This window comes from Malaclemys terrapin, chromosome 2 (genome assembly GCF_027887155.1).
Source record: "Malaclemys terrapin pileata isolate rMalTer1 chromosome 2, rMalTer1.hap1, whole genome shotgun sequence".
Lineage (NCBI taxonomy): Eukaryota > Metazoa > Chordata > Testudines > Emydidae > Malaclemys > Malaclemys terrapin.
Genome location: NC_071506.1, coordinates 43,283,212 through 43,400,195, shown reverse-complemented (window position 1 = coordinate 43,400,195; position 116,984 = coordinate 43,283,212). Strand labels below are relative to the sequence as shown.

The 116,984-nt window shown below is 42.7% G+C and overlaps 2 protein-coding genes across 8 annotated transcripts; one reads left to right on the top strand and one right to left on the bottom strand.

The window, feature by feature from the left end:
* Window positions 1–10,766: 10,766 nt before the first annotated feature.
* Window positions 10,767–17,215, bottom strand: RBM12B (RNA binding motif protein 12B). 3 transcript variants are annotated; one of them, XM_054018512.1, is made up of 3 exons: window positions 17,112–17,215; window positions 14,260–14,305; window positions 10,767–13,537 (listed from the first exon to the last, which is right to left on the bottom strand). In XM_054018512.1, exon 3 carries the CDS (start codon window positions 13,507–13,509, stop codon window positions 11,437–11,439), a length of 2,073 nt encoding a protein of 690 aa, XP_053874487.1. In that variant the 5' UTR covers window positions 13,510–13,537; window positions 14,260–14,305; window positions 17,112–17,215; the 3' UTR covers window positions 10,767–11,436. The 3 variants fall into 3 exon arrangements, with proteins under 3 accessions (XP_053874487.1, XP_053874488.1, XP_053874489.1); XM_054018513.1 differs by having other exon boundaries at window positions 17,103–17,211; XM_054018514.1 differs by lacking the exon at window positions 17,112–17,215 and having other exon boundaries at window positions 14,260–17,085.
* Window positions 17,216–26,927: 9,712 nt separating this feature from the next.
* On the top strand, window positions 26,928–90,205 carry TMEM67 (transmembrane protein 67). Of its 5 annotated transcripts, XM_054019181.1 has the most exons (29): window positions 27,282–27,361; window positions 27,752–27,822; window positions 31,137–31,225; window positions 33,738–33,831; window positions 35,270–35,369; window positions 39,171–39,240; window positions 39,351–39,425; window positions 50,864–50,926; window positions 52,657–52,811; window positions 52,950–53,058; window positions 59,272–59,358; window positions 60,948–61,013; window positions 62,898–63,057; window positions 65,929–66,052; window positions 68,512–68,617; window positions 73,975–74,031; window positions 74,130–74,228; window positions 74,402–74,500; window positions 74,874–74,960; window positions 75,826–75,925; window positions 76,027–76,166; window positions 76,633–76,773; window positions 77,290–77,370; window positions 79,053–79,169; window positions 80,623–80,739; window positions 80,851–80,955; window positions 82,679–82,781; window positions 85,147–85,289; window positions 86,286–90,205. In XM_054019181.1, exons 2-29 carry the CDS (start codon window positions 27,777–27,779, stop codon window positions 86,364–86,366), a joined length of 2,814 nt encoding a protein of 937 aa, XP_053875156.1. In that variant the 5' UTR covers window positions 27,282–27,361; window positions 27,752–27,776; the 3' UTR covers window positions 86,367–90,205. The 5 variants fall into 5 exon arrangements, with proteins under 5 accessions (XP_053875153.1, XP_053875155.1, XP_053875154.1 ...); XM_054019178.1 differs by lacking the exon at window positions 27,752–27,822 and having other exon boundaries at window positions 26,928–27,361; XM_054019180.1 differs by lacking the exons at window positions 27,752–27,822; window positions 74,874–74,960 and having other exon boundaries at window positions 26,928–27,361.
* The last annotated feature ends 26,779 nt before the right edge of the window (window positions 90,206–116,984 follow it).

The window sequence follows — 116,984 nt, the reverse complement described above, 5'->3', positions numbered from 1 at the left end:
AGACAATTCAGATGTCTTCAAGTCAGCAGGGCCTGATGAAATACACCCAAGAATACTTAAGGAAATGGCTGAAGAAATTTCTGAGCCATAAGTGATTATCTTTTAGAACTCATGGAGGACAGGAGAGAGACCCTGAGAACTGGAAAAGGGCATATATAGTATCTATTAAAAGAGGGAATAAGGACAACCCAGGCAATTAGACCAGTCAACTTAAATTCAGTACCTAGGAAGATAATAGAGCAAATAACTTTGTAAGCAACTAGAAGAAAATAAAGTGATCAGTCAACCTGCATTTGTCAAGAACAAATCAACCTAATATCCTCCTTTGGCAGGATACCAAGCCTTGTGGATAAGATGTGATGCATCTTGACTTTACTAAGGCTTCTGATACTGTCTCATATAACTTTCTTATAAACAAACTAGAGAAACAGAGCCTAACTGGTGAGGGTACAACTGGCTGGAAAACTGTACTCAGTAGTTATCAATGGTTCACAATCGATCTGGAAGGGCATATCGAGTGGGGTTGCACAGGGATCTGGCCTAGGTCCAGTTCTAGTCAGTATCTTCATAAGTGATTTGGATAATGGCATAGAGTACAGTTATAAAGTTTGTGGACAATACAGAGCTGGGAGGGGGTTACAAGAGCTTTAGAGGACAGAATTAGAATTCAAAATGATCTGGACAAATTGGAGAAATGACCTGAAATAGGATGAAATTCAACACAGAACAAATGCAAAGTACTATCCTTAGGAAGGAATAATCTATTGCACAAATACAAAAGAGTGCCTAGAGAGGAGTACTGCAAAAAAGAATCTGAGTTATAGTGGATCACGAACTACAAAAGGGCTGGTCTACGCTGGGGGGGGGGGGAGAGAAATCGATCTAAGATACGCAACTTCAGCTACGCTATTCGCGTAGCTGAAGTCGAAGTATCTTAGATCGAATTACCTGGGGTCCACATGGTGCGGGATTGATGGCCGCGGCTCCCCCGTCGACTGCGCTACCGCCGCTCGCTCTGGTGGAGTTCCGGAGTCGACGGTGAGCGTATTTGGGGATCGATATATCGCATCTTAACGGGTTATCCGGGATTTATCCTGGATAAATAGATTGCTACCCGCCAATACGGCAGGTAGTGAAGACATACCCTAAGTCAACAATGGAACCCTGTAACAAAAAAGCAAACTTTCTAGGATGTATTAGTATGAGTATTGTAAGCAAGACATGAGAAGGCATACTTCCACTCTATTCAGTAACGATAAGGCCTCAACTGAAGGATTGTGTCCAGTTCTGGGCACCACTCTTCAAGAGAGATGTAGACAAACTGGAGTAGGTCCAGAGAACAGCAACAAAAATGATTAAAGGTCTAGAAAACATGACCTATGAGGAAAGATTGAAAAAACTGGGTTTGTTTAGTCAGAAGAAGAGAAGACTCAGGGAAGACATGAATCTTCAAGTACATAAAAGCTTGTTAGAAAGAGGAGGGTGATCAATTGTTCTCCTTAATCACCGGGGACAGGACAAGAAACAATGGGTTTAAATTGTAGCAAAGGAGATTTTGGTTAGCCATTAGGAAAAAATTCCTAACTGTAGTTAAGCACTGGAACAAGTCGTTGAGGGAGGTTGTGTAATCTCTACCATTGGAGATTTTTCAGAACAGATTAGAAAAATATCTGTCAGGAATAGTCTAGATCAGTGTTTCCCAAACTGTGTTCCGCGGAACACTGGTGTTCCGCACGATGTGAATAGGTGTTCCATGAAAGAATCATTATTTTAAAAAAGGGTCTTTAAATTTTTTTTTATTTTAAATTTGGCATATTTGAAGCATAATTCACAACTCTTCTTGGACTATAATTTAACATAAAATTCTTTTTCCGGTTATTGATAGATCTCGTATTGAATATCATGGCGTAAAGAGAACGTGGCACACAAGCAAGTTGACGTCTACCCCTTTCGGGCATGTTTCAGTTAGTGACGTCGTACCCCTTCTGCTCCAGGCTGCGTGAACTGCAGTGGTATGCACACACCATTCTCTTTACGCCATGTTGAATATAACATTCACTCAATATGTTCAAACCTGTGGGTCTTTACCATGTGTGCAATAAGCTAGCTTCACTTGAAACAATATAAATATTTGTGACAAACAAAATTTGACAAAAATCAGTATTTCTAAATATTGTTACTAAACCTAATCATCACGGATTTGCGGCTAAAAGAAGGAACTTTGAAACGAAAAGCAAGTTCTTCTGGTACTCCAACTCTGGCTGAAATAAATGAGCAAAATATTGTGACGCTTCAAAGTGAGATGAACCTCGCAGGCTTTTGTTGCTGAAAAATCTGTTAGTATTAGTGAGTTATCCAAGGTGAAAGAATTTCCACCGAAATATATCAAAAAACAAGAAGCAGGTGTTAAAAGACCGAAACAAAAGTATGATGAAAGTTATTTCTTTCGTTTTTACGTGTGTTAGAAATAAAGATGTTCCCGATGCGCAGTGTGTCGTGTGCAACAAAATACTAGCAAACAGTTCATTGGCTCCTATTAAACTTTGTAGGCATTTGGAAACCAAGCATGCTGAATACAAAGACAAAGATATAATTTTTTTCAAGAGGAAGCATGACTCACTTGGAAATTGTAAACTTTCGATGATTACAATTGCTAAAACAGACAACAAAAGTGTAACAGAGGCAACTTGTCGAGTAAGTTACTGTATAGCGCTTGCCGGAGAAGCTCACACTATTGGAGAAATGCTTATCAAGCCTTGCGCCTAAGATATTGTAATGTGCATGTTGAATGAGGAGTCTGGTAAAAAAAACTGATGCTGTACAGTTGTCAAATAATACTGTTGCACGCCGTATTAAAGATCTTGCCCATGACATAGAAAAAGAACTAGTTTGCTGACTGAAAATTTGCCATGAGTATGCATTGCAGCTAGATGAGTCCTCTGACGTTTCAGGACTTGCTGTGCTACTAGTATTTGTCCAACATAGATTTAATAATATTATTGAAGAGGATCTGCTCTTATGTGAATCTCTGCAAAGCAACACAACTGGAGAAGAAATATTCAACTGCATCAACAATTTTATCAGAAAGCATGAAATTAATTGGGGAAAATGTATTGATGTATGTACTGAGGGTGCTCGAACAATGATCGGGAAGATGAAGAGAGCTGTAACGCAAATCATAAGTGTGGCACCAGAAAGCACTAAGAGCCACTGTGTTCTATACAGACAAGCACTTGCAGTTAAAAAAATACCAGCATATCTGAAAATTGTGCTCGATGAAGCAGTACAAATTATCAATTTTGTCAAATCTCAACCACTTCAATCCAGGTTATTTAAAATTTTGTATGAGGAAATGGGTAGTCAGCATAAAGCGCTTCTTTTACAGGTGGCTATCTAGAGGAAAAGTGCTTGTGAGGCTTTTTGAGCTTCATAGTGACCTACTGGTATTCTTCACTTCAGATAATTCAGGACAAAAATTTAATGACTGTCTGACAAATTCCTCATGGCTAATGAGACTTGTGTATCTTGCAGATATTTTTGCAAAATTAAATGAAATTAATCTGTCGCTGAAAGGAAAGACTGTGACCATTTTTACTACAATGGATAAAATTTCGTCGTTAAAAAAGAAACTGGAATTCTGGACATCTTCTGTAGAACAGAGTAACTTCGACTGCTTCCCTACAGTACATGAATTTCTGACTGAAATAAATTCTACAGTCCCTGAAGAAGTTTCCAGCACCATTTTACAGCACTTACATGACTTGTAGGCCTCTTTATTAGAATATTTTCCTACGACTACTGATAATGCTTGTGTTCGAAATCCATTTGTAGTTACAGACAAACCAGTCGGCTTCACTGCACACGATTATGAAAGCCTAATTGACTTAATTTCTGACTCTGATTTGAAACAAAAGTTTAAGGATCTTCTGCTGAATAATTTTTGGAGCCGCCTAATAGAAGAGTACCCTAATGTGGCTAAACGTGCAGTTTGGGTGCTCCTTCCTTTTGCTACAACTTATTTGTGTGAGACGGGATTTTCTTATTATACTGCAACAAAAACCAAAATAGGAATAGACTTGATGATGTGCCTGACATGAGGATTCAACTTTCTAGCATTATTCCTAATATTAAGCGAATTTGTGATAGAAAAATGCAGAAACACCCATCCCATTAAATCCAAATTTGTATTTCTGTTTATAAAAATAGATTTTCCTAGTAAAAACCTAATTTGTTTGGTGTTTGTGTATATATAAAAAGAGTTTTTTTAAAGTAGAACACTTTTTAATTTTGACTCTTGCACTTGATTTTTGTACTACTTTATATGCGTTTTCCAGTTAGAAACTGTTAGTTCAAGTTATTTTAAATTTGTATTTTTGCTTTGTTTTATAAAATAAAATATATTTGAGCATAAATAACGCAATTTTTTATTTGAAAACCGAACGACTACAAAATAATATTAAGTGTTCCGTAATAGGCTAAAAAGTGTTCCATGGCCAAAAAAGTTTGGGAAACGCTGGTCTAGATAATGTTTAGTCCTGCCACCGTGCAGGGGAAGGGACTAGATGACCTATTGAGGTCCCTTCCAGTCCTACATTTCTATTACTCTCGCTGTTAAAAATGTACACCTTATTTCCAGTCTGAATTTGTCTAGATACAACTTCCAGGCATTGGATTGTGTTATATCTTTCTCTGCTAGATTGAAGAGCCCATTATTAAATATTTGTTCCCCACGTTAAGTATTCATAGATTGTAATTCAATTACCCATACCCCATCTCCTTGTTAAACTAAAGGGATAGAGCTCCTTGATTCAGTCACTATAAGGCATGTTTTCTAATCCTTTAATCATTCTCTGGGCTCTCCTCTTCACCTTCTCTCATTTATCAACATCCTTCTTGAATTGTGGGCACCAGAACAGCACACAATATTCCAGCAGCAGTCACACCAGTTCCAAATATGGAGGTAAAATAACCTCTCTACTCCTACTCAAGGTTCCCATTTATGCATCCCAGGATCACCTTAGTTCTTTTGGCCACAGTGTCACACTGGGAGCTCATGTTCAGCTGAGTATCCACCACAACCACTAAATCTTTTTCAAAGTCACTGCTTTTTATGATACAGTATGGGGTACATTCTTTGTTCCCCCATTTAGTTATATTAAAACATCTACAGTATGCATGTACAAGCAATCTTTTAAACAGTAGTTTTAATTAGAACATAACTTGACACTGAACACTTGTTGCAGCCACAATACTGTGAGCTGGACAATTTTAGCCTGGTTTCTAAATTGCTCAATTTAGTAAGAATATTGAAAAGTAACCTGCAAAAGTGCAAAATATGGACGTATTCCCTTTTGCTGTATTATGATGCATGAGAAAGATATGAAAGGTTTGTTTTAATATTTCCTGCTTGTTTCTTAGAAAATATCTGAAACTATATGTATCTGAAAAACTAAAGAGTGGTCTAACCCCACAAAAAACATAGCTGAGGAATGAATTTTTAGTTCCACTACTTTGAACTGATTTTGTTGCCATCTACTTAATATCTGACATCGCCCCACCCCCCTTCAGTTATTGTGGGGAGAGTTTTCTGTACACATTAAAACCTCCAGCCTCTGTTCCAGTAAAACCAGGGGAATCTAGATTTGACATTTTTGGAATTTCTAAGGCAGAAAGAGCCATTATATCTATACTTTAATACATCACAAGTGGGGGAGGGGATGTAAAATAATTCTTTTGAGTTATATATAATTCAGAATAAAATTAATGTGATCAAGAAATGTGTGAAATATTAACCTTTTGCATACAATTTAATTCCTGGAACTGTGTAAGTAGGTATGAAGTGCACTTCTTGAAGTGCCATTTACAACAAGGGATCGTGTGAGAGGTCTCCTCCAGTGCTCGTATTTGATTATATAGATGGTTTTACCATAACCTCAGTTGGAATTAATAGTAGGGGTGGGGAAAAGGGAGGGGAGGTGAAAAAGTCAAACACTGGCCTCCCTAAATACAAAGCACGGTATAGAGTATAAAAACACAAATTCAGGAACTGACATGAAAGAACACTTGTCTTTTTTTCAGTCTTACAATCTATAAATCAGTGAATCAAATGCTCAAGATTCTAGTTGGGAAGCCTTTCCTTATTTTATTCTAGATTTGAAAACAGACCTCACAGATTTGTATTTTCACATTCTTGTAAAACTGTCAAGAAGTACTTCAAATGCAGATACAGTGAAAAAATTGAGTGAAAATGATAACCCCTTCAGCAGACCTATGCTCCTATGTAATACAAGGCATCTGATTTTGACTAATCCATTTTTATTATCAGTGGAGGTAGAACTGTTCTCACTTCTGCATTATCAATAGAAGTAACTTAGTTCTGATTGTGGAATATTTAAGAATAGGAATGAGAAGGCTGCACAAATGCTGGGTTTTAGTTCAGCACATTTTCCCTAGCACTTAAGGCTTTGGGGCCACTGATGATAGCAGAAGCCAGGCTCCTTAATTGTTACTGCACACCAGCCCCTGCTGAGTATATATGCTGCTCTTCGGAAAATACCAGTCAGTTCCTTCTTGACTTTAATCAGCAATGAGCATACCACTCTCCTCCAAACCTCAACAGTTAATCAGATCCCAAATATACCTTGTTATCTGCTTTCACCTCTGCCTGAGGCCTACCTGTTCCAGATCATTAGCATGCCAAGATCATGCCACGCTGCTGCCTGAGCCAAGCTCAGTGAGGTTGGCATTTGTTCTACTGGTCCAGCTCTTGCCAATGAGTTATTTCCTGTACTTCAGGCATGGCATCTAAGAAGGAAGACTGCTCAGCAGCTTCACACCCAGTCAGAACAGCATCAAAGAGAGGAGGACAATGATTGTGGCGGATTCTGAAGCAGAGGAAACAACAATGTGCTGCATTGCCAGATATATTTGCAGACTAATAAAACACCAGCCCAGTGTCTCAAAAGATACAGTCATACTTTAAGCCATACTAGAATGCTTAGTGTCACCACTGCCTGCATCAGTGCAGACCTGATCCAACTCAAGACGACTTTCAGTTTGAGTTTGTTCAATCTGGATGCACTGCCCCCATCTCTTTGATACCAGAGAAGTAGAGAATTTATCTAAGCAGATAGATAATATGTAAAAATACTGCAGAACTAGGCTTCCAGCTACCTTTTCCTACTATAGTAATACAGCTCATCAGCATCCTTTCCTAGTAATTTTCCTCTATGCCAGATGAATTGAATATTGCAATGTACTTTTCTAAATAATCTATCTAGAACTTGTATGATGTGTTTGAAAGTAACTGAACCATGGTAGATATGACAGTAGCTAACCTAGAAAGCCAAAATGTAACACCCAAGAAAGCCCTGACATGTTAAGAAAGCCATGATAGGTACATATTTGTCATGGCAACATTTTTTAGTTAAATAATGTTCTTCTGGCATTTCCACCACTGGAGGTTGCAGGGATCAGTCCTTACTATTGCATCCAAGACAATAATTATAAATTATGGGTGACCTGCAAGGGGTTTAAATTTTGCTCCTTAATAGTGTATGAAGATGACCTTTATGGATTTTTGCCATAGAAAAGTCAGGAATATCAAGTTGGGTCTTTCCTAAGGATTTCATTGATGTTCCAGGCTCTGAGTTTATATGGTAAAGGGGCAGAGGTCTAAATCTTTATCAAAGCCATCTTTTCTTTTCACTATTCATTATTCACTGGAGTTAAACATGGTAAAAAAATGTGTTTTAAACAGTCTAACTAAAATATCTTCCCCGGTACATTAGTTAGTTTTATTTCTTACTGTGTACAATTACTGAAAAAGTATCCAGCTTTCCCTATCATAACTGTTGGTTCTAGCCTATTGATAAAAAAACTTGTCAGTAAAATATATAATGAACTACAGCGCTGGAGATGGAGAAGCCATTTTATATAGACAGCTGCAGAGAACTACACACTTCAAAGAAACAGCACATATGTTGTGAGATTTGTGTGTTTTTACTTCCAGATGCCTGTTACTACGCAGCATAAAGGTTCTTCAAAAATGCAGGAACGTGGCTGAAAGAGTTAGCAATTTTTTCCATTAGTTGAGATACTGGGTTTTGTAAGAGCTAGAAGAATTGTGGACTTTAAAATAAGTTAAAAGTAGTGTGCAGAAATCTTACCAAAACCTTTTTCCAGATGATTTTTTTTTCTAACTCCAAGATTAGACAAATTTATGTTCACTTTGTTTTGACAACTCTGGGGTAGTAGTTTTGATATTTGATATTAAGTGCTATTTCAAAATAAAAACTGGCAGGAGGACTCAAAACCAGCTTACTACTGAAACTTCTTTCAATTAGAAATTTAAATGTGAGGCAAGAGTAGGTAAAATTTTTAAACGCGACTCAAGAGCCTAAGTCACTTTTGAAAGTTTTACTGTATCTCTTAATTTCTCAGCTCACAGATTTCTCCATGTACAGGCAGAGCAATGCCTTTTCCATCTTTAAAGCAGAAGTATTGAAAGCCATTTTCCTAGCCTTTGAAAAAAAGATGGGACTACTCACAAGGAACAATTCAAAAACACAGTTACCATTTAAATTCTTTATTTTAAAAAAAATACAAGGGATGATAATGCTGCTTGCTTTTCTTCTTCTATTCCTAACATCAGTACACAAAATAAACGTCTTGAATGATAGAAAAAATTGCAGTAGCAATAAAGCAGCCAGAAGTTTTCTAGCATTTGGTTTTAAAAATTTGGTACTGTAATTAAGCTTTTCCTATAGCAATTTGTTTAATGTATTACAGGGTCTCATATGAAGTTTTATGCAAGTTTATGTTCCTATAAGTAGGTAACATTCAATAAATCCCCATCATAGCCAAACTTTATTTTGATCTTAAAATCCAAACTGATTTCAAGTCACTATTACTTTCATGGTGTCCCAGATAAGATTAGTAAGGGGGAAAAATGTACTGTATTGCATGCTTGTATGATATGAATGTTTTTGATTAATCAGCCCCTCCTCTTTCAATTCAAAAGGCAGGCTGTTTCATCTACTATGCCTGTTTTACTGCCAAAAACTGCTCTTTCTTATTGACAGTTCTGGCTCTTCATCTGCCCCACACAAGAACTGCTTTAACCTTTCTCCATTGATATGCAGTAGCACACACTAACCCTCATTATCCAGTTCATACAAAACCCCAGAAATTCATTGGCCAAGGAGTAAGCCTAAGCTGCTCTCTCTCCTACAGTACAAGAATGCTAGCAAACCCTCATGGAACCCACATGAACAGTGCTTTACATGATGAAGGATCCATTACATGGCATCAGTAGAACAGTTATTACAAAACTCAGAAGACCTGTTTAAAACGCAGTAATAACCCACAACGCTGTACAGTTTAAAGCTGCAGTAAGAGTGCCACTATCACGATTGAGATTTTTTACCTTATTACCTTACACTACTTACAATGAATTAAAAATTGCATATTAATATTTACCGTTTGAATTGTATGAAGGTAGTTACAGTAGGCGACTCATGCATTAAAATGACACTGGGGGGGGACTCTGACAGTCAGATAAAATACAGGGTAGACTTTTAAGCATCTAAATTCTATTAGTTCAGTTTTGTAAATCTCCCACTCACTTTAAACAGTAATGTTATGATCTTGCTATGTCTTATAATGCAAAATATATCTCAAATAGAGGGAACCTAACTTATTTTCTGAACCACAAAAGAAACAAGAAGCAACCTCACTTTCTATTCCTCGTTTCAATTTTAAAAGTAGCAGCATACTACTTAGAAAAGCATTCTAAACATCTAGATTTAAGCCAAGGTCTTTTTCATTTCTATAGGAAAAGGTCAGTAAATAACTGGATGTAACTGGGTAGTTGCCACTGACATACTGCTCAGATGTTAGTAAGTCTGTACAGCATGGTCACTGAACTAGCTTGCATTTAAGAAATTTGTTATAACTACCAACTTATTCCTAATAATAGTTTCAAGAATGTGGATATGGGACACTAAAAAACCCATATCCTACTTTCACTCCCCACTGTTGACAATATACCATGCTGAGATAGAACAGAAAATCCCACCAAATTTTGAACATAGATTTCAGAGGACTGGTTCTCAACTCAGCTGTGCGCTAAAAAAAAAAAAAAAATTCAAAATTTGCTCTGGTCTGAGGCGGGCTGGCTGAGGGACAGACATGTTCTGGCAGCCTACAGGAGCGCTCCTACCAGCAGGGGGCTGGTGAGTGCCGCAGGGGGGCAGGGTGCAAGAGAGTGGGTCCCTGGGCAGGTTTGTGGGGGGTTGCGTGCTTGGAACTACGAGTTTGCAGGGGTCTGCAGCACCCCCAGGTTTTAGGTGGGGCTCCGCTCCTGGCCCCGTACCTCGGGCCTCGCTGCCCGCCTGCACCAGGCGCTCCGCTCCTGGCCCCAGGTGCCTGCGGTCCCGGCTACCTGGCCCCAGGTGGCAGGGTCCCGGGGTCCAGGTTGTGGGGTCCGGCTGCCGACCCTGCGCAGCAGGTCAAGGAGGGCGGAGGACATATGGGACTGTGGGAAGTTGTGGGGGGAGGGAGGGCGCTGTGGTTCTCAACCTGTGGCCCACAATGATAAATAGGTTGAGAACCAGTTTTAGAGCCAAAACTGACTAACATGTGCAAAGAGCAGTGTATACTGAATACCCATTTTTCACCCCTTCCATGAAAGATGTTCAGCATGATTCTGACCAAGGGTTCAATGAATAAGTGTACACAAATAAATTTTAAACAGGTAATCCACATAGCTGTAAATCCTTTTATTTATTTTTTTTTTAGAAGTTGCACAGCCAGCTAACATGAACAGGAAACTAATTTTATGAGAATAACTTGAGATGCCTGCGACCACGTGAAACTGAACAAGACTAAACAGTTTACACATAAGAAATTCACTCATGTTTACAGTTTACCTATTCTAAATATATAGGGTTGACTATAGCTCCAAGGATATTTACTAATGAAGGTGGCACTGAAATTGTTCTCTTTGACCAGTCTGTACAACCAAGTCAACCAGCAGTTTTACATTTTCAAATGATGCAAAGAATCATGGAACCATGGAATGAAAGCAAAACTAAAAACCCCCAAATGCATTACAACTCCATGTTTGTATGTCTTAATATCAAGATATGCACCTTACAAGTCAACAGACAATCCATTAGGATTACTGAGCTCTCCGTCGGCCATAAAAATAAAAATAAGCATAATACACTTCTAAGATGTCTTCTAAAAAAACCTTACAGATGTCAATTTGAACCAATACAAAATAACTAAACATGACACTATTTACAACTTCCTCTGTTTATGGAAACTGTTTCTTCTGCATCTTCCAGTAACAAAACTTGTAAATAAGAATCCATCTTACTGCATCAATACTGTGATGTCTAGAATTTTTAATCTGAGAAACATTTTCTCTCTTTAAAGCAAGCTTAGCTTAACTTTGCGTGGGCCAATTGGTCTATCATTTAGCTCATTAATAGCAGCCATTGCTTCCTCATAATTTGTCATAGCAACAATGGCATCACCTGAAGGTAGTCCATGTTCGTTACACTGTATAGAAACAGACTCTGGAATGACACCATAGCCATAGAAAAAATCCAAAATTTCATTAGGAGTGGCTCTAAATGGCAAGTTCTTTAATCTAATAGGAGTTACACGATCAGAACCACCACTGAAATTTGGATCGGACATAAATCTTCCCTCAGAAAAGCCTCCCATGTTATTGTTTCCATACTCCATCCTACCAAAAGGTTCGCCATCACCACCAAAATCCATAAAAGGTGGAGGACCTCGATAATCCTCAGGAGGTCGTCTAACATCAGAAGGATGCCTAAAGCTCCCAGGAGGACCAAATGAGTGCATAGGTAATCCTTGTGGTTGTCCAGGTGGTGAAGCAGCTGGACGGGAATGCTCACCTCTGTCATATGCCTGTGAATGAACCTGCATTTTTCCACTTGTTGCTGATGGCAGAACATTTAAACCAAACTCCTGCATCTGTTCTTCAGATATAAGTCTTAATAGTACCTCTGTTCCCAAGAACCTTCGACGATTTAAACTTTCTGCTTTCATTGCCTGCTCTTCAGATTTAAATTTTACCAATGCTTCTCCCAGCCCAACTCCTTTGTCATCATAAAGCAAGTAGACATCATCTTCATCAATAGCAAATCCTGCAAAGAACTTTTGTACTTCAACTTTTGTCACATCAAATGGAAAGTTTCTTATATATATGCACATTTTTGGGCCAGAATGCCCCTCCCGATAACTTTTTTCCGATACAGCCTGTCCAGGCCGCTCTCTTTCTTGTGAGCTCTTCTTCTCATATGACTCAATTAGTTTCAACATAGATTTTCTAGAAATAGGAAAAATGTAAACAGGACGATTGAAGAGAGACATCCTGTGATGTTCCAGAGCAATATCAAAATCTCTCTGATTCTTCAACATCAAAAATGCATTTCTTGTCTTCCTTTGATGCTTGTCCAGTAAAAACTTGATTTGGTTGTTAGACACATCCAGCTTTCCAAAGAAAGTTCTCAGATCTTTCTTCTCAAGATAGGTAGGTAGATTTCTTAAGTGTAAGTAAAATTCCTGGCCACGAGGTGAACGAGAGCGTGTTCTTTGTCTCCTTGGAGGAGATCTTGAATGAGAATGTTTTCTTGAATGAGTATAGTTTGAACCTCTTGTTGGAGAACGCTCTTTGCTTAAGTAACGAGCAATCTCATTCTTCATGTCTACCCTGCCACCATATTCAATCCATTGTTCTTCAGTAGCTGGACTTATTTCTATAAATCTTGGACCCATGTATTGTCTATGACGTTTAAGTCCTTCTAAGGCACCATGAGGTGTAGCAAATTTTACCAAACCATCACCATTATTTAGGCCATTGCGACGTTTTATAAAGATCACTCCCTCTACTCGTAATCCAGAAAAGAAAGCACGTACTTCATCTTCTGTTGCAGAGTACGGTATGCCATGTAGAAATAAATAAACATCATCTGAACTCACTGACTCCTTTCTTGACTGATTATAGTTTGATTTAGGTATACTTGGATCACCATGTCTTGTGCCATTGGTATGAAAGCCAGACTCTGGGACATAACCAGATTTATTTATTCCTTTTGTAATAGCTGCAACTAAGTTTGAAAGGTTCCCAACACCTGATGCACCAGAATTACTACCACCTGTTCGTCTAGACCCAGACATTGGTTCTCTTCCCCCACGATCAAATCTTTTCCGGCTCATTTCTATTGTATTTTGCATTTCAGTCTTGCTGCTGAGAAAGAGCTCTATGGGGGAGTCTTTGATAAGCTCTCCTGAACAGCTCATGGCACGTCGTGCATCTTCATCTGTTGCAAATATAATAAAAGCCTCCCCAGTTTCTCCTCCAATAATATGCACTCCTCCATCAGGAATATTCAATCCCGAGAAGAAACGGCGAATATCTGCAGGACCCGCAACAACAGGAAGCCCCTGTAAACGGATGACTACAGCCATTCTGAGCTCAACCCACAGCAAAAATCACCTGCAGACAAAAAGGTACACATGATAGCAAGTCTTTAGTACTCATCTATTACAGTATCTTAATACATAAGCTAGAGCCTTTTTAAGGAAGGTCCCTGCCTCAATCAATCAAGATTTATGAAATCAAAAACTCTCAAATTCAAATCAATCAGTGACCCTGTTTTAATCTTAAGGTTGATTAAGTAGTCAGAACAATTAGCTACTCCACCTGGATGTACGCACATAACTGTCAATATTCCCTATCTTAAGGGCAACAAAATCCACGTAAGTCACTCTTCTCACCATCCAAGATAAGTAAGGAATGCCTCAAGTCCTTCATGGCATGGTTGCTACCTGCCAGAAATCTCTACCTGATACTAAGGACCAAAATCTTATGTTTTAGTGTTAACGGGACACTTTCCATCATAGCACTGTGAAGTCTAGGTAGAAGATTACAGACAAAAAGGATAACTACTTCACTGAGAATTAAAGTAATTCATCAACAATGATGAATTTAGACTTTCAGACAAGCTGGTCTACCAACTGACCAGTTCTGCTCACCAATGGGAACGTTTATTCAGTGTTCAACAACGTTGCCTCCTTCAGGTAGTCAGGATGCTAACTGCAGCAGCCACATGCACTCAGGAGAGTACGTCCTAATTCCCAGTCATAAGTATGCGTGAAAAGGCCGTGCGTGATCTTTGACAATATTCAGTGATAAGCATTAAGCTTTAGGCATCTTACCTGTTTTTGCTTGGAAGACCTGATAAATTCTGTAAAATCAACTTAACTGTGGAAAGAAAATGAAACATAATTAATGGCTGATATTTGAATTTTGTTTTACATATTGCGCCATGTTACTGTGGCATGTCCATATCAATGGATAACATTAACAGCCAAGCACTGTAATGAAACCACAATTTTGAGTACTATGGAGAATTCCTTCCTTGTTCCAAGAGAAATATAAGCGACATATATTGTACTTCGGCACACTGCTATGCATTGCATCTCTGTCTCTGAATCCGTTTTAGATGTAGGAAAGAAAATTCAAATGTTAAGGGTGACGTCTGCAAATGATGTAAACATGCTGAGATTAACTGGTCATCAAATGTGCCACACCGAACTGTTGAAATGCAACAGAACTGCCAATAAGGTAGAGGGAAAACCCTCTGTTACTTCAGTCCTTGAAAGGTGTATAAATCCAGCTCAAGATTACATGTCCAAGTCTTCTGAAATCCACCTGCTTTTGACGTGCACGACAAAACATGCTAATCAACACCAGTCCAATATTGCACTGAAGATAGACAATCATATGAAAGAGCCAAAAATTCCACACAGATTTCAATGAGTACATGAATTTACAAACAAATCTCATTTGCAAGGTTTTCTCCTCGCAAGTGCTTGCTGCATTCCAAACATGCAACCAAGAACCACTGAATGTGCTCTGACAAGCTACAGGATTACATAGCACAGCTATATTACAGAAACAAGACAAACCCATGCACTGAATTACTACCAAATTATTATTCTTTTTTTAACAAGTTGCTACCGACAAGTAGTTAAGAATGCTACCACATTATACAGAAAGCCCTAGTTTATCACCAATATAAAATACCATACTGACCACTCTACATTTTTCAGATTTCTGATCAACTTACATCTACTAATCACAAAAGCTGATCGCACTTCACCTGTATTAGCACAAAAAGAGCCCAAATTTCTGTAATTGAAAGACCTTATTTTACTTCTAAACTGTCTGAATACTTCCTTTCCATAGACAAGTCTGTAAGCTAGAAAGACTGAATGTTTGATAATTGCACTTGTAGATAAATAGCTCCTCACATCTGTATATGCTATCTTCTCAATAGTTGAAACAGCAGTGCCAACGTGCAAAGAAAGAATTCAATGGGAGAGAGAATTCTCTGAAAGAGCCTTCGTTTCTTGAAAAGTCAAATCCATTTGCCCACTAATTCATGTAGCATTCTGATGTAGTATTTCAGCAGTTTTCTAGCACCTTTCTGTGTTCCTATGACCAAAAATCATTTCCCAATATTTTTGTCGTCAACCCAGAACCAGGTATGCTCAGTACTCCTGTGATGACAACTGCCAAGTTTTCCCATCATACACCATGGACACAATATACAACTTCTCGTGCTTAAACCAGACAAGTTAATTTCAGATCGCCACATAAAATCAATGTTCAGCTGCTCCACAGATAGAAATGCAAGTTAATCTAATAATTTTTGGCTAGCTGTTCATCCAAACAAGAGATGGTAACAAATGTAGACAACTCATTAGATGGCTTAAATGAATAACCCAAGGAAGTGAAATGTAGTTTAAAAAAAGGGTTTTTTTAAACACATGTAAGTCCAAATCAGCAGTAGAATGAGGCCTTCAAAGAAGAACGAATGTTTAGATAAATGGGTAAGGCTTTTGGGAAAGCTCTACGTACTCACCAATTCAAAGCACAGAGGCTTCATTAAATAACACCTTCAAAAAAAGCATCAATAAGAAGTACACAAGACTAGGACTATACTTTCAGTTCATCACCTAGCAAAACCTCATACCATACTCCCTTTCACTACCAATCAAAAAGAATCAAACATTTCATAAAACTAGGTCTCCGTAACACTGATGCTTACTTATCACTGTATAATTTCCCATCCCCAGATCTCATGCAATCAAATTCATGGTCTGGGAAGGACAACTGAAGAAAATCCAGCATATGCCAGAGGATGGCATTAACTGAAACTAAATAAACTAAAGTGGGTGAACAATGTTTATGAATTTCATTAGAAAAAAAACTGGTAAGTCGGTAAGCGATTCCCTATCTCAGCTGCTGGCAAAAAATGGATTTAACAGTCAAAGCAAGAAGTTTATCAACTGGGAGATTTAGTTTCACTGGAGCACCAATCTGAGTGAAATCTGCAGACAGGCCCGTTGCACGGAAGGCTTCGGCGAGGCGCTACTATTTAGGAGAAGCCAGCAGGTGTCGAGCCTGAGCCAGCGAGCGGTCCCACAAACTCAAGACCTCGGTCAGCATCCCCGCACTCCGCAGCCTGATTAGGGCCACTCACGACGCATCACAAGCCTAGAAAACACAGCACCTTCCGCCTCCAAGCGGGGCACGACCCGGGCGCCTCCAGCGCCAGCCCGCACGTTCGCCGGTATCCTCCATCCAGAGGCCAACGGGGCCCGGGAGGGGTCGCTCCCCCCATGCCAGGTGCGCCCCAGTCCCGCCAGAGGCCGTTTGTGATCCGATCCTGCGGAGAACAAGCCCGGCCTCCCCGCGGCACCGGGGCGGGAGGGGACAGGACGGGGCACCGGGGCGGATATCCAGGCTCACGGGCGATGAGGACCATCCGGAGCGGCCGATAGGCCTCCATATGCGACAGCATCACAGGGACCAGGCCGGGACTCCAGCGGAGCCCGCCTAGGCAGCTGCAGAAACCGGCAGCGCGTCTCCGGCCCCGTGGCCATCTCCCAGCGCAGACCCTCCGCCCCGGGGATAGGCGGCCGGCCAGCGGCCAAGAGCACTGCCTGGGGGAAGCGGATCTCCCTCAGCCCGCTTCCCTCGCCCCACCCACCGTACACACCGCTGCCCGCTACACGAGGGAGAGGCTCCCCGCAGAGCGCCTCGCTCCGGGTCCCCGCAGCTCCGGAGAAGCAGCAACAAGATGGCGTCCTCCCTCTCTTTCCCCTTTCCCAACTGACCGGGCCCACACGCATGCGCGCCCCCTACGCTACAGTTCAGCCTACACTACACATGCGCGACCCTGCAGCTTCTTCCCGCCCGGGTAATTTACGCCAGGGTTGTCTTTACGCATGTGCAAACTCGACTTCCTATGGCAGAGTGTCACTGCAACCTCTTGTAACCGGAACCAGTGTACATGTGTGCGTGACCTTCCCGCTGTCATCACCGCATCTCACTGCGCATGTGCACGTTCATAGGCGGTCGGCTCATCGGAGCTCAGCAGCATGCGTCGATCGTTTTCGTGGCTGCCGTTGCTTTCCCCAGTGCTTGGATCGCAACTGCGCATGCCTAGCATGTCCTAGGCTGCTCCACTTTTCCTTTGCCATCGTGGGCAGTGTGCATATGCTGGGAGGGAGCTCATGCCTCATAGTGGGCAAAGGGCCTGTCTGATTCAGATTGAGGGTGCAGAGTCGGGGACTCCCGACCTTCAGTCTCACGGTCTAGTTTGGCATCTCCTTAGTACAGTGGTTCTCACACTATTGTACTGGTGACCCCTTTCACATAGCAAGCCTCTAAGTGTGACCCCTAATTATATAAAAAAGTGTTTTTAATTTATATTTAACACCCTCTAAATGCTGGATGCAAAGCAGGGTTTGGAGTGGAGACTGTCAGCTCGCAAACTCCCCCCATCCATAACCTTCCAACCCCCTGAAGGGTCCTGACTCCCAGTTTGAGAACCGCCACCTTAGCATTATCAATTGTTCCACTCTCTGCCTCTTGTTTCCAGGGTAGCGTCCTCCCATCCTGTCTTGGTGCTGGCTGGAATAGTATTAACATGGGTTGAGCAGGCTGGGTGTTTGTTTTCTGGTTAGACGAGACATAGGATACCTGTAACGCTATCAAGGTAAATGAATGGGTTATGAAGTCCCTATTCTCAGTGCTAGATGCCTTAGCTAGGTCTATATTGGCAGATTTTTTTCACTAAGAGTTTGGTCAGTGATTAAAAAAAAAACACTTAAAGAAAATCGCTGTTGTGTGTTCACATTGTCTTTCATTGTCAGCAGAGCGCGTTCACACTTGCAGCAGCAATGAGAGCATTGCACAGTGCAGCTCTCCCCCTTCTGCTACTTGGTCTTGTGGGAAGGTGGAGGGGATTGTGGCACATCATTGGTCCGGGCTCAATGCCCCATGATGCACTGCTTTCCATCCCAGCATTCCATGTGCTTCCATCTTCAGTTTGCAGCATTTTTCAACGTCCCTTGTCTTCTGCTTGCCCCACCACATCTATCTGCAGGAATGAATCCTGCGCTCATCTCCACTCTCTGCAAGCTATCACTAGCACATTGTGAATAGCAGTGGAGTTATTCTTGAAGTTACGAAGGCAACGGCAGTCACAGTTGCCTGAAGCGGTGTCCGACATGGAAAGCAGTAACAGGAGGTTACTTCTGGCATTCACAGAACAGCCAAACATAGTGGAACGTTGCTTTTGGGCTCAAGAAACTAGCATTGAGTGGTAGGATCGCCTTGTTATACAGGTCTGGGAACTTTCGGATGCAGAAAGCCACCTGCTTGGAACTGTGTGCGGAGCTCGCCCCAGACCTGCGGTGCAAGGATACCCAAATGAGAACTGCACACTCAGTGGAAAAGCATGGAGCGATTGCAGTATGGAAGCTGGCAACTCCAGACTGCTCTTAGTCAATCGTGAACCAGTTTGGAGTGGGAAAGTTGACCACTGGGGCTATATTAACACAAGCGTGCAAGGCCCTTAATCACATCCTACTGCAAAGGCCATGACTCTTGGCAACGTGCATGAAATGTGGATTGCTTTGCAGAAATGGGTTTCCCTAACTGCAGAGGTGTGATAGATGGAACACATTCCAATTCTGGCACCGGGCCACCTTGCAATGGAGTACATCAATTGGAAGGGGTACTGCTCCAAGGTTTTGGAGGCGCTTCTGGATCACCATGGGCATTTCACTGACATCAATGTGGGGTAGTCCGGAAAGGTGCATGTATATTTAGGAATAGTGGCCTGTACAGAAAGCTGCAAGCAGGGACTTTCTTTCTAGACCATATGATCACCGTACAGGGAAGTCAAAATGTCCATCGTGATCCTGGGAGACCCGGCATCTAAGTTCCCTCTAAGCTGTGTGGCCGCATGGCTGTGCAGCTGTCTATTAAGCCCCGCACAGGGGCTCAGAACTGCAGTGGGGAGAGGCGCCTCTTCCCGACAACCCCAGTGTGGACCTGCTGCGGCAGGGAGAGGCGCCCCTCCCTGCTGGCCCCAGCATGGACCTGCCCTTGACTTTGTGTGGCCGGGGAAAGGAGCCTCTCCCTCAGCCTGGCCCAGGGCCACCAGAGCTTCCGAGGAGAGGAGACCCTCCCTCAGCCCAGGCCTGCTGGAACTGCTGCACCTTGGGAGCGGTGCCTCTCCCTGGCCCCAAGCTGCTGCAGTGAGAGGGCTGGGGGGAGTCCTCTCCGCCCCCCCCCCCCCCCAACTTCAGGGCAGCCTGCACCCCAAACCTATTATCCCTGGCCCCATCCCAGAGCCCACAGTCCCCCACACCCCACCCCTCTGCCCCAGCCCTCAGTCCCTTCCCACACCCTGAACCCCTCATCCCCAGTCCCCCCCCACCAGAGCCCACACCGCCACCCAGAGCCCTCACACCCCTGCACCTCAACCCTCTGCCACAGCCCTGAGCCCCCTCCCACACTCCAAACCTCTTGGACCCACCCCCACCACATGAATTTTATGTGTACCAATATGACACATCACCTTCATATATCACCTCCATATTGGTGTACATAACAAAATTCATTCTGCACATGGACAAAAAATTAGAGGGAACACTGCCCAGCGTACCCCTTAATGTCATGGCTCATGAAGCTGTACACGGGAAACCTAGAGAGCAGTAAGGAGCGGTTCAACATGCTCAGTAGGTGCAGAATGACTATTGAATGGGTGTTTGGCTAGTTAAAGGTTCGTTGGCGATGCCTATATGGCAGGTTAGACCTTCATGAGGAAGGTATTTTGATTGTTATAGCCACATGTTGCATGCTGCATAATATTTGTGAAGGGCAAAAAGTTTACCCAGGGGTAGACTGCCAAGGCAGAATGCCTGGCTGCTGATTTTGAGCAGCCACATACCCCAGGGCCATACTGCCTCACTGTGCAGGGAAATGCCCATCATGCAGAAACAAAGCCAGCCTTCTACATTTCTCTGCCCTCAACCTGCTTCAGAACTTCACAAAGCAAAACCACTTACCAGGGGTCTCCTCTCCTGCTTCTGGCTTGCCAAAGAGCAACTGCAGAGACTGGCTAGACACTTCTGGAGTGGAGACCAGCTCCTGACTGGATTCACCATTGGGCAACCCTGCCATGGGCTCCACATCTTTTTCAGCCTCCACCTCTTCATCAATTACTTCTTCTGAGTTAGATACACTTTCCACTGGCTCCAGACCCACTAAAGTATCCACGGTGCTCTTGGTGGTGGAGGTGGGGTTGCCATCTAGGATAGCGTCCAACTCCTTTATAAAACAGCAGGTCTGGGGTGCAGCACCAGAGTGATGGTTTGCCTCCCTTGCTTTGTGGTACGCCTTCCTCAGCTCTTTCACCTTTGCACTGCAGCATATCCCAGTCATATCCCTTTTCACACAAGCTGCCTGCAATCTGGCCATAGGTATCAAAATTCCTACGTCTGGAGCGCAGCTAGGACTGGACAGCCTCCTCTCCCCAAACACTTATCAGATCCAGTAGCTCCAGTGGTCCAAGCGGGAGATTGTTTGCTGCGTGGAGCCGCCCTGGTCACCTGGGAGGATGCGATGTGAGCTCTCCGTGCTGTGCAAACAGGGAGGGGAATTTCAAAATTCCTGGAGCTTTAAAGGGGGAGGGATAGAAGGTTGTTTACCTGGTGGCAGGCCAGCGGAGTTGAAACTGCTGACCAGAGTGATGCAGATGGGCATTGTGGGACACATTCTGAAGGCCAATAACAGCGCTAAAAATCAAGCATGGTGTCTACACTGGCACTACAACGATAAAACCTTGGAGCAAAAAAGCTTTATGACACTCATCAAGGTGGTTTCATTACAGTGCTGCAACTGAGGAGTTTCATTGCAAAAATTGGCTTTGCAGAGTGTACACCTCTGCTGTTTCATTGCCAAAAGTTGCCTTTTGGCAAAAAAAAAAAAAAAAAAAAAACGTAGCAGTTTAGACCAGGCCTTAGAGACTGGGCATTAGGATATAGAGCATGAAGTCAGGATTCTGCTCTCCATCTGAGTAACAACTATCTTCAATTTTGGTTTGGAAATAGGTGCCAGTTTTTCTGGAAAGAGTTCTCCAGCTTTCTAGTCATGCTGCATGGGGACATAGTTTTCTTATTTATTTTATTGTGAAAAAATACAAGAACATGTAGGCAGATTGAGTTTATATGACAACTGGGCCTCTTTGCTGTCTCCAGGAGAGATGTTACTGGCACAGGAAGATAAAGTCTCTGTCACCAGGTAACTAGACCCTTAAGAGAGTCATTGTTACTGCTGAAATGGGTATTCATTTGGGAAGTGCTAGGAAGCAATTGGTGTGATAAACATGGTATGAGTTTCCAAGCAATAATAGCACACAGGATCATAAACTGTCATGTAATTTTGTGTCAGGAAAAGGATGGTCAGGAATAATAATGAAGACATCTAGTGTACAGAAGTTTTGGTAGGGTTTAGAGAAGCATGAGGGATACAGGTGGGTTTTGGTAACTGGGGAAAAGGGAGAAGAAGTTACCCTCTCTTTTCTACCTTCTCATCCAGCCACTTTTCTTCTGCAGCATAAGTCTGCCAACCTTTCCAAATAAAAAGGTAAAACAGGATACAGTCAAAGGTGAGCTGAGAGAGGAAGGTATTTAGAGTTGTGTCCCATTTGCTGTTTTCTGCTCACTGCTTCTTATTTTACCTTTGCTTTGCGCGGGGGGGGGGGGGGGGGGGGGGGGAGAAGAGAGAGAAGAGGAGGAGAAACCACACACACACACCCCACACCTATTTTAAGCCAAGTTTATTTCTCCTGCCTCGGTCTATAGAACCTCCTCTTACTGGGTTCTCTGACCTTATATTTTATGCGGTTCTTATATTCCCCTTTCTTTGTTCCTTTTCTCCAGCCTACTCATCTTTTTTTCTTCCTTATTTCTCATCCTCCCTCCCTCCAATTTAATCAATGCGACACAGTAATACCAGAGTACAAAATGACGGAACAGGTCATGCTGGTGGGGGAGTGGCACTATATGGGAAAGAAGGCATAGAATCAAATGAAGTAAAAAAAAATCTTAAATTAACCAAACTGTACCATAGAATCTCCCTGGATAGTAATTCATGCTCGAATAAGAAGAATATAGCAGTAGAAATGTATTACCGACCACCTGACCAGGATGGTGATAGTGACTGCAAAATGCTCAGGGAGATTAGAGAGGCTATAAAAATAAATAAAAAACCTCAATAATAAAGGGGGATTTCAACTGTTCCCATACTGACTGGGTACATGTTACCTCAGGACAGGATGCAGAGATAAAGTTTCTTGACACCTTAAACGACAGCTTCTTGGGGCAGCTAGTCCTGGAACCCACAAGAGAGGCAATTTTGATTTAGTCCCTAAGTGGAGCACAGGATCTGGTCCAAGAGGGGACTATAGCTGGGCTGCTTGGTAATAGGGACCATAATATAATTAAATTTAACATCTCTGTGGCAGGGAAAACACCATAGCAGCCTAACACAGTATAATTTAATTTCAGATGGGGGGACTACACAAAAATGAGGAAGTTAATGAAACAGAAATTAAAAGGTACAGCACCAAAAGTGAAATCCCTGCAAGCTGCATGGAAACTTTTTAAAGCTACCATAATAGACACTCACCTTAGATGTATACTCCAAATTAAAAAAAAAAAAAAAAAAAAAAAAAAGCCACACATAGTAAGAGAACTAAAAAGTGCCACTGTGGCTAAACAACTGTAACATGGTAAGACTCACCCCTGCAGCACCTCCTGCTGGTGTCTCCAGGAATTAGCTCACCAGCCCTCTAGAGCACCATCTGTCAGCCAGTGATCCGCTACTGCTGCCCCCCCCCCCCCGTCCCTCCCAGACCCGGGTGCCCTGTTATCTGGGGTGCTGCCCCCAGGCAATAACCCCACAGTTCTGGGTCTCCCCCTCCCAGGGGAATCCCCACTTCACCTCAGTATAAGGCTACTGCCAGTCACAAACTAGCCCCCATTCCCTGGGGCAGACTGCAGTGTATGCCACTCATCACTGGCAAGGGGGATTTGACCTGCTGCCTTCTTCTACCACCCAGTACCTCTATGGGCCTGGAACCAGGCCCTAAAGCCTGGGGAATCACCAGCCTGGAGCTCCCCTGCTCCTCTCGCTTTTCCCCAGCCCTGCCTCATTCCCAAGTACCTCTCAACCTTCCAGCAGTCAGGCCTCTTTCCCTCCACAGCTAGAGGAGAGACTACTAAGCTCTTGGCTGCCCTGGCCTTCTTATAAAGCCCAGTTAGACTGTTTGGGGCATGGCCCCAGCTGCAGCCACTTCCCCCAATCAGCCAGGGTTTTGCTTCCTTCCCCAGCCCTCTGCAGGCCTTTTCCAACCCCTTCAGTCCTGGAGCGGGGTGTTCACCCCACTACAACAACAAAGTTAAAAAGTAGTGAGAGGCAAAAAGGTATCCTTTAAAAAGTGGAAGTTATATCCTAGTGAGAAAAATAAAAAGGAGCATAAACTCTGGCAAATGAAGTGTATATAGTGTATGAAGTAAATATAATTAGAAAGGCCAAAAAAGAATTTGAAGAACAGCTAGCCAAAGCCTCAAAAAGTAATAGCAATGTTTTTTTTAAGTACAACAACCAATGGGGCCACTGGACAATCAAGATTCTAAAGGAGCAATCAAGGATGATCAGGTCATTGCGGAGAAACTAAATTAATTCTTTGAATCTGTCAGGGTTGATTTCCCCCTCTAGTACTTCGAGTGCAGAAGGGAGGCCCACAAGGATTTTAAAAATGAATACTGGCCACTCCAGGCTGGTATTAATCTTCCAAGGTCACAGCTTTTCTCTGACCTTGGATGGGTAGAAGCTGCCACCACCTAAGTGCAAACCCTCCCTCTCCCGCCCCACTTTTGAGAACCCAGGAAGGAACACTTGGGAATTCCTTCCTGTGGGGTACCCTCAAGCCCTTTCACACACCCTCTCCGGGAAGAGCTGAGGGGAAAAAAACAAAGGCAATCAGCTATTGTCACCAGCTAATTAAACAACATATGCACAAACCTCTTAGGGACACAAAAATTCAATCCTGTTTTTAAAAAAGGTAAATTTTATTAAAAACAAAAAGAAACTAAATACATTTGGAACTTAGGCTTTGCTAGATTTTAAAAGAAACAATTACAAAAATTAAGCATCAAGATAGCTCTTTTGAGGTTTAGCTTAAAGATTACAAGCAAAAGAAAAGCATTTGGGGTTAGCACAGAGGAGATCACAAACCAATAAGAAATAAAAGAAATATCCCTAATCACTTTTTTTAGACATTCCCTGATTTACTTACATATCTGAGGTTTTAGATAAGTAGGTTTGAGGTATGAATTGATGATTTTTCATACCTGGTTTTAAAGCTGCTTACAGCATTGCTGCTCTGTGTATCCGCTCTCCAGAGAACAACACAAAGGGGAAGCTTTTTTCCCCCAATTTTAAAAAGTTCTAGCCTTCCCATTGGCTCGTTTGGTCAGGTGCCCACTCCCTTTCCTTTACCTGGGGGACTTTTTTATCCCTTTACAGGTAAAGCAAGCAGAGAACAGCCACCAAGAGGGACTTTATAGCTAACTGGTTGGCTGGGTGTCCATAAAAGGGAGCTACCTTCCCCCCCACTTCATTTATCACAGCATCAATCTTCATGACTGAGGATGCGAGGGAGATTCCCAAACCTGAGCCATTCTTTTTAGGTGACAAATCTGAGGAACTGTCCCAAATTGAGGTGTCATTAGAGGAGGTTTTGGAACCAATTGATAAACTAAAGAGTAATAAGTCACCAGGACCAGATGGTATTCATCCAAGAGTTCTGAAGGAACTCAAATGTGAAATTGCAGAACTACTAACTGTGGTCTGTAACCTATCATTTAAATCAGCTTCTTTACGAAATGACTGGAGGATAGGCAATATGATGCCAATTTTTAAAAATGGCTCCAGAGGCGATCCTGGCAATTACAGGGCGGTAAGCCTGACTTCAGTAGTGGGCAAACTGCTTGAAACTATGGTAAAGAACAACATTGTCAGACACACAGATGCACATAATTTGTTGGGGAATAGTCAACATGTTTTTTGTAAAGGGAAATCATGGCTCACCAATCAACTAGAATTCTTTGAGGGGGTCAACAAGCATATGGACAAGGGGGATCCAGTGGATTAGTGTACTTAAATTTTCAGAAAGCCTCTGACAAGGTCCCTGACCAAAGGCTCTTAAACAAAGTAAGCTGTCATGGGATAAGAGGAAAGGTCCTCTAAGGGATCTGTAACTGGTTAAAAGATAGGAAACAAAGGGTAGGAATAAATGGTCAGTTTTCAGAATGGAGAGAGGTAAATAGTGGTGTCCTCCAGGAGTTTGTACTGGGACCAGTCCTATTCAACATATTCATACATGGTCTGGAAAAAGGGATAAACAGGTGCCAAAATTTGCAGATGATACAAAACTACTCAAGATAGTTAAGTCCAAAGCAGACTGCAAAGAGCTACAAAAGGATCTCTCAAAACTGGGTGACTGGGCAACAAAATGGCAGATGAAATTCAATGTTCATAAATGTAAAGTAATGCACATTGGAAAACATAATCCCAACTATACATATAAAATGATGAGATCTAAATTAGCTGTTACCACTCAAGAAAGAGATCTTGGAGTCATTGTGGTTAGTTCTCTGAAAACATCCACTCAACGTGCAGTGGCAGTCAAAAAAGCAAACAATGTTGGGAATCATTAAGAAAGGGATAGATAATAAGACAGAAAATATAATTTTGCCTCTATATAAATCCATGGTATTCCCACATCTTGAATATTGCGTGCAGATGTGGTCGCCACATCTGAAAAAAGATATATTGGAATTGGAAAAGGTTCAGAAAAGGGCAATAAAAATTATTAGGAGTATGGAACAGCTTCCATATGAGGAGAGATTAATAAGACTGGGACTTTTCAGCTTGGAAATGAGGCGACTAAGGGGGGATATGATAGAGGTCTATAAACCATGACTGAGAAAGTAAATAAGGACGGGTTATTTACTCCTCATAACACAAGAACTAGGGGTCACCAAATAAAATGAATAAGCAACAGGTTTTAAACAAACAAAAGGAAGTATTTCTTCACTCAATGCAGTCAATCTGTGGCACTCCTTGCCAGAATATGTTATGAAGACCAAGACTATAACAGGGTTCAAAAAAGAACTAGATAAATTCACGGAAGATAGGTCCATCAGGGTCACTGGCTACTAGCCAGGATGGCAGGGATGGTGTGCCTTGCCTCTGTTTGCCAAAAGGTGGGAATGGGCGACAGGGGATGGATCACTTGATGATTACCTGTTCTGTTCATTCCCTCTGGGGCACCTGGCATTGGCCACTGTCGGAAAACAGGCTACTGGGCTAAATGGACCCTTGATCTGACCAGTATGGCCGTTCTTATGGTCTGCCTCTTTCTGCCACACTCATCCATTCTCTAAATTAACTGGCAGTCTTTTGTATTTTTTTCTCCCTCACACCACATTGTGTTTTTCTAAGCTTGAAGTTCCCCTGTGGTGCAGGGGAGGTGAGGAGTCGCACGGCCACCAGACCACCCTTTCTTCCCATGTGCAGCTCCCCGTGATTCCTAAGAGAAAGAACCTGCCTTGAACTGTTTCTGGCCCCTCTCGCTGTCCGTAGCCGGGACTGTTCTTTACTCGGCGGGGGGCTTGGAGGCTGCTGGGAGCTGAGTAGCCATGGCGACGGCGGGGCGCTATGGCGCCGCTGCTCTGCTCCTGGTGCTCAGCGTGCGGCTCTCGGCTGGGCAGAGCTTCTCCCTGCCTCTGCGCCAGCCGCAGGACTGCGGCGATGCCCGTTACTTCGATATCTCCAGCCTGGCGTGCGGCCAGTGCGGGCCCCACCAGGGGCGGGGCGCCTGGGGTGAGCGCGAGCGAGGGGCCCATCCGCGACGCGGGCCGAGGGAGTCCTGTCTCCTAGCAGGCGGGGTGGGGTGTGTGAGAAGCCTAACCTGCCCCCATCCCCCTCCGACTAGGCACTGGGGGGGTGAACCCCCATCTCGGCGGGGGAGCTGGTCTGAGAGGCTCCGCTCGTCACGGGGTGGCAGAGCCCCTGGGCTGAGGGGGCTGCGTCATGTTACGGTCCGCCCCGCCTGCGGGCTGCGTTCACAAAGTACCCTTTAAAGCCGTGTTTGTGGTAGCCCCTAGGAGCTGAGCAGTGCGTCACCCTAATCAGGGGCGGACGGGGGCGTTGTTCAACCTTTGGCTCTTACAACACTGAAGCGTTTGTTTCAATTCATCTTTTGCATGTCAGAAACCGGGATGTTCGCTCTTTGCACATGAACTACCTGCGAAATGGTGACATGTCTCCAGTGATCAAACATGGTTAGTGGGGTAGTGATGCTGCCAGGGGAAAGTGGTGATCTAGAGCATTTTGTCCTAAGACTTTTGTTTTTCAGAATAGCATAGGTGGGTTGAATTTGCAGTACATTCACCATCGTGGGGCAACAACTTCACCTTGTGGGAACTTTGCAATACAAGTTTCTCATTTCTGCAGTGTTTAGTTGGTTTGTGGTTTTGGGTTTGTTTTTAAGAATAGGATTAAACCTGAAATGAAGGTCTTATTTTTATTGACTAGTTCTACTACAATAATACAGCTGAGGAAGAAATTCAGTCTCCTCGGACTGTGTGAATCTTGGACAGATATGAAGCAGAGAAAGAGGAAGGTTAAAAAATATATGGTTTGAGCATTGGCCTGCTAAACCCAGGGTTGTGAGTTCAATCCTTGAGGGGGCCACTTGGGGATCTGGGGCAAAATCAGTACTTGGTCCTGCTAGTGAAGGCAGGGGGTTGGACTCGATGACCTTTCAAGGTCCCTTCCAGTTCTAGGAGATGGGATATCTCCATTAGTTATTATTAATTATTATTATATCATTTTGACCAGTTGAATGTCATTCTGATGTGATCAGCTTTTTCATTTCATGTAACAATTATCCCAAGCTGCAGCCTAGAAATGAGAGAACAAAGTTTGTTCTGGCTAGTCTACACTGGCAATGCTGTGCTTTAATGTGGCTTGTGTGGTTGCTGCACAGTGCTGGGAGAGAGCTTTCCCAGCGCTGGTAAAAACCCACCTCCACGAGGGGCATAGCTACCAGCACTGGGAGCCCGGTCTATACTGGCACTACAGCACTGTGTAGTCGCGCTGCGAGAGCTCTCTCGCAGCGCTGCAAGTACTCCACCTCTCCGAGGGGAATAGCTTGCAGTGCTGTGAGTGAGCGTGCAGCGCTGCAGGCGCTGATTACACTGGCGCTTTACAGCGCTGCACTCGCTGCGCTCAGGGGGGGTGTTTTTTCACACCCCTGAGCGCAGCAAGTGCAGTGCTGTGAATTGCCAGTGTAGCCAAGGCCTAACACTGCTGCTACTCTGAAACTTGATTAAATACTCTTTCCACAATATGTGATTGATATACGATGATTATAAGTATTTCTGGGTCTTTGACAATTCTGGGTCTTTGACAAAATTGTACATTTCTGCAAACATTTACTTGATCAGATAGGTTCAGTACAGTAAAACCTCAAAGATATGAACACCAGAGTTACTGACTAAATCAATGGTCCCCAACATGGTGCCCGCGGGCACCATGGCGTCTAAGTGCACCCGTGTACTGGCCGGCGGACAAGCATCCGCTGAAATGCCACTGAGAAGCAACGTCATCCAGAGGCGTCGCCGCCGAAAATCAGCAGCATTTCGGCAGCGACGCCTCTGGATGACGCTGCTTCTCGGCAGCATTTTGGCGGCGACATGTATTGACATTGCCACTTCTCGGTGGCATTTCGGTGGATGCTTGTCCTCCGGCCACGGTCCTCGGTGGCGCCAGACGAAAAAGGTTGGGGGCCACTGGACTAAATGGTCAACTGGACACCATGGGAAACCAGAAGTAACCAATCAGGCAGCAGCAGAGACTTAAAGAAAAAAAGCAAATACTCTACTGTGCCTGTATCTTAAAGGTAGGCACATCTGGGCTGCCTGTCCCCCACTACCGGGCAGCCACTTACAGGTGGGAGGTGGTGAATGCTGTTTTTCCCTCTCCTTCCCCCCTGGGCAGGAGGAGGACGACAAGCTTGCAAGCTCAGAGCCTGGGAAGAAAACTTCCTGAGCTGCTACTGAAACCTGACCTGGAGTGTAAGCTGCTGGAGATGGAGCCTGAGCTTTGGAGGAGCAGCTCAGTTTTAAAAGACCACAGCTTGCACCATGCACCCACTGACACTGCGGTGCCCCAGGGTGCCTCACTCATCACCCTTGCATCTGGGGGCTAAAACCAGCTACCTGTCCCCACCCCCACTCACTGGGCAGCCACTGCAGGGCTGTGAGCCCCTGCTCTGAGCAGCATCCAATAAAGGCTTGTTCAGATTTACGAACATTTCAGCGTTATGAACAACCTCCATTCCCAAGGTGTTCGTAACTCTGAGGTTCTACTGTTGAATAGCCTGAAATGAACTACAAGGGCAGTGCAATAACTAGTTCAAAATTATGAAACAGATTGGAAGCTGAAAAAGCAGGAAAGCTTATTTTCCTCTTCGAATCTATATATAAAAACTAGGTGTGAGAAAGGCAAGATCTACTACAGTAGAACCTCAGAGTTATGAACACCAGAGTTATGAACTGACCAGTCAACCACCCACCTCATTTGGAACTGGAAATATGCAAACAGGCAGCAGGAGAGAGACAGAGAAGCAAATACAGTACAGTATTGTGTTAAATGTAAACTACTAAACAAAGGAAAGCAGTATTTTTCTTCTGCATAGTAAAGTTTCAAAACTGTATTAAGTCAATGTTCAGTTGTAAACTTTTGAAAGAACCATTGGTTTCAGAGAACCATAACATTTTGTTCAGAGTTACGAACAACCTCCATTCCTGAGGTGTTTGTAACTCAGCAGATCGCATAATACAGTGGAACTCAGAGAGCATTTAGAATAGCTTCTGTTTTAAAATGTGTGTGTGTGTGTGATATATATATAAATTTATATATATAAAATAAAATTTAAAAACATGCTGTTGATACACGAGTATTGTATATTCATGTAAAGAAGGGAATAATAGTGATATGAAAAAGTTCTGAGAATTTTTTTAAATGGCATTGTCAAATTGAGTATTGACATAGCTCAATATTTTACATATTTAATTTTATATCAGCTTTTGTTTTGTAATAGAAATAGCAAAAAATGTAAACAATTAGTGGCCCATTCCTGTGTGGCATGGTGTGCCCTCAACTTTCACAGCTGAAACCAGTGGAAGTTGAAAGCACTGCACACTTCACAGCATCAAGCCCGTGGAATAGTATTTGAGGATAGGTTATTTTACTATTCATGTTTGAATAAAGGAAAAAATATATTTTAAAAGTATTAAATTTAAAATAGCTTACAAAATAACTTTGACGCTCTTTGCACACAAAAAAGACAGTTGTTTTCCTTGGCTATCTTTAATCTTTCAGAGTTATTCTGCTTTTGAAGGGTAAAAACTGAACTCTAACATGAACATTCTAAAAGGAGTGTTTTTACTGCAGTTCTTATTCAAACATTGTACTTGTTTAAGCAGGAAATTGAGAGTCTTCATTTAAGAGCTGCAGCCATTGCTCTAAAATAGAGTTGGGTTTTTTATTTGTATAAATTGGGGTGTAAAATAAAACATTTACTTTTTAGGTATTTCATGTGTATGTCTACCAGGATTCAAGATGGTTTCTAATAATGGTGGGCCTTCTGTTATTTGTGAAAAATGCCCAGAGAATATGGTAGGTATAAACTTTACATGTTGTGATGTGATGATACATTTTTGCAGTTTTACAGGTCTTCATGTTTCAATTAAAAAAAATTACAAAATTTATTTAATTTTGTTTGGAAAATTTTAAACTTTGTTTTAACAGCAGTATTTTTTATTTAGAACTATTCAAAATTTGTATTCCGGTATAGGTAAGAGTGCCATATTTATGAAACTTGTAATTCATCTTACAACAGTTTTAGCTGTCTATGACAAATGTGGGGAGCTTCCTTTGAATGTAAGATGAGAACATTGTTTTTAATTTTTGTGGGAAAAGTTGACTTTTTTTTTAATGTTTAAAGGCTGTAAATTTTATGTTTGCAAAAGTGAGCCATTGCCAAGAAATGTTCAATGAGGCTAGAATAAGGATACTGAAATAAACAGTAATACTGAATGTAAATAAGTCGATAGGCAAGTGTAAATCTGCCTAGAATAACTGTTTGGTTTGCTCATTCTCTCAACCAAATACTTTTCTAATCAAACAAGTTGTAGAACAACAGGTTGCTGAAAAGCTGACCAATTTAAGCATGATTTAAGAAAAAATAGACGTATAAAATGTCATGAGTGAGCAAACAACTTACGGGTATTCTAAATATTGGTTTAATCTCTTATTTATGTTATAGTCTTATCTTTATGGCTATGTCTACACTGCACTTTCATCAGTATGCATCCGAAGAAGTGGGCTGTAGTCCACGAAAGCTTATGCTCTAATAAATTTGTTAGTCTCTAAGGTGCCACAAGTACTCCTGTTCTTCTTTTTTCATCAGTAAAACTTTTGTTGGTCAGGGGTTTGAAAAACAAAACAACCCCCCCCCGACCGACAAAAGTTTTACAGACAAAAAGCCTCCTTGTGGACAGTGCGAGACGCTCTGCCGACAACAAAGTTACCATCCCTTGTGGGGTGGAGGATGGGGGTATCTTTTCGGCAGGAGAGCAGTGTGAAAGTGAAATGAATTATATTAAAGAAATATAATGAATTAAATAATGCTGTATGTACCTTTAAGTAGAAATGAGAAATGCTGCAAGCCAGGGGGCAGGAAAGCAGATATTAACTGCTTAATGAATTGCCCCACTTAAGGGCAATTGGTGAAGCATTAGCCTTAGATCGATAAGAGTTAATAAGGAAGCAGGATATGCATATTGTGCCCTATGCAAATTTTACAACTTTGCTCTCTCTGTCCCTTTGTTTAGTTCGCACCCTTTTATCTGTATAAATAAGACTGTTTGAATCTTGCATGGAGGCTCACATTATCTGAATGTATTAGCAGAGCGCTGTGCTAATAAAACAGAGTGGTCTAACAAACTATGAGTCCTGAGTCTGACTTTGACAGCAGCTACACTGTATACCTTACAGCGGCAGGGTAAGGTGTGCCGTGTAGAAATAGCCATGAGTCACTTAGGCTCTCTCTATACACAAAGACTACTCCTTTATGAAGTCCCTAGGCTCAGTTGTTTTTTTTTTGCTTCTTTTTTCTTGTTTATTTTTTAGTATTTGGTCGGAAGCCTATGGGGGGGAGGGTTGTGGTATTGCCACCCTTCCTTCTGTGCTGCCTTCAGAGCTGTGCAGCTGGAGAACGATGGCTGCTGGCCAGGAGCTCAGCTCTGAAAGCAGAGCCACTGCCAGCAGCAGCGCAGAAGTAAGGGTGGCATGGGGTATGATGCCATCCTTACTTCTGTGCTGCTGCATGCAGAGCTGGGCCTTCAGTCAGCAGCCGCCACTCTCCAGCCGCCCAGTTCTGAAGGCAGCAGCCCAGAAGAAAGAGGTATGGTATTGCCAACCTTACTTCTGCGCCGCTGCTGGCAGGGTGCTGCCCTCAGAACTGGGCGCCTGGCTAACAGCTGCCGCTCTCCTGCCAGCAGCAGTGCAGAAATAAGGGTAGCAGTACTGCAACCCCCTGTACAATAACCTTGAGACACCCCCCCCCTCCCAATTCCTTTTTGGGTCAGGACCCCAACAATTATACCATTGTGAAATTTCACATTTAAATAGCTGAAATTTATTATTTTTAAAGTCCAGTGACCCTGAAATTGACCAAAATGGACCATGAATTTGGTAAGGCCCTACCTATAATCACTTCTGCATTGGTGATAACCATAGCATTCTTTTTGTTGTTGTTGTTAGATGTTGTTACTCCATTTCTATTGTAAAACAAGCACTTTTAAACACTTTATTTCCAAGATGGCATAAATGGATTTCAACTAATGCTTTTGAAGAACAAACTAAGTAAAAACTCCTCTTGTACTCTAACTAGGTACTGTATTGTGACCCCAAACCTCTGAAAAGATCAGTCGGATCCTTAAGTCTGAATGGAGCCCCATTGAATATATTGATGGTTCTCCTTGCTAAGGTCTTTAGTATGTTCTTCAGACAGCTTTGTGAATGTTATGCATGTTAGAATACATGAATAATTTCTATTTTAAATAATGTATTTCAGTTCTAGAGGACTTCTATAAAGGATTTTACAAATATTTTAAACTTTATTTAGAGTGGTGTTACTGAAGATGGGTGGAATTGTATTACTTGTCCTAAAGGCTTAACTACAGAAGGAAAATGTAAATGCGCCATTAATGAAATTTTAGGTAAGTAATCTATACACAATATGAAATGTTGTTCTTAAACATCTGAGTTTATCAAAACAGCATTGTGTATTACCACAGCAAGCCAGAGTTATCAAAGTATTGATGTTTACAGTTCTAATGTAAAAAAAAAAAATATTCATCTTGTTTTTTAAACCCATCTCCCCTAAAAAACCCCACAAACCCATAGCAGACAAAACAGTGTCCTCTAGCCATTATTCCTTGCATTTGAAAGTAGAAAATAAAACTAAAGACTGATTATTCTTACCGGACCCTTTCTGCCTACCCCTGGCAAGCATAGAATGATCTCTGTATATCCTGATTTTTATAGACCTGCTTGAAGCATAAAAGGCTTCTGTCAATTTGGTGTATTTAAGATCTTGCTCGTTGCTGCAAGGTGGCACAGTTCTGAAAAACCCTTAACAGGAATTATTGTAACTGAATCATATGTCTCCTATTTCAAACCCTTTTGGATGTAGAGAAGCCTGATTATTATTATTTATCTTACACTGAAAATAAGACCAATACAAGATACATTATCCTCGCCTCATAGCTTGCTTTCTGGCTACATACAGGCTCGGGAACTTGCTGTAGAAATGTTTAGTATTGGTTATCCAAAAGAGTTTTGTTCTTTTAAAAACAGAAACCAGGTGTCTTTGTACTAGGTTCATTCTTCCTGATCATTGATTTAAGTCTTAATAATGTGACTGAGGGTGGCTTTAAGATACACCCAACTGTCGTTTAATGTTAGAAAAAGAATACCAGTTTAAGAGCCAGAATACATTTTTAGCTGAAACCTCTCCCTTTAAGCATCATGAGGGTTACAAAATACATTTCTTATCCCCATAGGAAATAGTCTAAAAACTAAGTTTTTAAAAAACAAAAACAAAAAAAAAAAAAGGAAAAAGCTTAAACACCAAAGAGCTTTGGGCGAAAAAAATCTTGCGTTTGTGATATGTTCACATGTGCATCATCTTTGCACAGCATCTATAATTTAGTTCTTTAACACTATTAATCTGTGGTTTTATTAGTTGCTTTAGAAAGCTTAAATTTCGAAATTTAAGCTATTTTATCCCATAAAAATGATTAAATTACTGCTGTTCAAAGAGAATTATTTCTTCCTTCAAAATTTTGCAGTTTAGTTACAAATATCCTGTTTTGAATATAAATTCCTCCTTAACACAAGTGTAGAGAAACTCGCTTCATTTTTGCCCCTGGCTTATAATTAAAACTACTAGGGTGTGTGTATTACTTACACAGGATATTTGTTAATTGTGACTCAGGAGTTTTAGAAAATGCAAACTGATTTTGTATTCATTTCTGAGCCAGATTTTCCTAGATATGTTCTTTAAAAGCATTATTTTTGTAAGCAGCTTTAACACCTATGCGGAATACTCTATAGCATGCTATTGCTCACATTTACATTTTTTTCCCCACTTAGTGGAAAGAGATGTTAATGGCACGTTGTTGAATGAAGCATTGTGTATACACTGTGATGCAAATGAACCATCATTCTCTGCTTCAAATGTTTTGGGAGATAGGTAAGTATTCTTTCTTCTAAATGTATGTATTCAGATCTGCTTTGTATGGATCCTGATGATGATGATGATGTGATTTAAATGGAATGCTCCCTGGGAACAAACTATCTGTTGGATAAAATATGAATACTTCTGGTTAATTGGGGCATTCTCTCTTGCATATACTATAGATGTCCCTATTGCTTTGTGGCAATATAAATAGCAGTAAGACAAGAGGTTTCAACTCATGTTCAAGTCAGCGGGAGTAGAGGTTGCTAAATATCTTGCAGGGCCAGTATCCTAAATTTGCAACTCCAGTCTTTCTTCTGACTGATGGTAGAGTGGGAACAACGTGTTCTCTTATTAATATGTACTGCTTTATTTGTTGCTAATTGAATAATAGTGGAAATGAGCTTGTAAAATTAATTTTTGTCCAGCTCCCATTGAAAACCATGGAAAGCCTCCCACTGACTTCATTGGGATTAGTCTCAGGCCTCTAATAAACATTGTGCTATGAACACAAAAGGGAAAAAAAAGACTCGATACTTGAGCTGAAATGTGATCCCAGGACTTAATCTGAAGTTTTGAACATAAGAATAGCCATACTGGATTAGACTAATGGTCCATCTAGCCCAGTATCCTGTCTTCCAACAGTGACAAGTGCTAGATGCTTCAGAGAGAATGAAGAGAATAGGACAATTGTTAAGTGATCCATCCCCTGTCATCTACTCCCAGCTTCTAACAGTCCCAGATTTAGGAACAACCAGAGCATGGGGTTGTGTTTCTGAACATCTTGGCTAATAGCAGTTGATGGACCGGCAGTGTTGTAGCTGTGTTGGTCCCAGGATATTGGAGAGACATGATGGGGATATCTTTGGTTGGATCAACTTCTGTTGGTGAGAGAGACAAGCTTTCACAGAGCTGAAGGAGAGCTCTGTGCAAGCTTGTCTTTCTCATCAGTAGAAGTTGGTCTCTCTTCTAGGATGAAAAGCCCTAGTCTTTTTTTAATCTCTCCTCATATGCAGTGTGTTCCATAACCCTACCTATTTTTGTTTCCCTTCTCTGTACCTCTTCCAATATATCTTTTTTGAGATGGGTGACCAAATCCGCATGCATTATTCAAGATGTGGGCATACCATGAATTTATATAAGGAGCTGAAGGGTGAAAACACTTTCTGTTTTATTATCTATCCCTTTCCTAATGGTTCCTAACATTGTTAGTTAGTTTTTTTGTTTGTTTTTGTTTTTTGACTGCCACTGCACATTGAGTGGATGTTTTCAGAGAACTATTTACAGCTGACTGCAAGATCTTTCTTGAGTGGTAGCTGCTAATTTAGAACCCATCCATTTTCTATGTATAGTTTAGGATTTTTTTTCTAGTGTGCATTACATGGCACTTACCACCACTGAATTTCATCAGGCATTTTGTTGCCCAGTCACCCAGTTTTGTGAGATCTCTTTATATTTCTTCATGATTGGCTTTGGACTAAACCAATGTTTCTGAAACCATGGGTCGCGACCCAGTACTGGCTCACAGCATGAGCTGCACATTAAAAGTCCCGTCAGCAGTGCTGCCCAGCTAAGGCAGGCTAGTGCCTACCTTCTCCGACACCATGCTGCGCCCTGGAAGCGGCCAGCAGTGAATCTGGCTTCTAGGTGGGGGAGCCACAGGGCTCTCCCCGCTGCCCCCCACCCCGAGCACCAGCTCTGCATTCCCATTGGCCGGAAACTGGCCAATGGGAGCTGTGGTGGAGGGGGCGCGGTGCCTGTGGGCGAGAGTTGTGCAAAGCGGCTTGCGCACCTCCGCCTAGGAGCCGGACCTGTTGCTGGTTGCTTCCTGGGTGCAGCGTGGTCTGTGGTGCCAGGATAGGCGGGAAGTCTGCCTCTGCACCCTAGCTGCACCGCTGACTGGGAGCCACTGGAAGTAAGTCCAGGCCCTAACCCCATGCCCCAATCCCTGCCCCAGCTCTGAGTCCCCCCCAAACCCAGAACCCCTTCCTGCACCCCAACCCCCCCACCCCACCCCAGAGCCTGCACCCCAAGCCCAGAGCCTTGAGCCCCTCCTGCACCCCAACCCCCAGCCTGAGCCCCCCAAACACAGAGCTCCTCCTTCACCCCAAACTCCCCATCCCTGGTCCCTCCCCAGAGCCTGCACCCCCAGCCCAGAGCCCTGACCTCCTCCTGCACCCCAACATGCTGCCTCAGCCCAAGACCCCCTCCACACCCTGAACCCCTAATTCCTAGCTCCACCCCACAGCCCTCACCCCTGAGCCACTCCCAAACCCCTCATCCCCAGCTCCGTTAGGTCGCGGGCATCAATAATTTTCTTCAACTGGGTTCCCAGAAAAAAAAAAAGTTTAGTCCAGTGGTTTTCAACCATCTTGAGTAATTTTGTATTGTCTGCAAATTTTGCCACTGACTGCACTGCTCCTAAAGCAGGGGGAATGTTGGCTGGGCTTGCTGAGGGAAGGCAGCTGTGCTTTATGGCTAGGGTGGGGAAACGAGGTTGGAAACTGCTGCAAAGGATGAACGGTGTTCAGCTTTGCAGTGCTGACTCACCCCCCAGGAATGTCAGGTCTGAAGACTAATAAAGGTGGGCATTGGAAGCCCCTTTTTCCATGCAGCAGAGAAGGCAGCACCCACCCTCCTTCCCCTAGAGATGGCGAATATCTGATTGGGTTAGGACCTGCTGTGGGCATTGTGCTAGCCACTCCTTTTTAAGGGGGTCTGGAAAGGAATTTTTCCTGCACCAGATTGGCTTCGGTGGAATGAATTTTTTTCCATCTTCCCCACAGCGGGTATCAGGGAGGACCTTTTCTGGTAAGAAGAAAAGATGGTAGGCTATATGTCACAACTTATTTTGTAAGTGTGAGGCGGATGTCCAGTGCAGGTACTCCATAGGGAAGGCATCCAGTGAACAGATAAATGGCCTGGCAAAGGACTTAAAAGAACGTGCAGGATAAAGGAACAGAACAGGGGGAGGGGGTTGGGGTCTCCTATGATTAGTACAGCAGGGAGCCAACCACGCTTCCCCCCCACACACACCCCGTTCTTATAGTTTACCTTAAGCATCTTACGAGGAGGGTGGATAGTAAGGTCTGAGCCATGGGTTGGCTGGGGGCACCTGGATGGAAAATGAAGGGGGGCTGATGGAAGCCCTGGGTAATGATATGAAGAAGCATGAATTTGACTGCACTATATGCTTTCTGCTGGGTAGTCCCAGACATCTATATAATAAAGTTGCAGCATGATTAAAATCCATATCAGGTGTCTCCTGTGCTCCTTTCGGTATATCCAGACAACTGTTTACCCCTTTTTCCGTATCATTTATTAATATGTTGAATAGCACTGCTCCCAATACAGTTCCCTGCTATTTACCATTTTCCATTATGAAATCTGACCATTTATTCCTACTCTGTTTCCTACTTCAACTACTTACTGATCCATGAGAGGACCTTCCCTTTTATCCCATGTCTGCTTATTTTGCTTAAGAGCCTTTGGTGAGGGACCTGGTCAAAGGCTTTCTGAAAGTCCAAGTAAACTATATCCACTGGATCACTCTTGTCCATATGCTTGTTGACCCTCTCATAGAATTCTAGTAGATTGGTGAGGCATGATTTCTCTTTACAAAAGCTGTGCTGATTCTTCCCCAACATATCATGTTCATCTTCTGTGGTTCTTGCTACACATTGCACTTTCCGTAATTGAACAAATTTGTTCTAATCTAACGTTTGAAGAGAATAGCGTGCTTAACATTATAAAGTCTTATAGTTAACCCTATTTTAAGTGTTTCTTCATGTTTATATTTGTGTGTGTGATTTATAGGTGTATAAGATGTGAACAAACATTCATCAATATAAGTGAGTCTTGTGACTGTTCGGACCCAAATATTTTGGTAAGCGAAACAGTTTATATCAAAGTGTAAAGGAAAAAAGTTATGTTGTAAAGTGGTGTGTGTGTGTATAAATATATTTAATGGAATTTGCCTTAATTTTATCTTTTCAGACTGGAGGGTTATGCTTCAGTAACAGCAGAAACTTCCCCTCAAAGGCAGTTGCAACTGTACGTTATGGACAGCTAGTAAGTGTTTTTGTTCTTAACATTATCAAGCTTCATGTTATATATTATGAATAGGTTTTTTTGTGCTGAAATGTTTTAAGAGCATTTTGTTACCCAACTTAATTTTAATGGAACATTTTCTTATGCCTGGTATTTCAGTTTTTCATCTACTTATGTATCTTTCAAAGTCAGTTTCTTATTTTCCATGCTCTACCCCAATCTGCTGCACATACAGTAGTCTCTCAGTGAGATGGTTTATGTGAGGAAGTACTTATCTATCAAGGAAATAGCATGGTCAATTGGTTTAATTAGGGCCTGAAGCCTAGAGGCCAGGGTAATAATCCTGATTCTGTAAATAATTTGGTGTGACCTTGGACAAGTCACCTAAATTTTCAATGGCTCCATTTCTCTGTGTTTATTAAAAAACAAAAACAAAAAACTTGCTTACCTTTTGAAAAGTACTTTGAGATCCTGGGATATAAAGCACTATATAAATGAAAGGTAGTTATCCAGCATCACTCAATACTGAGTGTCAAGGGGTGTTAAAAGTCAGCCAGGAAGCCCCTCTCTAACTTACTAGAACTTAAAGATCTTTTCTTCTTCTGTGATAGTTATAATGACCAGCAAAACCACTTTGGCTGGTGCAGGTTGGACATCAGCCCACTGATGAAAAAGTGCTAGAGACAACAGGTCTATGCAGACTTGATAACAAAACATGTCTGAGTAAAACTGCGTTGGGTGTTGATCTCTCTCCAATAGCCTTTAAAAGTGTATGTTTGTGTGAACACAAAAGTCAGTGCCAGTCTTTGAGGGCAATCATCGAGTAATCCATCCTGTCATCCGCTCCTGGCCATCACTGGTCTAGGGAGATAAACCATGGGGTTGCATCCTGACTATCTTGGTTTTCATAGATTCAAGGACTGGAAGGGACCTCGAGAGGTCATAGAGTCCAGTCCCCTGCCCGCATGGCAGGACCAAATACTGTCTATCAGGGATGGTCTAGACATTTATCTAACCTACTCTTAAATATCTCCAGAGATGGAGATTCCACAACCTCCCTAGGCTGGTTAACAGACATTGATGGACATATCCTCCATGAACTTATCTAATTCTTTTTTGAACCTAAGTTATACTTTTGGCCTTCATAACGTCCTCTGGCAAAGAGTTCCACAGGTTGACTGTGCATTGTTTGCAGTACTTCCTTATGTTTGTATTAAACCTGCTGCCTGTTAATTTCATTGGGGGACACCTAGTTCTTGTGTTATGTGAAGGGGTAAATAACACTTCCCTATTCACTTTCTTCACACCAGTCATGATTTTATAGACCTCTGTTGTATCCCTCCCCCTTTAGGTACTCTCTTTCCTAAGCTGACCAGTCCCAATTTTTTTTTTTAAACTCTCCTCATATGGATGCTGTTCCATATCCCTACCTTTGTTGCCCTTCTCTGTGCCTTTTCCAATTATAATACATCTTTTGAGATGGGGGACCAGATATGCACACAGTATTAAAAGCAACAAAGAGTCCTATGGCACCTTATAGACTAACAGACGTAGTGGAGCATAAACTTTTGTGGGCGAATACCCACTTTGTCAGATGCAACGTCTGATGAAGTGGGTATTCACCCTCAAAAGCTTATGCTCCACTACGTCTGTTAGTCTATAAGGTGCCACAGGACTATTTGTTGCTTTTTACAGATCCAGACTAACATGGCTACCCCTCTGATGCTTGACACAGTATTAAAGGTATGACTGGACCATGGATTTATATAGTAGCATATATTTCTATCCCTTTCTTAATGGTTGCTGTGATGGGTTGGATTACAGAAACCCCCTTGGGGGCTGCCACCCAATGTACCAAGACTACCCCTGTTCCTGTTTTCCCTGCCAGCTCAGGACTCCAGCACCCTGTCTTGCTGAGCCAGACACTCCCATCTGCTCCAACACAGACCCAGGGTCTGAATCATTTGCCCCAAAGCTGCAAGTTTACCTGAAAACAGCTCACAGAAGTGTGCTTGTCTCTAGCACTCAGACACTCAACTCCCAATGGGGTCTAAACCCAAATAAATCCGTTTTACCCTGCATAATGCTTATGCAGGGCAAACTCATAAATTGTTCGCCCTCTATAACACTGATAGAGAGATGCACAGTTGTTTGCTCTCCCAGGTATTAATACATACTCTGAGTAAATTACTAAATAAAAAGTGATTTTATTAAATACAGAAAATAGGATTTAAGTGGTTCCAAGTAGTAACAGACAGAACAAAGTAAGTCACCAAGCAAAATAAAATAAAATGCACAAATCTATGTCTAATCAAACGGAATACAGATAATCTCACCCTCAGAGATGCTTCAGTAAGCTTTTTCTCAGACCTTCCAGGCCTGGGCACAATTCTTTCCCCTGGTACAGCTCTTGTTCCAGCTCAGGTGGTAGTTAGGGGATTCTTCATGATGGCTCTTCCCCTCTTTGTTCTCTTCCACCCCTTTATATATCTTTTGCATAAGGCAGGAACCTTTTGTCCCTCTGGGTTTCCACCCACCCTCACTGGAAAAGCACCAGGTAAAAGATGGATTCCAGTTCAGGTGACATGATCACATGTCACTGCAAGACTTCATTACCCATTTGCCAGCACATACATATACAGGAAGACTCACAGGTAAACACAGCCATCTGCAGACAATGATCCTAGTTAATGGGAGTCATCAAGATTCCAAATCACCATTAGTGGTCCACACTTTGCATAATTACAATAGGCCCTCAGAGTTATAGTTCATATTTCTAGCTTTAGATACAAGAGTGGTACATTTATACAAATAGGATGATCACACTCAGTAGATTATAAGCTTTGTAATGATACCTTACAAGAGACCTTTTGCATGAAGCATATTCCAGTTACATTATATTCACTTCTTAGGTTTTTATAAAACCATATAGACTGCATAACGTCACAGTTGCTATATTGTTAGCTTTTTTGACTGCTACTGCACACTGAGTAGGTGTTTTCAGAGAACTATCCACAATGAATTCAAGAGCTTTCTTGAATGGTAACAGTTAATTTAGACCCCATCACTTTGTATGTATAGTTGTGATGTTTTCCAATGTACATCATTTTGCATTTATCAACAAAAATTTCATTGCCCAGTCACCCAGTTTTGTGAGATCCCTTTGTAATTCTTTGCAGTCAGCTTTGCACATAACTATCTTGAGTAATTTTGTATCATCTGCAAGCTTTGCCTACCCCTTTTTTTCAGATAATTTATAAATATTCTGAACAGCACATGTCCCCGTACAGATCTTTGGGGGACCCTGCTATTTACCTATCGCCATTGCGAAAACAAACCATTTATTCCTATCCTTTGTTTTAACCAGATCCATGAGAGGACCTTCTCTCATCCCATGACTGCTTACTTTGCTTAAGAGCCTTTGGTGAGGAACCTTGTCTAAGGCTTTCTGAAAGTCCAAGTACACTAGATCTGCCGGATCACTCATGTCCATATACTTGCTGACACCTTCAAAGAATTCTAACAGATTGAGGTATAATTTCCCTTCACAACAACCACATTGACTCTACCCCAAAAAATGGTATCTCTCATCCTAGTTCTCCTTTTAAGGCTTTGTAGGCTGGTTATCAACATCACCATGTAGATCAGTGCAGAATTGGTTCAAGGCATCTGCAAGATTTGTCAGATTGATTATTGCATCATGAGGATAAAGTCTGTCACTTTTTACCCTTTCTATGGCCCTGCACCCAGTAGCTAACTTCTACCTGGGGGGAGATGTGAGCTAATTCATATACAATTACACTAAATAGATGATAGCCACTCCACCTCCAAACAGTTGAGGGTTAGCTTAGTTTACTATAGGTTGGGGGAAGATACACATAAGAACTATTTGCAAGATTATTGCAAATACCATTAGAACTATGCAAGTTAAATACTGTATTGCTTCAGTTGGAATCTGTCTTCAAAAAAACTATTAGTGTCAAGTTGTATTCTAAATTGAAAAGGGTTGCGGACTATGTTGAAGTTGTACCAACATTCTGTGTAATATGGTATAAATGTGTCAGCTGTGGATTCATACCAATAGTTGAAGTGATTTTAAAAATATACCTTCAAGCAATTGCTACACTAACCTCTTCACTCCATGGGTCTGGCCTGGTAATTCAAGGGGTTAAGAAGTGTGTGCCAAAGTTCAGGACTTGGACACCTAGGTGCTGCAAGCACGAATTGAGGTAGCATGTTTAGCTTTCGTTTTCTCCAACTCCCCCTTATCCCTACTGAACTAATGTGATATCCTTGATAGATTCTTCTGTTGAGGGAAGGTTGTTACAACACACGTCTTCCAAAGGAGTGATGCAGTAAAATGGTAGGTTTCAGAGTAGCAGCCGTGTTAGTCTGTATCCGCAAAAATAGGGTTACCATATTTAACAAATAAAAAAGAAGAGGACCCTCCACAGGGCCTTGGCCCCGTCCATTTCCCACCCCAGCCCCGCCCTAAAACTCCGCCACTTCTCCGCCCCCTCTTCCCTCCCACTCCCAGCCATGCGAAAAGGGCTGCCCGAGCGCTACCGGTTTCACGGTTTGCCGGGCAGCCCCCAGACCCTGCGCCCCCAGCCAGCGCTTCCCCAGCACAGCTGGAGCCCGGGAGCGGAAGCGCCCAGCCGGGGGCGCAGGGTCTGGAGGCTGCCCGGCAAACCGTGAAACCGATAGCGCTACGGGCTTTGAGCAGCCCCTATGCCTTTGGACCCTGTGCCCCCGGCCGGGCACTTCCCCTCCCGGGCTCCGGCGGCGCAGGGTCTGGAGGCATGGGGGGCTGCCCAAAGCCCGTAGCGCTCGGCTCTTAAACAGAGCCGAAGAGTCAGAGGAGGAGCAGAGCCGCCACAGCCGGAGGTTCTGCTCCTCCCCTGACTCTTCGGCTCTGTTTAAGAGCCGAGCTGCCCGAGCGCTACCGGTTTCAGGCAGCCCCCATGCCTCCAGACCCTGCGCCGCTGGAGCCCGGGAGGGGAAGTGCCCGGCCGGCGGCTGGGGTCCGGAGGCAAGGGGGCTGCCTGAAGCCCATAGCGCTCAGGCAGCTCGGCTCTTAAACAGAGCCGAAGAGTCAGGGGAGGAGCAGAGCAGCCGCGGGAGGGGAAGTGCCCGGCCGGCATTTTCCCGGACATGTTCGGCTTTTTAGCAATTCCCCCCGGATGGGGGTTTGATTGCCGAAAAGCCAGACATGTCCGGGAAAACGGACGTATGGTAACCCTACGCAAAAACAGGAGTACTCGTGGCACCTTAGAGACTAACAAATTTATTTGAGCATAAGCTTTCGTGGGCTACCGTGCATCCGAAGAAGTGGGCTGTAGCCCACGAAAGCTTATGCTCCAATAAATTTGTTAGTCTCCAAGGTGCCACAAGTACTCCTGTTCTTTTAGTAAAATGGTAGTTTGGGTTATAAGAAGGGTTTGGAGACACCATTTGGGGAACACTTATTCTCACTCTTCCGGAAATCAGTAAAACAAAACTATAATTAAAAAGAAAGGGCCAGGCTTCAAAACTGTATTCACTTTCTTCTCTTATAAACCACAGAGATTATGTAATTCAGTTGTCCTCTTTCTACATCAGTCTTTATCCTTTTCTAGATTGTGTACACTGAGATGTCTAACTTTTCCTGGAGAAAGATGTATTCTTGTCTAATTTTATGATCTGTGGACAACTGTAAGCATTTAAGACTGTATACTTCCCTGAATCCAAAGTGGATCTCCCACTGATAAGTTGGAAGTTTGTACAAAGATCCAGAGTAGAATATTCTTTTCTGTAGTAACTAAAAATTTAGTTACCACTATTTGTTCAGTGCCTTATTTAGCATCTTTCAGTGAGAAAATTTAAGACATTATCCTATCTTCCTGTCCCCGTTTCTCTCCATCTTTGTGCATCCCCTCTGTCTTTCCCTCCTTATTTCTTTCATGTACTAATGTGTAATTTCCTTTTCCATGTGCTTAAATCCTGACTAGACCTGAACTAGTTTTACTGATGGATGTTTGTTTGTTTAGTAGTTGAACTGAAACTGAATTGTCTTCTTGATTAAACTAAAAACTGAAATATTTAAGTCAAACAAAATGTTTAGAATGTTGATTCAAAACAAAATATCAAACCAAAAATGTTGAGTCAAAATGAAATGTCAAAATGGTTCATTGACATTTCTGAAGTAGTTAGCTTTTCAGCTGAAACTAATGTCAGATTCGACCTGATTTCACAAATAATTTTGATACCTCAAAAATAACATTTTAACAAGTTTATGATTTGCTAAAAAAAGCCTGCATATTGTCCTAACCCTTTCTCAATCCATCAGCAACTGTATAGTTAATGTTTACTTAATTCTCATCATTAGTCTTTAGCATTAAGGCTTCAATAAAATTAACAAGCAGTGGAGGAGTTCACACCCCTCAATAATTTTTTTTCAGCATGTCTGCAGGCTCAATAACAGCTCTATTATTTAGACTCCATTCATATTTGGAAGATTTATTTCTTGCAACCACGAGGGTAGAAACTTAAACATTTAAAAAAAATATGAAATGAAAAGCTAGAACGTGAAAACTGGATGAGTCATGAAAACCACATAAATATATCAGGGTGACCACATATTGACTATGGTCAGTGTTAAGGTAAACTACATGGAACATCAGCTGCTTGTCAGAAGGTGCTGTGAAATTAGCTATTCTATAAATGGCTGTATGATTACCAACATTATAGGCCAGGGGTCAGCAACGTTTGGCACGTGGCTCGCCAGGGTAAGCACCCTAGTGGGCCGGGCCAATTTATTTACCTGCTGACGCGGCAGGTTCGGCCGATCGCGGCCCCCACTGGCCGTGGTTCGCCGTCCCAGGCCAATGGGGGCAGCGGGAAGCCGCGGCCAGCACATCCTTCACCCGTGCCGCTTCCCGCCGCCCCCATTGGTCCGGGACGGCGAACCGCAGCCAGTGGGGACCGCGATCAGCCGAACCTGCCGCGTCAGCAGGTAAATAAATTGGCCCGGCCCACTAGGGTGCTTACCCTGGCGAGCCGCGTGCCAAACGTTGCTGACCCCTGTTATAGGCCATCTCCACCTTTTCAGTTTAATATGCTTAAGTATATTCAAGAATATGTACTGTAATAATTGTAATTTTTATATTAAAACCTTGATTTTTTTTTTTAAATTTAAATGAGGCTGCTGCAGAATTTCTAAGCTGCCACACCAATGCACCACAGAAACCAGAGGCCTTCCAAAGAGTTTATAGCCAATTTGCTGCAGAGTTCATGGGGAGCCTTGGACTTCTTGGTCTAATATTTAGTAGTTTTATGTTAAGACAACTAGCTGACAGGGTCTAGAAGGATCAAAGGACACTGATTAACCATGTCCATCATCAGTCTGTTAGTGTGACTAAAGGGAAATGGGCACAAATAAGATTTGAAGTTTTCTGCAAAAATGCTGGATATACACACAAATATGTGGTTAATGATGGAAGAAAAATCTTTTTGTGCATGAATCATAGAATATCCGGGTTGGAAGGAACCTCAAGAGGTCATCTAGTCCAACCTCCTTCTCAGAGCAGTACCAATTCCCACCTAAATCATCCCAGCCAGGGCTTTGTCAAGCCTGACCTTAAAAACCTCATGAGAATATATGGTTCCTCAAAATGTCAAAGCTAGTAAATGTATATTATTGGTGGAAACCTGCTCAAATTTTAGCTGTTCGAAAAAGCAGCAGTAGGATCCAGACATGAAATTAAGGAATGCTGCCAGTTGGTTGACTTAGTTTTTCATAGATTAAAGCAACTGTGTCAATAGAGACGTTTTGGAACAAATTGATAAATTAAATAGTCATAAGTCAACAGGACCAGATGGTATTCACCCAAGAGTTCTGAAGGAACTCGAAATTACAGAACTACTAGCTGTGGTCTATAACCTATAATTTAAATCCGCTTCTGTACCAGATAATTGGAGGATAGCTAATATGAAGCCACTTTTTTAAAAAAAAAATGCTCCAGAGGTGATCCTGGCTATTACAGGCCAGTAAGCCTAACTTCAGTACCAGGAAAATTGTTTGAATCTATAGTAAAAAAAACCAGAAGTATTAGACAGATGAACACAGTTTGTTGGGGGAAGAGTCAACATGGCTTTTGTAATCATGCCTCACCAATCTATTAGAATTCTTTGAGGGAGTCAAACATGTGGACATGGTGATCAAGTGAATATAGTGTACTTGGACTTTCAGAAAGCTTTTGACAAGCTTTTCACCAAAGGCTCTTAAAGTAAGCAGACCTGATATAAGGGGGAAGTTTCTCTCATGGATCAGTAACTGATTAAAAGACAGGTGTGACAGCATGACTCACCACTGTGTTGCCTCCTGCTGGCTGTCCTGGGAATTAGCACTGCACCCTCTCTTGGTGATGTCTCACCCACTGTCACCTCTGTTCCTGGACCCACGTCACTCCCAGGACCGCAGCATCCTTTTCAGTGATACTGCCCTCCAGCTGTGCACACTATGTTCCCCCCCTTCCAGGGGGACCTGCAGTCTACTGTCCAGCCACTTCCTTCAGTGGCAAACTGCAGTTCATGGTCTAGCCACTTGCCACAAGGCTCCAGCACCCTCTTTGCCTTTGCATCAGGGCCTCAATCTGCAGATCCCTGCAGCCTGCCAGGAGCTGCCTTGAGCTCTCTGGGTTTCTGCCTGCAGCACTGCGCTGTCCAGGGTGCTTGCTGTCCTCTGCCTGCAAGGCAGCCTGTCCTCATCCTTTCTCAAGCTCTAGGAAGTGACTGAAACTGCTCAGTTCTGAGCCCTTCTTATATGGGCCAGCCCAGCCCTGATTGGCTGCTCCTATAAGCCCTTCTGTGATTGGCTGCCTTCTGCAAAGCATGCCTAGGGCTGTCTTTAACCCTTTTTCTGCAAGTGTGGGGCTGACACCCCATCACAACAGGAAACAAAGGGTAGGAATAAAGGGTCAGTTTTCAGAATGGAGAGAGGTAAATAGTGGTGTCCCCCAGGGATCTGTATTGGGACCAGTGCTGATGAACATATTCATAAATGATCTGGAAAAGGGGTAAACAGTGAGGTGACACAATTAGCAGTCAATACTAAATTACTGAAGATAGTTACATCCAAAGCATACTGCGAAGAGTTAAGAAGAGATCTCACAAATCTGCGTGATTAGGCAGATGAAATACAATATTGATGAATGCAAAGTAATGCACACGGAAAATATAATTCCAAGTATGCATATAAAACGATGGTCTTGTAGCAGTTCAGACCCATCACCGCGGCACCTCCTGCTGGGAAATAGCTCTCTTGGACCACCAGAGTGCCTTTTCTTAGCGGTGTCTCACCCGCCGTTACTTCCACTTCCTCCACTGTCTCGACCAGCGTTGCATCTGGACCACAGAGTCCTCTTCGGGACACAGCCCTCCAGCTGTGCCCCAGCCTGCTGTCTTCCCCCCTTTCAGGGACAGGTAGTCCTGAGTCCTTCCACTTACCTCAGCAGCCAGCTGCAGTCTCTAGTCTAGCCTCTGGCTTCAGGGGCAAATTGCAGTCTGGATTTAGGCTACTCTCATTGGCAAGTAGGGGTAAAGAGAGTAGGGCAAACCAGACCCACCTGCTACCCTGGGTCCCATACCAGGAACCCTATAGCTGGCAGCCACTTACTGCCCCTCCTCCTATTCCCTCTGCCTACTTTCCCTAGGCCTTTTCCCCTGTAGCCCTCGCACCTTCCCTGCCCTTGCTTCAAGGCCTCAGTCTGGCCGTGGTCAGCCAAGAGATCCCCTATTGTTCTGCTACTCTGCCCAGCACTGCAGTATCTCCAGTGCTCCTCAGCAGACAGTCCTTCTCCTTTGCCCTCCAGGGAAAGACTGCCCCTTGCTATGCTGAGCAGCCCTTTATATATGGGCTGCTCCAGCAAACCTTCTCCTGATTGGCTGAGTTCTATGCCGCCTCTCCCTTCCCTCTCCTCAAACCCTTCTCCTACCTGTGTGGGGCAGCTGCCCCACCACAAGTCTAAATCAGTGGTCACCACTCAAGAAAGAGATCTTGGAGTTATTGTGGATAGTTCTCTGAAAACATCTTCTCAATGTGCAGCAACAGTCAGAATGTTAGGAATCGTTAGGAAAGGCATAGATAAAACAGAAAATAAAATGCCACTATATAAATCAATGATATGTACACATCTTGAATACTCTGTGCAGTTCTGGTCACCCCATCTCAAAGAAGAAATATTAGAAATGGAAAAGGATAGAGGAGGACAACAAAAATGATTAAGAATATGAAACCGTTTCCATATGAAGAGAGATTTAAAAGACTGGGACTATTCAGCCTCGAAAAGAAATGACTAAGGGAGGATATGATAGAGGTCTATAAAGTCATCAATGATGTGGAGAAAGTGAATTGGGAAGTGTTATTTACTCCTTCACATAATGCAAGAACCAGGAATCACCCAATGAAATTAATAGGCAGCAGGTTTAAAAGAGACAAAAGGAAATTCTTCCTCACACAAAGCAGTCAACCCATGGAACTTGTTGCCAGGAGATATTGTGAAGGCCCAAACTATAACTGTATTAAAAAAAAACAATTAGATAAGTTCATCAATGGCTATTCTCCAAGAGGGTCAGGGATGCAATCCCATGCTCTGGGTGTCCCTACGCCTCTGACTGCCAAATGCTGGGACTGGAAGGCAGGGGATAGATTACTTGATGATTGCCCTGTTTTGTTCATTCCTTCTGAAGCACCTGGCACTCGCCACTGTTAGAAGACAGGATACTGGGCTAGATGGACCATTGGGCTGACCAAGTATGGCCATTCTTTTGTTCTTCTATTCAGAATTGAAGAGTGCTTTATGAAAGAGAGGAGGAGAAAAATAGTGTGTTTTAAAGCAAGATTAGTCATGCTTTCTAAATAGTTTCAGTTACTGAAAACAGGCCTTCAGTTTGTATTTCATAGACAAAAGATACCTTTTTTCATTTTAGATCTGTCTAGTTGCATTATTTCCCTTTTTATTACTGTTATCAAACTCAGAGAGTTTTAGCAAATAAAGCCCTGAAGCTGTTTCACATATATGGACCCTTGTACCTGCCCAGAACCCCTTTGAAGTCACTGACACCCCTCAAGGGCAGTATGATCTGCCCATGTGTGGCAGCGTGCAGGTTCAAAGCGTAGGTCTTTCTTTTTTTGTTCAGGCACTAATATCTTGGAGAAAATGTATCTTACTGAAGCAGCACAAACTTTTCCTTTCCTATAGTCTACCTGTTTTGTACCAAGCTGTAGCTCTGAGTGATAGATCAATTCCAAAGGGACATTATTTTTCAAGGAAAAGAGCTTTTAGAAAAGTTAGAAAAATAGTCCCAAGTCTTTCAATTGGCATGCCATATTATTTTCCAGACTCTGATATATTGAGTTAATTGACATTCTGTTTACAGCTGAAAGCAGATACTGTGATGCAATGGTTCCTTATTTACAGGGTATAACAGTGGTATCAGCATGGTTTCTGAAAAACCTACAAGCATCAGCGGCTGCTTGTTGGGTAAGTTTTGAGCATGTTTTGAATTTGTATCTTGTATTTTACTTAAAAGAAATATTAATCTGATAAATCTGAAATACATAATACATGGCACTTTAATTTTGAAACTTGATGTATTCAATTTATTTTTAAAGAAAACTTATTTTGCGATGACAGTATACATGGCAGAGAAAATTGATACTGTGTTTTTTAAAAAGATCATTAGACAGTAATCAATGCTAGTGGGAGTTATAGTATAGGAGAATCTTCACTTTTTTGGGAATTAATCTTAGAAAGACTACCCCTCTCCCCCCTACCCCCCAAAAAAGACTAAAAGGTTATGAGAATGTATAGGTTTTTAGTTTGATTTATCCTAAAGGTGAAGCCTTTGCTTAATTTACAAAGAGTAAATTTGTTTTATTGAAAATTGAGATTTAAATTAGATTTTTTTAAAAATATTTTGTTACTTGAGTTTGCTTTTTCTTTTATTAGCTCAGCTTTGGTTAATTGGAGTCTTTTCTGACCGCAGAGAAGAGACCACTTATGGTTAAGGCACTAGACAGGGATTGAGAAGATCAGAGTTCATTTTCCTACTCTGCCACAGATTTCTTGTGTGATCTTGGGCAAATCACTTAGCCTCTTTGTGCCTCAATCAACCATCTACAGTATTAAGTAGGGATGATATTAGTTTAATGGATTAATCCTAAAAAAAACCCATTCATGTTTAAGAACTGCTTGGACTCTAAGAGGGTGGGGACCACATAAATACCTACGTATAGTTTTGTGTCTTGTACAAGTCACAGCAAGTGACTAGAACAAAAGGAATTTAAGAAAGAGAGCTACAATGTGTAAACAGGGGTTTATTTGAAAACCTAGAAATCTGATATACACCTCTACCCCGATATAACGTGACCCGATATAACACGAATTTGGATATAACGCAATAAAGCAGCGCTCCGGGGGGGCGGGACTGCGCACTCTGGTGGATCAAAGCAAGTTCGATATAACGCGGTTTCACCTAAAATGCGGTAAGATTTTTTTGGCTCCCGAGGACAGCATTATATAGGGATAGAGATGTACTTAAAATAAAATAAAAAATCCTGCATGACCAGTGGTCATCTTACCTTGGCTGTTTGATATTCATCATTGGTTCAAATTTTCAGTGATGATTGGCTGCTGGCTTTACCAATTGGCTTTCAATTAATCATTGAGCTTTAATCTCTACAAAGAGAAATAATCACCACAGAGTCTGCCTTCTCTGCTTTCTCCTATGTTATGTAAATCTTCAGTATGATGGAACATGCGCTGAAGATGAAGTAGATGCTTATCAACTTACTCAAGTTAGATATGTATTGATTGTTCTTAGATCTTTGGAGAAATCATCTTTGACGTAAAACCTGAGAAATCTGAATTCTAAAATCAGGGTTTTTTTACCCCCAAACTTTGAAATTACTATTCCATTATATCATCTGTTTGCTTTAACCTAAAATTAAAAAACTTATAAAATCTGAAAATCAAGGCGGCCTGTGTATAAAAAGGTGATAATACTGAATGTGTGTTGCCATGCATAAGCCAAATATAACTATAGGCTGTGTGCTTGGAGGAAGACATTAGATGTAAACAAAGCAATAAACTTCAGAGTAAAAGTAATGCTTTAGGGATGAATTGTTAAGGTTTAAAACTACCTCATTTTTGCCATACCAACAAGATGTAGCTATCAGCAATAGCTTTCCTTACTGTTTTTTTCTTTGTAGCTGTACTCCAATCTAACATCATGCCAAGCACTTGGAAATATGTGTGTGATGAACATGAACTCATTAAGCTCTACCACTAGTGATGCATGTGGTCTGTTTCAGTATGTCTATGCAAATACAGCAGGGCTAGGCACTGTTCATTCAGTATCCTTCTGGTATGTTACATCTTCTATAATTTTATCAATTCAGACATTTTTTTCAATATTAATGTTTACATAGAAATTACTACAAATGTATAGTTTTGCATGATATATTAAAGTCCTGTGGAGAAAACAAAATATAACTGTTTGCAGGAGACAGAATCTTCCATGGCTGTACTACGGTGACCAGCCAGGATTAGCATCTCAAGTACTTGATACAACCCAGTTCCCTACAAGCTTCAGTTTTAAAGGAACAAACAAGGTAGGCATTGTGAGGTACAAGACATGACGATATTTTTAAGGGGCCAAATTTAATCTCTGGTATAATTCCATTAAAGCTAATTGAGTTGCACAAGGCATGGATTTAGCTAACATTTTAATACAGAATGTCCTTTTTTTCCAGGATATTCAACTAATCCCTTATTTTGCACACAATCCTCATAAATTTGTTTAAGTTAAATGCTCTCTAAAATTTGAATGAAGTACCAAAAAAGGGTGCTGGTTATAATAAGCTGTCTAGCAATTACATTTTCAAGTTCATCATAAATTGTCATAGTTGAATTCAGAAATAACAACCGTCATCAAGTTTTCATATACAGTTTAGTCAGTGGTTTTTTAACTAACATTGCAATGCTTTGATGTTGGGTTTTTTTTGTTTTGTTTTGTTTTGTTTTTTTTTTACGATTAAACCATTATTTTCATGTTATGGCTAAGGCCTTGTCTACACTACGAGAGTAGTTCGATTTTACTTAAATCGAATTTTTGGAATCGATATTGCAAAGTCGAACGTGTGTGTCCACACTAAGGACAGTAATTCGACTTTGTGAGTCCACACTAACGGGGAAAGCGTCGACATTGGAAGCTGTGCACTGTGGGCAGCTATCCCACAGTTCCCGGAGTCCCCGCTGCCCATTGGAATTCTGGGTGGAGCCGCAAATGCCTTCTGGGTAAAAAAAATGTGTCCAGGGTGCTTTTGGGTAACTGTCGTCATCCGTCCATCACTCCCGCCCTCCCTCCCTGAAAGCGCCGGCGGGAAATCAGTTCGCGCACTTTTCTAGTCAGTGACAGCGCGGACGCCACAGCACTGCGAGCATGGAGCACACTGCGACCATCGCTGCAGTTGTGGCCGCTCTCAACGCCTCGCAGCTTATCATACACCTTTCCCTGAGGCAGATGCAGATAAGTCAGGCGAGGAGGCTACGTCACCGCGGTGATGGCCTGAAGTCTGAGAGTAGCACAGACCTCTCAGAAAGCAGGGGACCCAGCGCCGAGGACATCACGGTCGCAATGGGTCATGTTGATGCCGTGGAACGGCGATTCTGGGCACGGGAAACAAGCACTGAGTGGTGGGACCGCATAGTGCTGCAGGTCTGGGATGAATCCCAGTGGCTGCGAAACTTTCGCATGCGGAAGGGAACTTTCCTGGAACTTTGTGAGTTGCTGTCCCCTGCCCTGAAGCGCAATGACACCCGGATGCGAGTAGCCCTGACTGTCCAGAAGCGAGTGGCCATAGCCCTCTGGAAGCTTGCAACGCCAGACAGCTACCGGTCAGTCGCGAACCAGTTTGGGGTGGGCAAATCTACTGTGGGGGTTGTTGTGATGCAAGTAGCCAAGGCAATCGTTGATGTACTGCTGCCAAAGGTAGTGACCCTGGGAAACGTGGAGGCGATCATAGATGGCTTCGCAGCGATGGGATTCCCAAACTGCGGTGGGGCCATAGATGGAACTCACATCCCTATCCTGGCACCGGACCACCAGGCCAGCCAGTACATTAACAGAAAGGGCTACTTTTCCATGGTGCTGCAAGCACTGGTGGACCACAGGGGACGTTTTACCAACATCTACGTCGGATGGCCGGGCAAGGTTCATGACGCTCGTGTTTTCAGGAACTCTGGTCTGTTTAGACGGCTGCAGCAAGGTATTTACTTCCCGGACCACAAAATAACTGTTGGGGATGTGGAGATGCCTATAGTCATCCTCGGGGACCCAGCCTACCCGCTAATGCCCTGGCTCATGAAGCCCTATACTGGCGCCCTGGACAGTGAAAAAGAACTCTTCAACTACCGGCTGAGCAAGTGCAGAATGGTGGTGGAGTGTGCTTTTGGCCGTCTCAAGGGGAGATGGAGAAGCTTGCTGACTCGCTGTGATCTCAGCGAAACCAATATCCCCATTGTTATAGCAGCTTGCTGTGTGCTCCACAATCTCTGTGAGAGCAAGGGGGAGACCTTTATGGCGGGGTGGGAGGTTGAGGAAAATAGCCTGGCTTCTGATTACGCACAGCCAGACAGCCGGGCGATTAGAAGAGACCAGCGGGACGCGCTGTGCATCCGGGAGGCTTTGAAAGCTAGGTTCCTGAGTGAGCAGGGTAACCTGTGACTGTAAAGTTTGTGTACAGAGTAGCCGAACCTGCCCCCGTTTCTTTACCCAGTTAATGTTGACTATCCTATCCAGTTACATACCCCCTTCTCCCCCCCTTCCAACACACGTTTCGAAATAAAATCAGTTCTACTTTGTTAATGAACACCGTTTTCTTTACTACTGTTTTCGCGGGAATTTTTTAAAACTGGGACGCGGATTGTGGTGCGGAGCGGGTGTAGTGTAGTGACGCAAAGAAAGCTTCTAAACTCAAGGATTGACAGGCTCCGCTGTGGTGGGCTGGTTCTTTCAACGGAGCCTGTCACCCCTCCTGATCGGGACTGTGTGTATGGGGGGGCTATGTGACTTTGTGGCAGGGGGAGGACGGTTACAGATCTCCTGCTGTGTGGCTCTGTGATCCTGCATAAGGACCGCCGCTTAAGATCTGTAACTGCCCTCCCCCGCCACAAAGTCACAGAGCAACCCACCCCCCACTACAGAACATGAAAACCACCTCCCAGACTGACCAGGGCAACTAGTCACTGCACTGTGTATGTGCCCTGCTGCTGTACCTGCCCCCGCCTATGTACCCTGCCAAAGGTGACTGTCCTGTCCAATTACCATCCCCCTTTCCCCCCCTCCTCCAAAAGAACATGATGGAAACATTAGTTAACAGAAACATATTTTTTATTATCAACTACACATGGAACTGGGAGGTGAAACTTGGACGGGGGCTTGTGTCAGGCGGGAAGGAAAGAACTTGTCAAATTTTGGGGAATGAGAGCCTTCTGCTACTAGAGCTCTCTGCAGGGGTGGAGTGAGAGTTTGCGTGGACTCTGCCGCCTCTCCTTCTGTGCACTTTGGGTGAGGGGGGTATGGGACTTGGTGGCGGGGGAGGGCGGTTAGAGATGGACTGCAGTGGGGCTCTGTCCTCCTGCCTCCGTTCCTGCAGAACATCCACAAGGCGCCGGAGCGTGTCCGTTTGCTCCCTCAGTAGTCCAAGCAGGGTTTGAGTCGCCTGCTGGTCTTCCTGCCGCCACCTCTCCTCCCGATCCATGTTTGCTTGCTGCATTTGGGACAAGTTCTCCCGCCACTGGGTCTGCTGTGCTGCCTGGGCTCGGGAGCAGGCCATAAGCTCTGAGAACATGTCCTCTTCTTCCTATGCCTAATCCTCGCTAGCCTCTGGGAGTGTGATGCCAGGCTAGGTTGTGAGACAGTCGCAGATGGGGCTGTGGGAATGGGAAAAAGGGAGTGAATTCTTCAGAAAGATAAATGTAGTTGTGAACAAAGAACATAGTCTTTCTCTGTGAACAAGACCATGCACAGCACCTATCACATGCGCACTCAGCACAAGGTCGAATTCTCGGCCTTCGCATTCAGTGCCTGGGGTCTTGCACAGCACATTTGAGAACCGTGTCAGGACAACGGAATTTCTGTTGCAGGCAGACATGGTAAGCCGTAGACTCGTGGCAGCTTAAAACTTTAATATTAGCAATGGCCTCATTTCACATTGAAATCCATGTCGGTCCCTGCTGCCAGCAATCCGGCAAGCAGGAACTCTGCTCCTGTCCCACACCCTCGCGGCTGTCCCCGGGAACGATCCCTTTCGGCTGCCCCTCTCCCGCCTCCACCGCGTGGCTGCAAACCAGCGGTTACAGTTCTGTAAAGGAACGGTAAAGCAGTCCCAACACTAACATTCCCCTACCTCATTCAAAGCAGGTCACCATGAGCGACATCACCCTCATGAGGATCTCTGACAGCGAGAAAGAGAGAATGCTCCGGGAAAGCCTCCAAAGACCAGGGCCGTATGCCGCTCTGCTGTGCAGAGCAATGATTCCCGAGTACTTGCTTGTCTCGTGGCGCGGCAACGTGTCGTACTACGGAGGACCCAATAAGGCCGCTCTCCCCAGGAACCTAATGCAACGGATTTCCAATTACCTCCAGGAGAGCTTCCTCGAGATGTCACAGGAGGATTTCTGCTCCATCCCCGGACATATAGACCGCATTTTACTCTAGCTGCTGTAGCAGTGACTAAACAGTAGAGCGGCTTGGGCAGGACAATCATGCAAAACTGGACATTGCTAGATTTTTTTTTCAATAGTTGCACTGCCCATGACTGAACCGTTAAGCGCCTAGGGCAAACTAATCATGAGAAACCCATTTTTTTAATTGTTAATATTCCTGTTCTGTTAAAAATAAATGTTTAGATGTTTACAACACTTACTGGCTGATCCTTCCCCAGATTCTGTGTCCGGGGTAACGGCTGGGGACGGTTGGTAGGGGATCTCTGTAAGGGTGATGAAGAGATCCTGGCTGTCGGGGAAACCAGCGTTGTGAGTGCTGTCGACTGCCTCGTCCACCTCTTCTCCTTCCTCATCTTCCCCATCCGCTAACATGTCCGAGGATCCGGCCGTGGACAATATCCCATCCTCAGAGTCCACGGTCACTGGTGGGGTAGTGGTGGCGGCCGCACCTAGGATGGAATGCAGTGCCTCGTAGAAACGGGATGTCTGGGGATGGGATCTGGAGCGTCCGTTTGCCTCTTTGGTCTTCTGGTAGCCTTGTCTCAGCTCCTTGATTTTCACGCGGCACTGCGTTGCATCCCGGCTGTATCCTCTCTCTGACATGTCTTTAGAGATCTTCTCGTAGATCTTTGCATTCCGTTTCTTGGAGCGCAGCTCGGAAAGCACGGACTCATCACCCCACACAGCGATCAGATCCAAGACTTCCCGATCAGTCCATGCTGGGGCCCTCTTTCTATTCTGAGATTGCACGGCCATCACTGCTGGAGAGCTCTGCATCATTGCCAGTGCTGCTGAGCTCGCCACAATGTCCAGACAGGAAATGAGATTCAAACTGGCCAGACAGGAAAAGGAATTCAAATTCAAATTTTCCCGGGGCTTTTCCTGTGTGGCTGTTCAGAGCATCCGAGCTCGTACTGCTGTCCAGAGCGTCAACAGAGTGGTGCACTGTGGGATAGCTCCCGGAGCTATTAGCGTCGATTTCCATCCACACCTAGCCTAATTCGACATGGCCATGTCGAATTTAGCGCTACTCCCCTCGTCGGGGAGGAGTACAGAAGTCGAATTAAAGAGACCTCTATATCGAACTAAATACCTTCGCGGTGTGGACGGGTGCAGGGTTAATTCGATGTAACGGCGCTAACTTCGACATAAACGCCTAGTGTAGACCAGGCCTAAGTGTGTATTGGTCATAATTTATTTAATTTTTCAAAGGGACAATCATTTGCTGTGGAAATATCCTTTGGATACTATCTACCTATTTAGAAAATATGCCCTTCTCTGCAGTCTGTTGCTGAGAAATTTAAAAAAAAACAGAACTAGCTACTGTTTTTAGAACCTAGCCAAAACAATGTTGTCCTCCTTATGCTTATTCTTCACCAGCAGCCACCTTGGATATATCTTGAGGAATGTATTAGTCCATTGATTATTAAGCAGATCCCCTATTAATTTCTCTGAAGCGTTGTGTTTAGAAATCTATGCCATAATATGGCACCCAATATTTAGGGACTAACCAAACTAATGTCTCACTAGAGCTGAGTGGAGAAAAGTATTCTGTTTCATGAGGGATTTCGCTCCTTTGAAAACTAGTTTCATTCTGATTTGGAACAAAAACCAAAAATTTTGAAATTCTTCACAAAAGGGAGTCCTTGCCTGAGGCAAGCTGTCTGGCAAGTTGCCCCAGCACTACAGACCCTGGAAGCCCTGAGGTTCTTGGCCTTGAGTATGTTGGAACCCTGCCTGGTTTCTAAAAGAACTTCATCAAAATCAAACTGTCTCCCTGGAACATTTTGATTTCAACAAATCAGCAAATTCTTATGGAAAAAAGTTTTAGTAGATAGTTTTCTTACCACCTTTACTTTTCCCATCACACATGATGATGATGATGATGATGATACTAGAAGAGTTGGAAAGTAAATTAAAAAAGCGTGGAACAAAGCATGGAATCTTGCAACCAAGATTAATATTTATATTTACAAATAGAAAAGGAGAAAATGAAATGTTATATCCAAGGTTGTATTAAACTATTGAAAAATGGGATGGATGTGCCTAAAATTTATTATTCAGTCTTTTAAAACAGTTTTGCCTTCTGTTGTCAGAATATAAAACTGCAGCTTATCGCAGCTTCATATGATGCAGAGGGAAACTTTCTTAAATGGCAAAATTTGGAAGGAGGTGTCTTGCAGGTAAGTGTGATGTGATATATATATATTTTTTTAATTACATTGTTGCTACACTATCAAAATATTGGTTGCCTGTTAGAGAAGAGATCAAAATGGAGAGGAGCACAAATACAGCACGTGAGTGTTCAGATAACTACAGTTATTTTAGTGCAACCTTATTCTGATCATGGAATTGCCTATTTAATAAAAATAGCTTTTTAGAGGTGATTTCTTGCTCAAGGTGGTTTCCCATTCACACCAATGTAACTCCTGAGCACCTAGAAACCTTCTAGAAGGCATGGCTTGTTGGCCTCTTGTGGCATCGGCCTCTTGTGGCATCAGCCACTCAGAGCCAAGGTCCCAGCCAACTTAGTTCTTTCCTTTCCATAAGCAGCTGTGTGTGCATGGCCCATGATTCCTCCTCTTCCATTTGTGGTTGGTGTGTACAATAAATGGTTGGGCTCTCAGGTGCATACTCTTCTGGAGAACGTTCAATGAGTCTGGCTCTGTTGGATCCTTACATTGGGAAGGCATTTTAGTAGGGCCTTAGGTCTGTGAGTTGTCATCGAGTGCGCTGGTAGGCTCATCAGGACAGCTGTTGGAGAGTCTCAAACTCTATCACTGTGGAAGAGTAAGTCAGTTGCAGGTTTCAATATCTTATTCTTCTTTACAATATTCCCTCAAGATAAGACTGTGCTGCTACTGCCTCCCAAATTTACTGCAAATGTGGTGTCTGAGTTTCTTCTGAATCAGATCATTAACCTCCAAAGCTCATTATCACCCGTGGGAAACTAGACTCTCTATCCTAGGTACTAAGAAGGCTACTGTTCATTTCCTAAATACAAAACATTTTGTAGCCTTTGGGAACCAGTGTAAGGGAACTCAGTACCTGTCTTACATTATGTGTGTAGGACTAAGACAATATCAATAATATGTCTATAATGATTCCTGGGGTTCTAGTCACATTTACACAGTTCTGTTCTCTCTAAATTTGGTGCTTACTTTGGCAAGATGGTTTTGCAGTCCTCATTTAATCAGAACTCAAGTAATCTTCCTGAGAGTTGCATTGCTTGCTACATTCCCACAAATGGGGGAAATGAAGAGGCCACCTTGAAGGAGAAATAATAGTTTCTTGCCAGGGTAATTCTGGTGCTTTGAGAGTGTCACATCTGCATATTCATACAATCCACTTACCTTCCTCTCTCCCTTGGAGTTCTTTTCTTATAGGACTCTGGGGTTTAGCTGCAGGAACTGATGCAGTGAGGCTGCATAGTATTTGTAACCCCAGGTCTGAACATTCAGTGCCATGAGAGGATGTTCATGCAGCCCTGTTGGACATTGCTTTCCATAAGGTTGAGAAGTTTGGTGGTGGAGCAAAGAGCATCCCACAAGTATGAACAAGCAGAGGCAATATTCAAAGTACCATGGTAAATCATTAGTTTTATTCTGTTTTCAGAATTTAAAAGGAGTATCTCCTTTTAAACTAAATAAATCTTAATTAGAACTGCAGGTGTATAAACTAGGTAAGTACTGTGTATTCTACAAGTTGAGAAAGTTGTGCCTCTGAATTAATGTACACAAAAATGTCTAAACTAATGATTTTTTTTGTGCAGCTTTGTCCTGACACACTGACTAGACTGAATGCTGCTTATATTTTTGGAACAACTTATCAACAAAGTGTAAGCATGAAGTAAAATTTTATTTTGGAGCTTTTAGTTGAGTAATTTTTAAATCTTGTCAGTGAAGGTGTATGTGTGAAAAGAAATGAGTAAGTTGAGCCATGAGTCGTGGCACTGGCTTTCCTTTTGTGAAACTGTTGCTTATTCTTTTAGCATACTGAGTGAAATGAGTTTATTTGTTAAGTCTCCGATACCAATCACATCACAAAATAATGCAGCATTACATACCATACAGCCAATGAAGGCTGGTGAAATAAGCATGAGACTTGGAACAATGAGGGATTCTTTTTTCTTTAAATCTCTGCTCTGCTGTTGCCTCACTATTAATAGAAAGACACAATATGCCTGACATCCCTACACTCAGATTCTTTGCATTTCACATAAGAATGGACATATTGGGTCAGACCAAAGGTCCATCTAACCCATTATCCGGTCTTCCGACAGTGGTCAAGGCCAGGTGCTTCAGAGGGAATGAAAAGAACAGGTAATCATCAAGTGATCCATCCCCTGTCACCCATTTCCAGCTTCTGGCAAACAGAGGCTAGGGACACAATCCCTGCCCATCCTGGCTAATAGTCATTGAAGAACCTATCCTCCATGAACTTATCTAGTTCTTTTTCACCTTGTCTCACTCTCCCTTTTTATAAAAAGGAAATAAAAATTATTTACCTCATGGTGGGGGGGTTTCTTAGGTATATTGGTTAACATTTGTAAAGTTATGTGGAACTGTATAGCACCTAGCACAGGTTTATTTATTCATTGTTGTTATAATTATTGTTAATTAATTTAGCTGCACTTGGAACATTTTCTTAACGGAAGTAGCAAAGAAAGTGCATTATTTATTGCTATATAATAGCAGATCTGTTCTAGCCGCTTTTTGGCTGATGTGAAAATCTTACAGTACATCACTTTAGTTTTCACATAAATATTTGCCCAGTTATTTATGCCAATGTCTCTGACTTTAAATAGTCTTTACTATTTTTACACATATATAAACACAGTAGAGTTCACTTTTATCTGTATTCAGATATAAAAAATAGAAATGGAAAGCTATTGGCCATTTAGTGTGGATCACTGAATTATGCCAGCTTGGCTCACCCCTCTGTGGTGGTGGGTTTTTTGTTTTTTGTTTTGTTTTTGTTTTGTTGTCATGTTTTGGTCCATAATTACTGAAGTTGCTTTCTTTGTCTGTGACTAGGCAATGCATAAGCCACATGAATCCCTTTGTTGGATGTAAATTTAATAAACAAAGGGTATGTCTACACTACAGCTGGAACAGTGCTTCCCAGTGCAGGTAGATAGACATGCTCTAGCTTGACCAGAGTTAGCACTTATGCTTGGGGTATGGACAGATTTGTACTCAGGCAGCTAGCTTGAGCTGCCACCTGCGTCACCCCTGTTTACACTGCTACGGCGTTAACATACCTTTAGACATAAATTCAGAAGTTGAAACTGGATTATAAAGGTTGTATCCCCATCTAATTAGTACCTTGCATATTAAGCTGCATTCAAAACTATCCAATGATTAGAACAGGCTCAAGTTCTGTGGTAGAACAGGAAAAAAATTATTAAATGCCACAATATTTGTTCCATATGTTTCTTGAAGTATGTTTCTTTCTCCTTCTTGATATAAAACAAGATGGGAGGAAACAGCTAGAGGCTTACTTTCTGAGTTTGAAGTCTGTACACGTGCATTAAAGTACAAGTGGCTTAGTTAAAAATTATGGATTTTATACAACTTAATTGCTGGAATGTCTTGTTGCATGCTCTTTGTAAGAAAGAGATTTCTTAGTTTGGGGAAGGAATTCAGAACTTTAAAATAAAAAAGGTCACTTTTGTCATCTAATTATTTAATTACATATTTTGTTCACATTTTTTCTATAGTGTACAATTTCTGTTTCCAAGATGTTATCGGATTTTGCTAATCCGATATTTTATGATGTGTATCTTGAATATCATGATGATGATAGTGGACAGCAATATCTGTGGGCCGTGCCAGTTTTAAACTTAAATCTCCAATACAATGAAATGTCTGTGAATCAAGGTAGGAATATCATACTGACTACACGTTCTGTGAATTGAATTACATTACATACCATCAGTAAAAATATAAATGAACATGAGTATACCAATAGTTTTTATTGCTCCTAAAAATCACTCCTCCATTTTAAAAATATCACAGTTTACCATAGTTGTAAAAATCTTCTTGAACTTTAGAGCCAAAACCTGACCCTCGTTCTGTGCAGGAGTAAGAGACTTTGGCTGCATATGCTTGGTCTACACTGGCCTGACTGATATTATGTACAGTCATGCCAGAGCATAAAGGCTCGTGGAGGATCTCTGGAATTTGGGAAGTGAAGAAGGAGCTGGCAAGGATTCAAATCTGTGGGGGCTCCCCCCACCTTTAATATATAGGTGGATTTTCATTTTATTTTTGGAGGGGAGTGGAATAGATGAAGTATTGTCATTGACAGGGATCCGCCATCCATTCTCCTACATAGGTGGGGATGGGATAGTAGTAATGTGAGCTGATCCAGACCTGAGGTGGCAGTAGAGCAACAGGAACAATGGACTGATTCTGCTGCTCTTCTGGTGATCTGGGAGAAAGGATTACTCCCTACCTTCACCCTTGCCACTTCCTACAGAGTTCCTCAGTACACTACTTGGTTACTTGAGATACACACTGAATATAGGATTTGGCCCCTAATACAGCTGTCCAGATGAATGAGTGTGCATTTGTTTAAAAGTGTGAGCCCATGTACATGAGAAACTAGATACAGGAATCTTGCATAGCACATTAACATCCTATGGAAACTAAGAATACAGAATACCATGTGGAAGAAAGAAGGTTGCATACATTTGTGTTGGGGAGGCAAATTTCTTTTGAGCGTGTAAAATAGTAACCATAATGGGTACATGAGGGTACATAATGGGTTATGTTGTTTTTAATTTAATACATAGCCTTTCACCTCAAGCTCATGGTTGTATTACTGCAAATGTAGATATCCCACTGTCTTTTTTTTATTCAAGCACAATAGTAGCATTCATTTACCATGTTGCTTGAATAATGCATGTGCTAATAAATTTGGATCAGATCCACTGGCTTGTTAAATCAATGTTGTTCTGCTCTGGAAGCACAAAGGAGACTTTTAAAGCCAGTTTAACCAGCTACCTGTGGATTTCCCCCCACACAGTGAAGGTATGGCTATGGAACTGCTACCTCTCCCTGATTCCCAGCTGCCAAAACATGTAATGGCCCAGATTTCAGACCTACAGAACTGCTCTGAGGTTTTCACTCTTGTGCCAAGGATCAGGGCTGGTATCTGTTGGCCCCAGGTTTAATGCCACTTTTGCTCTTGTTCTCCCCTCCCCAGATACACCAGCATTGAAGCAAAGTAGAGCATAGCCAATCCAGTGAATTTAGGCCATTATATAAAGTGTATGTTTTTATCATAGACCATTACACACAATATTATATATGTGAGTATGTATAAAAAGAAAATCCAATTTTTTGTTCATTTGTCAGAAAATAGTAATTTAATTGAAACCTATAAAAGCCAAGGAAACCCACAGATAAGGTGTCTTTCACACTTCCTAATGCCCATTGACATTCCAAAGGTCTCCAAACATACATCACTTATGCAGATCTTGTATCAAAACTAACATTGGTAGAACTATCTGCATATAGTGTCTTACCACTAAATTAGCATCAGTTGCTTCTCTGCAATATTTAAGTTCTCTTCCTCCCCTTTTTCTCTCACTCTGGATGAAGCCTAGCCTTAGGTACACATGTAAAGGGAGGCCTGTAGACCTATTAGCCTGGGCTGAGAGACCATCTCTAAGGCTAGGTCTACACTACCCGCCTGAATCGGCGGGTAGAAATCGACCTCTTGGGGATCGATTTATCGCGTCCCATCGGGATGCGACAATCGATCCCCAAATCGGCGCTCTTACTCCACCAGCGGAGGTGGGAGTAAGCGCCGCCGACAGAAAGCCGCAGAAGTCGATTTTGCCGCCGTCCTCACAGCGGGGTAAGTCGGCTGCGATACGTCGAATTCAGCTACGCTATTCACGTAGCTGAATTTGCGTATCTTAAATCGACTCCCCCCTGTAGTGTAGATGTACCCCAAGAGTAGGGTTTCGATGGATCTGAGAGGGAAGACGCTAAAGTGCACACTAGCTGCCTTTTCAGCAGTGCTGGCTGGCAGTTGCATATGCTGTATTCTGTACTACAGTGGACACTGGGAAGTGGACCAATCCCAGTAGAGAGAGATCAGGAGGAGCTAAGTGGTGAGAGAAAGAGAGCTTGTTGGGAAGGAGATGGTGGAAAGGAAAGTGTATACTTAAGAGTAAAAGAGATGGAAAAGGAGAAAAATAATTTAAGGCATGGGGAAAATAAAAAACAAAAAGTAGGAAGAGATGGGTGAGAGATGGAAGGAAACAAAGAAATGGAAAGCGAGAATCAATGAAGAAATAAAGAAAAGGTAAGAAAAGTTAAAAAATTTTAATACGCCACTACATCTAATTATATTGTCCTGGCAGATAGGGCAAAGGCAAAAGGAGAGTGAAAACCACTAAACCCAAGGTGGGGGACTCCAGGCTGACTACATCCCCATCCTTAAATCTGAATTTCCTTGTTTTTGTAGCTGTTATACATTATTGAGGGGGTGAGGAGTGGGGCGCAGGGGTTTGAGTCAGAGATTATGAGGCTAAATGGACATATATGGTAATTAACAAAGAATCATCTAAAGAATTTCTTAATACAATCCTGTACAAATAATAGCAATAAATATGTATAATCATTAATACAATGATGTAAATCACTTCAATTTTAGTCAGACTTATTTAATTCCTGTTGTAGTTTTGAATTACTATTTTTAAAGCATTATATGGTTTTATCATTTCTTTTTCATAGGCAGCAATAAGAACAATTGGCTTTTGACTCGTCGGATGTTTTTGGTGGATAGTTTAAGTGGACAAGAGAGTGACTTGGGAAAACAACCAAGAATAATTCGAATTGCTAGCAAAATAACCATCAGGTGAATAAATGACCATGTAGGTTGTACATACATACAAGTGAAGCTGACCTTATGAAATGCAGTTGCACTGTTTCTGCCAAGCCTACAGATTGCATCCCTCGAACAGATGCCTCTCTGTGTATCCTTTGCTACCTTTCTTATTGCATAAGTAGAAGGAAGTAGGCAAACTTTCTGCAGGACATTTTGAGGGCTCTCTCTCACTCTCATCAAAATGAGAATGTTCAATTCTGGACTTGCCGGTACTGAAGTTCCTCTGGTTCTCATCACCATTTAAGATTGAGGTCAGGATTTTACAGTCTAAGTCAATTTTTCACCATATAAGCTGTGCACAAAGTGAACTTAAAATGGTAGGAGATGGCCAGTGGAGAATTCCCCTGTGTAGGGAAATGCAAATTTGAGGGGTCTCAGGCTGACACCTTGGCTTCTGGATAGCTGGAATCATTAGATACAAAAGATCCTGTTGGAAAAAAGGAAGCCTTTGACCTGCCAGACCTACTTGATAGAGTGGAAGAGATTCTCCATGCGGACAGTTCAAACTGTAGTAGATTCAAGAGAGTCAAATGCTTTTATCATAGACTATGTATTACTTTGAAACAGTGAAAACTGTCTTGAGCTTTCAGGGTCCACTTTGTTATCTTATCTTTCCACCCTAAGGTACACAGATAAAAGGCTTGTTCCATGTACTTTCTCTGGTACAATGAACCACCTCTGCCTTGGGATGTGGATCATAAGATTCTTGCAAAGCTCATGAACTCTCTTTAGTCTGTTCTTTCTACCAGGTCTCTGTGAAGACACTGTTTTTAAAGTCATGACATAGCCCAGGAGATTCAGAGCTATAATACTGACAGCTGAGCCACTATGTTTCACAAGGAAAAAGTGTTCCTGTGTGTGCCCCCCCCCACACACACACCTGTGTCAAGTGATCTCTGATTTCCATCTCAAACAGGCCTGTAACCTGTCTATAATGTTTTATCTTTTCTCCCAAGCCTCAGTTGTATCGAGGAAGGTCATACTCCAATATTTTAGATGTTATGGAGGGCTTACATTTGTTATCTGTATTGAGCCAAACCTCTCCCCAGGTTTCCCAGACATGTTGTGGCATGTGAAGGTAGGACCCAGGAGTTAGTCCATCTCAACTCAAAGACTGTCTAAATTGATCAGACTATGCATAATTGCTATGAGCTGGGAGACATTCAGCTACCTATGCATACCAGAAGACATAAGGACACCCATACTGGGTCAGACCAATGGTCAATCTAGTATCCTGTCTTCTGAGAGTGGTCATTGCCAGATGCTTCAGAGGGAATGAACAGAACAGGGCAATTTTGAGTGATCCATTCTCTGTCCAGTTCCAGCTTCTGACAGTTGAAGGTTTAGGACACCTGGAGCATGGGGTTGCATCCCCATTAGCCATTGATGGATCTATCCTCAATGAATTTATCTAATTTTTTTCTGAACCCAGTTATACTTTTGACTTTCACAACATCCCATGGCAACGAGTTCCATAGGCTGACTATGCATTGTGTGAAGAAGTACTTCCTTTTGTTTGTTCTTAACATGCTTCTGATTAATTTAATTGGGTAACCCCTAGTTCTTGTGGTATGTGAAGGGGTAAATAACACTTCCCTATTCACTTTCTCCATACCATTCATGATTTTATAGACCTCTATCATATCCCCCCTTAGTCGTCACTTTTCTAAGATGAACAATTCCAATCTTTTTAATCTCTCCTTTTATGGAAGCTGTTCCATACACTTAACATTCAAATAGATCTAAGGCAGCCTCTATTAAATATATGTGCATTGTGTCTGTCAGTGAAATATGGAAGTGTGCTGCTTGGAGGTGTATAGGTTCTTATGTAACATTATTTTGTCAACTTTTGCCTCTAGATCTCATACCCCATCTGAAAGAGCAGTCTTGCAGTTGCTTTTAACTACAACCTTTGGACCAATCTCTTGGAGATTAACTGCTTGTTAATCTGTTAAGAGTGGGGCAAGTTTTGAAAGGAAAAAATGGTTACTTAACCACATTTAGTACATTATCTTAGATGATTGCCCATATGGAATCAACACTTCCTCCCATACCTTCCCCACTTCTTCAGAGTCCCCTGAATTAAGGGAAGAAACTGAAAGGCAATGTGGGGTTACTCCCGCTTGTGTACTCTCAGAATTCTAAAAGGCAGGGGTAAGTGGCTATCTAGAAGATTCTAAGCTTGAGTGTTAAGAGCATATCCATATGAAAAATCACCTTGAAGAATCAGTTACTATAGTAAACTTTTTTTTTGTAGAGAGGGTGAAAGTACACCTTTGTATTCCAGTCACTTTTTAATTGTGATATAGTGTTATTTCTAAATCCAATTTTATTGATCAGATTTTTTTTTTTGTTTTGTATTTAGTATTTTACTTTCCAGTCAGTTTGTGTTTTCTAGCTAAAAATATTTTTTATTTGTATTTCTGCAGTATTCGTCTTATTCCCAGTACTCAGAGAGGAACTATCTATCCCCCTCTAATTACCATTGCCTACAAGGATGTTCTTGTCCAAAACCCAGATACCCAGAGTGTGATGGTGAGTTCTTCTCTGTCGTTGTCCTAACAGGACAGAATTATCAGAATTATCACAGCTCTTTGACACTTACATTTGAGTTTGCACTTTAAAGATGAAATGAGCAGAATTTCTAATCTGTTCAGCATTAAGATAGTATATATCAATAAAATATAATACATTTTTAAAACAAAACAGTTGAAAATGTTTTCCTCTTCCACTTCCCTTATTTGAACCTTCTATAAAAAAAACAAGTCATCTAAGATTGTGTATTTGCTTTATAGTGGTATAGCATGCTGAAGTACAAATTAAAAAATAGAAACAAATTTATGAAGAATTGCAAGAAAAAGCAACTCTTGTGAATTAAATATAATATTTTGATCAAGAAATGGCATATTTCCCTCTAAAATCCATGCATTAACAGGAAGCAAATATGGCATGAGTGTTCTGGCTTAATCAAATTCAAGTATTGGTAAAAGATCAAAAACCTACAGTGCAGTGTCTTTTCTTTTAGTATTATGTCACTTGCAATAGATGACTATGCATTAAAGAATTTAAAAAGTGAGATTTCATGTAGTAGAATAGCTGTTCTATAGTGAATAAACATTCACAAACTGCTGCTATCAAAATATCCTTCTATTCTTTCTTTGTATGAACCCTTCTCCGCAACTCAGGCCTCTGATACTGATAGGCTTCTGTTTGGAAGTATTTGGTGCTAAAAGTGTTCGCTGCGCTGAATGAATCATAGAATATCATAGTTGGAAGGGACCTCAAGAGGTCATCTAGTCCAACCCCCTGCTCAAAGCAGGACCAATTCCCAGCTAAATCATCCCAGCCAGGGCTTTGTCAAGCCGGGCCTTAAAAACCTCCAAGGAAGGAGACTCCACCACCTCCCTAGGTAACGCATTCCAGTGTTTCACCACCCTCCTAGTGAAATAGTTTTTCCTGATATCCAACCTGGACCTCCCCCACTGCAACTTGAGACCATTGCTCCTTGTTCTGTCATCTGCCACCACTGAGAACAGCCGAGCTCCATCCTCTTTGAAACCCCCCTTCAGGTAGTTGAAGGCTGCTATCAAATCCCCCCTCATTCTTCTCTTCTGGAGACTAAACAATCCCAGTTCCCTCAGCCTCTCCTCATAAGTCATGTGCTCCAGACCCCTAATCATTTTTGTTGCCCTCCGCTGGACTCTTTCCAATTTTTCCAGATCCTTCTTGTAGTGTGGGGCCCAAAACTGGACACAGTATTCCAGATGAGGCCTCACCAATGTCGAATAAAGAGGAACGATCACGTTCCTCGATCTGCTGGCAATGCCCCTACTTATACAGCCCAAAATGCCGTTAGCCTTCTTGGCAACAAGAGCACACTGTTGACTCATATCCAGCTTCTCGTCCACTGTGACCCCTAGGTCCTTTTCTGCAGAACTGCTACCTAGCCATTCGGTCCCTAGTCTGGAGCAGTGCGTGGGATTCTTCCATCCTAAGTGCAGGACTCTGCACTTGTCCTTGTTGAACCTCATCAGGTTTCTTTTGGCCCAATCCTCTAATTTGTCTAGGTCCCTCTGTATCCGATCCCTACCCTCTAGTGTATCTACCACGCCTCCTAGTTTAGTGTCATCTGCAAACTTGCTGAGAGTGCAGTCCACACCATCCTCCAGATCATTAATAAAGATATTAAACAAAACCGGCCCCAGGACCGACCCTTGGGGCACTCCGCTTGAAACCGGCTGCCAACTAGACATGGAGCCATTGATCACTACCCGTTGAGCCCGACGATCTAGCCAGCTTTCTATCCACCTTATAGTCCATTCATCCAGCCCATACTTCTTTAACTTGGCAGCAAGAATACTGTGGGAGACCGTATCAAAAGCTTTGCTAAAGTCAAGGAATAACACATCTACTGCTTTCCCCTCATCCAGAGAGCCAGTTATCTCATCATAGAGGGCAATTAGGTTAGTCAGGCACGACTTCCCCTTCGTGAATCCATGCTGACTGTTCCTGATCACTTTCCTCTCCTCTAAATGTTTCATAATTGATTCCTTGAGGACCTGCTCCATGATTTTTCCAGGGACTGAGGTGAGGCTGACTGGCCTGTAGTTCCCCGGATCCTCCTTCTTCCCTTTTTTAAAGATGGGCACTACATTAGCCTTTTTCCAGTCATCTGGGACCTCCCCCGATCGCCATGAGTTTTCAAAAATAATGGCTAATGACTCTGCAATCTCACCCGCCAACTCCCTTTAGCACCCTCGGATGCAGCGCATCCGGCCCCATGGACTTGTGCACGTCCAGTTTTTCTAAATAGTCCCGAACCACTTCTTTCTCCACAGAGGGTTGGTCACCTTCTCCCCATGCTGTACTGCCCAGTGCAGCAATCTGGGAGCTGACCTTGTGCGTGAAGACAGAGGCAAAAAATCATTGAGTACATTAGCTTTTTCCACATCCTCGGTCACTAGGTTGCCTCCCTCATTCAGTAAGGGGCCCACACTTTCCTTGATTTTCTTCTTGTTGCTAACATACCTGAAGAAACCCTTCTTGTTACTCTTAACATCTCTTGCTAACTGCAACTCCAAGTGTGATTTGGCCTTCCTGATTTCACTCCTGCACGCCTGAGCAATATTTTTATACTCCTCCCTGGTCATTTGTCCAATCTTCCACTTCTTGTAAGCTTCTTTTTTGCGTTTAAGATCAGCAAGGATTTCACTGTTTAGCCAAGCTGGTCGCCTGCCATATTTACTATTCTTTCTACACATCAGGATGGTTTGTTCCTGCAGCCTCAATAAGAATTCTTTAAAATACAGCCAGCTCTCCTGGACCCCTTTGCCCTTCATGTTATTCTCCCAGGGGATCCTGCCCATCAGTTCCCAGAGGGAGTCAGTCTGCTTTTCTGAAGTCCAGGGTCCGTATTCTGCTGCTCTCCTTTCTTCCTTGTGTTAGGATCCTGAACTCGACCATCTTATGGTCACTGCCTCCCAGGTTCCCATCCACTTTTGCTTCCCCTACTAGTTCTTCCCTGTTTGTGAGTAGCAGGTCAAGAAAAGCTTTGCCCCTAGTTGGTTCCTCCAGCACTTGCACCAGGAAATTGTCCCCTACACTATCCAAAAATTTCCTAGATTGCCTGTGCACCGCTGTATTGCTCTCCCAGCAGATATCAGGGTGATTAAAGTCTCTCATGAGAACCAGAGTCTGCGATCTAGCAACTTCTGCTAGTTGCCAGAAGAAAGCCTCGTCCACCTCATCCCCCTGGTCTGGTGGTCTATAGTAGACTCCAACCACGACATCACCCTTGTTGCTCACACTTCTCAACTTTATCCAGAGACTCTCAGGTTTTTCTGCAGTTTCATACCGGAGCTCTGAGCAGTCATACTCCTCTCTTACATACAACACAACTCCCCCACCTTTTCTGCCCTGCCTGTCCTTCCTGAACAGTTTATATCCATCCATGACAGTACTCCAGTCATGTGAGTTATCCCACCAAATCTCTGTTATTCCAATCACATCATAGTTCCCTGACTGTGCCAGGACTTCCAGTTCTCCCTGCTTGTTTCCCAGGCTTCTTGCATTTGTGTATAGGCACTTAAGATAACTCATCGATCGTCCCTCTTTCTCAGCATGAGACAGGAGTCCTCTCCTCTTGCGCTCTCCTGCTTGTGCTTCCTCCCAGGATCCCATTTCCCCACTTACCTCAGGGCTTTGGTCTCCTTCCCCCCGGTGAACCTAGTTTAAAGCCCTCCTCACTAGGTTAGCCAGCCTGCTGGCGAAGATGCTCTTCCCTCTCTTCATTAGGTGGAGCCCGTCTCTGCCTAGCACTCCTTCTTCTTGGAACACCATCCTATGGTCGAAGAATCCAAAGCCTTCTCTCCGACACCACCTGCGTAGCCATTCGTTGACTTCCACGATTCGGCGGTCTCTACCCCGGCCTTTTCCTTGCACAGGGAGGATGGACGAGAACACCACTTGCGCCTCAAACTCCTTTATCCTTCTTTCCAGAGCCACGTAGTCTGCAGTGATCCGCTCAAAGTCATTCTTGGCAGTATCATTGGTGCCCACATGGAGAAGCAGGAAGGGGTAGCGATCCGAGGGCTTGATAAGTCTCGGCAGTCTCTCCGTCACATCGTGTATCCTAGCTCCTGGCAAGCAGCAGACCTCTCGGTTTTCCCGGTCGGGGCGGCAGATAGATGACTCAGTCTAGAATGCTAGAGCTGCTCAGGCTGGAGTGGCATGATGGAAAAGAAGTGGGGAGACCGCATGTGTAGAAAAATGAGAGAAGTGTGTGTGTGTGTGTGTGTGTGTAAAACAGTGCCTCCCATCAGACAAGAAAACTGCCTTTAGAAAAGCCATTTGGAATCAGCTGGAAGTGACAGGAACAGTAGGGTGGGCCAAATCATCTGACACCAGAAAGTAGGGAAAGTTTAAAAAAAAATAATAATAATTGGGTGGCCTGATGCATCTAAAATTTTGTCCCCTCGTCTGTCAGTTGTGATGGAGCACTCTCCCATTTAGACAAATTTGACATAAGGTCTGCTCTGTCAACAAAATCACTTACGAAAGTACATCCTGCCTTTTATGAATTCTTGTCTTCCTGCAGCTAAATATTTTTAGTCTCAAATCCAGTTAAAGTGACCATATTGGTTCTCTCGGCAGCAGCCACACATGTTTTCAGAAACCAAGGCAATAGTCACTAGCCTCAGTCTTTTATCCAGTTGAATGTGCTATCCATTTCCATCTACTTCTAGACTTTAGATCTTCCAAAAGTCACAAAGCTAAACTTAGGGAGATTCAGTCTGAAATCACAGGACAAAGATTTACTATCTTCTTTACATATTCTTTTGACCTCAGTCAATTTTTTTTTAAGAGCAGGTGTACAGTCTGAGGAGAGCTATTTTAGATCCTTTAATGTTTTTGGTTTCCTTTACATTGATGGAAAATCATCTGTGACTGAGCAAACTAATTATTAAGGGCTTGCTTTTTTTCCCTTACATCAGTGTAACTCAGTCTACTTCAGTGAAGTTATCCCTGATTCATGTTGATGAAGGAGCAATATTAAGCACTCAGTAATTTTTCTGGGGAATGTGAAGGATGTAGACCATTATGAGGATAGCTGGAACACTGGTTGTAGCAGCTGAATTAAGTTAAAAGAACAGGAGTACTTGTGGCACCTTAGAGACTAACAAATTTATTAGAGCATAAGCTTTCGTGGACTACAGCCCACTTCTTCGGATGCATCTATGCTTATGCTCTAATAAATTTGTTAGTCTCTAAGGTGCCACAAGTACTCCTGTTCTTTTTGCGGATACAGACTATCACGGCTGCTACTCTGAAACCTGAATTAAGTTAGTTTGTTATATGTTATATTTATTTACTTTTTGTATCCTACTGTTTAGGTTTCCTTCTCAGTTAATTATGAAATGAACCAATCAGAGGCTCAAATTCAGACAGATGTAAGTCTTGCCTCCCTTAATCTGTCAGCGTATTTGTTAATTTTTTATATAAAAAAGACAAAACAAATATGCAAACAATTTGTTTTCATTCTCTTTAGATTGCATTGGGTGTGCTTGGTGGACTGTCAGTTTTATGGTCTCTTCTGAAGACTGCTGGCTGGAAGAGGCGTATAGGGAGCCCTATAATTGACTTGCAGGTATGAAAACAGATTGTAATGGAAACCAATTTTCAACTATAGTATTAGCTACAACTGAACTATATAACATATTATGTATTACAGTGTATATATATATAAAGTATATTTATACATATATAAAGTAATTTTCCTGTTTTAGAGCTCTATGTAATAATACACTGTTATAATTACAGACAGTTTTGAAGTTCTTGCTGTTTTATGCTGGAGACCTTGCCAACGTTTTCTTTATCATCACAGTGGGAACAGGGCTTTACTGGCTTATTTTCTTCAAAGTAAGTAGAATTTTCAGATTTGTGATACAGATATTATTTTCTGAGTAAATACATTGCATTCATATTTTTACACACAACTTTATTTTCCTTTTTTTGCCATTTCTGTCAGACTGTCAAGGCAAGTTATATACATAATACTCTGTGTTTTGTGCCTAATGTTTGTGTTCACCTCTTCCCCTCCCTTGAGACTTCATAGTGCCTGCAGTGTATTTAATAAAGTGAGTCAAAATCTTTCAAAAATTCAAAATTACTACATGAGAAATTTCAACAAAATCTATTTAAAAAATGTTCACTGTTTTTCAACCAACTCTAGTATTTATTATGATATTACACATGAAGTCTATATTATTTAATTGTAGCTCTTCACTTACAGGCACAGCAGTTTGTCTCAGTTCTTTTACCACTTCCATCTCAAGAAGAGGATTTTGTTACATATGTAGGGTGTGCTTTTGCTCTAAAGGTAGATGTTTTGCTCTAATGGCAATCATGACATTTTAATTGATGTTGTTTTTCATTATGCCTGTTTACAAATATCTTGAATATTATCTTTTATTAAAATATGGAAGAATTATTTAAAGTTTTATGCTTTTGGGCAAAATAATTTTTCCTTAAAAATTGATTTTTCCTGTCTTTTGAAGGAAATGATATGAAAAATCACATATCAGAAGTCTTTCATATTCATTTAAGAGTACCAGGTGGAAAGGGACTTGAGTAAAATAACAGTCAAAACTGTATCAGAAACCAAAACATTGAATTCTAAAGAGAAGAATACACATCACTATATTAAATCATGGCCAAAAAACTTTCCTAACCATTGAGTACAATTCATTAAATGCTCCCTTTGTAGAGTGGCAAATTGTTTGTAAACTTCAGAATTTAGTGGTTTCCCTACATGGGGAAAGTATTTTCAATTATGCCGGATACTGTTTTGTACTAAAAATAGTAATATGCCCATCAACTTTTCCTCCCTAGTAAGGCGACTGGAACAAGTCAATTTTTGTCATGCATTTTACATTGCTTGCATTTTCTTGATAACACTAGACATTGCACATATCACTATTGTACCAATTAAGTATGAGATCCCATAGAGGAGCTGTACTGATGATTTATAATAAAACTCTTTGAAATGTTTAAATGCTTTACAAATTAATTTATGATAGCACCAGAACTTCATAATGAAGTTACAACCTCATGTACAGTTTGGAGTATTATTCATAGTTTTGTTACATTAAAGGAAGAGTATCTGTTTGTTATGACTTTTTATCTTTTCATAAATGCTACTGCAAGTTTATTTTTATTTACATTTCATTGTATGATTTTCTTAGGCTCTGCAATTTTTGCATAAGCTATTTTCGCAACTTACTGTAGATGTTTTCTTTATTGACTGGGAGCGTCCTAAAGGCAAAATCCTTAAAGCTATTGGAGGTAACTGAAAGCATTCTGGTTTGTATAACTTCACTTAAATTCAGACATTACTTTCTCAAAGAATAACATTTTGAAAGCTTTACTCTTTGTATTCTTTCTAGGTGAAGGTGGCATAAAAAGTGCTGCTGCACCTGTGAGCATATGGAGGACATATTTTATAGCAAATGAATGGAATGAAATTCAGACTGTGAGGAAGATAAATCCACTCTTTCAAGTCCTTGCAGTTCTTTTCTTTTTGGAGGTATTTTTAAATCAAATTTTGATATACCATTTGATATACAAAATTGAACACCAATTTTGATGTTTGCAATCCCTACAGCAATGGGGAGGCAACCTTCAAAGATTTATCTGGAAAAGTTGTCTTAAAGGAAGAAACCAGTGTTTTTGGTATGATTTTTATATGCCATTGCTATAGTCCATTATGTGAATCCAAAAAATCTACTATTAGGGCATGTCAACACAGAGCAGCAATTCCCATTAGAGGAGTGTGATTTCTAAAGTTCACCATGTGTTGTGCACTCACTGTCCCTAGTTGACCCTGCTTTCACAGTCCCTGCTTTATATTAATTTTTATTATTTACTGAAACTCTCTAGAAGAGAAAATTAGAATGAAAATAACAGATTTTTTTTTCAGTGATGCTATTCATTGCTGTATGATGTATAGGTGCCTGATTTAAGAATAAGCTTTTTCTTTAATCTCTCTTCAGGTTGTTGGATTTTCAAACCTGGCATTAATGGATTCTTCTTCGAGTCTTACAAGAAGCAATGAGAGTTACATAGCTCCCTGGAGCCGCATTCTGAGATTTGGTGTGTCTACTGTCCTCTGGCTAGTCATTGCCATGTTACAGGTACAGCTCTGAAATATGTAACTCTGAATCATCATTATGACCCTAGTTGACCAAATGATTTAACATGAAGGACATCAGTAACTTCTCTTTCAGCAAAGCTATAAGTGTCTGTTTAAGTGTTTTGCTGAATCAGGACCTATAGCTTATTTAGCATGTCATCACTTCAAAATTTTGTCCAAGTCACAAGGGATCTCACGGCTTACATAAGATCTTACCTTTCAGTTACCATCTTGAATTTCCTTTCTGAGAAGTCTTCCCTTATCTGCTTTATTTTGTTTTTAAATAGTTCTGGAGTGTCCTCACATTTTAAACCAAGCCTTTAAAGTGATTGCTGAAACTCTCCTCCTTGGAGGAGAGACTCAGAAAGGGCAGCCAGGTTTTACTGAGCCCAATGTGAAGCTGACAATTACTGCAGTTTGTCATTTGCGACTGCTGCATTTTAAGCCAGTTGTACTATAGTTAGGAAAAGAAAGTCAAAGCTGATGAACTAATAAATAAAAATCTGGTTTGTTTCAGATCATATTCTTTGCTGTATTTTATGAGAGATTTGTAGAAGATAAGATAAGACAATTTGTTGATTTGTGCTCTATGAGCAATGTAAGTAATTTTGATTTCATCACTGTAATTGTTATCTTTTAAAATTGATTAATATATTAGAAATTATTAAGCGGTTCCATTTTTTTTTTTTTTTTTTTTTTAGCTTTAAATATAATGCTGTACTAGCTAATATCCAAAGCTAATGTTCTTTACCATTGTGTGCGTCCTCAGGAGGCTTGGGGTTCTTGCTGTGATGTACAAGAAGGCTTCAAATTGCCTGTAATATGGGTTAGGCTAGGGGTCGGCAACCTTTCAGAAATGGTGTGCCGAGTCTTCATTTATTAACTCTAATTTAAGGTTCTTAAATTTAAGGTATTACGTGCCCGTAATACATTTTAATGTTTTTAGACGGTCTCTTTCTATAAGTATCTATAATATATAACGAAACTATTGTTGTATGTAAAGTAAATAAGGTTTTTAAAATGTTTAAGAAACTTCATTTAAAATTAAATTAAAATGCAGAGCCCCTTGAACCGATTGCCAGGACCCGGGCAGTGTGAGTGTCACTGAACATCAGCTCGCGTGCCACCTTCGGCACCCGTGCCATAGGTTGCCTACACCTGGGTTAGGCTCTAAAGAGTAAACTGTCATAAACATCATACAGGGTTTCAGGCATGTAACTCCATATAGGCATATGACTAATTCTTCATGCTTTTATTTGAGAATGAAGCAATAACAAATCAGGACAGAAGGAAGGCATGCAGTCCATTTATTGTAGGCCTTTCTATTTGTTTGTATTATAACTTTTTCCTCTTAGAAGCGTCTCTGTTTTAATATGTTTATGGTTACAGTTTCTACTTGCTACTTTTGGTTATCCATTGATTTCCTTTTACTCTAATTTAAATACCCCTTACTGATGTCATCTTTCTCTTGTAACCCCACTTACTGATTGCCCTCTGGATCCACCCCATATTTCTTCCAGTTTAAATTCCCACCCTTGAGACTTTGTAGCTATCCTCTTATCAACCAAGGTAGAACACAACCAGAACCAGTCAATACAGGTCATTTATTTGACCAGGAAAAAGTGTGGTTTTTGAATATCATTCAGCATTTTTTCTGTTTGAGCCCTCCTGGGCTAAACCTACCATATCCACAAAGTTTCTGGATTTTGTTACCCTGTGGAATTAAAGACCTGAACCCAGGTCTGTTGTGTAAATTAGGCTGGAGAGCTGAACTATAGTCTACTGCATGGAGGTGAACCAGATAGCTTTAAGAAACCATATTTAGTATGACAGACAAGTGATGTTCCTTACTGAGTAGATTTCTGTTATACATAGCTTGCTAGGAGTTGAACTGAAACCATTGAACTTATTTATTCTACTTCACTGAATGCCTTTTGAACTTTTTTATTAGAATAAAAGCTATAGTGTTTTTGTTTTTTTGTTTTTTTTCCCCCCCCAGAGTCCTTGACTTAGATTTTTCTACTCAGCAGAACAGCTAGTGACACTTGCTGTTAATAATCTGAACTCTAGGACTGGCAATAGGGGTTTTGGGGCCCTAGGAAATTTAATTATATGTATTGCACATAAATCATTACTAAACATTTTTCTGACACACATATTTTGGTATTTTAGGACCTATTTTATCCAAGTAGTAGAGCTGGCTCTGCTGGTATCCATTAGTAACTTTTTAGTTTTGAATCTATGTATTAAATAAATTATTTTCCCCTTTTTGTTTTTTAGATTTCAGTATTTCTCTTATCACACAGATGCTTTGGGTATTATATCCATGGTCGGTCTGTGCATGGACACGCAGATACCAATATGGAAGAAATGAATATGAACCTAAAGAGAGAAGCGGTATGCAAAGAAAATACAAATATATGTCTTTTAATTCCCTTTTTTGTAACTGAATGTAGATAGTTTGGTGCATAACAGGTGCACAGTTATATGCCATATTGGACTCTGAGTTTGTTCTCTCCTTATGGAGAGAAGGAAGAATTGTAAGAGTTGGTCCTGGAATAGCAATCCCTTATTAGTTGTTCTACTTCAAAGACTGATTCCCTGGGTTATTGAAAGTTCTGTCTTTCTAAAATATGAATTTTTTCTCATGTATTTAGATACTGTTGTTTTGATACTGCAGATTTTAGACTCTCTTAACACTCTGTAAAGAGGTGTCTACTAAGAAACCTTCATAAAGAGGCAAATCTGAAAAACACTTGTACAGAAAACAGTTTATTCTGTCTGCATTCTTCAATTCCAAATGCAGCTCTCTGGTGGCATTACTAATTTATTGTAGAAATCAGCTTGAATAGATGTTTTCACCCTCATCATATAATATGCATCTGCTTAATCCTGCAGTGAAGTTAATTTGATATTAGTGACTTGTCATTAAATTTCAGTTTTCCTGCATCACTGCAGGATGAAGTAGGGAGAAAAGGTGAGTATCATAAAGATACAAAGAACTTTGACAAGAGGGATAGCTCAGTGGTTTGAGCATTGGCCTGCTAAACCCAGGGTTGTGAGTTCAATCCTTGAGGGGGCCACTTAGGGGTCTGGGGCAAAATCAGTACTTAGTCCTGCTAGTGAAGGCAGGGGGTTGGACTCGATGACCTTTCAAGGTCCCTTCCAGTTCTAGGAGATGGGATATCTCCATTAATTTTATTTTATTTTTTTTTTATAAGGAAAAACTTAATTTTGAAATGTAGTTTTTTTAATCCCTAAAAAGTTCCCTTTAAATTGATTATCTCCTCCCCACTTTAATAGCTTAATTTAAAGTAATTTAGAGAGAAGCATTTTCATTCTGTGGGAACATCAGTTTTTGAAACATCAGTCTTTCCTCCTTTGCTGTTAGGTTTTTTTTTTGGGGGGGGGGTTGTTTTTTAAGTAGGAACAAAGGAAAAGATGGAAAGAGTTGGGAATTTAAAGGAGGAGGGTGAGGGAAAGCAAAAAATAAGGGAAAATAACTGAATAAATTGTAAATGCTTAACAATAAGTGAAGTGAGAGAGAGAGAGAGAGAGAGAGAGAGAGTGTGTGTGTGTGTGTGTGAAGATCAAAGATGTTCTAGAACTAACAAACTGTGTTCTGGTCTAAGGTAGGAAATATCCTTCCAACAACTGGGATCAGGGGTTCTTGTCCTAAAATACTTTTGCTATCATAGACTTAACAGTGCCAAAGTATTCAAATATTCAGATATATCTAACCTTCTGTACTTGCATGAGAAAGGAGAGATGAAACAACTCTTGACTTTTCTGGCTTGTACCTGCATATTTCCATTTCTTTATGCTATTTTATGTTGTTTCAATTGTGCAGGAAAATTTGTGTAGTCAAAGAGGTTTATTACCCAACACAGATGGCCAAACATTTCAGATTTCCATTTCAGGCAAGATGAGACAGCAGTATGATAGGATTCATGAAACCCTAACAAGGGTATGTATGATACTTTTTACACTAGCATTTTTCTATGTTTATATTTAAAACATGACAGACCAAGGATGTGTGCAGTCTTTAAATTAATGTTCACATCATAATATTTTTCAGAAACATGGTCCTGCTAGACTTTTAGATTCATCTGCAACTACTTTTGAACAGAGTACTAAGGCATACCATACCATGAACAAATTTCTTGGCTCCTTTATTGACCATGTACGTATACAAACTTTATTTATCAGGCTAAATAGAATGAAAGTGTGAGAGATGAGAGATTGTGATTTAGATTGAGATTTTTGGGATGTAAGGTTAGAGACTGGTCATTGGAGATTGTATTGTTACTATAATACTACTTTGTAGAAGGCAAAAAATAACTGTACGGCCCAGTAATGCCAACACACTTTTCACTTACATCAGTTCCCTAGATAGTATGAATTCATTGTATAACAGATACTCCTGGGGGCAGAATTCATGGCCCATGCGGATTTTTTTGCTTCTCCGCAGAAAAATGAGTTTCTGGCAGGGAAGCAAAGGGAAGCCACAAGAGTGGTTACGGGCCCCTTGGAGCAACAGGCAGAGAGGTAAATCACTATGGTGGGGCTGGGGACACTCCAGCCAGTGCCAGGTCAGACCCACTCCCGATGCATCCGGAGCCCCCAATATCCAGACTCTTCCGCTGAGTTCCCTGCACCCGGAGCCCCACTGCGCCCAGACCATCCCCACCCCCCGAAACCTCCTACTCCTGCACCCAGCCCTTGCCAGCATCGTCCCGGCCGGGGGGTCCTACCCTGATCCGGGCTCAGCTGCTAGTCCCAGCAAGGCTGGGGGTCGGGGAGAAGGACACTTCCCTTGCACGGAGCGGCTGGGCCAGGGCCGGGTCAGATCCCCTGGCTCTGCACCTCCCCCCCCCACTTCCTGCCCCCATCACTCCTCAGCTGCGGGGTGAGGGGTCACTGTGTGAGGAGCTGCTTCCCTGTCTGCCCAACCCTCCTGCATCTGGACCCCCATCCCTACACCCAGACCACCCCCTGCACTCAAACCCCCACCCGATGAGCCCTACCCCCTATACACTTGGACCATCCCACAAGCCCCCCGCACCTGGATCCCAACCCCTCTGAGCCCCAACCAGCTCCACCCAGATCTCCACTCCCCCAGCACCCAGACCCCCCTGCTGAGCTCCCCAGATTCCCCCCCATCATGCCCCATGTCCACACACTCAGAAACACCCCCCCGTGAATCCCAGCTACATTCACCTGGAGCCCCTTGCAGAGTCCCATTGCCCCTGCACCCAGAAACCCCCCAACGAGCCCCTATGCATCCAGATGCCCTCTGCACCCAGACCTTCCCCCACTGAGCTGCCAGCACTCAGATTGGCCCACACAGAACCCTCTCACCCACACCTGGATCCCCCCACATACTTGTATCCTGCCGCACTGAGCCTGGTTGCCCACACCTGGTGTGCGTGGCACACTTTTGCTCACCGTGGTGAGTTGCTTCACCTGCTACTCTTGAGGCAATAAATAAATATGGAGGTTCCAGCACGGACTGGGGCAGGCCTGGCCCTTGTGCTGTGTCAGGGTCAGGGTCAGGTGCAGCCTCACCACTCAGTTGGTGTCCTGGGGACGAGTTGCAGGGTGATCTCTCACCTCCGTGCAGCCATTGGCTTCTGTTCCCCACTGCTATGCTGGAGCCTCCACATCTATTTATTGACAAATAAAATTTGCAGAATTTTAAAATATTGTGTGCAGAATTTTTAATTGTTTGGCTCAGAATTCCCTCAGGAGTAAACAGAGTGGACAGTACTCTTTTAATTCATACTACTATTTTAAGTAGTTATTCTCCACCTTTTGTAAAGTGCACTTCTAGCATTTTTTACCCTGAGGATCCTAGAGCTAAGTATTGGGGGGGGTTTTTTGTTTGTTTTGTTTTCCTCTTGTAGGTTCATAAGGATATGGATTATATTGTAAAGGACAAGTTGCTGCTGGAACGAATTATTGGCATGGAGTTCATGGAACCAATGGAAAAAAGTATCTTTTACAATGGTATCGGCTTGATTTCTTTGACTTAATATTTATTTCACTATAAATGTGCAGGGTGCTATTCAAACAACTAAATTGACATGTCCCTGCCCTTGGGGTTCACACTCTAAATTGGAGTTTACAACAGAGAGGTGTGAGGATGAGAATTGTGATGGTATGGGAGATAGTTGCTGTGCATTAGCCAGGGTGACAATACCTTGGGTCATGAGGGTTGTTCTTCAGTGGCATGCCTTTGTAACAGGTCTTAGGTATCTGAAGGGTTGCTACTTGGAACTGTGTACACATTTACACAGTACTCTTTATGATTTGACATCTAGGTCTGATACTGGCCAGCAGTCCTTGTTTAATTAGAATGCTTCTCGGCATAGTTGGTGATTGTATTGCTTGTTAAACTGCCTGAAGTGGGGAATTTTCAGAAGCCATTTTCTGAAGGAAAAGCAAGGCTACTCATCAGGATCTATCATTATTTGAGACTCTTGCCTATGCATATTCACAATATCCACTCACCTTCCCATCTTTCTTGGAGTTCTGTTTCCCAGGTTTAGTGGAAGAAAACGAGGAGGTTGAGACTGCACAGCTTTTTTTATAGCCTCTCCTCCAAATACTCAGTGCTGGGAAACAGCACTTGTGCAACCCCAACAGGCACTGCTTTCTAGAAAGTTCCTGTGGTGCCAAGGGTGTGTATCTCACAGATGTACAAGGTCACACTTGAACTTCATTTAATGAGCAGTAACTTTCCTTAGGGGGAACAAGAAAGACCAGTTTCAGAGGAACAGGGGAAATTACAGGATTTCAGCTGTATTTATTGATAAATCCTGCATTGCATCCATTAAACTAGAGCAGAGAGACTTAGTGTGTTCCCTCATTTAATTTCCATAATATAGGGATAACCAAACATCACTTCATGTGGTGATCAGGTCAGTATTATATTACCTGTATTTTGTGGAGCCTGTGCTATATCTGGAATCTGCAGCTGTGTGATAGTTTAAAGATGACATGAACAGTTGAATGTTACTACCTAGGGGAACAAAATGACAGAGGAGGTGGAATGCTAACCACAGCCAGTGTAAGTTGGGTTTGGGCCTTTTTTGGCTAGTTCTTGAGAGAATAAAATGGAGATAAGAGACTCCATGAAATGTGCCAAGCCACAGTTAGGAGATATTTTCCTTAAAATATATGGAAATTGGCTAACCATTAGGAAACCAGATTAGACACATGCCTCGTTGAAGCTGTAGAAAAATTGGAAGAGGATTTCTCTTTTCCAATTACTTATATTCAAGTAGATCTGTTACTGGATTTTATGCTTCCTGGTCAAAATGTTTTCTGATATTTTTATATTGTTTCTTTTTCTTTGCTATTATTATTATTGTTATTGTGTATAAATTCATGTTTCTCTGTAGGGAATGTTATCTAGTGATAAAAGACATAGAAGAGGATAAGTGATCTGAACTTGAAAACATACTACACCTCTACCTCGATATAACGCTACCCGATATAACACCAATTCGGATATAACGTGGTAAAGCAGTGCTCTGGGAGGGTGGGGCTGCGCACTCTGGCGGATCAAAGCAAGTTTGATATAACGCGGTTTCACCTATAACGTGGTAAGATTTTTTTGGCTCCCGAGGACAGCATTATATTGAGGTAGAGGTGTATATTAAAACAAAGGGATTTTTCTGTCCTGAAAACCAAATGAGGAGACATAACTAAAGACCTCCTGTTACTGAGGCCCTGATTCAGCAAAGCAATTAATTACTTTGCTGAATCAGGGCCAGAGTCAGCACTTGCTCAAGATGTTAGTGACAAGGAACTCGGACATGCATATGACATAAAAATGGCTAAATTTACCATCAATCTGGACAATCTGGTTTAGACTTTCAGATTAGGTGCATGTAGGTATATGAATGCAGTTGTGAATGTGGCACACCTGTTTTTGAAAATCTGGCACTTTGTCAGGAAAGCTATATTGTAGATTATATTTAAAAGCTATTATGTTATTTTTGGTTGAGAACAATATCATGATTATGCTTCTGTGACGTATTTCCTTGTCTTAAATTTCCATTATTGTTTTATCAATCATAGAATATCAGGGTTGGAAGGGACCTCAGGAGGTCATCTAGTCCAACCCCCTGCTCAAAGCAGGACCAATCCCCAGACAGATTTTTGCCCCAGATCCCTAAATGGCCCCCTCAAGGATTGAACTCACAACCCTGGGTTTAGCAGGCCAATATTCAAACCACTGAGCGATCCCGCCCGTCCTAAAATTTTATAATCTTAGGTATACTGACCTGTATTAGGGAACTTCACAAATTATTATCATAGAAATTAATTTATATTTTTTTTGCAACAAGTTATTTTCTTTCTATAGATGAAGGACATTCTTTCAGCGATGTTCTCTTTTACGGCAATGAGGCCACACTTCTCATCTTCGATATACTGTTTTTCTCTGTTGTGGATTTGGCTTCCCAAAGTTTTATCCTAGCAGCTGTTCTCACATATTTGCAACAGGAGGTAAATTTGCATTTTTTAAACCCCATATTTTAAAAATAGGGTAGTTTATCTAATCTATGTATTTAATAGGGTGTGCTCACAGAAAACTATACTAACAAACTATTCAAAAAAATACTGGCTTTTCTCATAAAATAAGAAAAGACTTATGAACCAAAAAAAAATTTACACTGCATGTTTATGCACCATGTATGTATAGGACACAAATAACAGCACTCAAAAGAAAATACACAGAGCAATGGAAATTAATCAGAGTCCCAGAATAGCTAATGCTGGGACTTTCAAAGGGACCAACGGGAGTTAAGTGCCCAAATCCCATTGAAATCTCATGAGCTGAGCACCTAACTCTCTTAGGCCCCTTTTGGAAATCTCCACCAAAATGAATGTATTTCCATTAATGTGTAGTTTCTTCCTTTTTCTCCTTCACACAATTCCATATATGATCAACTTGATAAGATTTGTAAATGTCACCAGTAGTAAAGATTTTTGGAATATAAACTGTTTTAAGATATGAATAGAAAGTTCTGATGTAATAAGTACAAATATCAAAAATATTTGGAGGGTTCAGTCTCTTCCTCAGAAGGGAAGGGATGCTGCAAATATAATTAAAGGATTATTATTTTGGACATGATAACAAATTGCTTGACTCTCCACTCTTGGAAAAACATTTTGGATTACAGTATCATTAGTGTGACACAGAGACAATCCAGGTCATACATTGTTACCATTATCACGATCATAGTTTACAGGTTTTTAGAGGCCCTAGGCTCAGCCTCTTAACTGTTGAGATGTAATAATATCTGTCATTTAACATTTGATTCCTAAATAAAAAAGCCTAGTGTTAGTATAGAAGCCCGTCTAATGCAGGTGTACTGTTGTGGAAAGTCCAAACATTTGACAGAGTACATAATTGATTGATTATTTTGTATCATGTACAGAAACTGAATTATTTAAAATATTTCTTCCATTGTTATGAAACTTGTTTAATATTATTTTTAGATTTTTAGGTTTATTCGTAACACTGCTGGGCAGAAGAATTTGGCATCCAAAACCTTGGTGGATGAAAGATTTCTTATTTAATTGACTCAAAAGATTAAATACTTTTGTACAAGAGCTAATCATGGAATGAAACCATCCTGAGCTACAGATTAGTCTGCAGTGCTATGTAAATATTTATGTAAATCTTTTGACTTTTTATATTGTGTGCTAGAAAGTTTTGTTTTTGTATAACTTTCAGATTTTTGTGTTGTGAATAGTAAACCATATGTCTTGAAGTGAACGATACGTGACGCCAAGACAGTCAGAAATTAAGCTGAGTTGTCATTAACACAAGATAAAATCAATTTATTGCCTTCAGTGAGGGTATATGCCATTTCTTTTTAAGAGATAATTTTAGTGCTTCTGCTGCTGACTGGGGTTATAATTTTCCTCATATATACATGTTTCCAAAATAGCTTAAAGAAATTATCCCTTATTTTCAGAATTCCATTTTCTGACAGCATTTCCTATGAAATACAATCAAATGTATTTCAGGTTCACCACAAGTGAGGATCTGCCCTGAATTCCTAACTAGTATTGAAACAAATACTTAGAAGACCATTGAGACTAAGTAGTTGAATCTTTCTCATTTATCTAAAATAACTTCAACGTGAAAATTTAAATTGTGTGATTGCTGATGCGGTTTGATCCACTTTAGCCCACCCTTTGGGTCTGTCTAATTTATCGTTGGGGCAGTATTGCTTTTTTTTTTTTCTCTGCATTGATTGCATATAACATAGCACATGTGGGTTTGAACATTTGCTAGTCTCACAACCATACCAGCTGTGTGGCCCAGTGAATAGGGCAAAGGGTGGAGATGCAGGAGGCCTTGATTCCTTGTTCCCGATCTTCTGTGGAATTAATGTGACCTTGAGCAGGTCACTTAACTGCTCTGGGCTTGTTTTCATAGCCATGAAATTGAAGAACTGATACTTATCTTTTAAAACGCACTGAGATGCTCTGTGGATGGAAAGGGCTGTGCAAGCGCCTATTCTTATATTATTGTTTTAATATATTCCCTGATTATTCCATTTTCTGACAGCATTTCCTCATGATTTAACATAGTGACCATATCCCACATAAACTACTTCAGCCATTGGAATGTAATCAGCTGAATAGTTATTAAAATGCTACTTACAGGGAGATTTTCAAAGGCTAAAGGGGCAGGTGAGTGCCTAATCCCCAATTGTGCCTTTGAAAAGTCTCCCTGCTCTAGTGTGTTTTAAAATAACATTTGTTTTTCAGTAAATGATTACTTTACTGCATGGTGTCACAGTTTCATAGCCATGCCACTTGTCTTAAGATAATTCAGCAGGGAACAATCATCAGCAAAAAACGTAAAGATCCCAGTTCAGAAAAGCATCACTATTTAAGAATAGCACTTAAGTCCCATTGTCTTAATTGGGACTTAAGCAAATGTTTAATTTTAAACATGCTTATCTGACCCAGGGCCAACATATCTGATAGAGGTATTATATTTGAGATTCTTCTTAGCTACATAAAGAGGAAGATGTCTCTTATGGTGCCATATCATGTCTTTAAGCTGTGGTTACCATAGATTTCAGTCTCAAAGCCATTACAGATCCAGTATGCTTACTTTTGGTTTGCAAAAACAAATGCTGCTTGCTAATTCAGAATAGTTACCATTAACTGGTAAAATGTTGTGACTCTCCTGAGGTCACGGTGGAGTTAGATGGCATAATCTGAGGGCCTGACTTTCAGTGGGACATCCATTTATTCACATGCAGCTTATCACAAGACTATATTTCCATACACAGTTCCTGTGCACTAAAACCTGTTCACACAGATAACTGATACTAATACTGTATGTGTATGCACAGTACTTTGTTCAGGCATCTTTTGTTGTAAAGAGTTTTCAGTGCAAAAATTCCAATATCTGTGTGAACAAGTGTTAGTTCACAAAACTGTGTGTGTTGGTGTGGACAAATTGGAGGCCATAGCCTGGAAATCAGGTACAGTAAATAGGGCTCACTGTAGCTTAGTTCATTGTTATTGTTATGATAGCTTTAAAGCACAGTTCTCCTCTGAATAGCGGCTGTATAAATGGCATTGTAGTGTTCTGCGGTGGTGTCTCTCAATTATTTCTTTATCAAATGTGCTCTATTGAAAAGTATAAAGATTTTTTTTCTAACTGCCAATTCTGCAAACTGAGCCTTTTGCCATCTTATGCATCATGGCCAGTAATAAAAATTCTGCAACCCAAATGTATGCCCTCATGAGACCTGTGCAGCCCCATTGCCTTGAATGCCTTTGCACATGTAACTTAGCAGATCTTAATAAACAATTCTGTTGCTGAGGTACAAAATGGGCTTGTACAAGATGGTAGCTCACTGAGTCTTGACTAACGCAAGACTAACCACAAGCTAACAGGTGTGAAAAGGTCTAGGAACTAATTTTTGTCACTAAAATGAGCAAATAGACCTTGAATGCATGCAATGCAGATCTGTTGTATAAGAAAATGCTGTTTTTATATAGTCACTTTTCAGAGTAGAACCACTCTTTAAACATACCTCTCAAAAATATTTTGATTTTATTGCTTACTTGAGTCAATTCAATTATACTGCCTCTTAATTTGTACTTAGTAAGCTTAATCAATTAAGATTTATTACACTAGTATAGTCTGGAAATAATTCAGTGGGGAGGTACTGCATAACAGTGTTTGTGTGTATCACACAGTAGTCACAACTCAGGTGCATAATGAAGCATCTAAAGTATGCTCTAGCAGTGTTAATTTGCTTACAATAAAGTTAGCTTTCTATATAATTTCTGAAGTTCTGGTGTGTCTTATATTATAAATTTGGTTTGTAAATTAGCCCTTCTTTTTACGTTTTAGCATATTTTTCAAGATTTGTACCACATTTTATAGTCATTTTAGTAACTTTAGGTTTAAGAGAGTCATTAGGTACTAGGAGAATCATCAATACTGTCCTTGAATGGATGTGTTGCCTAGCATTTTTATCTCTGTAATTGGCTCTCAGTGACCAGGTTAAAGAGTTGTTCAAAGAAAACTTGCCTATGTGAGGGGATGGATGGGGGTTCTATCCGCAGCTTAGTTTTGACCTGAACACCTCTCTCTGAATAGGAAATAACCTTTTCCCTTTCATTCTTCCTAAATGGTCAGTTCCTCTTTGAAAAGCAGCTTCCCACTCATTCTTTGTTAATTTTGAGATTGAATTCACAGAAGACACTGGTAACTTATATACCACTTTTGGTCCAATAAAATATATTACTTCATCCACCTTGTCTCTCTAATATCATGGAACCAACATGGGTACAACAACACTGCATAAAACTTTTAGGCAGAGCACACAAAAGCTTTGGAATCCTTACAGTTTGGAGGGATTTTATTGAGGGACGCGTTTCACTTGTTAAAAACAAATTCTAAGTAAATACAAAAATATTCTTTCAGGGTTAGTTAAATATCTCTCCTCCTGTGTATTTCCTTTTTATGGGCATTTAGGTAAGAAAGAGGGTACTACAGCTACCAAGATGAAAGAACTTTAGGTAAGCTCAAAACCTTGTCTCTCACCAACAGAAGTTGGTCCAATAAAAGATGTTACCTCACCCACTTTGTGTGGTTTCAACTGAGAGAGACAGTTTTGAAATAATTGCAGATGATGAAACCTCCATTAGGCAGTTGAATTTTTCTTTCATACTTGCTTTATAATGGCTACATGAAAAGCATCGGTTGCGCTTTGTTCTCATTTTGGTGGACATTTGTTCAAGAAATAACACTTTTGATTGAATTTCCCAATTACATATTTTTACTAATTAATTATAGTGGATCTTTTTCATGTTCAGTTAGTTGATTTCTACTTTATGCTTGTAAACATTTTGTAATAAATCATATGATATTTCTATCTTTCCATTGTACGTGTCTCTCTGAGGAGTAAGGGAATTTTTAAGGATTTGGAGATTTTTTGGTCAATGATAATTGTTATATCATGATGATTGAGGGTTGTATTATTCCTCCTACTTCAAGGAGCTTGAGAGGAACTGATCTACAGGAGAGGAATGCTGCCTCTGTGATATCGTCCTTGTCCCTCAACCTGCAGAAGGTCTTTCATAGGTGCATCATGGGAACTGGGCTTTGTAGATGGTGAGTGGATAGCAAAATGGCTGCTCTGCTATACAGTATTGTGCGTCACCACATCTGCTGGATGAACTAGCTTATTGCTGGGTGCTGATGCCCTATGATAACAGTGCTAAAAAGGTCAATGTAAAGTAAAAACAACTTACAATGACTGGGTTATATGCCACAACACATTTTAAGGGACTGAATGTGCAGAAAGGAAAATTAAAATCCATATGTAAATACTAGAAAACAGTAAAAAGGAAAAGTCTGTAGATTTTTTTTACATACATCAAAAGGAAAGAATGAATGAAAAACAAAAACAAAAAAACCCAAATTCCTTATATGTAGTCAGTTCGGATGCTGCTGGCTTTAAATAATGATAGTAAGATTTTTGCTTATGCTTGCTGAACTACAGAGAGTGTCTGTCTCAGAGCCTGGGTGCCACCAGTTCTTTCAGGCACAGGCCTTTGAGCAGTAGTGCGACTTTTCTGAGACAGAAGGTTGTTCCAAGTAAAGCACAGTACAGCAAGTCAGTCTGTGGGTTACAAAAGACTGGTGAGATCACTGTCCTCAGGAAAAGCTGCAGCTTCCAAGTACTGAAAAGATGGAAGAATGATTCATGATTGCTACTGAAAACTTAATTTTCATAATTAAGTTATGGACTAAAATTAGCCCCTAGGTTGTATCCACCAGGCAAAGTATTAACAATTTCAACAGAACTTTATTTACAGTGCAAGTCTCTTCTCCAAGCTGTAGCTGCACACACTCTGTAACTCTCCCAGCCTCCTCAACTCCTCCCCCCTCCTTCCTGTTTCCTGTCTTTTCAGACTCCCAACAGCCAGTGCTCCCAGTTCTAATAATCACATTCCTTCCCCTCTTAAGAAACTTTCCAAATTAAAATAAACATTGTTGTTCTAACCCCAGGAACAAATATGAAACAAGACACTATACTGTTGGCAGGACTATTATACTGAAAACACTGTAGATACTACATAACATAGTGTTTAGTCCAGGCAGGTGGTCGTCTGAGTCTGACAGGCCGTCTCTCAAGCCCCGGTTCCAGTGCAATGTCTTGTTGTGTTGGTTCTACAGTGAAGTCATCCAATGCAGACTGGGTGTTGGCATAATCTCCTCTTGGTGCATAGGCAGGTGCAAGATAAGCATTCCATACCCACCCATCAGAAAGTCGATAGGTGTAAGGTCCCTTCTCTATGATTTTAAGAGGAGCTGTGAATTTATGGTCCCCTTTGCGTAAGATTTCAGGAATCCGTATTCTGACAAAGGAACCACACTCAAACTTTGGTTCCTTAGCACCCCGCCATTTGTCTCTGAAAGCCTTAGACTTTGCTTGATTCTGTTCAACTGTCTTTCTCTCAGCATTACTTAGTGTCCTTGAAGCAAATGCAACAGTCCTCTCTGTGTTGTCCTCATGAAGTTGTGTGAGGACAGCCCCAAGTCCATAATCAGAAGCATCAGTAGTTACAATTGTGGGCAATGTGGGACTGAATAATGCAAGTACTGGACTATGTACAATCAAGTCTTTCACCCTTTCGAAACTAACTTGTGCATCCGTTGTACACACTAAGGTTGAACTTCTCCGTAGTAATTCTCGTAACGGTTCAATGACAGAAGCATAATTGGGAATGAATTTTGCATACCAGGAGGTAAGACCCAAGAAGGAACGTAAGGTTTGCAAATCTGTTGGAGGAGGAGCATTTGAAATTGCCAGGATATGATCTGGCTCAGGTTTTAGTCCAGCCTGTGAAATTGTATGCCCCAGAAAGGAGAGTTCAGTTTGTCTAAATTTGCATTTGGACCTATTGAGCTTGAGGCCTGCTTTGCTGATGCAGTTTAGTACAGACTGCAGGTTATTGTCATGCTCCTCAGTAGAATTTCCAAACACAATAATATCATCCAAATAGCCCTGAACTCCATGTTGATTCTTCAGAATCAATGACATCATTTTTTTGAAAGGCACTTGGGGCTGATGTGAGACCGTATGGAACACGTTTAAAACAAAATAGTCCCTCATGGGTAATGAATGCTGTGAGGTCTCTGCTATCTTCGTGCAACATAACCTGGTGGTATGTGCTCTGCAAATCAAGAGTAGAAAACATCTTTGCTCCACGGAGTTCTGCAAATACTTCCTCTATGTGAGGAAGAGGATGGCTGTCAATCACAATAGCTTTATTTGGCTCCCTGAAGTCCACACAAAGGCAAATGTCTCCACCCTTCTTCTGCGTCCCTACTGTAGGTGAAACCCATTCCGAGGAGTTAATCTCTTCAATAATGTCCTTTTGAACAAGTTTTCTAAGTTCCTCTGAAACAGCTTCCCTGACTGAAAATGGTAAGCGCTGTAATTTCTGTTGTACAGGCAACACATTATTCCGCATTTTAACTTTATGCAGAAACCCATAAGCACAGCCAAGTTTCTCCTCAACCTGGAGTTGGGTCCCAGCTGAAACTGGTGTGTGTACCGCAAGAGTGCTTTGCTGAGGAAGATCAATTCGTCCATTAACTACCCTGAGATTTAAAGCAGCCAATAAATCTCTGCCAAGGATAGCAGTGCCTTTGTGGACAATGTAGAACTCCGCAGTTACACAGCGATCACCAAAAGTAACTATTGCTGGCAGGCAGCCATGTACTGGAATATGATTTTTCAAATAGCATACCAAGTGAAGTTTGGGTTCAGTAAGAGGCATATCTTTAAAGTAATGCAAATAGATGGAATCAGGTAGTATAGATACTGCTGAGCCAGTGTCCAACATTAGCTGAATAGAGTGTGATTTGCCTGAGGGTATGGCAGAAACATTTACAGTGCACTTTATCTGTTCTGGAATATGTGCAGCAGTGATTTTTGTCTACACTCTGCACAGTAACCTCTGGTATTGTAATTGCATGCACCTGTTGATTGAACTGGCTACTGCGACGTATTTTAGTAAAATGCCCAATCTTTTTGCAATGATTGCACTGAGATACTTTTGCTGGACATCCTGTGTAGCTTGCAAGATGTTATGGGGATCCACAGCGAAAGCATGCTTTTACTGTATTTTGCATTCACTGATTCAGTGGCTTTTCATTAGTTTTCCTTTTGCAATTGTTTGTCTGCAGTGAAAGTGAACTTTTCTGCAAAGGAGTCACAGCCTGGACTGGGCCTCTTGTACCCTGGCTCATTATTTTGGCTTCAGCTGTAGCTGACTCAATCTGAGTAGCAATGGTTATTGCTTTTTCTAGTGTAAGTTGTGGTTCTAGAAGTAAGTGTTCTCTTGCATGAAGCATTGTTGTTTTCTCAATGAGCTGGTCTCTAATCATCTCATCGGCCATATTCCCAAAGTCACAAGTTACAATCAGACTCCTCAGGGAAGCCATATACTGCATTATAGTCTCCCCTGGTTTCTACTCACGCTGGCGAAATCTGTAGCGATTAGCTACTACATTCACTTTTGGCACAAAAAAGTTCTTTAATGCAGTGAGTGCAGTTGCATATTTATCATCTGCAAGGGGAAAAGTGTAAAATATACACTGCCCTTCTGCTCCAAGGCAGTGGATTAGCAGAGCACGCTTTCTTACTTCAGAAATCTCTGTAGCACTGATTGCAAGCAGATAAGTCTCAAACATACGGATCCAGGCAGTAAAAGCAATTGGAGGCTCACCTGGGCTTTGCAGAAAGGGTGCAGGTGGGTTCAGAGGCAGAAGATCCATCCTCGTCGCCAAAATGTTGTCTCCACCAGGCAAAGTATTAACAACTTCAACAGAACTTTACTTACAGTGCAAGTCTCTTCTCCGAGCTGTAGCTGCACACTCTGTAACTCTCTGACTCCTCAACTTCTCCCCACTCCTTCCTGTTTCCTATCCTTTCAGACTCCCAACAGCCAGTGCTCCCAGTTCTAATAATCACATGCAGCATCTAAACACCACACCCTAGTTACCCATCCTTTTGCCTTCCTGCATAGATAGTCATCATCACCAAATGAAATGCATTTCCATCCCCCTAAGAAAAATCTCTCTATCGTATCCAGGTGGGTCTTCAACAAGCTATCTCTTGTCCACATCTTAATTCTCTGTGATGGGGTGAGACAGCAGTGTAGATTAGGACTTCACATATTGTTGACACTGAGATCTTACTGCCCTATCACTTTTCTTAGCGACTTCACTCACACCAACAATGTCTATAAATCTGTCCCTGGGGAACTCCATAGGAGAAAGCATTTGGGGGCTGATTAGAAATTACCCAGCAGCACCAGCTAAAAAGTACCCGTAAGGAATGAACAAAGCCACTCAGCCACTGTTTTGGCCAATCTGCAGATACACTGGACAAACTAGTTGAAACTATAGTAGGGAGAGAATTATCAGACACATAGATGAACATAATTTGTTGGGGAAGAATCAACATGTTTTTTCTAAAGGGAAATCCTGTCTCAGTAGTCTACTAGAATTCTTTGAGAGGGTCAACAAGCATGTGGACAGAGGGGTCCAGTGGATATAGTGTACTTAGATTTTCAGAAAGCCTTTGACAAGGTCCCTCACCAAAGGCTCTTATGCAAAATAAGCTGTCATGGGACAAGAGGGAAGATCCTCTCATGGATCAGTAACTGGTTAAAAGATAGGAAACAAAGGGTAGGAATAAATGGTCAGTTTTCAGAATAAATGGGGAGAGGTAAATAGTGGTGTCCCGCAACGGTCTGTACTGCGACCAGTACTATTCAACATATTTATAAATGATCTGGAAAAAGGGATAAACAGGTGGCAAAATTTGCAGCTGATACAAAACTACTCAAGATTGTTAAGTCCAAAGAGCTACAATGGGATTCCACAAAACTGTGTGCTTGGGCAACAAAATGGCAGATGAATTCATGTTGATAAATGCAAAGTAATGCACATGGGAAAACATAATCCCAACTATACATATAAAATGATGGGGTCTAAATTAGCTGTTACGATTCAAGAAAGAGATCTTGGAGTCACTGTGGATAGTTCTCTGAAAACATCCACTCAATGTGCAGTGGCAGTCAAAAAAAGCAAACAATATTGGGGAATATTAAGAAAGGGATAGATAATAAGACAGAAAATATCATATTGCCTCTATATATCCATGGTATGCCCACATCTTGAATACTGCATGCAGATGTGGTCGCCCCATCTCAAAAAAGATATACTGGAATTGGAAAAGGTTCAGAAAAGAGCAACAAAAATGTTTAGGAGTATGGAACAGTTGACATATGAGGAGAGATTAATAAGACTGGGACTTTTCAGCTTGGAAAAGAGATGACTATAGGCATCTATCATATCCCCTCTTAAAGTCATGACTAGTGTGGAGAAAGTAAATAAGGAAATGTTATTTACTCCTTCTCATTACACAAGAACTAGGGGTGATCAAATGAAATTAATAGGCAGCAGGACTTGGCTATGCGGACCATGGCCACTGCGATTACTATGCGCAGAAGCTCATGGCTTCAGGTGTCAGGCCTTCCAGCGGAGGTCCAGAATACCATCCAGGACCTCCCCTTCGCCTCTGCTGGTCTTTTTGCAGAGCAGACAGACTCATGGCTGCACAGTCTGAAGGATTCTAGGGCAACCCTTAAGTCTCTGGGAATCCATACACCTGCTCCGCAGAGGAAGCCCTTCAAGACCCAGCCTCCCCAGTGCTTCTACTCGGGGGAGCACGAGGCAGGACTTCAACAGAAGAAGGGGCAGGAACAATAGGAGGAGGCCATCAAGATCCTCATCCGACCAGGGCCATGGTTCGTTCAAACAGCCTCCTGGCCCTAAGCCTAACTTTTGAAGATGCGCCCGAGGACGGAGCACCAGTCCATCTCCTGGATCCTTCTCCCCCTTTTGCGAACCGTCTGTCCCTCTTCTACCATGCCTGGGCCCAGATTACCTCAGATTGCTGGGTACTGAGCATGGTAGAAGTGGAATATTCTAGCCAATTCTGTTCCCTCCCTTCCCCGTCCCTCTTTAGGGACCCCTCTCACAAGCAACCCCTTTTACAGGAGGTGCAGTCGCTCCTCGCTCTTGGGGCAATAGAGGAGGTTCCTCAGGAGTTCAGGGGGAAAGGGTTCTACTTCTTATACTTCCTCATCCCCAAGGCTAAAGGCGGGCTCAGACCTATCAACATATTCATAAAGAAAGCGAAGTTTTGCATGGTCTCCCTGGCCTCCATCATTCCTTCCCTGGATCCAGGGGACTGGTACGCCACCCTCAACTTGAAGGACGTGTACTTTCACATCTCCATCATCCTGGCCAACAGATGATTTCTCCGGTTTGTGGTCAATGCCCAGCACTACCAGTTTACTGTGCTTCCATTCGGGCTCTCGGCGGTCCCTCAGGTATTTACGAAGTGCATGGGCATCGTGGTGGCCTTCGTCTGTAAACGTCAGGTCCAAGTCTTCCCGTACCTGGATGACTGGCTCATCAAGGCCAGGTCACAAGCACAAGTGGAGGAGCACCTGGCCCTCACTCATGCCATCTTTCTCAGGTTGGGCCTCATGCTGAATGTGCCCAAGTCCACACTGACCCCAACACAGAAGATAGAATTCATTGGGGCTCTCCTGGACTCCACGCAAGCCAGGGAATCCCTGCCTGAGGCCCGCTTCCAAGCTCTCAGGGACATTATCGAGAATCTCTGCCGATTCCCCACAACCATTGCCTGAAACTGCTGGAGCATATGGTGGCCTGCACTTATGTGGTCCAGCATGCCAGGTTGTGTCTCCGTTCCCTACAAATGTGGCTGGCGCAGCTGTACAAGCCCAGTCAGGATTCTCTGGACAGAATAGTCACACTCCCCCCTGAGGTTCTAGAGTCCTTTGGTTGGTGGTTGCAGGCTCAGGTGGTCCGCGGGGGAGTACCCTTTGCTAAACCGCAGCCCTCTCTAGAGTTAGTCACGGACGTCTCAGCACTCAGATGGAGAGCACAGTTGGGCACTATCAGGCCACAGGGCATGTGGTCCCAGGCAGAACTATCACTGCATATCAACATCAGAGAGTTGAGGGTGGTCTGTCTGGCATGCCAGGCATTCCAAGCTCATCTTCAAAGCAACTGTGTGTCGGTACTGATGGACAACATCACAGCAATGTTTTATATAAACAAACGGTGGTGCTTGCTCCTCTCCCCTGTGCCAGGAAGCCCTCAACCTGTGGGACTTCTGCGTTGCCCATTCATCCACCTGGAGGCGTCATATCTGCCGGGAGCTCAGAACGAGCTAGGAGACCGACTCAGCCACTCATTCAATGGGCATGAATGGTCCTTCAGAGCAGATATCACCCTGGACGTCTTCTGGAGGTGGGGCTTTCCCTACTTGGACCTATTCACAACACCGGAGAAACAGGAAATGTCATCGCTTCTGCTTCTTCCTGAACCTCAGCCCAGGTTTCATCACGGACGTGTTTCACCTGTCATGAGCGAATCACCTGCTCTATGCGTTTCTGCCCTTCCCTCTCATACACAAGGTCCTCCTCAAAGCCCACCTGGACAGGGCCTCATTAATCATCATAGCACCGTGGCCTTGCCAACACTGGTTCACCACACTGTTGGACCTATCAGTGGACAGGCCCGTAGCCCTTCCCCTGTTCCCGGACCTCATCACACAAGACAACGGCAGGTTACGACATCCCAACCTGGAGTCCCTGCACCTCACAGTGTGAAAGCTCCATGGTTAAACCAGTCTGAACTTCAATGCTGCGACTCAGTCCTTCTCGGAAGCCGGAAGCTCTACTCGAGCCACTTACCTTGCCAAGTGGAAGTGGTTCTTGATTTGGCCTATGCAGGAGGGTACTCCTGCACCATAAGCCTCGATCCCGTTTATTTTGGAGTACCTGCTTGACTTGAAATGGCAGAGGTTGGCGACCTCTTCCATCAGGGTTCACTTGGCCGCCATCTCTGCCTTTCACCCGGGGTGGAGGGTAGGTCGGTCTTTGGAAACTCGATGGTAGGCCGCTTCCTCAAGGGGCTGCATAGACTGTATCCTCAGGTGAGACAGCCTTTTCCTCCTTGGGACCTCAGTCTAGTCCTCGCCAGGCTTATGGTCCCTCCCCCCCCTTTGAGCCCATGGCAACGTTCCTTGCTCTACCTATCTTGAAAGGTAGCTTTCCTTGTGGCCATCACCTCAGCTAGAAGGGTCTCCGAACTCAAGGCGCTGACATCTGAGCCCCCTTACACTGTTCTTATAAATACAAGGTGCAACTACCCTGCGTTTCTTCCTAAGGTAGTCTCTCAATTCCGTATAAATCAGGACATTTTCCTACCTGTGTTTTTTTTTCCCAAGCCTCATGCCAATAACAGAGATTTCATGCTTCATTCCTTGGACGTGAGATGTGCCCTGGCTTTCTATATCGAGTGCACAAAGCCGTTACAGAAGTCTCCACAGCTCTTCAGTGCTGTTGCAGAGAGGATAAAAGGGCATATCATCCTGGATCACGTCATGCATCAGGACTTGCTATGACTTGGCCAAGATTCCGGTCCCGACATTGACAGCGCCCTCTACAAGAGCTCAAGCATCATCTGCCGCTTTCCTAGCTCAAGTGCCCATTCAGGATATATGCAGTGCAGCCACATGGTCCTCTCTCCATACCTTCACCTCGCATTATGCAATTTTGTAGCAGTCCAGAGATGACGCAGAGTTTGGCAGGGCAGTGCTGCAATCTGCAACCAGATGAACTCTGACTCCACCTCCAAGAGTACTGCTTAGGAGTCACCTAATTGGAATGGACATGAGCAAGCACTCGAAGAAGGAAAAACTGTTTCCTACCTCTCATAACCATTCTTAGAGATGTGTTGCTCATGTCCCTTCCAAATCCCGTCCTCTGTCGGAGTATTCTGGCAAGAAGGAACTGAGCAGGCGGCGGATCACCAAGGACCTATATACACCACCATAAAGGCACCACTCCCAGGGGCTCCACGGCTGACCTGACGGATACCGCTAGAGGAAAAACCTTCCAACAATCATGCACGTGGCGTGCACACACCTAATTGGAATGGACATGAGCAACACATCTCGAAGAAGAACAGTTACGAAAGGTAAGTAACCATTTTTTCTGTTCATTTCCTCTGGAGCACCTGGCATTGGCCATTGTTGGAAGACAGGATACTGGGATAGATGGACCTTTGGTCTGACCGAATATGGCTGTTCTTATGTTTTTTTTTTTTTTTAAGATTATGCTTAGAAAATATACACTCATGCAAAGGGACTGAAGAAGACACTTTTCCAGCACTCCTCATATATCTCTCTTTCAGGAAAAACAGATTAGCTCTTGGGGTATAAAACAGGTTTTACAAAACTGTAGTCTATAATAGACAGTTACTTGAATTTCCATTGGACAGCTCCATATTCAAAGGTAGTTGTGACCTCACAGAATGATGCTTTCACTTTCTGAGGGTGCAGGGTTCATTATAGAGGGCAAGTACAGGAGCTGGCCAGCTAGTACAGCTTTGGGGAAGCTGAGATGAAGAAACAGTGAAATGACTGCTGAATGTGCTCCTTGCCATTGGTTGGGGCACTTAGTCCAAAAAATGTTTATCTAATTTAAAAAAATCTTTGTTTTTTCTTAAAAATGATAAATGAGATGTTTACATCAGCTCTCTAAGCCAAAAATTGTACCGGCTCCTGTCGCCAGGAAACAGATCAGGGGTTTCCGAGCTGTTTTAATCATTTCACTCACATTGACCTCTGTTCTTGTGAGTTGGGAAAGTCAAAATACCCATCATTTGAGTATGTCAGGGAGCAGGAGCTTTTAAAGTTCAACCAGGGCCCTACCATTCATGTGTCCTGTCCTCTAAAAGAAAGAATCTGCCAGAGAGAGGAGAGTGGAATTGCACATATATCCCAATAAAGCATGCTCAAATATAAGACCAAAACTTTCAAAGTTTTGTGCCCTTATATTTCATGTAATAAATTTATCATGAGCTTTTGCTTTATCAAAATCTGCTCAGGTTGTATGAAGTTGTAACAATATATAGCAATACCATTAGTAACATATATAGCAGGGGTCGGCAACCTACGGCATGCGTGCCACAGACGGCACACGAGCTGATTCTGAGTGGCACGCTGCCTGCCCTGTGAGGAGAGGAGGAGGGATGGAGGGGCCGGAAAGCGCCACGCTGGGGAAAGAAGAGGGAAGCTCGGCTGCCGCAGGACCAAGCTTCTGCCTCTTGCCCCTGCAGGGGAGAGCAGTGGGGGGGGGGGGTCCCGGCCCCCCCGCCCCACTCAGCCCCACCGCTCTCCCCTGCGGGGGCAGGAGGCAGAAGCTTGGTCCTGTGGCAGCCAAGCTTCCCCCCCTCCCCCGTTTCTTCCCACAACGTGGTGCATTCCGGCCCCTCCTCCTCTTCCCCCCTCTCCCTGCCGGCGACGGCCCTTGCGAGGGGGTGCGTGCTCGCTGCTCTGTAGAGCAGGCAGAGAGAGGTAGGGACGGGCCTTGGGGAAGGGGGTGGAACAGGGCATATCCCTCCCAGCCCCCTGCCATGAGCCGCTCAAGGCAGGGGGCTGGGAGCACCCCCACGAGCCGAGCACCCCAGCCCTCTGCCCTGCACCCCCCACACACCCTCCAGCCCTCTGCCCTGACCTCCCCCCAACACCCAGCCTTCTGCCCTGCACCCCCCCACCCTCCGCCCTCTGCCCTGCACCTCCACACCCACCCCAGCCCTCTGCCCTGCACCTCCACACACACCCAGCCCTCTGCCCTGACCTCGAGTCGCCCCCAACACCCAGCCTTCTGCCCTGCACCCCCACACACCCTCCAGCCCTCTGCCCTGACCTCGAGTTGCCCCGCTCAGCCCGCTGTAGGCCTAGGTGAACAGAACCCCAGTCTGGAATCGGGCTGAGCAGGCTGGTGGCGTAAGATCAGCATTTTAATTTAATTTTAAAGGAAGCTTCTTAAACATTTTAAAAACCTTGTTTACTTTACATACAACAATAGTTAAGTCTATATTATATAACTAATCGAGAGAGACCTTCTAAAAAACGTTAACATGTATTACCGGCACGCGAAACCTTAAATTAAAGTGAATAAATGAAGACTCCGCACCCCACTTCTGAAAGGTTGCCTACCCCTGATATGTAGTAATGCCATTAGTTTGTCATTATAAGAACATTTATATTTCAAAGGTTAGATTATGTAAAATATTCTGAACCCTAAATGTAACATGGGTTTTCTTGTGTTACCAGCTTGTTTCATGCACAGAATCATTGGCTATCTCAATCTGGCAGCAGATGGCAGTAAATGCATGAAGACAGTCATTCAGTATGGTGAATATATTATGTTCAACATTCTTTGTTTCAGAAAGGTTTACTATCTACTTTTCTTTTCATATTGATCTTAATGTTGTTCTTGAATCTCAGCATAGTCCAGACTCAGTATTGAATATTAGAAATATGAGAATAGTTATGCTAACAACATACGGGTATTGAACACAGTCTATTCTCTGGAAGTTTAGCATTTATAATTGTAACCCCCAAAAATGTAACCCTTCTGCCAAGTGGAGCCAGCAGCAACAAGGGCCGGGTTCAGTGTCTAGGGTTCCATTTCAACAATACCCCCCCCCCCCCCGCTGGGCACCTTTGAGAGGCAATACTTCCCCCTCGCAAGTACAGAGTCTGAGTGTAGCAAAAACTTTTAATAAAAGGAGGAAGTAACTCAGCATTAATCTGGGAAAACAGCACAACTAGGGTTAATAAATACACACCATGAGCAAAACACCCACCCCCAAGTAAGTTGGGTAATGTCCTTTTTCCCCTCAGGTTCTTAAGTCCAGCAACCCAAAAGTCCCTTTAACATGCCCGTCCCTTTTCTGCACCCCACACACAGTTGCTGTCCTTGGCCAGTGCAGCCCCAGAGTTCAGAGGTTCATCTGCAGAGTTCAACGTCAACAAATTGGTGCTTACCCCAACTCAAAGGATAGAGTTCATTGGAGCCGTTCTGGATGCAACTCAAGTGAGAGCGTTCCTGCCTGGCCCTCTCACAGATAATCAGCAACCTTTGTAGCTTCCCCACAACCACGGCGAGGCAGTGTCTCAGGCTCCTAGGCAATATGGCATCCTGCACTTATGGGGTTCAACACGCCAGGTTATGACTTAGGCCCTTGCAAGCGTGGCTCGTGTCTGTGTATCGCCTGGGCCGTGACAGTCTGGACATGGTGCTGACCATCCCTTGATTCCCTACGGTGGTGACTGGATCCCTGCACGGTAGGCACCTGGGTTCCTTTTCACCCACCCCAACCCACCTTGACTTTAGTCACAGATGCATCCGCGTTGGGCTGGGGAGCGCATCTCGGAAGGCTGACAACTCAGGGCTTATGGCAAGTAGAAGAACTGGCTCTTCATATCAACATCAAAGAATTCAGGGCGAGACGCCTCACCTGCCAAGCTTTTCTGACACACTTGCAGGGCCACTGTGTAGCAGTATTGACAGACAACACCACGGCCATGTTTTATATAAACAAGCAAGGCGGAGCCCGCTCGTCTCCTCTCTGTCAGGAAGCCCTCCTACTGTGGGAATTTTGTCTAGCTCACTCCATCCTTCTCCAGACCTCATACCTGCCAGGCGTTCAGAACGTGCTGGCAGACAGTCTGGCGTTTCCTCACGCACGAGTGGTCGATTCACCCGGACATCATCCACTCCATCTTCCGCAGTTGGGGGTTTCCCCAAATCGACCTGTTCACCACACGGGCCAACAGGAAGTGCCCAACCTTTTTCTCCTTCAGGAGTCACAGCCCAGGCTCAGTTGCAGATGCATTCATGATTCCATGGTCTGGTCAGCTGCTATACGCCTTCCCACCATTCCCGCTCATCCACAAGGTGCTTCTCAAAGTTCGCAGGGACAAGGGAGATATCATTTTGGTGGCCCCAGCTTGGCCTCGCCAGTGTTGGTATCCCATCCTCATGAACTTGTCAGTCCAGTCACTGAGATGGCTACCTCTCACTCCTGACCTCATTACACAGGACCATGGTCACTTCCTTCACCCAGACCTTCGGTCTCTCCACCTCGTGGCCTGGAGAATCCGTGGCTAAATCAGGCAGAGCTCACTTGTTCTGATCTGGTGAGGCAGGTACTTCTGGAGAGCCGCAAGCCATCTACTAGGACCACATACAGGGCAAAATGGAAGAGGCTCTCCAGCTGGTGCGCCCAAAGGCAGGTGCTCCTGCTCCAGGATCCCATCTCTTGTATCCTGGACTATCTTCTGTACCTGAAAGACCAGCGTTTGGTTCTCTCAAGGTCCACCTCGCGGCCATCTCAGCTTTTCACCCAGGCGATTCTGGGCGTTCAGTGTTCACACACCCCATTGTGGGATGTTTCTTGAAAGGACTGGAGAAGATACATTTCCCCCCCCCCCCCATCCTGGCCTGGGACCTTAACCTAGTCCTCTCCCGCCTCCTGGGCCCCCCCATTTGAGCCTTTAGCTTCTTGTTCACTCCTCTACCTCTCTTGGAAGGTTGCTTTTCTGATGGCTATTACCTCAGCACAACACGTGCCTGAACTACAGGTCCTCACCTCTGAGCCTCCGTACATTATCTTCATAAGGACAAGGTACAACTTAGACCTCATCCAGCTTTCCTTCCCAAGGTGATGTCCCGCTTCCATATTAGCCAGGACATCTTCCTGCCAGTTTTCTATCCAAAGCCACACAACAGCCTCAAGAACAACAGCTGCACTTGCTGGATGTTAGGAGGGTTCTCGCTTTCTATATCGATCGCACAAACCATTCCACGAGACAACCCAGTTGTTTGTTGCTATAGTAGAGTGGATGAAGAGTTTGCCAGTCTCTTCCCAGCAGATCTCCTCCTGGATCACGGCGTGTATCCGCACTTGTTTTGACTTGGTGAAGGTTCCGCTGCCTGCCATCACAGCTCACTCCATGAGGGTGCAAGCCTCGTCGATAGCCTTTCTAGCCCAAGTACCTCTCCAGGAAATCTACAGGGCTGCAACGTGGTCTTTAGTGCATACTTTCACGTCGCACTATGCCATCGTCCACCAATCTAGGGACGATGCAGCCTTCGGCAGAGCAGTAGTTCGGTCGACAATACTTTGACTCCGACCCCACCTCCGAGGTAAGGCTTGGAAGTCACCTAACTGGAACTGATATGAGCAAGTACTCAAAGAAGAAAAAATGGTTACTCACCTTTTTGTAATTGTTGTTCTTCAAGATGTGTTACTCATATCTATTCCATTCCCCCGCACCTTCCCCTCTGTCAGAGTAGCCGGCCAGAAGGAACTGAAGTGGGGGTCGGGCCGGCAGGATTGCATATAGAGCACCATACCGGCACCACTTCAGGGAGCTCCACAGCCAGCCCAATGGATGCTGCTAGGAAAAAGTTTCTGACAGCCGTGCACGCGGCGTGCGCACATACTAACTGGAATAGATATGAGCAATACATCTTGAAGAACAACAGTTACAAAAAGATGAGTAATTGTTTTTATTTCCACAGTCTTCTACACACCAAACAGGACAGTCATACAGAGCAATCTGGATAGTTTGGTAAGCTGGGCTCATTCAAACAAAATGTGTTTTAATACAGCCAAATGTAAAGTTAGGCATCTAGAAACAAGGAATGCAGGCCACATCTACAGAATGGGGGGGCTGTGTCCTGGAAAGCATCAACTCAGAACAAGAATTTAGGACTCATAGTGGACAAGCATCTGAACATGAGCTCCCATGGCAATGCTGTGACAAAAAGGACTAATGCAATCCTTGGATGTATACACAAGAGAATAGAAAATAGGAGTTAGGGAGGTGATTTTACCTCTGCATACGCTATTAGTGAGACCCCTACTGGAATACTGCATCTAGTTCTGGTATTCACAGTTTTTAAATGATGTTGAAAATTGGAGAGAGTGCAGAAGAGTCACAAAAATTATTCTAAGGTAGAAGACAAGGTCTCCCAGTGAGAGACTTCAAGAGCTCAATCAGCTGTTTGGTTTAGCTGTTCAGCAAGCTTTGCATGAAGCAGAAGGATTTCAATACAGAATTCATTTCTGCACTGAACTCTGTCTATAGGCAGTGTTATTTACACTAAACATTTTCTACATTGATATTACTTATGATGTTCACTACTGATAATACTATATAATATACTAAATGGATATTTGGATATTAGGAGAAACTTTTTCACTAGGAGGGTTGTGAAGCACTGGAATGGGTTACCTAGGGAGGTGGTGGAATTTTTAAGGTCAGGCTTGACAAGGCCCTGGCTGGGATGATTTAGTTGGGAATTGGTCCTGCTTTGAGCAGGGTGTTGGACTAGATGACCTCCTGAGGTCCCTTCCAACTCTGATATTCTATGATGTGGAGCGGTGCTGCGAAGTAGAGCGGTGCCATGACGTGGAGCTGCGCCGAGGTGGGGAGCGGTGCCGCGATGTAGAGCGGTGCTGCGATTGAGGATGGTGCCAAAGTGGGGACTGGTGCCGGGAGCAATAGGCTCTGGGCCTGGAACACCCATGGGAAAAAATTGGTGGGTGCTCTGCACCCACCGGCAGCTCCCCACCCCACACGCTGCAGCTGTTTTGTGGCGGCAAGCGCTGGGAGGGATGGGGGAGAAAGGGGAATTTGGCGCACTTTGGGAAGAGGCAGGGCTGGGGTGGGGATTTGGGGAAGGAGTCCAATAGGGGCAGGGAGGGGGCGTGTTGGGGTGGGGACTTGGGGGGGGGGTTTGGAATGGGGGCAGGGCAGGGGTGGAGTCGGGGCGGGGCTGGGGCGGGAAAAGTTGGTATGCTGGGAGCGGGAGCGATGCTGCGAAGTAGAGCGGTACCACTGTATAGAGCGGTGCCTGTCTGTTGAGTGACGCCTGGAAGGTGAGCAGCGTGCAGGCTGAGGCGGGTACTGAGAATGGTGCTGCGAGGTCACAGATCAGGACCTGGACCTCGAGTGGGACCACGACCTATCCACCGATGACTACCTCAAGTGGGAGCGGTTCCGAGGGTTGGGGCTGCAAGACTACTGCTGCGAGTCTGACTGATGCTGCGAGTCAGACCGGCATGGGGCATAGGCACGGCGCTGGGACTCAAAGCAGTGCCGGGACTCGGAGCAGTGCGGAGATCCAGGTACGGGGGCAGATGGGCCGAACATAGCAGGCTTGCCTCTGGACGGTTCCATGCCTTGAGGGAGTGGAGGCTTATTTCTCGTTGTTGGAGACTTACGCGCCGTCATTTCAACGAGAGCCCCCTAGTGGCTTCGACTGTGTCCAGGGTGGACGGCATCATAACTTCCCCCACGTGCAGCCGCGGTGAGTCCAGGAGAGCGGGGCTTCCTGGGGAGACGGGCCTGCGATGATTGTGCCCGGCCTGAGGGTCTGTTGGCCATAGGCCATGAGAGCAATGCAGGGGAGAGCACTTCTGCGGCCCGGGGGACCGGTGGCTCCTGGGTTGGTGTGCCGAGTCCTTTCTCGACACTGCAGACGGCACCACAGGAGGAGCGCTCCGCACCAAGGCTCTCAGGGCCGGATCCTGCTCCGGACAGAGGGCTGACTCCATAAGGAGTTGCTTTAGGCGAATGTCCCTCTCTTTCCTGGTGCAAGGCTTGAAAGCCTTGCAGATCTTGCACTTGTCCGATTGATGGGTTTCTCCCAGACACTGAAGGCAGGAGTCGTGGGGGTCGCCAATGGGCATAGGCTAAGCGCAGGAACTACAGGCTTTGAAGCCCTGAGACAGCATGCCCCGAGGCCCTGTGGGGTGCTAAAGACTACAATTAACAACTAAGAACTATTAACTAACAATGGGTAACTATATACAGAGATTAGTAGAAGAGCTAGGGATTAGTGGGACACTTGCGAACAAGAGACCATGTTCCAAGAACCGTCACTGGCGGTGAGAAAGCATCAGGGGGTAGCCGTGTTAGTCTGTATCTACGAAAACAACAAGGAGTCTGGTGGCACCTTAAAGACTAACAGATTTATTTGGGCATAAGCTTTCGTGGGTAAAAACCTCACTTCTTCAGATGCATAGAGCGAAAGTTACAGATGCAGGCATTATATACTGACACATGGAGAGCAGGGAGTTACTTCGCAAGTGGAGAACCAGTGTTGATAGGGCCAATTCAATCAGGGTGGATGTAGTCCACTCCCAATAATAGATGAGGAGGTGTCAATTCCAGGAGAGGAAAAGCTGCTTCTGTAATGAGACAGCCACTCCCAGTCCCTATTCAAGCCCAGATTTAACAATATTAATCTGGGCTTGAATAGGGACTGGGAGTGGCTGTCTCATTACAGAAGCAGCTTTTCCTCTCCTGGAACTCAGAGTAGCAGCCGTGTTAGTCTGTATCCGCAAAAAGAAGAACAGGAGTACTTGTGGCACCTTAGAGACTAACAGATTTATTAGAGCATAAGCTTTCGTGGACTACAGCCCACTTCTTCGGATGCATATAGAATGGAACATATATTGAGGAGATATATATACACACATACAGAGAGCATAAACAGGTGGGAGTTGTCTTACCAACTCTGAGAGGCCAATTAATTAAGAGAAAAAAACTTTTGAAGTGATAATCAAGCTAGCCCAGTACAGACAGTTTGATAAGAAGTGTGAGAATACTTACAAGGGGAGATAGATTCAATGTTTGTAATGGCTCAGCCATTCCCAGTCCTTATTCAAACCGGAGTTGATTGTGTCTAGTTTGCATATCAATTCTAGCTCAGCAGTCTCTCGTTGGAGTCTGTTTTTGAAGTTTTTCTGTTGTAATATAGCCACCCGCAGGTCTGTCACTGAATGACCAGACAGGTTAAAGTGTTCTCCCACTGGTTTTTGAGTATTTTGATTCCTGATATCAGATTTGTGTCCATTAATTCTTTTGCGTAGAGACTGTCCGGTTTGGCCAATGTACATGGCAGAGGGGCATTGCTGGCACATGATAGCATATATCACATTGGTAGATGTGCAGGTGAACGAGCCCCTGATGGTATGGCTGATGTGATTAGGTCCTATGATGATGTCACTTGAATAGATATGTGGACAGAGTTGGCATCGGGGTTTGTTACAAGGATAGGTTCCTGGGTTGGTGGTTTTGTTCAGTGATGTGTGGTTGCTGGTGAGTATTTGCTTTAGGCTGGGGGGTTGTCTGTAAGCGAGGACAGGTCTGTCTCCCAAGATCTGTGAGAGTAAAGGATCATCTTTCAGGATAGGTTGTAGATCTCTGATGATGCGCTGGAGAGGTTTTAGCTGGGGGCTGAAGGTGACAGCTAGTGGTGTTCTGTTATTTTCTTTGTTGGGCCTGTCTTGTAGGAGGTGACTTCTGGGTACTCGTCTGGCTCTGTCAATCTGTTGTTTCACTTCAGCAGGTGGGTATTGTAGTTTTAAGAATGCTTGATAGAGATCTTGTAGGTGCTTGTCTCTATCCGAGGGATTGGAGCAAATGCGGTTATATCTTAGAGCTTGGCTGTAGACAATGGATCGTGTGGTGTGTCCTGGATGGAAGCTGGAGGCATGTAGGTAAGTGTAGCGGTCAGTAGGTTTCCGGTATAGGGTGGTATTTATGTGACCATCGCTTATTAGCACAGTAGTGTCCAGGAAATGGACCACTTGTGTGGATTGATCTAGGCTGAGGTTGATGGTGGGATGGAAATTATTGAAATCATGGTGAAATTCCTCAAGGGCTTCTTTTCCATGGGTCCAGATGATGAAGATGTCATCAATGTAGCGCAAGTAGAGTAGGGGCGTTAGGGGACAAGAGCTAAGGAAGCGTTGTTCTAAGTCAGCCATTAAAATGTTGGCATATTGTGGGGCCATGCGGGTACCCATAGCAGTGCCGCTGACTTGAAGGTATATATTGTCCCCAAATGTGAAATAGTTGTGGGTGAGGACAAAATCACAAAGTTCAGCCACCAGGTTAGCTGTGACATTATCAGGGATACTGTTCCTGATAGCTTGTAGTCCATCTTTGTGTGGAATATTGGTGTAGAGGGCTTCTACGTCCATAGTGGCCAGGATGGTGTTTTCTGGAAGATCACTGATGGATTGTAGTTTCCTCAGGAAGTCAGTGGTGTCTCGAAGATAGCTGGGAGTGCTGGTAGCGTAGGGTCTGAGGAGAGAGTCTACATAACCAGACAAGCCTGATGTTAGGGTGCCAATGCCTGAGATGATGGGGCGTCCAGGATATCCAGGTTTATGGATCTTGGGTAGCAAATATGTAGACTCTGTCCACATATCTATTCAAGTGACATCATCATAGGACCTAATCACATCAGCCGTACCATCAGGGGCTCGTTCACCTGCACATCTACCAATGTGATATATGCCATCATGTGCCAGCAATGCCCCTCTGCCATGTACATTGGCCAAACCGGACAGTCTCTACGCAAAAGAATTAATGGACACAAATCTGATATCAGGAATCAAAATACTCAAAAACCAGTGGGAGAACACTTTAACCTGTCTGGTCATTCAGTGACAGACCTGCGGGTGGCTATATTACAACAGAAAAACTTCAAAAACAGACTCCAACGAGAGACTGGTGAGCTGGAATTGATATGCAAACTAGATACAATCAATTTAGGATTAAATAAGGACTGGGAATGGCTGAGCCATTACAAACATTGAATCTATCTCCCCTTGTAAGTATTCTCACACTTCTTATCAAACTGTCTGTACTGGGCTAGCTTGATTATCACTTCAAAAGTTTTTTTCTCTTAATTAATTGGCCTCTCAGAGTTGGTTAGACAACTCCCACCTGTTTATGCTCTCTGTATGTGTGTATATATATCTCCTCAATATATGTTCCATTCTATATGCATCCGAAGAAGTGGGCTGTAGTCCACGAAAGCTTATGCTCTAATAAATCTGTTTAGTCTCTAAGGTGCCACAAGTACTCCTGTTCTTCTTTCTCCTGGAACTGACACCTCCTCATCTATATTGGGAGTGGACTACATCCACCCTGATTGAATTGGCCCTGTCAACACTGGTTCTCCACTTGCGAAGTAACTCCCTGCTCTCCTTGTATCAGTATATAATGCCTGCATCTGTAACTTTCACTCTATGCATCTGAAGAAGTGAGGTTTTTACCCATGAAAGCTTATCCCCAAATAAATCTGTTAGTCTTTAAGATGCCACCAGGCTCCTTGTTGTTTTTGGTAGTAAGAAGAAACTGAAGGGGGGTCGGGCCGGCAGGGTCATATATAGAGCGCCATATCGGCGCCACTCCAGGGGGCTCCACAACCGGCCCAACGGGTACTGCTAGGGAAAAGTTTCCGACAGCCACGCACACACACACCTAACTGGAATTGATATGAGCAAGCACTTGAAGAAGAACAGGCTATTACTTTAAATGACAAGGTTTTCCTGGTTCTGCTTGCAGGCTAGGGGACACTGTTCCACATATTTTATCAACTGTGATTTTATATTTACTTTCTGATCATTGATGAAAATGTTGACTAGCATCAGGCCTAGTATCAATCCCTGTGGAACAGCACTAGAAACACACTGTTTAATCATGATTCCCCATTGACACCTACTTTTTGAGATCTGCCATTTATGCAGTTCTTACTTCATTTAATATATGCTCTGTTGATATCTAATTGTGCAAATTTCCTGACTGGTGTTTTAAGGAGCTGGAGGATCTTGGTGAAGGTGTTACCCCAGAAAATGGATTTTGGGGTGCTGCTATAATAACCTGTCTATTGTCCCCTTAGTCTGTTCTTCCTGAGGTAAAAGTTCCTGAGGTTGTTAAGGAAACACTAAAGGACATGGATATAATCCTCTGATAAAGTAATTGACACAGGCAGTATTCTTTCCAAAACCAAAATAATGATGTAACTAATAATCCCTAATACAATGTATCCTAAAAATCCTACATAAAGCACAAAATCTGAGACACAAATCCCTTATTGCAAGTTAAAGAGCACTTAAACTACAATAGCATATAGTTTAAATGATTCTAAGCGAAGCAATTTATTGCAAGTGGACAGTTTGCAACAAATTGCTGACAGCAGATCTTAAATTGCTATAAAGTGTACATAGATATGTTGCAATTAATAGCAGAATTTTATGCATTCTTATCCACACACACACACACACACACACACACACACACACACACACACACATACTAACTCTATATGCTATCCTACACTATACCATATGACATAAATCCATTGCTGCTTCCTTTTAAAAAATCACTGTGGTTGCTGTTCAGTTAGCTCTGTTCCACTCCAGCTTTCTTTTCTCTCTCTCTGCAGCAATTTTTCTTTGGCTTCTCTGGCTGGCTTCCCGGCTCTTCCTGCATGGCTCTTTCCTTCTCAGACACACACTTCCTGACTAAATCTTATTTTTCTCTCTCCACCGACCGACTGCTCTGCTCTAAGTATCTGGCTTTAAATACTGCTATTTGCTGTCAGGTCTTTGCCTGGGCATGTTTTTGCGCATGTTCACTGTTGCTGTTTCCTTCAGAGTTATAACTCTGCCAACCTCTACACACACATGGCTTTTTGCAAAGATGCCATCTTAGAAATTCTGGACTTTCTGCCAATTGACTGAATTTTTCACCCTATCTTAGTACTGAGCATGCTCAAGGTCTGCAGCATCCATCTCAGGGTGGACTGACTTTTGTTTATTCAGAATAAAGATTTAGGAAGGCAAAATGGAGACTGGAGATTTTCTGTGGTAATACCTAGCGGTCCCACCCCCTAAACCAGATTAGTTATTCAGGTGCAGGGTAGGCAGGGCCTTGCTGAAGCTGTCCTCCATGACAACTCATAAGAGAGGAACCAAGACCACGTTTTAGGACCCTTGAGCTGAACCTTGGCCACTTCATATTGAGCTCTTTCTCCTCTGAGCCTTTCTGGGAGTCCACTACCCCCCAAAATTCAAGTTCATGTCTATTTATGATGACTCACAAGGTGTCACTAGAGGCATTGTGGGTAGGTAGCCTATGTAATTGAAGCTCTCTATGGCAGCACTTTCCCCTTTTTCCCACAGAAATATTAGAGAGCACTTTCCCCTCTGGAACTTCTGGCCATAAGGCTGATGTAACTAGGGGTGAGTTTGGCTCAATATGTCTCTCAGGCATCTCTGAACTGCTTTTGTAAACAAATATGGTGACCATCAGGTGGTCATTGAGGTTTTCTGCTTTAAAAATAATCCTCCTGAATTGTGTTGTATGTGTTACTCCTCTGGCAAGCGGGGTCAATGTGACCAATGGCTACAAAGAATCACATAGAGTTTTAATTTTTTTTTTGTAAATGTTCATAATTTTTTTCTGAAAAGCATGTCTGTCCAAGCTACTTCTGTGTTGGCACTATAGCTCCCCCCGCCCTTTACTGTGCAATTCCCAGATTTTCTTTCCCAGAGTGGGGAAGGAATAGAGAGGATCCCTTTTCTTCTCCATTTCCATCCTGCCCAAAATGCTTCTCTATCACACCACTGGAGGCACTGTCCTGTTTTTCACTATGAACATATTACAGCAGGGTAGGAAGCTGAAGGGGCACTGGCTACCTTCAGCCCTACTAGTTAATTTGGGCACCACCTGACTGCTGCAGAGAATGTACATATCTGAAGAATCCACAAAAGCACATGTTGAAACCTCATCAATTATTTCTTTCCCATTTCTGTCTAGAGGCACAGACTCTGAAAATGTTTGCTCCAGAAAGATGTACATGTAAGATGAATGATTTAGTGGGGAAGTTATGAATGCCCCTGATTAAATAATGTATTTATAAAATATAATTTTTCTTTAGAGTATAAATGAGGATTGAAAGTTGTAATCTGGCCAAGACTGAAACAGGGACATTTTTAAATAGCTTTTCTCTTGCTTATTTAGTCTTGGAGCAGTGTTGACTTTAAAAATATTGTCTTACAGGTTTCCTCATATAAAAATTTCAATTTCTTTTCAGAAACTTGGAGAGAGAATTCCTAATTTCCCAGTTAGATGCGTTCAGAAAATCCCAATAGATTTTAAAGTTCTGATTGGGTAACCCCTTACACTCCCCAGTCACAAGGGGTTGGTGCTGTTGCACTGGAGGGTAAATGCCTATACTATCACAGTTTTCCTGTGTTCCAACCTACCTCAACTTGGTGATTCCTGCCTGAACCTATAACCTCAGAATTACGTTACTAAGGCTGAAAGGGGAGTGCTTTTGCTGTGCACAAGGAAATATGCTGTTTCACCCACTCTTTAACATATTTTTTAATGAAATGTTGACACATGATATTTGTGATTTATTGGGGGTTCCCCAAATTGAGCCAACACTGTGGCTTGGTCTGTGCTACGCTGACCGTTGGATAAGGAGCCCAGATTGCTAAAGTGTATAGTGGGTCAATTAAATCAGAGGGCTGGAGAGGCAGCACAGGTGGCAGTGTTTGCTGAGGAGTCCAAGTGCTCTGTGTCACAGTGAGGTTACTGTTGGTCTGTCCAGGGTGGTGGTGTGGGGATGGCAGAGCGGGACATTTGACAGGCCTGACTGGATGTGATCCTTGAGATCCATATATATGCACTCAGCCCATCTGCTGTCATTGCTGGCTGTTCAACTAGTCAAAGTCGGCAGGAGTTTTCAAAAAAATGGACAAAACAAGTTTTTCTGTAAAACCACCAGGAACACCAGGATAGGTCCTGAAAATAGAGCATCTTCTGGTTTTTAGGGACATGTGGTCATCCTACTTCTAAAGCACAAGCCCTCTGCAAGGCAGGTGTCTGCATGGACTCGGGCTGTTTGTTTGAATCTTCATGTTACTCAATAGCACTTGGATGCTATTTCTTAATACACCCTTTCTTGCTGCTGTTATTTATACCCTGTTCACCATGGGACACATCATTACGGATTTTTAATCATTGTATGTTGTTTTTATTTTCCTTTTTCTTCTATTCAGAATGTCACCCTAAATTGAAATGGTTGGATGAGCATTTTCAATGCACACACTTTAAAAACAGGCATCATAACTTCATCTTCCCCTGCACCTGCCAAGCCAAGCTTTCTGCTCTGTTCTATCAGCAGCAATCTCCAGGGGCTCTTGGCTGTTCCCAGGAACTGCTTTTTTGGCATTTACGTGGCACTGGAGGAGCAATTGTTTTGTGCAACAGTGCAGAATGTTTACGCTCTAGATGACTTTTAAAATACAAAGCAGAATGCTCCAGTTGCAGCAGCGTCACAGAAAAATTTGCCACAGAGGTTGTCCCTGGAAAGTGCCCTAATGAGAGCTGATAGACCAAACAAAAAGCCTAGGGCGCCGGGAACAGGGAACTGAAAGTAGTTTGCAGTTCACTCTGCCCCTGAGTTTCCCAGGATAGCACACATACCTTTATCTCTTCAACAAGAATATCTTATGAGTACAGTTAGAACTCATTTAACAGGCACGTGGAGATTGCACATACTAATGTGTTCAGAATGGATGTTTTTCAGGGAAAGTAGCACCAGGACCTAGGAGGGTTTTTTATTGTTGTAGTGGGGTTTTTGTGTGTTTGGGAACGCAGGCAAAAATGACAGTTACTGAAGTTTGTCGTCATTTTCTAGGAAATACCCTGGAATTTTACACTTAACCCATGTGATGCAAGTCTAGTGTGGTGTGAAGTGGCTATATGAAAACTAAGGTTAAAAACAAAACAGCATATTTTGAGGTATCTAAATTTTTGGAAAAATGCTGTATCTCCACTTGCCATACAATTTGTTCTCAATTTTTCTTTACATGACTGGCCAAATCTCATCCCCTATCTGGAGAACTCTTTACAAGAGGATAGGTGATAGATAGCATGAGGAGTTATATAACAAAAGGTTTTGGCCAGAATTCTTCCTCTTGGATGACAGCTTCCAATGATGTGAAGAGGAGTTGCACCCATGAAGCTGAATACAGTATACGAGCAAAGCCCCTTGTTTCTATTTTGGGCGGATTGTTTGTTTGGAGGACTGCACTCATTTATATCAGATGTTTTCAGCGAAGGAGAATAATCCCTCATATTCTTCAACAAGCCCACATTACCTGCATGCTGGTCCATTTCAGGATTCATATCCAGCAACGTTTCATAGGTTGAAAATGACCCATAACATCCTGATCAACTTGATCTAATGGTACAACAAAGCTACAATCTTGTGATCATATGGTGTTGGGTAGAAAAATTAGATCACCAAGTCCACCACCCTTATAATGCAAGAGAGTCCTCAACAGATGACATATCAGACACAAAATTAATATGACAGGAAGTCAATGGGAGTTTGGCATTTAGCTTCTATTTGTGCCTCTGAAAATCTTCCCTTTTGTGTGCATAGAGGAAGTAGAACCTTTTCTCAACTGTACATTTTGTTATTTGACAAATTAGCCTTAAATATATTTTTATATGTTTGATCTCTTGTTCATTGTAACACATTTGCATTTATTTCATTATTTAACATTTAGCAAAAGCTAGTCTTTTATTATTGAATTATTTAATAAAAGCAAAAAGAGAGCCCTAAACAACCATGTTTGGAAATAGGACCTGATATGAGAGAGCAATATGAAAAGTGAAATATTACATGGCTATATCTATGTGGCAAATCATAGAACAACATTTGATTTAAAAAAAATAGCAGATATTGAAACCTAAAACCAGTTTTTGTAAAAGTACAGCCTGTCTCCAATTCTTCCCCAGAAACTAATGATATCAAATATCTGTTACTTTATCATATCTGTAGCCATGATGAGTTTGTTGTTTGTGTGATTCTCAGTCTCTGTACTGTATTTTTTATTTGTCTTATCCTTGTATTCTTTTAAAGTGCCTGTAATTACATTGCAGTATCATTTCTCTTTGCGTCAATATTTTTTTGAGGCTGTAAAAGGAACAAAATGGTATTACAGCCATTGTTGATATAGAAAATATGGTGACAAAATTAATTAAAATCCATTTTTATTATCTAATAATCTCAATGTTGTTACTGGCATGCCCCTATATAGAGTTACAGACAAATAATTGCAATGCCAACTACTTCCTACCATTACTATATATATGTAGGTTATTATTTATGATAAATTGAATTAAGGGTACATCTAATTTACACACACAAATCTGTTAAAAGCTAAAGCATTTTAGAGTAAATAAAAACCAGGCAATTAAAATGTTAATTATGGTCAGAAAAGTAACTCTGTAAAATGATGTTTTGGTGTCTATAACTATTTCATCACTTAGTTAGAAAAATCTTATGGCCGGGGCGGCTCTATGTTTTTTGCTGCCCCAAGCACGGCAGTCAGGCGGCCTTCGGCGGCACGCCTGCAGGCGGTCCGCTGGTCATGCGGATTCGGCGGTGTTTCTGCGGGTGATCTTCCGGTCCCACACCTTCAGCGTACCCGCCGCCGAATTGCCACCGAAGCCGCGGGACCGGCGGACCTCCCGCAGGTATGCCGCCGAAAGCTATCTGACTGCCGCCCTCACGGTGACCAGCACGCCACCCCCCACGGCTTGCCGCCCCAGGCACACACTTGCTGCACTGGTGCCTGGAGCCACCCCTGCTTATGGCAAACAGAGGCTAGGGACACCATACCTGTCCATCCTGACTAATAGCCATTGATGGACCTATCCTCCATGAATTTATCTAGCTCTTTTTTGAACCCTGTTATAGTTTTGGTCTTTACAACATCCTCTGGCAAAGAGTTCCACAGGTTGACTGTGTGTTATGTGAAGAAATATTTCCTTT

Coding starts and splice junctions, on each gene's coding strand:
- RBM12B (XM_054018512.1), bottom strand. CDS start 13,509: ATGGCTGTAGTCATCCGTTTACAGGGGCTTCCTGTTGTTGCGGGTCCT.
- TMEM67 (XM_054019178.1), top strand. CDS start 27,178: ATGGCGACGGCGGGGCGCTATGGCGCCGCTGCTCTGCTCCTGGTGCTC. Junction 59,359..60,947: donor TGGAAGGAGGTGTCTTGCAG/GTAAGTGTGATG, acceptor TTTTTTGTGCAG/CTTTGTCCTGACACACTGAC. Junction 77,371..79,052: donor ATTTGTGCTCTATGAGCAAT/GTAAGTAATTTT, acceptor TTTGTTTTTTAG/ATTTCAGTATTTCTCTTATC.